Source organism: Epinephelus lanceolatus, chromosome 20 (genome assembly GCF_041903045.1).
Source record: "Epinephelus lanceolatus isolate andai-2023 chromosome 20, ASM4190304v1, whole genome shotgun sequence".
NCBI lineage: Eukaryota > Metazoa > Chordata > Actinopteri > Perciformes > Serranidae > Epinephelus > Epinephelus lanceolatus.
This window is the reverse complement of record NC_135753.1, coordinates 33876329-33998224: the sequence shown is the minus strand read 5'-3', so window position 1 is coordinate 33998224 and position 121896 is coordinate 33876329. Positions and strand designations below refer to the sequence as shown.

The following is a 121896-nucleotide window of genomic DNA, read 5'->3' as shown; positions in this document are numbered from 1 at the left end:
ATATAAAGTAACAAATTGGCACAAATAAAAACATAAGAACAAACGTCAATATTATTTTGGCTTGGCAAAAAGGACAGTTTGTGTGGTTAAGGATAATCCTTCAATAAAACAGCACACACTCATGCTATTAGACATACGATTAGTTTTCAAAAGTTCAGTAGCTTCATATTAGAGAGGGGAAAGAAAACTAACATGAGAATGGATGCACAGAGGTCACAGGTTCCAATTTTCAGGCTTGCAGGGTGCGAGTTTTTTTTTTTTTTTCCCCCGAGGGAAAACATCATTTTTATTTGTTCGAAAAACATACTTCAGTATGCTGGAGTCTCATTTTCCAGGCTTGTAGTTATTTGCCTTTGAATCTTTTTTTTTTCCATACTAAAATATATTATCGTATTAATACAAACTACAGTATTGTACACTACATAGTGTAATAAATAACCATAAAGAAATATAAAAAATAAGACACATAAATATAAAAGTTCTCTATAACTAAACAGACATACCCATCTCCTTGGCGGTGGGGATAATACTGCCATTGCTGAAAACATACAGTACACACACTGAAACAGAACATAAAACAACATAAGAGACAAAAAAATAATACTGACAGGTAAAAACATGGTTGAATTTAACTCCTGGGATTCATATTTGCCTACATTTTGTTACCTGAAGAGACATCTGAGCATTTCATGGTGTGTTAAACAAGTGCACTGAATAAGCTTTGAGAAGGCAGGACACAGGTAACAGTTAGAAATCATACTTCGTTATCATCCGTTTGAGCACATGTGCATTGTGACTCTTTCAACTGCTCAGATAAGAACTAAAAGCAACTTCTCTAAAATCTAAGCCTACATGAGTACGTGGTAGGCTGAGCTCTACTCTCTCAGGTGTGGTAGCGAGCCAAAGTCAACAGTATTCCGGCGCGTTGGTTGATCTGGGACCCGGCAATACCTGATCGTAGCTGCTAAGCTTCAACAGCAATATTCAATGGCACTTTTGATATGCATGTTCCTCTTTTTTAGCTTGATTTTTTTTTGCATATGGCTCGATGCTGGGGGGGCAGGCATAGGGAGGGCCAGTTTTCTACATGCCCTTTCTGCTTGCTCTGAACTTTTGCAATAGTTTGACATTTTGGAAAATATACTTACTTGCTTTCTAGTCAACATGATCTCACAGAAATGCGTGAAATCACCACAACCTCTGAACATTGCATTACGGGTGGTGGTAGATAATGTGTTAAATAACGTCATGGCACGGTTGTGTTTAGGCATCCCAAAACGATCCATGTTTTTGTTTTAAATAACTCTGTTTGTTATATACGGGACGTAAGGACAATGTAAAATGTGCAGTCACGTATCATAATGTGACATAACTACCTAAAGGATGTTAGTAAGTTAAATGAAGTCGAAATTTACTTTTAGTTTACACATGAAACTCCAACGCTGGTCTCCTGGATGAAAGTCCAGTGTTTGTTTGACCCTTCCACCACCACGTGGACTTTCTCCCTGATGTGCTACCTATGGGGTCTTAACATTAGCTACTTCCCATTGCGTGTTGTCGTTGAACCAGGGACTTTGAGTGTCCACCATGACAAGGGAAGCCTAAGTGCCGACACGTATTTCATGCCACCACCACAAAATTCCTGTATTCAGAGGTCGTGATCATTTAACGTATTTTTGTGACACCAGCGATCGGCTATCACTGCTGTATCTGTCCGGTAAATATTGAGCTTCAGGCTGGAGATGATTAGCCTAGTGTAGCATAAATATTAGACACAGAGGAAAACAGCTAGCCTGGTTCTGTGTGGAAGTCACAAATAGTCCGGCATACATTACTGCCACCTGCTGGACTGGAGTGTGGAGCAGTAGGTAAGCAGGAAATAACTGCTAGCATTAGCAGCTTTAGATTTAGATTTAGCTAGCTGTTTCCCTCCAGGGATGCTGCTCAGCCTTGCTTCAAATTTTTTTCCAGTGGCCACTCGCGGTACTGCAGCCAACAAATCCAATGCAAAAAGCTTTTTTCTCCATAGACCACCAATATAAAAGAGACGTCTGTAAAACTGTTGACAGGAACCTTGAACTGCGAACTTTTTCTATGATAATTTTTTGATAAATGGAGGATTTATTTTGTTAAACTTCCCTCGAGACGATAAAGGTGGTTTAAAAATCTAATAATTCCTCCTTGGTTTACCCCTGTTTCGTTCCTCATGCTAACATAAGATAATCTAAGATAACCTAGCTTAGCTTAGCTGTATATTTAGCGGACAGATTTGTAGCGTCAATACTCTCACCAAGAAAAGTACCAAGCATATTTTCTAAAATGTCAAACTGTTACTCTGAAACACTGATTAGTAAAAGAAACTTGACAATGAGTTCAAAAGTCTAAAAGGAAGTAACTGACTCAAAAGACCCATCCACTCTCCTTTGTTTTCCTTCTTAAGGCTCATAATCCAATCGAAAAGAAACGTAATGCTAACATCTGCTAGCGTGATGGCGTGGTATATCTAGTGCGGTAATACTGAAGGGTAGACAACACAACTCAACTGCTCAATCCAAAGGTAAACCAAGCCACTTGTAGTGCACAGGATTTTTCTTATTTTCCTTCCAACTTAATAAAATACTGACTTTTTTTGTTCATTGGCAATAAAAAGGTATAGAAATATCTCCCAACTGTACAGCTTTTTAAAGGTTAAAATATGAGTGATAAAATTAGTAACACTGATAAAAAGAAATGACCCAAGGTGTTTTAGTAATAAAACATTATCTAAAACGTGTCGGCTCTAGCTTCCAAAGTCTGTATAATGCATTTCCTTCGTTTGTTAAAATTTGTGTTCGTCTTCATCTTTTTCTTTACAAATTGATTTTTCTAACAGTGAGAAATCGTTCTCCTGCGGAAAAGTCACTAGTATTTTTTCAGGCACACCTGGATTTCTACACAGTAGTGAACTGAAACAAACTGTCAGAGTGACCAGACATCATCTCCTGCATTCTTCCTCTGCGCGGGGAGAGGAGGAATCTGATTGTGTCTCATGGAGGAGTCTGATTCCTCTCTCAGTCAGTATCTCCTTCCTCCTGCGGCGTCTGGTTCTGCTCCCCAGAAACCGTGTTCCTGTCTGTTTCGCCTCCGCTCTCCTCTGTGACCTCCCCGTCTGCTTTCCCCTCTTCCGTCACCCCTTCGTCTGCATCCATTGCCTCTTCTTCCCCCATCTTGACTTCCTCCTCTTCCTGAATGCTCCCGAGCACCTCCTCCTGCCTTGTGTCAGCCTCCGTGTCTACCTCCATCTCTGTCTTCTCCTCCTCTCCTCCTACCTCCACCAATACTCTCTCTATCTCCTTGTCATTCCTCTCTTCCTCCTCCTCCTCATCCCCTCCTTCGTCCCCTATCTGCACCACCTGGATGTCATCCATGTCCACCACACCGTCCTCCTCCTCCTCTTCTTCGCTCTCCTCGTCCTCTCTGGTGCTGCTCCCTCGCTCGTCCAAGTCCAGCTGGGAGTTGGCCAGAAGCTGCTGCACTCGACTCAGGGCCTCCATCTCGGCCTGCGCCTCGCTGTCCTCCTCGGGGCTCTCCCGGCCTCCGCCTTGGCTCTGCGTCTCCTTCTTGCAGTAGGAATAGCGATGGTTCATGTGCTGGGAGTAGGAGCCTGAGTGCGAGAAGCGCTTGCCGCACTTATCGCACTGGTACGGCTTCTCCCCCGAGTGCAGGCGCATGTGTTCGATCAAGTGGTGTTTGTGTTTGAAGGCCTTGCTGCAGATGCCGCACTCGTGAGGCCGCTTCCCTGCGGAGAGAGAGAAAATAAATACGAATCAACATTGCTGTTTAAGAAAAATTGAAATGCTGTTGAGTAAAACGGCGCAGACATGGGAGGAAAACAACAAACACTTGCACAACAGTGCAAACGCAGTGAATCCCCCCACATTGTTGCGTGAAAGGTTGAGAGGCCCGTAACAGCATCTATCATCAATGTATCCAAGGAGAACATTTCAAAACAATACAACAAAATCACAACAATTGTGCTCGCAAACCTTCAAGGAAACTTTATCCAGGCAGGGAGCAGCTAGTTTCACCTAGGATGAGGTCATTTGGAGCTGAAAACTGTGGTTGGACGCCAGGTATCAGAGTAATAAAGCAAAAAAAAAAAACTAAAACGCCTCTGAGAGCGCTGACCTGTACTTGGCCACGGAATCATCATCTTAGCGCAATCCAAATCACTACCAGAGCTCGCCTCTTGCAACATTTGGTGCTTCACATGAGAAGCTGGCAGTGCAGGGGTGGGGAGTTGGCGGAAAGAAATTCTCAGACCTCTTCTGTGCATGTTGAGTAATACCTGCTGGAATGGAGGTGTCCACCCTGCTTTACGCTGTAGCTCAAAATCCCCCTTCACTCGCATTCTGACTCATCTTTCCCTAGACCCGTCAGTGAGTGGTGGTGAGACAAGTTCCGGTTCTGCGCCTTTTTTTTTTTTTTACTCAGAGCCCATCTGTGATTTTTGGCTGTGTTCGGGTGTAGGCCTGGGAAACACATGGGAGGTTGTATCTACCTGTGTGTTCGTATTTGTGTCTCAGCAGCGAGCTGCTCTTCTGGAAGATCTTGTCGCACAGGTCGCAGGCGTACATGCCGCTGTCCGTCTTCTTCATCTTCTTCCTCGGTGGGCCCGAATCGGAGTCGTTCTGCTCCTCCACGGTGGACACACCCTCTGAGCCTGTGTCCTGCTTCTCCTCCTGGAGAATATGAAATCACACATGGTTGAATTTCAAAATGTTTGACAATGAGTGACTCAGAAAAGTACCACTGCTGCTGAACAACTTGTGTGAGTGCTTTGCAGGAAATAATGTCGTGTCATATCCCGCTCATAGCTGTTGTGAAAGCAAAATCACGCACAGCTCTAAGGTTATGTGTGAGCAATCTTTTCCTTGGCCTGGAACATAACGATGCTGTTCACTTATGAGCACACCTACAGTGTTCTCTTGTCCCTGTGCTGGTAAAACTCATCTACTGATGCAGTGGAGGAGGATGTGGGGCAATCTTAAGGAGAAGATATATACACAGAGCCCTTTTTTAACAAGGCAGGTCTATGCCAATCCACTTAACACGAAAGTATAATACAACAACAATAAATCAATGAGGCAGGCAGAGGTGTGCCGTTTAAACAGATTCCAGCAGATCAATAGGGGCTCTGCAGTAAAGTGCAGCCTCATGTCCTCTGGGTGACAGCCCAGGAAGATCACTCATACACCCACAGAGATCTACATCCATCATTACGGGCCCATTAGGTGTCTGCACAATGAAGAACTATTAAGGGCTATCATTTTTACAACGAGCTGAATTCTGACATTTCTATATATGACTTATTGATTACATTTTGGATGGATTCACACTATCTATCATGTTCCGGTGGTTTTGAACAATAAGAAGTAATGATCTGGACTCAAGGGTTTGACTGATCGCTCTAAAAAGAGAAAAGCCAAGTTGATTCCGACCCACTTGCTCCTCAAAATGGCCTCCGGATTAGACTCTGAATTCTTTCCTGCACTGTCAGTAAATCCATTGTTTCAGAGTTTCAGAGTCAAACCTGTTTGCTGTGGCTGACCTGACGAGGTCAACACTCCAGCAACACTGGTAGAGAGAACAGTTTTATTGTAGGACCTGTGCCAAAGAAACTAGAGGAACAAAAACTAACTCTAAAATGTTGATGGTAATAAAACCTTGAACATTTAAAAATAACTTCCTCCCTTACAGCTATTGCTTTAGACGGGGGCAGCAGCAAAAAGTATTTTAGCCACCTAAAAAAAAGTCCAATCTGAAATAATCAATACCAGTTTACGTGTACAATATATTTGGAATATTTTCACTGCATTATCTTGCCATGACACAGTGATTTCCAATGGGGAAATTAAGCCGTTACATTGTTCTCTTCAAAGCCAGACTACATTGAGAAAAACAATAATTTAACATCATCACTGAATGCAGGAGCTGCTGGTCTACTGCTGCCTCGATCGTTTGTGTTACTGTGTGACTGCATTTTCAAAGGATTAATTGGAATCATCAAAGTCACACAATAACACAAACACACTAAGTGATTGACGCAGTGGTGCACCAGCATCTCCCGTGTTTAGCGAGCTAAAATGACTGCTTTTTGCACAGAGTCTGGTGGCTTTGACGAGAGCACAGATGGGGCACCGATGCTGTTAACGACTTCCCCGTTGGAAAGGGCTGTCTGCAGCAAGGTAGGGAAGTTTGAGTATTCTTGATATAGCACACCCTTCAGCTGAAATAGTTTTTTTCAGCGGAGACTTTTTTAGGTGGCTAAAATGCGGCCTCCGTCCACAGCAGTACATTGATTAGCTTCTGTGGCAGTACTCCTGCCTGCTTCTCTAAACTGGGGGCGTACAAACTGCCATCTACTGTATGTAATACACTGACTGAAAAGGTAGAGGTGTTAGTAGGAGGCTTTTGTTACCTCTGGAAAGAGCCTGGTCAGCTGTTTCCCCCTGTTCCAGTCTTTGTGCTAAGCTAAGCTAAATGGCTACTGGCTGTAGCTTGATATTTAGCATACAGATATGAGAGTAGCATCAATCTTCTCATCTAACTCTCGGCAAGAACTCAAATATTTCCCAACATGCTAAACTATACTTTTAATAAATAGAGTAAAGCTCAACTGTGGGACATAAATAACTGCACACCTTCACTCCGTTGAGGTGGATGGTTTCCTGCGTCTCGGTCCCTGCAGGGCTGTTTGCTGTAGTGGTATAGGTGTAAGCCAGCTGGGGGATCAGGATAGTCTGTTTGTTGTTAGTGGCTAGTGCCCTTAGGCATTGCATTGTGGTCACAATGTCGAGGGGTTTGGCACTTGGCTGGCTGGGGTACAGTGCGATGGGGCTGGCGCCCATGGCTGAGAGTGGCGACGCCTCTTTCTTTGTGCAAGTTAAGTTTAGGGGTTCGTCCACATTGGTAGAGCCAGAGGGAGGGGAGGGGTAAACGCAGGCTTTTGTCACCTCTCTCTCTGCTTCCTCTCTGGCGGGCTTTGGCAGCGACAGGTCTAGGGGTCCCTCAGTGCTCTGGGGAGGCTGGGCTGGGACAGGACCGCCAGCTGTCAGGTTTAGTGGTGAGGGAGAGGCCGGCGAGCTGTGAGTGCCGTTGACCTCAGCTGGGGTGGCTTCTGTAGGGCTGTCCTGGGTCACAGAAGGGCTCATGATGGCCGTGTCCTTCCCAGGGACCAGAGACACCACACTGTTAGCTTCACAGGTGTCCTCTTCCTCTGAGGGAGGTGTTGGGGCACCCAGTGATATCTGACCCTCCTGCATTTTGTCAAACCACTTCTTAACCACATGGATCGGCAGGCTGACTGAGTCAGAGATCTTGGCCAGCTCGTCCTTGGTGGGCTCTGCGTTTAAGGCAAAGTAGGCCTTGAGCAGGGACAAAAGGTTCTTGGGCTGGTTACAGAGTCCTCCCTCTGACAGCAAGGCAGCAACAGCAGACTCAGACTTATCCAGGCCTGCTCCGTTCAGCCTGAGACCATCCTTCTTGCAGTGCTTGAGGGCATGGAGTGCTTCCAGCCCACCGGGACAGTTATCACACAGGAGACAAGTTTTAGTGGTCTTTTCCTCTTTATCTTTAGTCTGATTGGGCCTGGTGCCTCTGACGGTGAGATCTTCTGGGAGTTTCTGGGACTTGAAGGTGTCAGTGGTGGTCTGACCTGGTGAGGCCGGCTCAGGCTCTTTCTTCAGGTTATGAGCTGTGAGCTGGCCCTGGTTGGGGTCCAAACTATAGTTTATAATGATTTTTGCATTTCCATCCTGACCCACAATAGGCAGACTGATGGCTGAGATGAGTTGCTGCTGTGCGGGATGGAGCATTCCAGTGGTTAACCCCGAGTTCACCTGCCCCTGGCCTTTGGCATTGCTTTCCAGCACTTGGCGGATGACGTTACCGTCCACCGCCACTTTGAGAGCATTCTGCAGGTCTGTCAGGTTGATGCTGATGGGCGACACCAGCCCCACAGTGGGCAGGACCACGGCCTGCACTGTGCCCTGCAGAGGAGCTGCAGCGCCTCCGTTGAAAACCCCACCGTTCATGGCGGCCATAGCTGGGGATGTTATCACCGTGGGCTTGTAATCGTAGTCCACGGGCTCAGTTTTGATCTGATTGAGCGGCAGCTGCTCCTGCAGGGGCTTGCTGTGCTCCAGCTTCTCCCTAATCTGGGTGTGGAGGACTGAGGGAGGCGTGGGCAGCACAGGTGATGGACCCTGGGTCTGGGTTTTGGCGTTCCCCAAGCGTGGTCGGCCGTTTACTGAGATGACGCTGATGCACTTCTTACTGCTGATGTGGGAGCTGTATGAGCCTGAGTGGGAGAAGCGCTTCTTGCAGTTGGAGCACTCATAGGGTTTCTCTCCTGAATAAAACCACAATGTGTATAGCAGAGAGAGAAAGGAAGAGAGGCAGGGGGGGAGAGAAACAGATTTCCATTAGTGAATGAAGCTAAATGAGCAAGCTAGGCTATGAGCAGTACGGTAGGAAAAAGCTCTAATGCATTTCAATGATGCTTAAACGCTGATGTAATGGCACCATTGGGAAATGCCCTTCTCTAATTGCTGTCCCATAATGCCAAAAGAAACACAATTATGGCACATTAAGGAAGAGCACACAATAGACTGAAACACAATGATGGATATCTAAACACAGGGAATTGGCAAAAACATAAATAAAACATAAATATTGGTTCAATGGACAGACACTGAAACATCTGTGGCCAGCAGAGAATCACGGCATACAGTAGGCCAGCTCACGTGCACACACACCCATACACACACACACACAGAATGCTACCATGGTGACGGGGGGGTTGTCCACTCACCGCTGTGGATGCGTAGGTGCTCCTTCAGATGGTGCTTGTATTTAAATGCTTTGCCACATTCAGTGCACTTGAATTTACGATTGCCTCCGGATTGTGCGATGTGTCTCTGTCAGACGTGGGGGGGGGGGGGAGAGGGGACATTCAGTGCGGCACACAATGAAAACACAACCTTTGAACTGCTGCTAATTCATGTCACAATGTCATTAATCAATCGAGGGCAAAAGTTCATGTTTATTTATCGTGTTTGGAAGCGAGCCGCCGAAGAAACGGGACTCAGAATGAGAGTTTGCATAATTCAGAATCACTTTGTCAGTGCGTAATTACTTCAGAGCTACAGAAGTAGAGTGACACTGAAAGTGATCACGAGCAATCCAACTGCACTGATTATTTGTGTAGACTGATATATTTTACATATTTAATATTAAATTGAAGCAGAGAATATCTGTCATACAAAAAATATGAATATATAAAATGACTGGTTTGAGTCAGTGCTGCAACATTACTACCAGAGTAAGTAGTATGCTCTTGAAACAGGAATCAAGGAAAAAATAAAACCAAAATATCTCCCCTGCATTTTCACTCGCAGCCTCAAACATTATGAGCAGAAACACTAAATCAAACAGGACGTTATAGGAGTTTGTCGGCCACTTTTTACCTGATCCCGTCCGCCTTTGTGGACCGTCATATGCCTCTCCAGCTGGGCACGGTATGCGAAGCTGTAGCTGCACTCGGGGCAGTTGAAGCTCTCTTCAGTCTTCTCGTGCCGGTACTTGATGTGCTCCTTCAGGGAGCTGTAACGCTTGTAGCCACGCGCGCAGTACGGGCAGGTGAGCAGCTGAGAGAAGGAATCAGGAGTTCCTGGGTGGGTGAAAGAAAGCACAAGAGGAGAGTGTTTTAATGACATATGTGAGAGTGAGGGGGTGGAGGTAGAGAAGAGGGGGTTAAAAACACATGGTCAGTAGGGAGGGCTCTTTGATGTTACACAAGGTCTGCCACAGTCACACTCCTCTGCTAGTTCACCAATCACTGAGAGATCCCCCCCCACAGGTAAACAGCCCCCAGGTAACCAAATGGATAAAAGCTGATTAGTGATCCATACTAACACCTTCCTGCCTTTATAAAAATAGCATGCTGGGTTGCCAGTGCGGGACTGGAGTTTATTTTTGCTTTGTACTGACACAAAGCCCGGCGATTATAGCTTTCACATGCCTGAAACTCAATGATTTGATTGCGTATTGTGCATTTGGAACGTTTCAAAAACACCCACGCATGTAAGAAAAAGTGAGCTCTGTAAACAACCGCTGCCTGCCGAGATCCAACAGAGGGTCTCAGTTGGCCGGCTCCCACACAGGTAAAGCATTACTTCGTTAACAGGTGATGTATTAAGTTCCCCCGCGGGACAGGTGAGGGCCTCAGGATGGGAATGCACACACATTATCGCTCAGGTAGCTGTGAGTCACGGCTTGCACAGACGTGACAAATTTGCTCAGGTGTTGCTGTTTCTCTTCCTCCCCTCTCCCTCCGGCGCTCCCCTCCTCCCTCGCTCCCCCCCCCCCCGCCCCCCCCCGTGGCAGCAGGTAAAAGCCAAAAGCCCGGGAGCAATAAAAGCCCCCGTGTGCTGCACTTAACAAATAGCGGTGTGTGTAATGATGTCGGAGAGTGGCGTTAATGGGGTGGAGTTAACACCTAAGGTGAGACAGGGAGCAGGTAGATCCATCCCCAGGGGGCGAGTAATTACTGGTTAGGTGCAGTAATAGTGTGAGAGCTCAGCGACTGGGAGCTCTCGAGTGGAAATAGCAGTGTGTGTTTTAGTGTGTGTGTGTGTGTGTGGCACACTACACCTTGCTTGTGTGCACTACTAATAGAGATATGAATGACATTTAAAGCAATCAATGCACAAAGGACATTATGTATTTCAGGAGAGGGATGTGTACACAGAAATGATCTTGTTAAGAGTGTTTTTATGTGTAACATGAAGGGACTGGCTGTGTGGTGTACCATTCTCGTCATGGACGCCAGCGTCAGGTGTGCCCTGGCGTTGAGGCTCGTCCTCCGGGGCCTCTGGGTAGATGACGGCCGTGTCTCCTTGCTGGAGCATCTCCTCCACCAGGGCGTCTGTGCTCACATCATCCTCAGCGTCTGACACACAATCCTCCTTCACTGTGAGGAGACAAACACACACTGATTAAAGTCATGCATGCAGAAAGGTATTATCGATTACCCCGTTCTCTCAAGACGTACATGTTCTTCTGTCAGCGTTGGCTGCACATATGAAACCTTAACCTTTTGTATATGAAATGTGATAATCCAATAATGTCACGGTGAGTGTCATTGTAGCTGAACCGGATCCTACAGTCCGAGCCCTTGATCATGACATGTTCACCAGCCTGGAATGAGGCATGCGGCGCCAGAGAGAAAAAAAAACAAACATCCTGAATGCTGCTGTTCACAATAGGATGCGAAAACTAATTAGCATCAAAGGCCACGGGCTACTGTATGAGCATCAAGCTCTTTGTAAGAACTGAATGGCAACCCTCTATTTACAATGTTAGGTAAGGTACTTGTTGAGACTGGGACTGATAATTAGGTGATGAATCTTGTCCTGATGTATTGCGGCGTGTAGATATCACACAGGAACGGATGCATGTACACACACAGGCTAACACACACACACACACACACCATGCTCGGCTCTCTGGAGAGGCTTGGCCTTCAGACTGTGCTTAATATCCCAGCAAATGAGAGTCTGCATGTGGGAGCCGCGCGCGTTCTTCCTCCACATCACATGAGCCCGGCTAGCTAGTCTAACGAGCACTAATTACCACGCTGCGGCTTATAGGAAGTGTAACCTGAGGATGGAGTTTAGGTGCACAAAAGCTTCCTTCCCTCTTCCCATCTCTGCTCTCCCAGAGCTTCCTGAAGTGGATACCGGAACCAAGTATAGTGTGTCGGCGATTAAACCGAGCATTATTCCTCTATGGATATGTTAGTGTGCCTATGTGTATCATTACAGGGAATAATTACCAGGGTGAGCTATCAGCTAAAAGCAAAGTTAGGCTACTGTGGATGCTGCGCTGGTGTTTACTGGGCAGATGTTTTACCGACTGATTTAAGCACTTCTCCAGCTTAGAGGAGATTTGAGGATTGTGCTTTGTGAATTGTGTGTGTGCTGAAGGACGGGGCCAGCTGTGTTCTCCTCGGAGATGGGAACAGGTGTAGCGCTTCATGACTCACCGACGCACAGTGAATACCAGTACTCTTACTCTGGCTTCCTCTGGTGCACCTTAACAAAGCCGTGAAACAATCCGAGCGCAGTCATTTGTTGCTAGGGTTATTAAAGACCGTTTGCAGAAACCGCCCGCCCCGTTAAAAACCCCAGAGGTAGCAGATAACACAGAGAAACAGGCCGTGTGTTGATGAACATGTGTGTGTATGTAAAGCAGAAGCCAACAGCAGGTGCTGAGAAAGTGGAATTGTGAGATTCTCATCATAAAGTGGAGGGTCAGGAAGACTTTAGGGGCTGCTAACCCCCACATATCACACGGCGTGTCTCCCATGACCAACAACACCCCCTCACATGTTTGCTACATTTCTTCATCTTAAAGAAATAGTTCAACATTCTGGGAAATACGCCCACCATTGATTTTAATGAACTGTCTTATATTTGTCATTGTCCTGTGGGCTGTTGAGAAGACAGGCCACATCCACACTCATTTTAAAACTGCATTTTAAAACAAAAACAATCTCTGTACACACAAGTGTTTTAGCGCCTTTTCAGAATTGATCTCCATCACACACACTGGGCATGTGTGCGCTGATGTAAACAGGAAGCAGATTGTCTGCACTGGTTTGTTGCTTAGTTACAGAAAATACTACAAAGATGGTGAAAAGCAAGACCAGACATGTCTTTGCTTGGACCGACAACAAGATGGAACTGTTACTGGCAGTAACACCTAAGTACAAGGTGGTGAAGGAGGTGGAAAACAGACTGGGAGTCATAAGAAAGCAAATATGGTGACGTATCAGAGCGTATCCATCACCGGAGGAATCTAAAATCTGAAAGAAGTACCCAGAGATGGGACCAAATCATTGTTTCGCAAGTCCCAAGTCCTAAACTTTAATTTTCGAGTCCTCAACAAGTCATAATGTGCTCTTCCTGAAATATAATGCCATGCTAACAACAGTGTAACAATATATTACATTTACAATAATCATTAATGCTTTTTAAAATTTGTACTCATTTATTAAAACAAGTTAGCTTAGCATTAGCTCGTAGCTAAGTATGCTAATTAGCCTCGATTTACAGTTTTACGTGCAACCTCAAATGTTGAACGAAGCTGGAAGTTGTTGCGTCTTAATCCGTAATTTTTTAGCTACATATTTTACATGCTGCAATCTGTGTTTGTCGACACCCGTGTAGTTTTTGAACGCAAACAAAATGATCTTTGGTCTCATTTTTTGGCGCTGTTACTCGCTCACCTTTTTTCCCCTTTAAGGGCGGTGGCCTTGTGGGTAACCTGTGAGTGTGTGACATGTGCTTCATTGTGTGTGTGGAGGGCAGCAGCTCTCTCGGGGCGTCATGGTGAAGACGCTTGCAGCAAATAGTGATGAAAGCAGTAGAGTTAAGTGTTGAGATGAGCTCAGGGCTTCTTTTAAATCTCATGAGACGGCCATGTTTGTTGTTCTGCGGTGAAAACTGCAATAAAGCCATTGTTAGTGAACAGGCACCCGAATGCCACGCCATCCTTTCTTCTGCAGAGTGGTCCGGACCGCTAGAAGCTAGCTACCACCTAATGACAGGCCAAGCTAAAGTTATGGTTAATAAGCCAGCGTGGTCCCAACTATGGCTCAGAGCTGGTAGCTGTCACTGAGAGATGGTTCTCTCCTGCAACTTGATTGGTTCAGGCAAAACAGAAATGGAGGATTAAGTGTTTATGTTAGTTGATTCAGGAAACATAGCATATTTGGGCTTGTGGAAGGGTTTCAAGTATTTTTTAGTCAAAAATCTTCGAGATCAGGTGAAGTCCGAGTTGTTGATGTTCAAGTCTAAGTTGAACTGCAACTCTTTTTTGAATTTGTAAATTCAAGCCTACAGTAATCAAACTTGTGACTTCAGTCTGACTCGAGTCCGAGTCACGTAACTCAAGTCCACACCTCTGGGAGCACCCACAAAACATGGGTAAAATCCCAAAAGGTATGTCGTTCTAGCTTTAATGTTTTGGCTCGGTTCGTTGTGACTGATAAGATCCAATCAGGAAGTGAACGTGGGTGTCTGTGTCATCACTTCCAAACGTCTGTGTTTCCACACTCCAAACAAAAACACAACCCAGCAGTTTTCAAACCAAGACTGGGTGAGTAGAGTTTGAAAGGTCTCCATTTTAGGGGTTCCAAAATGCTGCAGTAGTGCAGATGCTAGGCATAAACATAGCAAGACATATTAGTGTGGCTGTGGCCAAACAGTGTTGCATGTGTGAAAGTGCTGATCTGACTGTGTTTAGCTCCCTTTCACTGCTCAAAGGAAGCATCCAAACACCCCAACACACCTCTAGGCTACTAAATGTTGAGCCTATGTGTGAAGTAGAGTCCCAGTCGGGGTTTGTGCTGCAAAGGTATGACAAGCGGTTGTTTTCACTCCTTGTGTGTGTGTGTGTGTATGTCTGCTCTTTGTTAAGTACAGAGCGAGGCCAGAAGGGTTCACAGCCTGGCTGAGGCGGCTCCGTGTTATCAGGCTGCTCCCCTGACATGAAACATCACACAGGCCATTTATGTGCTGACGCAGGGATGTGAATGCACCACTGCACACGTGGAAAATCAGTTCAAAAACCCCAGAACGACGGCCCCGTGAGGTTGTAGCAGGACATTGTGCTGCAGCTCTGATGTAAAAAAAAGTCGATCTTCTTTATTTGTTTTACAGTGTAACCTAGCTATAGAACGTTTTCGAACAAAATCACCAGACCACCCACTCTGTCCTCCTCTCTTTCCCTCGCTCCTTTCTCATCCTCCTCTGCCTACATCTCTGCAACATGATACAGCCGTATCCCATGATGCATTTCCTGCCCTGGCCAACCTTTGCCCCCACCACTTCCTGTAGATGTGCATCCAGACTCGTTTGTAGATTCTATCTCGGATGGGAGAGACATATCAGTGATAAGGATTCGCACAAACAGCTCAAATATTCCACAATCATTAGTAAAGCTGTTCCACTTTATCTCCCATCAACAGGAGGTTAGATGGAGGATGCATGTGAGGTATTTCCAAATTCAGGATGATTTGCTTATCCTTGGCTTAGCGCTATCAAACATTTGTGCTGTGTGTCTCCACTGGACAATCCTCCCAGCTCTCTGGAGAGTCTCCCTTTCCTGTCCAGAGGGGTGGCTCACTTTCAACATCACGCGGTGACATAAGGCACGCAGGAATGTAGGTGTTCCTGTGTGTCCACGCTGATCCAAACGGATCTGTGACCAATTCTAAGAAACATCAAATATCATCACTGCATGTCAGGCCAACAGTGAGGAAATACTAAGTGTCGTTGTGCGTGAGAGCCGTGCAGCTTCACTGCAGCACCCCACAAGTGCACCCAACACACTTCACTAACAACCAGCTCATCTTCCAGTAGCCTTAGACTGTATTTCCATGCAATTAAACCCAGCCTTTCGCTGTCATTAAGTGCCATTGCAACCTCACAATATCAAAGCTCTCCATGTCCACCCTGCCCATTCTCTGAGATGTAATCATGCTCTACAACTCATCAAATATAAAGGACAAGCCCTCCCAGGTCAACACTCTCTTTACCTTTTGATCCCCTGGAGTTAGTCAGCCTGTTCTTAGAGGAAAACAGGCAGCAGTTTACTGCACCGACACTGGGCTGCTCCACCACTACATAATCATTTAGGAGTGAATGAGTAATGACAGCGAGCAGGGTGCCCATGATACCATATAATCAAGAGGAATGATTCAGAACAAGAGAAACAGTGAGAGAGAGAACGGGAGTGTAAAAAGGGAAAAGGAGGGGAGGAAAGGAGAGACAGCAACGCACTGAAAAACCACCTTTTGGTTTTGGAGCGCGGCAGTCTCAGGAGAAGGGGTGTCAAGGTTTTAATTTGAAGCAAACTGGGCGACGCTGAAGAGAAGATTAGTGGGTGGTGGTCACTTTTCAAAGCTGCACCAGAGACTCCTCTGTTCTCAGGAGTGAAAGCAACAGAGGGAGGGATGAAGGGATGAGAGACGAGAGAAGAGTGTTTGTTTAAAGGACTGCGGCTTTCCCCATGTTTCATCAGTCTGATCCAGAGTGACAGCAAAGATGTTGCTTGATGTATGATATGAGGGGAGTGAGAGAGCAAGACACAGAGGTGTGTGTGTGTGTGTGTGTGTGTGTGTGTGTGCACATGAGTGAGAGCAAAAGAAAATATGCCTGATCAGGCATAACTGTGGAGCGCAGCCAGCTCACTGAGCTGTTTCAGTGTAACTCATGCTTTTGAAGTGTTTAATGTTCACGAGCCCCGGCCAAAACCAATGACATTATTCTTCCTCCAACTTTCCCTTTATGCAAGGAGGTACAGCTGGAGAGCGGTGATGAAAATGACAGCATAGTCTGGGGAATAGGTGGCTACGCTGTGCACAGGTCTGTGCTTTAAGCGTGTTTATGTGCAACTGAAACCTCGCAACTGAAACTCACCGAGCTGAAACTCCTTGGAGAGGAATTTCTAAAAATCCCTCCCTAAACTGAAAGTGATAGGTCGCTGGACATTTTCGCGTGTGCTAACTTGACCTCTTGCTAAATCAAAGCCCCCCTCGGTCTCACACATCTCTCACCCGAGAAAAATCCAGCCAAAATGTGCAAGGAGCAACACCCTAAAATAAATATTCTTGTGGCTGAATATCTAATTACATTTCACAGTGTTGCACATACTGTACTTGGCAGAGGCCCGAAACTAACAGCTTCACACACACACACACACACACACACACACACACACACACATACATAGATTTATAGGCACATACAGTGTGAGGTCAGGAGAGCAGCGCTGAGGCCTTGGGCCCAGGTTGAAACACCAACATCCTTCAGCACCTGCGATTGTTGTTTTGGAAGGGGGAGGGTGGGGGAGTGGGGAGTGATGTCAGCCCTTCCTGTGGCAGTGAGCTGCCTCTGATGTCACTTCCACATGGTTTGAGGTAAAAAGAAGTTCACGGCGGCCCCTCCAATGCCCACCAGTGCCATAAAGCTCTCCGCCGGCTCTTCGCCTGCGAGGCTATTTTCTGTGCTTGAAGGTCTCTCCCTCTGTTGGCATTGTCTTTGTTTAATATCGTGCTTCCTGCCTTAGTTGGAAGCCCAGCACGTGTAGTACCTGTTTCCTTGCACTCCGTGTTTCACAATGAGACAAAGCCTGGTGCTTAACTTTGCACAGACGTCAGCGAGACATTTCTTAACTTAGCCCGCTTCACGTCGGCTGAGGTCAAAATGAGACACCAGCAGTCGAACAGTTAATGTCGTAACAGTAAATAAAGAGGCTGCGTGACACAACTGCATTCATGTGCTGGAGGCATTTGAAGTAATGCTCTTATCCTGAGCAGATAGAAGTAAGGTTCAAAGATATTCTGCCAGCCTAACAATGGCAGGACTGACCATCAAAGTATGATGAAATAATGAAAATATACATCTTAGGAAGTCAGTTGTTCTTATACGGAAAAATCAGTCAGTGTAGTTTGGATGATGATAGCGAAAAACCTTACAGTGCCACATCTCAATAAACTGGCACTAACCTAAAGACAATTCTGGCAAACTGTGAATCAAGCGCTGTTATCCCCCACTGGCATCATTTTAAAGATTTTAAAGCAGAAAATAAGATTAAATGAGCACTTGTGCTGAACTTTTCCGCAATGCAGAAAAGTGGAACAGAGCAGGAATTGGTGTGTAGGAAGATGAGGTGTGTGTTTGCATGATTCAGCGTGTGATAATAAGAATAATAATGTGCCCTATGAGTGAGCGTGTGGTCTCACCTCCGTCCCAGCAGCGCTCCCTGGGGTGCTCCTCGTCTGGCAGGGTGCTGTCGCAGTCGGCCCCGTCCGCCAGGCTGCCTTCCTCCTCCACGATGTGCAGCTTGTCCTCATCGTCTGAGTCTGAGCCGGCCTCCACCACATTATTGTAGTTAGTCACTGCGCAAGGAGACACGGAGGATAGAGGTTAGACTGACTGCTCAGATTATGTCTATCTTTTTAATTAGTCTTTAAAGGAGAGGGAGCCGGTTACACACATTTAGTCTTTTTATCCTTGATAAAGATAATAGGAGGCGTACTGTATGTGCTTCTTGATTATGAGCACTCAATGTTAAAGGCCGTGAGTCAGAGAGGTTAAATATATGTACTATGTCATTTAAATGTCAGAACTATTAAAGGGAATGGTCGAAGGAGGAGGGGGTAACGAGCTGGAAACGCCAATTAAACAGACCACAGCCTAACTTCCATAGATGAAATGAAACTTTAAATGGGGACGGTGGGTTGTTAAAGCAGGGGGGAATAAAACAGCTTGGGCACTAACAACAGAGTGAATGGAGGGTTGTTAAAAATACTGCGACTGATGATTTGGATGTCTCGATGTGGTAAAAGTAGGGATGTCAGGTTTGGTTTATTTTGCTCTTGATAGGCTGACATCCATTAGCTGGCAACTAACAGGTTAATTTTTCAATAAAATGCAAAATGACATGAAATACAAGAGACCTTTCCTTTTAGTCCAGCGCTCCATTGACTCAGTGAGCTTCAGTGACACATTTCAGAGTGCTATCCATTCAGAGGAGGTGAGATACAAATGTTTTGTGAATTAAATGTGCTGCAATTTATTTTCTGCTGGCTCTGCTGACAGACAGCCTGTGTTAACATGCAGGAACATAATGCTCACTGCCCATCCTCTGGTCTTCACTGGTTAGCTTTGGTCGCCCTGGTCACCCTGCACTCATTTGCCATTACTGCTGGTAACAACTATAGACTGTATATAAAAATGGACGACATGACAGCTCCCCAAAAGTGAAGCCAAAACATCTTGATCGACTGGCAGCAGTATAGGTCCTAAACCCCGCCCCCTTCATGTTCTGATACGTTATTAGTCAGTGATTTGAAAAAGGTTTTGCTTGTTGTTTGCTTTCAGCGACGCTGCTCATGTTTGGCTGGACAGGTGCATGGACGGGAACTTGATTCTTGCAGACATCACTACTGCGCTGACTCTGGCTGTGAATAATGTCACCAGCACAAGATGGAAGTGGCCATATCTGGTATATTTCCGCCTAATTTTTGAGGGTAAGTGGAGACGTATTGCACATCTTTATCTACAGCCTATGGTAACGCCGTCCTGGTCGGTTGCCTCATTGTGTAAGTGGCCTCATTTTGAGCCGCAAAACCCTTTAGCCTTGTAACTAATGTGTGTTAGCACCACTGGCCGTGCTGACATTGCTAACAGTGCTAACATAGGCCAAGTTAACAATGCTAAAGGGGCTTTTCAGCTCAATATCTAAGTGCTTATTCACCATGGTGACCTTAGGGGAGACCATAAGGTGAGCACAATCAGTACTGACACAGCATGAACTGTGTCTCCACATCCGTCTAAAAATGCACAGCTCTGAATCTAGATTTTGCCATGTTGTTACCGACTTCTTGATCAGTTTGGGTCCAATTGACTGTATACATACGGATTTCAGTCGGACTAGCATGTTTAAGTGTATTTTAAAAGTCTGGATTTAGTTGGACTAACACACATAATAAAACAATTTTCTCTATGTCATGTAAATGTACTGAATGTTTCCACTGCAATGCTGTTTGGTCAAGAAGGTGGTACTAATTCTAACTGCCGAATGAGTGGCACCACCAGCTAGCTCACATCAGACCCAGATGGTGTGCCGTGCAGTCAACTAAAGAGTAGTAAATTAACCTGTAGACTGACATGCGTTTCACAGTTTTTGTTGTCATTCTCAGAAGTAAAAGTATGCAAATGAAATTTTGAGAAAAGGTATGAATCCGCAGTGAAAACAAACTCGAGGAACAATAGGCTCCGTGTTGCAGAGAAAGAGAAAATTCACACTTTGAAACTTGCAGACACACATACAGTACTAGCGTGTGAGATCATTAGATTGCAGGGCTGAAGTGGTGTGTGTGCTGTGTGGGAGTCAGTGTGACCTGGTCGGTTGTGTTATGGGCTGAAGGAGCCAGGAGACACAGAGACAGCCAGCCTACAGAGAGGGTTATTACGGGGAGTAAATTTTCCTGACCGACTGTCTGCCTCAGATGTGTGTGAGTGCGCGAGTGTGTGTTCCTGTGTCTTCTTTTCATTTCCACCCAGTTCCTCCATCTCTCAATTCCACCTGTGTTACTTCCACCCACTCTCCTTCCATTTCTCTCTCCTCCCCCCCCCCCCCCCCTCCATCCCTCTGTTCCACTGAGAGAGCTACAGATCCTCTTGGAGGCCAAATCAATTCTCCAGTGAGAGCAGCCCAGTCAGCAGAGGGCCCGGACTGCAGCACTGAAACTACCTCTCCAGCTACTTTATCTCACATCATACACACTGCACACAGCGCTTGCACATACACACACCACCTGCATTCACTCGCTGAATATGCACTGCCAGTACAAAGCACCTGAACATTTTTTTCTCCCTCTCTATCTTCACTCACCCCAACCCCACTCGCCCACCTCTTTCTGAAGTGGCTGCTAATGTTTTTTGTCGAGAGGAGGCGTATCTGGGAGAATCACGATCCTCCGTTTCAATCAATGAGAATTGTTTTGGTGAGGTCTCTCTGCATTGTGCAGGTCATTACAACCGGTTGGTATTCACACAAACTCGGCAGACGTGCAAGGGTTCAGGCTGAGGGGGAGGCGGGAGGAAGGAGTTGTGGGGGAGGAGGGATGGAAGGTGGAGGAGGAGGAGGGAGAAGCACTGTTATTTGGTGAGTCGTTCATGGGGTCAACACCGCTGTGCCACAGCTGCGAAATCCTATCAGGATTTATCAGGAGAGCTATTTCATTCTCAACCTCTTTCCTCTCTTCACACTGTTCCTCATATCTTTTTTCCTCTAATATGACGTGATCGCCACCATATTGTAGTTTTCAAAAGATAAACTCACTGGTGTTGCACATCCTTTGCAGTCCAGCCGACTGGACAATTGAAGACCTGGGAGCCACAAAGCTGGGATCCCATTCAAATAAACTGACAATTAATTGAATTTATATGACATTGTGAGACTGTATAAACTGGTCTGTTCTTGTCCCTCTCTCCCCTCTCCCTTGTCTGCTTACCACCACCTCTCTGTCCCTATCCATACCTCTCCTTTCTGTCAGAGACACTCTGCCAGGTGATGTATTGTCCGTTCAGCAGCCCAAACAGGGTGCAACACTTCATTCTGAAACAGAAGGTGCTTTAGGACGAGTCTGAGAGGCTGTTTAGGGCCACAGCCACTCAGGTGTGGAGCTGAGGTCAGCGATTACAAAGGCAACACTCTCCGCCGGCAGTGTCAAGAGAAACTGATCAAATATAAAGCTGTAGAGAGAAAATCAATGTGCTGGTGTGTGCAGACGGGAGGTGGCAACGGCCACCGGGACAATAAAAGTGGGAGCTGCAAAGTACAGCAAAGGGGGTGAGAGAAAGAGTGAAGGATGGCGGGTGGTGCTGGTGGTGTGGGGGGGTTGAACAGAGACGCTCTTCCTGTGCCAAATGGTTGGCGGTGTTGAAACAAAAATGTGTGTTCCAACAGGAGATGTAACACCTAGCATCAACAAAGGCTGCAGTCCCTTCTGGCTGACCGGCTGAGCGTTTGGACAGCTGGCCTCATTAGCGCTAACATGCTAGCACACAACAGGAGGACGACTCCTACGCAGCTGAGAGAGAAAGCATTGGTAGGTGGAGGAGGTGAAGCACTTACTTCTGAAAGTTTGCTTTCCTCCATAGGTTGCAGTGTGGTGAACACCTGAGAAAATAATAGCCTGTAACCATGGCTTTGGCTTTAAGGCAGTCCGTAACCCCTGACCAGAGATCACACCTTTACAATACCCTCCCACACACAGATGGTCTCTGGATCTGGGTAATAGGACGCAATCAATTAAAGCCCCATAGCTTCAGTATAACAAGCCTTGATTACAACTATCGTCACATTGTTGTTGTTGCTTGCCGGCTTGTCAGTGTTGCCAGATCTCGGGAGAGAAACAAGCAACCAGGGCTATGGAAACAAGCCCAGAAGAAGCGACTGGACCTGACAACCCTACGTCCTCCTGCGTGCTGACGTGGGACGTATCCCGCCTCTCATTGGCTGATGCTTTTTGTCAGTCGTGTCAGACTTCTCCAGTTTTCTAGCACGACAGATATCCAGTCCCAGTCGCAGACGAGGGGCGACTTGCTCATAGGCTTGTTTGCACATGAGGACTCGTCGTGGCAGACTATCTGCCGACTCACCTCCGACCCAAGGTGGCTCTTCTGCGACGTCAAAACCATGGTGAAAATCGTGTAATGTGAACTAGGCCGATATCTCCAACACTCTGCAACTCACACCAAAACAATTAAGGTTGATAAATAGCACTACAGGTAAGAGGAAAAATATGATATTGGAGTGAACAGTACCTTTAAGCCTTTACCTAAGAAGACCCACTGTATCCTGGTTCCAACTGTTACTGATGGTAGCAGACTAGCTCTCAGTATGTTATTTACTCTTCACCTACACGTCTTTTCAACATGCTACACACACAGGCTGTAGCTGCACTACCCCGCTAACACCTCACTAAATAACTGAAGCCAAAGCTGCTTGAATTTCTCCACCTTCACCATCAGTCGTCACCCTCTTTCCCCCTTGCAAAGTTCCCAGAGTCTATTGAAAGACAGTGCCAGACAGTTTATGTCAGCCACACTTAAATATGCCTGCTGGAGAGAGGGCTGTGTTGTTATGACACCTGCCAGGCTGTATCAATTACTGGCAAAGGAATGGGTGACTGGGTGGGTTACTCCCAAAACAGTCCCAGCGTTACCCCGTTGGAGGGGATCACCTTAGCGGGCATATCTTCACTGATCTGTCAGCACACAATATCAAGCACTATGTGTCCCTAGACGCGGGTTCATTTTGTAGATTCTGTCCTGTAATTATGTAAACTCGCTGGCGCTTATTTCAGGCTCACGCTATTTGATGCTGGCCCGATTGATGAGTAAGAGACATTAGGAACTCAAAATCACTGTGGAGTCGTGTGTGTACGACAGCAGATGGCTTGGTTTGTGCTTTCATACACTGAGGAGTGCCAGATAGGAATGGCAGTATCTCAACCTCTGTGGGAGTGAGCTATCTCTGTGCTTTGAGGCCCTCAAGGTGTGAGTGACTGGCTTAATAACTGAGCTGTACATGAGGACACAGAGAAACATATATAGCCTGTGAACAAACACATTACCATCTGAAGTGAGCTTTATCTTGATTCATTACCTATAAGGACATCTGTAAACCTATACAGGCTGACAGCACCGTGGCAGAATGTGTAGGAGGTATGTCTGGAATGTCCAACCAAAACACTTTTCCCCGTCTTAAAGAGACAGATCAAAGGGTGTGCTCTTTCCCTGCTGCTAATTTCAGCCGTCTGACTGACACATATTCTGAGGTCTGCTGTTGTTCTGCTTGTGATTAGACATATTGACTCATCACAAGCGGCAGCCACCATTTGTCTGCCCTTCTACCTCTCTTCTGTCTCTATATTTAGCCTTGGTACAGGCTCCCCTCATTGAGGTACGCCACTTATCTCATTCGGTGCTCAGGGCCAGGCAGGCAGCGGTGAAACTACCACAGGCATCCTCAAAGAGTACAGACCCTGTCGTCACAGAGTCTGCCCTTGCGGCTCCGCAATGGCATTTTCTCAGGGAAGCCAACCACTACAAAAAAACCCCAGCTCGAACCAAAGTAAAACAAAGCCGTGCCATTCAAAACCTCAAGTATGCCGTCTCAAGGTGAGGTGCCTCATTCAGCGCTGAGGTAAACGCTGCTGGTTTTGTTAAAACAACAGCCTTCCTCCCACAGAGTCAGGAAGGTCAACTCAAGTGCCTATAACAAAACAAAAGAATTGGGGATTTTTTTTTTCATGGCTGGCTTGTTTGCAGGCTCCTCAAACTTGCTAGGCCAGGGCTATTCAATTACAAATTCAACCGGGCCGGATTTTAAAATCAGAAAATGTCGATGGGCCACATTTTCAGCAAGCGTAGTTGTTGTCAACTTGAGTAATCTTGAAGTTATACTTCCTTCATCTGCACTGCAGCCTCTCTGCTGTTGTCTGACTTCACCCTGCTCTGTGTGTGTGTGTGTGTGTGTGTGTGTGTGCTGTGAGGAGGAGGTCAGCCCTGACATGCAGAGAGCAGGAGAGAGGCTGCAGCACGATCATACATGAAATCAAAACTTTAAAAAGTAACGATAAGAGCTGATTACGGCGGAGCTTGTTATTATTATTATTACAATTTTGATTAAATTTGCCTCAGACCGTTTAATACTGGGTCTCGATACCACTCCCTGCCCAGGCCACTCAGAGGTTGCTTCTGGGCCACATGTGGCCCGCGGGCCGCTAATTCAATAGGCCTGTGCTCGGCCCTTGAAGTCAGGCAAAAGCTGTTTGATTCACGTAGTTAAGAGACAGAGCTGTGGACACATTGCAGTGTCCCTTCCCACAGTCAGTTAGCTGGAGAGGGCACTAGGGGTCCCAAGAGACTGTTTCCTAGCAGCTAATGCCAAGTCTCTGCACCACAAGAGTCTGCCAACCATACCAGAGGAGGCCAGTCACATCTAGACACATCCTGAACAGTTTCTCCATAGATACACAACACAACATTCAGCACCCAAAAACTCCCCAAACAGCATCAAATGACTCTTACTCATTGTTCTAAGTTAGGCTGGGCAAAAAGCAGAAGCACTAGTATGGGCGTGAGGTAAAAATAGCACCAAGAAGTCCTGAGAATTAGTCACTTTAGATGCAGAGTGGACACTTTAGATGCAGCCTGCCGTACTACAAGAGATGTAAGATGTTCCAGGGTTCAACATAAACAATGGCTTGAAGGCCTGTAGCCACAAAAAGTTACTGTGTGGCCACCAAATATTCCCTATATGTGCCCCCCCTGTGGTCAACAAGTTTTATCAGATCTCCTTTGAGAATGAAACCTCATGTCTCAGTGAGTTTACCTGCCTACATAAAGGTTAAATCAACAAAGTCCTCATTCTGTGAACCTTTGTGAAAGCAACCTTACAGTTCCACATCCTGATTTAGTTGCGCCTTTTAGTTAAACATTCAACAAAAACAGTGAACAGTAATTTGTCACCAGCTAGTTACTGATATCTACTACTAATACTGAAGTATGGTTTACTAAGTCAAACTGCGCACAAAAAGGTGGACCGTTAAAAAATAAAATTACAATACACATTGCTAAATATAAAAAAAAAATGTTTGTCCTGTCAAAGTATTTTGACAAAGAACCCATCTGACATACTGCCGACCTTCAATGTTGAACTGTTGTTTCAACATTGAAACAACACTGAAACAATAACAATATTAAATTCTGATGGTTGTAAAAAGGTTAACAGAATTCAATCAACGTTGAACGTTGAAACTTCAGAACGATCTGTTTTAATGTTGAAACAATTTTTAAATCAATGTTTTAACTATATGAAACGACACTGCCAAATCGGCGTTGACTCATCTTTCAAAATCAAAACATATTGGCACCCTTTTTACTCTCTGCCAAATAAATATGTTTCAATGTGACACATGTTTTCTAAATTTAAGTCATGTTGTGCATTTGTGCCACATTATGGTGTTGGTTAGCCCAATGTTTAAATGCTATAGAAAAACATTTAATTAAAACGAGAACCAGAAAACATGAACATTTAAAAGAATATTTTCACATGAATGCTTTTTTTAAATAAAACATTTTTAAGCAATTAATCAGAATGTCTAATTACATTTGCCCTTGGCCTGTCAAAATAATATTAATTAACTTGCAATATAAATGTTTTTTTTAACCTTTCAAAATAGTTTTAATCTTTCAAAATAGAGTTACAGTTACAACTCATAATTTTAGAAATGTTTTGCACGTGTGTCAGCTGACCCAGCTCACATTTGACCCAACTTTGTGTTCAGATTTTATTAGCCAGCTACCATCACTCGTTACAGACTTTCAAATCTTTTATCAAAATGTAACCGATTCCTTTGTCTATAAACTATCTCTTACACTAGTTTATAATATGTTTAGTCCATAAACCACTAAAACTGAGATGTTAGTCTCACCAAAAAAGTGGGTGACTTTCTGTTTTATGAGTGCAGGTACAGAAAACAAACATTTTTTGTCTCTGTGACCTTCAAAGGATCACAAAATAGCTGTGTGCCAACCAACCCCGGTCTCCCCTACTTTGGAGACCATATTCAGAGGCTTCATTGACCTGTAGGCTTAAAATATTAGTGTGTATCTCTGTGCTCCATTGATAGATTCAGGTATTCAGCTGGGCAAATAACAACACACAGCTAACGCAGACAACTGGTTAAGATTATTCCATCAAAGCACTTAAACAACCTGTGGAGCAGAGCTTTTCATAGGAATCGTTTCAGAGGTGAGCTCGGAGACAATGGGCTCTTGTCTTCCTAATGATGCTGATCAAGGTTTTAGCACGTGAGCTAATGGGCCTCCGCGGGTCACTCATCTCCCATCTGATGAGCACTTTCCATGATAACACTAATGCTAATGGAGCCTATTGTTCTCTTAATCTGCATGATGACACTTCGAAGTGTAAAGGAAGTCAGTGGTTGTTAATGAGTGTTAGGGAAAGCAAAAGAGACTTAACTGCACCTCGGAGATTGTGGAATGCTTTTCAAACAAGAAAATGACTAAAAACCTTGTCTATTATGTGCTATGCTTATTAGGCCACATGATTTTATTACTCAGGGTTAGTCCTAATAGTGCTGCTGTACCTCAGTGACACCTAGATAATAGACTGCATTTCTACTGAGGGGAAGTCACAGGCTGTTCTGGGCAGGCGATGGTATTTCTCTCCGGGGCTAATGAGCATGGTGATGAGCCACACACATTCTGTAACACTGGGCGTCCTCGGAGAGTTGTTGCATCTGGCTCCTCTCAGCTCTTCTAAATAAGGCCGGTGGGCTGGTAGGAACCCGAGGGTGTGATCACACCACACGCACACAATCCACAGCAATGCCCCGGCCACCAAGTTTACACTTGTCTCCCAACTCATGTTTATATTGGAGGTGAGACAGCCCCATCAACGGTAATAACAGTGGTACACCTAAGTGAGAGTGAAGAGTGTGTGTGCGTGTGTGTTCTGCATGTTAAGCCGCTGAAGGCATGCTTGGCATGTCGAGGGCTTTCAGTCATTATGGGTGGTCACATGACCTTGTCTGAATATCCATCACAGAAGGCCCTGATGAACTTTTTGAAGATTAACACATTCATTTGATTCAAAAAAGTCCTGGCTACGAAACGTCCGTGCACACACCTAAACACTACAATGCTACCCACTTACAGTATCTCTGCACCATCCCTCCCTCCCTTCATCCACCAGTGAAGAGGCCTGCTCCAGTTCTCTAACACTCAGCAGGTCTGTGGTGAGAGAATGCCCACCCAGTCAACCAGTCCAGCTTCACACAGTACGAGCAGGTGACTGAGAAAGCGGCGACGTAGAAGGTGCGTAAGAAGTGGGTGAGCAGGGGGAGGAAAGAAAGAGAGGTAAAGAGAGGAAACACCTGCTGTAGATTCTGGTAAGCCCAGAGAACATGCAGTCATGCTTCCGTCTGCTCTCTTTAAACTCTCTGCTCTTTTTTAAATACAGTTGAACCATCACTCTTTTCTCCAAATTATCTCAGTGAATGCTATCACCTATTGGGCCTATACACCAAGTAATAACACACTATGTTACCTGAGCTCTTGATATTATTCACACATGACTGCACTGGAAATGACCTCGAACACAGAAACAACACCAAAACAGCAACACAAATATTTATCCCACACAGGAAAGCGTCAGCACACACCTGGCAAACAGTTGTTTCCCTTCTGTTGCGGCTGTTTCACGTTAAGTGCAAAGCCTCTGTAATACCAGGCAGGCAACCAAACACAAACCTGGCTAATGTTGCATTAGCCTCCGTCAAACCTCATTGGAGTGTCGCGAGCAACATGAAATGTCCCTGTCACCTCTGCTGTCAGGCTCCATTCAGGCTGCAGTTACAGACTGATAGGTTGTGAAAGGTGCGCAGTGGTATAATGGTCTTCCTCCCCTTTGATTTTGCCAGTTTGTGTCTCAGGCTGACATTTTGAGTGGAGGCTCTGTGAGGATATTATTAGAGCGACTGCCTAAAGGTATTCAGCCCATTTAAATGTAGTCAGTTACATCAGTAGCATCAAACTTCATTACATAGCTCGTTTCCTTTTTCTCCGACCACTTCAGCGCTAACGACAGCAACACGACTGGGCCGGCAGATACTGTCTGAGCCCACGTGTTAAAATCATCCACCACCGCATTAAGGCTGGACAATAGGCAGATGTAGTCAGAGGTGTGATAATCATTTGTCAAGTGGCAAGCCAAACTGTTGAGCCTGTTATGTGTTGTCAGACAACAGAATCCAATTTCACAGCTTGATCCAACTCTGTCATAGATACACACGGGTCAGCCGGCTGAGAGCAGCCGAGCTATGGCTAACATGCTGCAAATGCTACCAGTCTTTGCCTACAGTTTCTTACTATACAGGATCATGCTTTCACTTAAAATAACATGCAGGGGCATAAATACTACTCATCTGTACATACTCTATTAACAGACATAGGTACAACAAACATCTAATACATCCATTATCTATATAATTACAGTATATTACATATTTTAGTTTCCACTCTGTGGCATTGTGGCCTAACCAGTAGCAGATCTTCCTATAGGCAAAATAGGCAACCGCCTAGCTATCCACCCACTCAAAAATCACAAACATGCCGCCATGACACGTCACCGTTTTGTATAAAAGGTACAATTGCGAGATGGGGGGACAGAGTGGTCTTGCCTTTAATCCAGCATTGGAGGTAGCAACAGAGCTGGAACACCGTCTGTATAAAAGAGACAGCTGGCAGGACGGGATAATGGGTGGTAAGGGTTTGATACTTTGACAACCTGTTATGCATGAGACCTACCCTAGCTGATAGCAGTGAGCAGCTAACTTCAAGAAGAAGAACAGCAGCTGAAAATGTCCACAAGTTGAGAAAACAATAAGGTCCAGGAGCTCCTTACCTTTCAAGCAAAGGTAATAATGTCTTTGTTTCTGTTTATAACGTGCTATCGACGCATATGTTATATGTCACACTAGAGGCTGATGCTGTTGCGTTACATGTCATGCTTATTTTGATTCCGAGATACCGGCATATGATCTAAAATCACACATCGGAGTGGCACGATGCTGCTGTTGTTTGGTTCTGTGCAAAAATGCAAAGGCGGCGTAAAGAAGGGACTTTGTGGTTGCTCTACAGCGCAGTGTTTGTGTAAAAAGAGCTACACACTAGAGCACGGACGGGCCGCATTTTCTTGACCAAACCCTACCTGAGTCTTTCTGATTTTTAAGGCTGCTGTTATGCGAAGCAGCGCAGCACAGCACTCACACACACTCAACTGGAGTGGAGCTTGTGTTGCGTTCAGGCGTTGTCACGTAAATAACAAATTCAAGCATGTCAAGTGGGCTGAACACAAGCAAATATCTGATTTGTTATCACACTCTGCTACACACACACACACACTTTTTTCCCATTCAAAAAAATCTATGGGAAAAATGACGCAACTACCCACCGATATAGGTCAGTCTGTTGTCGGTGTACCAACTTTAGTTAGCTGAGTTATTTATTTATTATTTATTTATTTATTTATTTGTGTTGCTGTCTCATTAGCTCTTGTTCTTGCTGTTAATAAACACAATAAATATAGGAGTTAAGAAATATATATGGGGGGAGGTGGGGGCTAGTCTAGGCTGCTGAATGAGCTGGGTCCGGCACTGGGCCTAACAGCTGAGCTGGGCCACATTGAGGTGTTTAAATATATGCAATGAGCAATAACCGTGTTATCCAACCTGCTTGTGTAGCACAGGTCTATATTAGGTTAGTGTAGCACAGGGCTGTTGCATTTTAGGAGCAGGTGACTGGACATTCCTGCCTGTATTAGGCTTGACAGTTGACTGTGGGGGAGTACAGAGCAGGGAGAATTACACCAGCCTATGAAGAGGGAGGGAGCTACAAATAATTCTCCGACTGGAACATCTCATTAAATCTCGCTTACCTGTAAGTATACCTTACTGCGCAGATTCATCACTGGCATTGGTGAATTCATCCTCAGTTCATTAAGGAGACTGAACATCGCCGTCATCAACACTGTCACATATTTACGCTCGTCAGTTCTTCACTCTAGTCGGGGCCGTGTTTGTTATGTAGATTAATACAAAGATTGCCAGTCAGCAGCGTGAGACATGCGCATACCAACACAAAAGAGGGCAGAAAAGGTAAACGGAGGGGAACGATGGCAAGGTGGGAGGAGAGGAACTGCTAATGGCTTAAAAAGACAAAGCTGGCCTGTCACATACGATGCTCATCTGAACTGATGGCTGCCCCAGGGAGGGAGTGTCACAAACTGTCAGAGAGACTGAGAGAAAGAAAGATGGAGGGAACGCAGAGGAGAGGCGGAGGCTGGGGAAAGGAGACATAAAAGGTTGAAACGAGGGTGGCTGCTGAAAGAGGAAAATCAAGTGAATAATAAAATGAAGGTAGGAGACAACAAGGGGACGAGCGAGAGGAATAAAAAGACAGAAATTAAAAGAGTGAGGGACAATATTAGTGTTGGCGTGTGCGCATTCTCTGGTTGCCTGCGCCTCAGTAAAGGTCAATCGTTGACACTGTGGCTCTGCCTGACAGATGTCTCAGTGAGGGGACAGGCCGTGGGGCAACAAGCCCTGCACACACACATATACATACACACGCTTGTACACACATTCACAGACAGGTGGAAGTGCAGAAATAACCCAGAAGTGCCTTTTTGTTTATCGGCTACGTCTAATTTTACAACCGCTCCCCATTTATAGCAATCAGCAGGTCAGCACACCTCAGTGAAGCCGTGGCCGAGATCCATGTTGACAACCTACTGTGGCTTCACTAATTCTGACACTAACATGCAAAAGTGCAGCGAGAGCTCTTCCTTTTTGTAGAAAAACCTCCTCTTTGTGGCATTTTGACAACAGCTGACCACTCTCTCACTTCTCCAGAATGTCAGCTCTGTCACAAGACACCCGAGGCCAAACGTCCTGGACAACCCCTGACACACACACACACACACTCACGCACAATGCATAATCAAACACACTGCCCGGGGCTATTGCTCAGTTGTCACAGTGGTTTCTTGTTATTCATGTGAAGCAGGCAGAGAAAGGGGTTAACGCTGTAAACTTACATCCACAAAAGCTCTTTTGTCACCTCAGCCCCCCCCCCCCCCCCCCTTACATCCTTTCCTTTCTCCCCAGGCAAAGTGGCTTTCCCCCGTGTGATCAGGAAGGGTTAGCCCCTTCTCCCCACAATACCAGCCTCCAGGGCGGCTACAGCCGAAGAGCAGTCAACCAGTACTGTTCACACCATTACCTTGCTGGTAGATGACCATGAGGGTGGAGTGCAGGCGGCCTGTCGGATGGACAGCGACGAAAATTTGTCTTGCTAAACCAGGCGAGACACAAAGGGTACGTTTGTGTATACATGTTGCAAGACCTCACTTAAAGTGTGTGTAAGGGGCTCAGATTAGTCCACTGTGCCCCTCTCCCAGCTCAACACCTCCTCCCTTCACTACTCGCAATGACTAACACGTAAACTATGATTTGTAGAACAGGGGCGGACAGATGAAAAATCACAGGCCGAGCAAGCGGCGCTGTTGTTAATGCACCTTCTCAATGCGGTGCTGATTGGTGAAATGGCTGAGGCAGCAGATAAACGCGGGCCGTCGTATATTGATGTATTGATGGGCCCTCTTTTGTCCATTACACCCAGAGGTGCTGGGATGGTGCGTGGGCGTGTGTCTGGTTGCCACCGGCCCGGGAGACCATTAGTTCGCTGTGTCAGAATTCGAAGGGGAGTATCGACAGTCCAGCTGGGGCAATCGATAGGCGCAGATCTCTCACTCCCCTCTGCCATCCATGGTAATGGGCCTACAGTGAGTCAAACACTGCTGCTGTGGGACTCTTGTGTACTCTGTTATATCACCTCGCTTAGTGTATCCCAGCACTGTAAACAAGAGAAAAATGAACTGTTGCTTTTGAGCGTGGAAGGGGAACACAAGTGAGTCAGCCAGACTCCGATGCCGAATTGATTGATTGTGTGAAAATAGTGTGGACAAATACGACTGCTAACCAAACACTGCTGCTACTTTCTGACTGCATGCACGTTACATACATCTGTCTCTTCCTCCATTCAGCTTAGTCATGTTCTTTTCTGCTCCTCCCTGAGGCTGAGAGAAGGAGGCCAGACCAGGGTTTCTTGTATGCGACAGCCAACAGGGTGGGACCTCGATTACCCAAGCACGCTGCAATCATTGGACTGGACTCGCGGGACTATCCCATGTGATGTCAGCCATACTGTGAAGTCATTCAGCAGGGAACAGCCAGATGTTTTCTGGGATAAAGCCTCGTCTCTTTTTCAAGTATCCCCAAGTAGAAACACTTCAAAATGCGTATCTGATAACAGCTTTGTCCCAGGGGCAAAACCTTCCGGTGGACAAGTGACTTGTGCTTGTAACCACCTTTTTTTAATGTATTATATTACATAACACTACTCCATGTGGGGAAATATCCGTTCTGGTCATCTTCCTCCAGGAAGGATCAAGCATTTAACTCTGGCGCTGAAAAATAAAGCCGACGCGGAAGTAACAAAAGCTGCAGTTCCTCTAATGGCCACTTGAGGCTGGTTTCAAATGCGAGTCACCTATAACTCACCTATTTAAATGCTATTTAGGATTAAAGTTATGCACAAATAAGGGCGTGGCTGCTTTATGTGAGGTTGTCTGAGAAGCATCCCCACAGTTATGAGTGAATCCACCCCTCGCACCTCCACAGTTTCAACCTCTAGTCCAAAATGGTCACTTCTGGCTCCAGAAACCAAGATGGTGACGGTCAATCAGAATGCCAAACACCAGACTCCAGTTGGTGACGTCCCAGTGGCTACATCCGTTATTTTTATACATATGGGTTGGACTCTGCAAGAGCTAAAACAGTTTGGGAAAAAACAGCATAGATAGAAGAGGAGTTTGCTCTTTGTCTCTGACACTACGGTGGCTGAACTGGGTCAAACAGAGCTGTGTTTTACCCCTGTGTACTCCCTGTGGATCAGGGGGAATTCCACTGGGCCGTGCGTGACCCTGAACACTGGCCTTCCTGTTCGACTGTGGTGATGTGCTGCGTAGCCAGGAGGAAGAGGAAAGAAAGACAGATCTGTCCAAAGACTAGCTCTTCTTGTCACACCACCAACATGAGTGTGACTTGTGTTGATGGTTGTGTTGGAGTTGACTGTATATGTGTGTGTGTGTGTGTGTGCAGCTGTTGTCAAACAGATCAGTGATAACACTCTGGCTTTTAATAAACTCAGCAGGAGTGTGTATGCGTTAGTGTCTTGATGTGTGCGCGCAGCTCGCTGAAAGGTCCTGGGCGTGTGATTGATGGGAGCTTTAGCACAGTAAACACATGCACAAACACATTTACACACACATACAGCGGCGGTGGGTGGAGAGAGGGGTGGTCATATGCAGAGCAATGCTCAGCTAACATTATTCATCCTGTGTTCATCTGTGTGAGCTGAGGCCGCCGCTCCCCATATTGATGAGCCGGGCAGTGTGTGTTAGTCAATTTATTTACATGGCTACATACACACACACACACACACACACACACACACACAGAATGGAGGCTATTTGGAGCATTTTGCTTGTTTGTCTTTTGTCTTCTCTCTTATTTCATCTCTTATATCCTGGACTTCTTATACTTGTTATTTGGCTGATGAGGTGATTCAGAGAAAAGAAGGCTGGGAGAGGGCGGCTGAGAGGGAGAGAATGGAGGGAGAGAGCAGGCAGGGAGGAGGAGAGGTTATTTTGGCGTCTCTGAACTGTAATCACCACCTACAGCTGCTTCCTCCCAGGTGCTCCAACTGGACATCAACAGAGAGAGGGCGGGAGGGAGAAAGTAGAGAAGGAAGAACACAGAGAGGAGCTGGCTCTCCAGAGGAACAAGAAACACTCATGTAGTGGAGGTACTGCTGTATGTCTTGTTTATAAGTAGCCCACATTTCCATTTATCACTACATAACTAACCTTAACTGCATTCTAATATCTCTATTTTCCATGGCGGAGCGATTGCAGTGTGTTTCCACAGATCTCCCACTGAGCCCCCGCAGGCAAGGGGAAGTTTTATCTTAGGAGCAGGAGGAAGTTGAAGGGGCTATCACAGAGCTGACACAACACTTCCAGTACCTGCCAGAGGAGACAGGATGGTGACTACTTTCAGAGGAAGCTGGTCTGGCTGTGAATTATGCCAGACAGAGGGTGACTCGCACAAGAACAGCCCATGAGCTACAGGTGACACCAAATCACCAGACGCTTCTTGTCTGTGTGATCACTTGGTCTACACGTTGATTCTCATCACACTGATTTGGCCAAATATGAGTGAATACAATTAGCTGATGTCATATAAAGATGGAAGTGTCTCCATTTACCACTACTGTGCACAAATGAAGCTAAAATATCCCGGATACAGCCGCTGCCATCTTGCTTTGGTGACGTTATTCAGAGCCAGAGTCTGCGCAGTAGTGATCTCTGTGGTATTAAGTTTCCCGCCCATACACCTGTCCAACCAATCTTCTAAATGCCAGGCCACCGATTGGCTTAAACAGTTGTCAATCATGTTATTAAACCCTTATTTTATAGTATTAAATAACCAATTAAAACCAAACTTGATGAACACTTGAGTCTTTAGTTTGGCCCACATCGCATCTGCTAACATGAATTACACGATTACCGCTAGTTACGCCACTCTGACCCAACACCAGTGCTGTGTAAACATTGTGCCTATGCTCTAGTGGCCCCTCTGAGCCAACATTTGAATGTTGGGCCCATGTGTGTAGAAAATGGGCTGAAAAATCGACCCTATATGTGACTGTCCACAGGTCCCACAATGGGTTTACTCAAGTGGGCCCCCGATAAGACGCCCATTTTGGGCCCATACCCACTTGGCAACCAGGTAGCCCTAGCATACCCCATGTAGGGTAAAACCACTTATATGGGCAACTGGCATGGGACCAATATGGCACCCTTGGACAATCCCATATAGGGCCCATTTTTCAGCCCATTTACTACCCACATGGGCCCCACATACAAATGTTGGCTGGGCCCTATGGTCGCCCTGGTGAGTAAGCAGCTCAATTTTGAGCCACAAACCCATTTTAGCATTGTTAACTGTATGTATGTTATCGCTGTCAGCTCTGTTAGCACAGTTAGCAGTGTCAGCATGGCTAGTGGTGCTAACAAAGCTAACAACGCTAAAGGGGTTTTGCGGCTCAAAATGAAGCCACTTACCCACCAGGGTGATATGGGGAGAGACTGGAGTGTGGCTGCCATGATCCCACAGCAATGTCATCACACCCCACAAATGGGGCCAACTAGTTCTCAACCCAAGTGTAGTGTGGCCAAGGCTAATGCTAGCTAACCAGTGGAGACTGGAGGGATATTTCTGCATGTTTACATGGCTAGTCAACAGAAAATAAAATAAAAGGAAAGACATTAACATCACAAAACATTTACATTTCGCCAGCTTTAAACTGAGAGTGCTTTGAAATGAGCCAAAGGAGAAGCCTCTTGTGTTTCACAGCAAACATTCCTGGTTAGCTGCCGGTTCATGGGAGCTATTAAAAGTAAAGGTAATTGAAACTGACATCCCTAAACTTAGCTACAGTATAGTTAATTCCACAGTGCGGTAATGCCATGGAGGTGCGTGTCCACGTTAATCTGATAACCTAACTCCATTAACTCATTAGCTGGCTCACTTCATCCCAAGACCACATAATGAACTGATGAGGCCTGACTTCTACAGTGGCCGCCTTATTGTCCAACTGGGATGGCTTCAACATCCAGGACATAACCTTAGGTTTTATTCTGATTAGTGGAACTAACATCATAACATCAGATCTGCATGTCCAATTTATATTTTTTCAAGAAATGGGACTTATAAAGCACCATGAAGGCGCACAGGGTGTGACCCACAGCGTAAGGACACTCACAAACACAGGTCCAAGTACATGAAAGCATAAAAAGTCACCAATGTTCCACAGTGCCTCACCTATGATGCATGCAAAATCTTCCACTGTGAGGCACAAACACAATCAATCATTCACCCAACACCCACTCACAGTTATAGTGTTGCTGTGTGAAGCCTCAGAGGCCAGAAAATACATCATACACATGCGCTACGGCAAAACCTTCCACACTCGCGCACTGAGCGTCTTGTGCTCAAATAAAACCCCTCCATATGGAAGGGTGCGGGTGCGTCCCTGTAAGTCATCCATGGCAGCCTCCCATTATTGTCCAATAAAAGCAGTTGGCGCCATGTGAGCCGTACATGTCACCGCCAACAGCCCCGCTGTCTGCTGCGTTTCCAGCCTGCACACAGTAACAAGGTGGATCCAGCGACACATTTGGATTAATAACACCACTATGGTGAATACACAAAGCTCCAGCACTAGATTACAGTGAGGGGTAAAGAGAGGTGGGGGATGGACGAATACCTGAAAGACAAATGAAATCAACAATGCATTCTCATGTATAATGTATCGGAGGCAGCCTGCCATAGTGTTTAACTCTGCATCACCAGCACAAGACAAAACAAACAGCACAGGAAACAGTGGAAATGTTACGAAACCAGGATTTTAAGCCTAAATGAGTCATTACAATAGATTTATTTGTAGTGCGACAAAATTTTACTGTAACTATCCACTAAAAAAAGAACACAAAAACTCCCAAAACTGAAATGCCTTCACATACAAACCCTCAACCATCAACCCATTCATGCATAAATAAAAAAACAGCGGCAATCATGCAAACAGTAGCGCTGAAAAACCACCAAAGGTTAATCGCGCAACGTTGTCATCCTGTTAAAACTAGCGCTGCGAGCCTGGTCAAACAAACCTGGCTGATAAGCGCGGCGGTGGCATCAAAGCCTTACAGATTATAGATTACCATCAAATCAGCCCGTGCACTGCTGCGATGGACAGGCACCTGCTACTTTACTGTAATGCCCCTTATCCACAGGGCTGGTGATTAGGGCAGGAAATGTGTGTGTGTGTGTGTGTGTGTGTGTGTGTGAGATCTGGACCTCTATACACAATAGCTTTTCATTAATGAGAGAGGTCTCTTTGAAACAATGGGATGGTGGGTGATATGTGAAAAAGCCAAACCTGTTTTTTTAAGCTCCCTGATGTTTGCGTGGCCGTGTGTGTGTGTGTGCCAACATGTCCCTGCAGATGCCAGCTTTTGTTTTTTTTACACACACATCTAAAGGGTTAATATACATCTGCCCTGTGGTTATCTATTGCATATATTTGTATTTGTGCAGCTATGTATACCATGTAGCCCGAGTGTCATCCTAACCGACTATAATTAGTGTCTAGAGTATTTTTTTTAATATACAGTGTAACAGTGGCACGGCGCCAGGCTCGAGCCTCCCACAACATACTGTGACAGTAGTGCAGTTTGCTGCCTCTCTGCCCCCGTCACTCTCAGTGTGAGGATTAAAGGAAAATCCTGACCTCCTCATCCACCTCTCTTTAATGCCTCCGCTCATTTTAAACGGCTCCTCCAAAACTAACTGGCCGGATTACTGCACAGGTGCTCGCCCAGTCCCCCCCGCCCACCTCTGCTCAGGTTTTGTGCACACAAGTAAAAATGCATACACATGCAAAGATGCACTAAGACATAAAATCATCTTTCTCTTTCTTTAAGTGGTTCCCCCCCCCCCCACCTACCCACAGGACTCCGACCAATTGTACCATTAACTGATTGAGATGCAGCGACTCCAGTCCAGTGAGGGTTAAGAGAGAAAGAGACTGTGAGGATGACAGTCCATATGATATGCTGATATTCAATTTACCTGCTGCGCACAACACACACCCCTCCCTACAACTTCAAAATTCCACCAGCGGGGCAGAAACGCTCACTCGTGTGTGTCTCCCTGCCGGAGTCGCTGGCGTAGCACTTTTCTCCATTTTCATCGCCATTCTTAACCTTTATCTCGCTCCTCTCCTCCCATCGTCTGCTGGCCTCCTCTCTTTATCTCCCTTTTTTTTTTTTCAAACGGGCTCCTCACAGGGAAACAAGGTTGTAAAGGTGGGAGATGCTGATATTGTTTGGCTTGTGTGTGTGTGTGTGTGTGTGTGTGTGTGTGTGTGCTCTACATGAAGGACTATATAAGAGAGCCAAGGGGTTATAGCGTAAGGAAGGTTTTGGCACACCGCCAGCTAAATGGCAATGCTGGAGGCATTTATGTGCACATGTGTACTCTGAGAGTGTGCGCTGTATTGTTTTTGTGCCTCTGCGCCTCTGTTTTACAGTATAAATATTTCAAAAATGATTGCGAGCTTCCTTAAATGAGGATTTCAAGGTTTTTGCCACGTTTTTATGCCACTTTGAAAAGTAGCTTGAGACCAAATTTAATAAACGAGAAAACAATTATCTGAACACGGATCTGAACTGAATACAGAGAGGGCTGGATTCTCATCGGTCTACTGAGAGACATTTTTAATACTCACAGAGCCCAAAAAAATCAATTACAGTTTTGAAGACATCAGAAAAAGGCGACTCAAGACTCCTGTACACCTGTGTTGTATTTGTCTTCCTGCAGCCTCACCATACGCTCTGTCTTGTAACAAACTGGACTCACAGGTATCAGAAGAGCCCCGACATGCATACTTCATCCACCCCCACCCATTAGTTATGTACGGTGGACTAGGTAGATACACTCGCTCTGCGGCCGTTTGTCTTTCTAATGGAGGGGGGGACAGCAGCGACTACAGGCAGAGAACAACTCTCATGCTCCTTTAATGGGAATGAATAAAGGATGAGTCGAGGCTCAGACACCAGGTTAAGACGCTGTTTAGCACCTCTGGCCCGGCGCCCAGTATTGGAGGCAGGGAGGAAGAGAGGGAGGGAGACAGAGACGGTAGCAGGAGGACAAAGAGAAGAAGACATCAGGTAGAATACCGGGATGCACCGATGAGCTGGTGACTTGCAGAATAGATATATTGTTGGCTTAAGCGTAACATGCTGTGAGAAGAGGACATGGTGACTCAGGCTTGAGTCAGACTTGAGTCACACATTTAATGACTTTAGATTCAACTTAATAAAACAAAAGAAAACTTGACTTGGACCTTAATGCCAGTCACTTGTGACATCACAAATCCATTCATTTCCCTTCATTTCCTGAATCAGCACTAACGTTAATGCTTTTCGTTCCCAGGAAGTCGACACTTACTTCCTCACATTTGCTTTGTTTGAGCCCATCCAACAGCATCCAATCACGTTGCAGGAGGCAACCATGAAGAACTTAAGTTACCTTACACAGCACTAGTATCCTTATACTTATGATACCGAAGATAGTTCTAGTAAGTGTACAAAAACTATATGGTGTTCAACCACTGGCGTAATGGGGCAGTTAACCCCCAATGTGCGCTATTACGACGGGCCCTAGTGCGCCCTACTTACTAGTTATGAAGCACACACACACACAAACAGATTTTTAGGCATATATATATATTGCCACTTTCATATATCCGCTATGCAGATGTGCCCAGCTTGTCCGTCTTGAGAGTTTGGCACCTAAACTAGCTGCTTTAAATCTTATCGTCTTGTTACATGATTAAACAGAGACTTGATTTTGGACACACATCAACATACATGTTACCCAGCAATCATCACTACATACCTGTATATGACAAGAACTACAAAAGAAAATGGGAAATTATTGCTTTAACTTGGTTTTTTTTTATAATTAAATTATAGTTTTCTCATAGATATTATTTTACAAACACAGAAACCACGATGGAGACAGGTTTGCTTTTTTGAGGGCGTGTATAGAAAATCACACCATGTTTGATTTGAGTTCTTCTTCGAACACAGGTGTATTTCCAGGTGGCAATCGGGCCCCCCAGTGCAACCACACTGCCTGCGCAGTCTATATTTACGGCCCTGTGTTCAACAAAAAATAAACTGCAGTATGCAAAACATGTGGGTCTAAAATTGCAGATGGAGACGCAGCTTTCAACGTTTACTGACATGAAAGGGCACATAGTCAAGGCTAATATTAACATAGGCAGCTAATGCTAAGCTTATCTTAACTTAACAGCAAAGTAAATTTTAAAAAGCATTAATGATTCTTGTAAATTTTCCATATCATCAGTCTGTTGTTAAAATGGCATTACATGTAGTGAAGAGCGCATTATGACTTGTTCAGGTCTTGAAACTCAAAGTTTAGGACTTGAGACTTACTCGTAACTTGCAAAACAATGACTTGGTCCCAGCTCTGATATAAAGCATTCAGAAGTTGTGCAGGCATTTTTTTCCACAGTAAACTCTGGCTAAGTAAGAAGTAGAGAATGCAGAGAAAGCTTGTTGTTGACACTGAGTCTGGTTCCATACGCCTCCACAGACCTCATCTCTTTGATCCACCTTTGGAGAAAATGAAAGGCATTGAGGGAGAGGAAAAAAAGCAACACAGGGAAGAACAGGGACCTGAGAACGGTGCATTTAACTGGTGGTTTTGGTGAGAAGGTAGGAAAGGAGTGGAGGTAGTGGGACACTGTGCCATGGCAACGCAGCTTACTCATCTATGTCAGCAGTCATCCATCGGCAGCCATTGTTGGCTGAGAGAGCAGGACGGGCTGTGGGACGGTGATGGCTAAACCTGCCAGTCTGCTACCTCAAACAGAGTCGTAATGGCTAACACCTGCCCCGGGTTACGGCAACTAGAAAGACCTCGTGGCAGCAGCTGGCAGCACCTGTGCTCAACAGTCAGATCACCACATCAAAACAAGCCTGAAGGATTAGACTATACTGGGAGTGGAGTCGAAGGGCGCCTGAAGAAGCCACAGACAGAGAGACGCTTTTCTTTCCTGCACTGGGATCAGTGGAAAGATTGTCGGCGCTGTGAGGGCCAAACCGTCTCAGAAATGTGAAAAGTAAATCATCTTTAGCACGGTGCCATCAGTGTAAACAGCTTTTCAAGAGCCAATCACGACAACACCTGACAGTCTACAATGCAGCACTGAACATGGAGATAGGTGCAGTGCCAGTACAAAAGTAGTTACTGTTCACATGACAGAAAGTAGTGACAAAGTGTTCAGTCCTGTTCGCTGATAATGACCCTGATGGTACGCTTTTTTCACACAAAATGGGGACCAGCGGGAAGCAGCCTCCCGCACTTTCAAGCTCTCAGAGTATCTGAGGAGCTGTGGATGATGTCTGTGGCCATGTGACATGGTGTGAGTGCATCTTATTTTAGAGTGAGAGGTTGAGATAAGGTGTTAAAAGGAGGGGAGGGAGAGGAATGCTGAGCTGTCCTTGTAAGCCTCGATGCACAGTGGATGTCGTCTCCCCTCCCAGGTTCAATTCTTTGATTACAGCCGCTGCCTGCTAATGGTCAAAGAAAATCTCCTTTATTGCATCTGTCCTGATTCAGACCATTTACTCTGAGATACATTCCTCTTCAGACCGCTAAAGATCTCCCCTGTAATAGTCCTTTTCTTTGACTGATCCTGAACTTTCTCTCTCCTCCCTCGCTGTCTTCCTCCCTGTCTCTCTTTCTCGCCGTGTCCCACAGCAGTTTATTTAGCTGCCATGTTTACATTCCTGTTCAGTCAGCCTCTCCCAGGGGAGGATGGCTGGATCTGAGCACTGTGGTTGACTCTCTTTCTCTCTCACGGCTCAAGTCAGTTACATGACAGTTACTATAGATACATGCGGCCGACTCATACGAGCGTACAGTCGAGACTTTGCGAGGAACATGAAGACACAGAGATGGACCCAGGTTTGAAGGAAGTGCAAGAGACTTGTTGCTCGGAGATGGCGAAGAGAAACACTCAGTAGATGCTTTTCAAAAATAATCAAACCTCACTGTCTGTCTCTGAGCTGTCCTGCATGGTGACTGTGGGGGCGGGGCCGGGGGGACTCTAATTGGATGGAGCTATAGGACGTCCTGAGCGCTCAGGTCCCTGGCACTTCGCTGGCCTCATCATTAGACTGACTGGCTCCTGTGGCCTCCGGCAGAGTGCTGTCTGCACGCCCTAATGACCGCTGACTCACTCAGCACGCAGCAGCGCCGCCACATTAGTCCAGCCCGGAATAGACCCAAATAAAGAGAGATGAGAGGGGAGTTGAGATGCTCGGCGCCCCTTCAGTCTTGTAAGACATCACTTTAGGCCACATATGATATTGTTTTCAGTTCTCACCTGTTAGTGTCTTCAGTGTCAGTCTAATTGCATCTAATTTAGTATAATTTAAATGATTTCAGAATAAACTCAGCCACCTCATTGTTGGTTACCTCACAAGATTCTGCCTGTAGAATTTTTATAAGTGATGTTTCGCCATTGGCATCAACAAAAATGCCTCTGGACGCATTTGCATAGCACCACAAGCAGTCAGAGCAACAAAACAGGGTGTAGTGCTGATCGAAAGACAAATATAAACAGATTACAGCGTGCAGAAATGAGCTGCGATGGTGTGGCATCGATATGTCTAAGAGTTAGTGTTACAGTTTTTGCCATGAGAATTTGAAAATAGTACTGGTTTCCAAAAAGCCTCAACAGCGCTCCTCTTCACTGAACTAGGTTTATGCTACCTGTAGCGCACCTGGCGCAAAGGTGCATAAAAAAATGACATCATCCCGTATTTTGTGTAAAGCGTGAAAGCTGCAAGTTGTCAGTCCTTGTCTTGAACACACCCCATATTTGATAAACGATTGCGATTGTCACGGCCCAGCCCGAGTCAGGTGGAAATCTGTTTGAGGCTTGGACCAGATGCATCTGCCAGAGCAAATTATTCTTATTCTCACTGTAGGGCAGGTGTCTCTCTCCTCTCTCACCCATAAACTCACTAGTTGCTGAATTAACTATTAAGTAAGAGCTTCTCCGGATAACTTTCTGCACTTTAACGTTGACGGAGGACAACTGATCGACGACAATAGTGGCATCTCACATCTTATAATCATAACTCTCTTTACCTGCACACAAATTGCAGTAAGTTAACGTTAAATCATGTAGATGCAAAATAATGAATGGAGAAAAACAAGACAATCTACTGCACACGTCCACACGAAAATAGATCTCACCTTACATTATTCTCATTCTTATCTCCAGTAATTGTTACCACAGTAACGACTACTCTTCCTGGGGTCATGGATTCGTCTTGTTCCCACGCTAAGTGATGCTAAAAACTACTGTTGAATACAGGAAACAACATCTAAGTGTCCATATCGATAAACCTGTAACCACTCCGGCTGATCTCTGTCATATATTTGTTTTAAAGGCCATGGTGCTACGATGTAGGCGAACACTGCTCAGAGCTGTTTTCACGACAATCACCAAGTAATGAAGTAATGATTTAAAAAACAATAACTTTCAAACACTGTGCGTGATCTATGGACTGAGCTCATTCCCAGTATGAATACGTGTTGATTTTTCAGTGACAAATATTCCAGTCGAGTATTGACTAGAGAGTTGTTTACCTACTTGATAGGACTCTGGATCGGCTGCACTAAATCATCTACAGTGTGCATTAACTCTGATGGGTTTGGACATAATTCAGTCTACCCATGATGCAGTGGGGTGGTTGTGGAGGTGGTGGGTTTAAGCGGAGAAGCGGGCAAACTTTTAGTCGTCTGTATGACTTCACAATCAGCAATAATGAATCAGCTCATGATGTAATAGATGGATAAAAGTAGTGATACTGTACAGTAAATATGGGGCTACAAATAACAGCCTGTTAGCTTAGCTTAGCTTAGCATACAGACGAGATACAGTGATCTCAGCTCAGTCTGAAGGTAGCAAAATCCGCCCACCAGCACCTCTACAGCTCACTAATGAACAATTATAAGTTAATGACCTGACGCAGTGACTTCCTGGAGTCCTGCACATAAACCCTCTTAACATCACAAATTGTTGTTTTCACACTCCAGGTTTTGTACCGACTGAACAAACACGAGCTTCAGACATGCTGCTGCACAGATCCTGTTACCTCTGCATGTAGCTTACAGGCTTTACTCGAACACCAGCTCCTAGTCGTAGCTTAGTATTTACCAAACAGACATGAGAGTGGTGTCGATCCTCTCATCTGACTATCAGCAATAAAGCCAATAAGAATATTTCCCAAGATGTCTAACTCCTCCTGTAAGTGCCGGAGCCAAAATGAGTTGCTGAACTCACTAAATGAAACAGTGTGTGAAACAATATAGAGCCTGGCTCAGCAGATAGCTATGGGTTAACCAGGCTGTAAAACCCACATGATGGCAGGACAGAGGACTGCTCTGTGTTCGAGTGACCGCGGGGGGTGGGAGGAAGCAAGCGAGAGGGAGGGATGGAGACAGGGAGAGGTTTGTTTTGTTGTCCTTCTAATAAGAAGACAGCAGTAGATCTCCTCCAGCGACACAGCTTTCCCGATCTAACAAGTGTTCAATTCATACTGGAGGTGGGGAAATTGTGTTTGGACGGACGGGACGGTCCTGACGGAAAAAATAAAATAGGCAGTTGTTAATGAAGAGGAAAGATTTTTCAGGATGTTTACCTGTGTGTGAATGTGTAAGACAGAGAGAGGGGGAAAGAGAGGACACATCTGCTAGGGATTTGGGACAGGGCGATTTCACCTTCTGTCAGGAGAAAGGAAGAAATAGAGGGGGGGAGTGTGAAAGAGACATGGCCTGTCTAAGATACACCAACTGAGTGCAGTATCAGCCAAAAATACTCCTCCTAACAAGTCAATACTGTGTATCGATTACTTCTGCACAGGGCTTATGCAACATCACCACCTCAGTGTACAATTATGGTGAAATCACTGTGTGCACGCAGGGGTTTGCACAGCAACCTGCTCGCCCCTGTAGAGACAGAAAAGTAAACTCTTCATGTGTGCCACAGGGTCCTTAAATCAAACCGCACAATGTGAACTAATGGCCTGGAAACACTGAGAGAACTGTGCTCTCATGGACCCATATATAGAGGCAGGCAGGGAGGGAGTACAAAGGAGGCAGGAGGAGATGGAGGGACACGGGTGTGTTAAATGTTTGCAGGGTTCTGAGAAGACCTCAACCGTGGAAATGACTCAGTGATGAAGAATATTTTGCATTCATAAATCTAGAGGAGACGCAGAGTGACGTGGAGCCGAGGTGGGTGTCCAGTTAAGGAGGACAGAAGCAAAGTGTCGGGGAGACACTTGATGTGATCACCTATACACATCTCTGTCCGTCCCTCCTCCCTCCTCACCTGCTACTCCTTTCCCTCCTGCTCTTAGTCCAGCATCACCTCCTCCCTCTCCTGAAACCCAACGCATCACCATTTCCATCGGGACTCTGATGTGAGCTCGGAGACGGCCGCGCTTAATCGATAGTGCCAGGTTGCCAAGACAACCTTGATTTCCTGTCGCCGCTTTTGCCGAGCGCCGGTGATTGCGCCGGGTGTCCATTGCACCTGCCGCCCTCTCCTCCTCCTCCTCCTCCTCCTCCTCCTCTTCCACTGTCTCATCAAGCGCTCCTCATCCCTCGCCTCCCTCCCTCCCTCCTCACACCATATAGGCACCATAGACAAAAGAGGAAGACAGATATACAAAGGCAAAACGGATTAGACCCAAGAGGTTGGCTTTGAACAATCAAAACACACTATTGTGTGTGAGGCCACATGTGCACACACACACACAAACACACACACATACACATGCATGCAAACACACTTAACACATATGCCCTGTTATCCTTAACAAAAGAGAGCTGTGACAGTTATCATATCTACCTTGGAGGGTGATGTCATTGCACCTGGGGAGCGTTTACTATCAGCCCCCCTCACACACACACACACACACACACTCTCCCCCCGCCTCTCTCTGCTACAGGAGGGGTTGGCACCTCCTGTTTTTTTTTTTTTTTTTCATTAATGGAGAGCTCATTAATCGTGGCTGATAACGAGGACGTGGGACAGGGACATGATTAAGGGGCTCTCTCTCCTTTAGCTGGGCGCCCTTGGGGATAAACAGCCCAGGGTGTGTGTGTGTGTGTGTGTGTGTGCGTGTTTCTGTGTGGGCCGCATGTTAAAACAGGTAAAGGACACACACCAAGTGCTATCTCGAGGACATCTGTGGGATAGGATACTACACGTGTTTTTACTTTTTAGTGATTATAGCCACAGTCAGTTCAGTCACTTGGAGCCCGCTGAGCGTCTCGCTGTCTTTACCTGTGTCTGTGGCATTAATCCATCTCCCCTTAAAAATCTAAGTTTGTCTGGATGAGGATTCCCCTAAGGCTGCAGTTTAATGCTGAGGGAGATGGATCGGAGTCTCTGAGAGAAGAAGCTGAGACTTAAAACAAATCCTTAGCTTCCCAGCACAGAGTCCCCGTCATAACTGGGAACAGCGAGCATAGAAGGAGAGACGTGTTGTGACAGAAGTACAGAATATTAATATTCTCTGATTACTGTTTTAATCAAAGTCTGTGCCTCTAAAGGGGCCTTATTTTTGTGCATTATCTAGAAATTTGTCAATTCAATAGGCAGTCACATTAGTTACTAGAGTGAACAATATGTACGCCAGACTGGGACTAATTTCTCAGTGTCGCACACGCTGCAGACTATGAAATTGTTGATTGTAAGTTAAGGGAGTCATATGATTTTCACTTTGCTAGTTTGTGTGTTTGTGTGCGTGTTTCCTGTTTTATTTGGGTCTTAATTGATCTGTTTCAGACTTCCGTGTCACTTGATGAGAGTTGGTGGTCTCCTCAACAGCAAAGGTACGTACAGGCACAAAAGGGCAAATTGTAAGAAACCATGTGTTGCGACCTGAAGGGCTGAAAAATGAAGCTAATGTGGAAGTGACAAAACTGCACGTCTTCTAATGGCCAAGAGCAAATCAATCCCCATGGAGCACCATGTTAAAATGCCCAGCAGCAGAAATAAACATGTTTACAGCCTGGTACAAAAACGGTTTGGGGTCTCTATAGCTAACTCCCCCTGCTCATCATCATCATCATTCTGCTCATGTGGGGTTGAATTTTCATGTAACTCACCTGTTTAAAGATCATTAAGAGTTAAAGTTACACATAATTAAGTGGCACGGCTGCTTTGAGTGACAGGTGGGTGCCATCTGTTGAGAAGTAGCTCCTGCAGCGACAGTGATACTTAAGGCGCTTGCACATGACCAGCGTTAAAAATCTCTTGATGCCCCCTGTGCCACTGTTCTCCTATGGAAGCTGGCGTTAATGCTGACGTCGGGGTACTTTTCAACTTCAGCGTCGCATTGTGGGCTTCACTGGTGTTTTGACGCGGTGTCGAAAGTTCAGTTTTGTTGAACTTTGACACCGTTTGATGCTGACCTTTCTGTGTAGCACCAATATAGCCTCGCGCCTCCAGGTTCTTCACGTACAGCGAAGAGCCTGGTTTACATTCACTCTGAATTTTGTCTGGATTCTGGTTCCGGTCTAGAGAGCGGGACCGGAATTCACCAAATTCACCAAGGTAAAACTTCTGGCGCACCATCGATTTACAATAAAAGAAAAAGGTTAACTTAATGGCTTGGGGCTTTTCTTGTGAATTATATTCTTTAAATTAAAAGTTTCACCGCATTTTTATTAGCTTGGTGCTTTTATTTTGACGGAAAGGCGAATCCATCGAATTCCGGATCCTGTCTCTCTCACCCTGGTTCGGGTTCCTTACCAAAATGGCCACTAAATGGCCCCAGACTAGCGTCAATATAGTAGAACGCAGGCGGGGGGCGGAGATGGGGCGCGGAAAAATCAGCTAGACGGCGAGCAGTGCGGCGTCGGCAAATCGGCAATCATGTGCAAGCGCCTTCAGGTCAGTGGTTGAGCCAAAATCTCAAGGCACACCTGTATTTACATCTAGCCTCTATAACGTGTGTTATCACTCTCATCATGACATAAATGTTTGTTTTTATTACTTGTATCAAATAACTATTGACAACCAACTATTACTCATGAAAGATTTATTAACAAAATGATTCAAGACTTAATTTTAAATGTTTTAAAATTACATCAAAGCACCAATAACACATGCATTTAAATGTGAAAAAATGTAAGATAATGTGATGTGTCACTCACAGCGACAAACACGCTCCCCATGAAGATTTTATAAAATCACATTACATATTTTAGGTTGAGTTTGCAGTTGAATATTGCAACATTAATGTGTGGTTATCACAAAATCCCACAGCACACCATTTGAGATCCACTGGGTACAGTAATGTAACCATAGCACAGCCATAACTGTCTATTCAGTGTTTTCAGTGTGTTCATAAACGTTAATTGCAACATTTTGTTTGCTTAAAAAAGTCTGGATGTGCTTAACGACCCTCCAAGGAGTCACATATTTCATTTTTCCTGTGAGTACATTTTGTTTTAATGGTTTTAAGCTTGTTTTTACACAAGTAAAAATTAACATTAGCATTATCACAGTTTACCATAGCTGTAAATGCACTGTGCTAATGAAGCTAGCAGCTAGCCTTTGAGTTATGTCATCTCTCTCTCTCTCTCTCTCTCATCCAATTAGGTCACCTCTGGCTCCAAACATCCAAGATGGCGACGGGCAAACTAGAGTCTACAAAGCAAGTACATAGCTACTTCTGAGTCTGTGTGAGAGACCAGTTTGATGAGTGCCGCAGATACCAGAACAGGTATTTTTCAGATGCACAGCTATCTGCAAAGCTTTGGAAACACACACACACACACACAAACAGACATTTACATAAATGATGCACTCAGTATACAGTGTTTCCATGAGTCATTTTTCAGCTGTGACAGGTGGCCGTGCCTATGGGTGACTTGTCGTTGAAAAATGCTCATTTTGATATGATTTACGATGACCGTTCGGCTATCAAAAAACTTTTATTAAACGTGGGAAATGCTAAGCACTATTACACTAAATACACTTAGGTGTCTGTTTTGTCGAGTCATCACAACAAACCAAATATCAGGAGGGAGCACGAACGCTACGGAGAGGCCGTCAAATTTGTTCCTGCAGAGCTGCATGTTTGGTCGAGCAAACAAGTGTTATATAATACTGAAAATAAGGTTAGCACAGGCTGTGGAGCACAAAAATGTAGCAGATGACTAACTAGCTGGTGTGACACATCAAAATAGAAGATAAATAATAATTCTTTCTTCACATGTCAGAGCTGACACACAGATGTAATGCATGTAAGTGATCCACAAACAGGATGTTAGAACGTCTCAGCCTGAGAGCAGAGATCAGTCTGCGCATACATAAGGGCTTTGTGGTACAGCAATCGTTTAGTCTTACACACACATTAAATCCAATCTGTCTGGACCAGGACCCTAATCCCCTCTCCACGGCCATGGAGACAAGCAGACAGTAATCCCCCATATTTGTATATTAATAGCCGCAGTCTCAGAGGGGGCCTCTCTATATATCGTGATGTATGTTTTATTAGTTGGTTAATCTGCTTGTCGATCAGAGGACCTGCTCCATTTAAACCTGGGTTTTAATAAAAACACAAGCGGCCCTGCCTGAGGGATAAGCTCCCCAAGGACACGGGACAGAGCATGACTAGGTTCAATAGACTCATCACCAACAATAAACAGCTTTACATCAGTGTTATCTGTCACGGGGCAATACAATTATTAGGTGGAATTCAGCCCTGGGCCTTTTCCTGAGAGGAGGGTTAGATAAAGCCTGACCCAAACACACGCATGTCACCTTGTTACCATAATGCACGCTTCAGTTGATATTATTTCTGAGGGTGCACTTTAGAATCAATGTGTGTGTGTCCATGATAATCCAAACTGTCCTGAGAAACTCTCCCTGTCTGTCCTCCTGAGGACTTGACCCTGAGACGCTCAGGTGAGACAGATTTGGTTAAAATACAGTCAGCAGACACGACTGGCCGAGTAAAGGCAAGCGCAGGGATGAGGTCCCTTTGGATCTGAATCACGTTGGAGTCGTCTGCTCACCTCTCAGCCCGTCTAGACGCTGTGTCACTGCCACACCCCGCCGGACATCTGTCCTGATTCATAGATTTATCAGACAGCCATTCGATTAGAAGGGCACTGCTTTAAATTAGCTGGCGAGTCAGGGAATGATGGAGGTGGGCTGGACAACAGGAGGGCCATTACGATCTGAGGGACACTGTCCCTTTTGCTTACCAATGGTGCACAGTCACCAGCGATCACAGAGACGTCTGTGATCGCTTCAACCACAAGGGCCGCTGATGCAATTTACCTGCCCAGTTTATACCATTCTGCCTTTAAATGATTTTACTCTAATACAGAGATATGTGGCATCAGCGTGCCGACACAGTTTTATGGGAGGCATCAATCAAAGTGACTTCCATTGGATAAACAAACAAACAGCCTTTAAACATCTGGTTAGGAGAGATAGAGAGAGAGCGAGAGAGGCACCCTGGGGAGATGTGTGGTTTTCCTCTGAGATCTGTTGATTAGGAGGAAGGATGGGGGGAAGGGCAGAAAATGAAACAAAAAAGTAGAGGAAGAGGCAGTTCACCCTCGGGTCAGGATTCAGGTGGAGGTCAGGAATGCACTCACAAACCGCGTTTAACACGCCGAGCCACACACACACACACACACACACGCAGAGAGAGACTCAAAAACATGGCCTTTAAATGCATTGCAGCCAGACCATGTGACTCTCACGGGGTAGTCTCATGGGAGCATCCCCCACCCCTGATCTCCCTGACGGACTATAACAACAGGAAGTCGGCTTGGCCTGCAACATCACACCACGCCACACCTACAGATAACTGCTCCCTCTTTCACAAACAGTAACGCAGAGACATTCACGCACGCAGGCATCCCTCATCGTTCATGCGTTACATTAGCAGCAGCCGTTTATCAGTCATCACAGTTAAGTCTAAGTTTAATCTCTCTGAAAGTGTGCTGTGTGGTGCAGAAGAATCGATGGCACGGTGCCCACTGCTGCTGGCGTCGGTGGCGAGCGAGACGCGCTGCAGCCTGGCACTGAAACAAGGAGAGACCGAGGCTGGCAGGGGGGCGGGCTTTTCAGTGACTGAATAGCCCTTGTTTATCTAGGCCCCTTTGGGAAGTCAGGACACTGCAGTGAATAGGAGCCAGTTAGCAGCGATGGCATAATAAGACCAGGGGGAGGACGGGGGGTCATTGAAATTCAACGCAGGCTACTGTCAAGACAAACCACCCTTGCCAGCTGTGGCAGCAACTCAAAGGAGCAAGGGAGTGTTTTCTATGGCTGAGGCTTTGGGTTAACAACACAACATTAGGTGACCAACAAGATTTTGATGCTTACTCATCAGAAATACCACATGAGAGGTGGAATCTTGTGTTTATGTGGAGAGGAGGATTGGGCAACTGTTGCACTGAAGCTGAACAATAAAAAAAAAAGAAGCACATAAATGCGGCTAATTTAAGTCTTGAACTTCCTCATACGAACGACACTGACATGACAGGCAAACAGGAAAGGACTTTTTTCTCTTCATGTGTCATACTGAGCCCAGGCACTCTCTGCAAAAGAAACAACAACAACTGACCTTTCGTTCCTCGGCTCACCCTTAAATTCACAGAGCCAAATCTTTTTACTGTGTCTGAAAAGAGATGCTGTTTTTCTTTGCCCTCTGTGGTGTGAAACAGACGGGCCCACAGCTCAGCAATGGCGTGGATTCTTTTCCCAGGCTTTCATGTTTTCGGCCCTGGTTTGTGGTCTCTCCGCAGCCCCTGATGAGGAGCCTTAAATAGGCTGCCACAGGTGCTGGGGGCCGGGTAGGTGAAGGAGGGGGAGGCAGCCTGGATGGGGAGCAGGACCGCAGGAAGCCTCTTGTTTTCACAGAGATAAAGGGGCTTTCAGGTTGCATCCTGGGCCGTAATCTCTCACACACTTCCTGGTTTTGTTCACGGTGAGGCGGGAGAAAATGACAAACTAACCTTCGCCCTGAGTGGCTGATCGATAGCTTCTGATGAGACAGGATGTGTGTCTGGCGTTGTTGGATTTGAAGAGCATAAAATGACAAAGAGACAGCGCGGATTTGATTTTGAGCCGTGTTCATTAATAGTCCTTGATCGGGGCTGATTTATGGGTTCATTTATTCCGAGTGCTGGTTCATTACTGATGATGATTATAAAAGTGTGCATATAATTTCTTTCCTGACCTCTTCATTTGCTTTTAGAGCACAATTAACATTGTTCCAAGCTCTTACATCCTAATTACAGAAAAGATAACGCTCCCTTCCTTCAAATTCAAGTTCCTGCTTAACCAGTCACTTAGCGCTGGCCTTGTGTTTTAAAAGATCCATTTACTAGAAATTTGCATGAAAGAGGTTTATTGAAAAGTTGGCATTGAGGAGAGGTGCAAACTTCAGAAGAACAGGAAACACATTCAAACATTTACAGTGAAAGAACGCTCACATTCCTCCTCTTTTCTCTGCGACTCACTCACATTTTCTCTTTCTGTTCTGTTCTTGAGAAGGCCAGCGTTTGACCGTGAGCCACACCCTGTTCTCCTGCCAGAGGAAACTTTCAATCTCTGCCTCTCACTCTGGCTGTAGCCCTGGCTCTCTCATACTTTTGTCAGGTGTTATTTATGAGTGCTGTATAGCTGAATTGCTGCATGCCTACAGCACCTGCTGGTGTTGGAGAATCAGAGCCAAGGCAGCTGCCAGAGAGGAGCGGGAGGGAAAGAGACAGCAAAAAGGAAAGAATACATAGAGCTGAAGACGGAGCCAAAGAGCGAGACACTTCATGAGAAAAGGAGAATCAGAGGGTCACAGAAGGAAGGTGGAGGCGGGTACCTGATGGCGGGGCAATAGCGTGTGGCTTTGTTGATGCTGTAAGCCCACTGGCATGCAGCTAACAGATCATACGACTAATGATGGGTGTTATGAAGGGAACACTAGCACAAAACAAACAAGTGATGAGCACGGACTAATTGATAGTGTCGTACAACTCCAAACATGATCAATTAAAGGCCATGCTTCATTGACCTGCAGGCAAAAGCGCCGGCGCCAGTGTAACGAGAGAGGGGAGGACCCTGTCAGCATGAGTAAGAGGACAGATGTATGATCGCCTGGCTGCGGCGATCCGAGGGTACCTACTCCCTTCGATACCTGCTACACACACATTACACCCACACACATGTATTTATGGAGCGTGCTCGGGGAGGCCCCAGTGTGTTTGGACTGTAAACACCTGAACACTGGCAGCGGTGAGCTGAGCCAGGACAGGTGGGCCGAGACAGGTCAAAGGTCATTGGCTTAATTCCAGTTCCCAGAGCTGTAGCTAATGTAAAAACTGCACTGTGTACTTTGCTCTCGGAGGGGGTCGATCGTCTATCACAGGTGCTTGTGGGATAGACGGACTGAATTTAAGGGTTGAACAAGAGCATGGCAACAAATCCAAAAGTTTAAATGTGACACAAACTACATTTTTAAGCAACGCGTAAGATAAGTAGAAGGAATTATGACACTCAGGTGGTAGACGAGGGAATAAACTGTTTTTAAAGCACCGATGTGGATGAGTGCATCACACAGTGACAGCTATTGAGTCTCCTTAAGGAGGAACTTAAAGGGACAGTTCACCCCAGAATTGAAAACACATATTCTTCCTCTTACCTTAAGAGCTAGTAATCAGTCTAGATTTTCTTGATGTGAGTTGCTGAGTTTCAGAGATATCATCCGTAGAAATGTCTGCCTTCTCTCAGACCTAATGGAACTAAATGGAACTTGACTTGTTGTGCACACAGCGCCAAAAAAATACAGTAATCGTGACCTTTTTGTGAGCTTTTTAATTGTAGGTACTACTTTCTGTGTACCGAACTACACCCTCCGACTGTATCACTGTGCAGAAGGAAGTGTGCATCTACTGCTAGCTCACCCAGCACCACTGAGCTAGCTAAAGTTAAACCTCAGCTGAGGAGGACCCCATTAATGTTTACATGTCATGCTGTCACAAGCCTCTCGTTCATGAGTAGATGCACGCTTCCTTCTGCACGGTGATACAGTTGGCAGGTGTAGTTTGGTAGACAGAAAATAGTTCCTACATGAAACTGCTCACAACAAGGTCTGTGGATTATCTTGAGTAATCAGGCCATGATTTCTGGAAAGAGACATTGCTTTGTGCACTGCAAGCCGAGTGCTATCTAGTTCCCTTACACTACTGAGAAGGCAGAGAGCTTTGATAAACAGCACTACAGGTAAGAGGGCAAATATACAACTGACCGAACACACTTAGGACATACAGTCAATGTCTATTTTGACCTAAGTATAGAATTTAAAAAAACTTTTATTTGTCTTTAATTCTCTCTGATGACACTTTGTGAAACTAGTCCAGGTTGCAGTTTTATATTTTCCATTCACAAACACACACTGTAACTCTTCTCTTACAACAGTCGGCGAGTGTGTCTCGGCTTGGCTGCCTCCTTGGGTTAGGTCACACTAGCGGGGTCATGGGGAGCCCAACAAAACACTCATGAGTTAAATGGGGCGATGCGGATGCTCCATGCCTCCCTCCATTCTGCCCTCCCCTCTGTTTTCAGGCTGACCATTCTCCTCTCATTAATCCTGTGTGGATGTTTATCCATGTTGACATTCAACATAGCAGCCGGCCTTCTCTCTGACTAACAAACAGGGTGACTAAGGTTTTTTTTTTTTTTTGGCCGGAGCTGTCACGGGGGCTAGCCTAGCCTAGCTAGCTGAATGCACAGAACTGGGGGGACAGAGGGGCACTTGATTTGTCAGTCACATCACAGTCAGGCTGTGCAACTGGAATCAGTATGTGAATATGAATGTGTACCCCCTCAGGAGGGCCATTATCAGTTCTGTGTGCTACGGAGAGGAAAATCAATATGGTCATCATAACAGGCTGGCAAAAAGCCAGCCACTAGGCTGTGTTCAAAGCACAATACATGGCAGCGGATTACTCCTCATCTGATGTCATCTAATTTCATCCCTGTAGACAGAGACACTGTGGGACCATCGTTAGGTCAAGCGCATTTAAAAGGGACTAGATATCCAACGTGTGTGTCAAAAAGACAATGACAAAAGACACAAACTGACAGTCAGGTGGTCTGAAGAGAAGCTACAACAGAGGTTTGCCCTGATGAGTTTCTGCCATAAACACAAGCTGGCGTAAGAGCCCCTTACCGGGCCCGCCTTCTGCCTATTGTGTCAGTCCAGTCTTTTTCATTAACCGCTCCACTGAGGACCACAAGGGAGGGGAGGGGATGGATGGGCGGGAAGGGAAAGAAGGAGGTGGTGGTGATGATGGAGGGGGGACAAGGAGGGGTTTGCACACAGACCCAAAGGGACTCACTGTGGACCTGAAGAGCCGCCACCAAATACATGATTAAAAACACACATCAGCAAGCAGCGCCAGGCACACCATACACAATATTTACCTCCACCAGGATGGCAATTTAGAGGCAATCTCTCCCTCAAGTATACACACTACCCGAGAATATTATCTCTCACGCCCACACTTGTGAGGAGGGGCTGAGAGGGAGGGAGAGACCAACAGGGAACGAGGGACAGTTAATGTGAAAGAAATGAAGAAAAGAGCAGAGTTTGTGAGGTTGAAGTCGTCCTGCGAACACACCTGTCTGCCCATGACTCACTGCTCTGGAGTCAGGAGAGGAGAGGAGGGCAGAGGAGGCTTTTCTGCTCAGTTGGTTTACATGATACACTTAGCTGAGCTCTCCTCCCTACATTGCACTGCAACAAATACCTTGCCTACACCACTCTCTGTGTCACTATCAGTGTTTAAGGTCGAGGCTGTTGCAGACAACTCACTCAGTAGCAACATGCAAGTCACTATGGCTGCCGCTCCACATGTTGTGTCACATCAAGGCAGCAGTCCTGGTTACTACAGTAGCTAAATGATATTCAGGCTGCTATTCTGGGGGGCCGCGTTTTGATCCGGAGCAACGGTTGTGTTTTTGTTCAGTTCACTGAGCTGGCACGTCGCTACAAGCTCCCACCGCCTCGCCCCTGTATCACCCCCATGCTCAATATTTTTGTCCTATTCAGGGAGAGTGTTGGCGATCTGCGGATGGCTGCGTCAGCGTCAGTTAGGGAGCCTCCAAGGCGTGCGGCCCCATCACATTGTCCTGTCATGCAGATGGACCCCTCATGGCCCATGCTGGGGATCTGGGGAAACTCCTGCCTGCTGTGCCAAATTAAGCCTTCACCCTGACATTAAAAATAGCACACCGGGTAGCACATTGCCACTTTAAAATACACGGGACATAAATGCCACGGGGATGCGTCGGCGTTAGCGTTAAAGCGAGCGAGCGTGACGCAAGCGTAAGCTACATTTCCAAGACAAAAATGTCAAACAGAGCACTGCAAAGCAGGCTCTTGAGGGCCCGAGGGCTGCGTGAGAGAGGGATTTGATGAATTCTGCAAACGTTCCGCGGATTCCTCCCTCACGGGGACCTTTGGGAAAAGAATGGGTCATATGCAAATGGCATGCACAGTATGGAGGAGAAGTTTCCCACAAGCTGAGTGTGAAAAGGGCTCTCCCTCCCCATGCCGGGCCCGCTGAATGGGCCTTTTCTTCTGCCACTGAAAGTGTATGAGGTAGAGCAGGCAAACTGCAAAGGTAACTAGGCTCTTTCTCCTCAGGCTTTCTCACTAAAGCCCGAACACACAATGGTTCATTTAAGCATTCAGCCACACAAACCCCAATAAAGCACATCCAAGCGCAGTTAAGGGGGTTACTGAAACTGACTCTGGGTTTAAAACTCCTGCTTTACGAAGGGAGAGCACCTTTTTAAAGGCTAATGCTCTCAGCCTCCATGGGAGCAGCTAATCATTAAGCTGCCTTAACAGAGGTGGGAGTGTGGTCGTACATCACATAATTTTAATTCCCCCGAATGGTCAGATGAGGACAGGCCTTTTCCCACCCTGATGGACATGCTTAGGGATGAAGACACTTTTATTCAGTTAAGAAACTAACAAGTAAAAAGTTGGGATTTTTACCTGCGTGAGGTCTAAAATATGCTTTGAGTTATTTTTGCTGATGCTTGTGCAAAACATAGTCTTGACCCTAAAAACCACACAGCTCTGGGAGATAGCTTCCATGTGTGTCATGCTTTTCATCTGCCAGCACCAGTCCCCTCACTTGTCACCTGTTGTAAAATTCTTTAGTCACCTCGGTCGCTTCTCACCAACTCTCTCCATCCCCCCTCTCGGCTCCACAGGGAACATGGAGCCCACAGTTTAAGGGGTCAGGGAGGAACGGACGGAGAGAAGGAGGGAGCGGAGAAAAAGCTCCCCCTCCTCCTCCTCCTCCTCCTCCACCTCCACCTCCTCTCTTCCCCTTTCATTGAACAGACTTTAACACAAACACAATTGGACATGCTGGAAGCCTCACAATGGCACAGGGGGGGAAAGTGAAGTCATACTCTAGGCACGCATGGGTGCCTAGGTCAGGGGGCAATCAACAGCACCCCTGGCTACTGTGTCTTAACCCCCGCGACATAAAGGACGAGCTCTGGAAGGAGGAGTGAGAGGGGAGAGAGCGGAGGCGAGGACGGAGGGAGGAGGGAGGAGCGGGGGTGGGGATTTTCTTCTTACTTGGCACTTTTAAATGAAGCTGCTGAGGAAGTTGGTGAAAAGCAGTGAGATAAATGAAAAATTTCCTCCTCTGCTCAACTCTTCACACAACAGGGGTGGACCTTTTAAATGTAAACAGATGTCCTTTAAAACACTGAAGTGGCATGTGGAGCCACAGAGCCAATCCCCAACTCCTCCGAAGCCCTCAGCCCAAAACACCACTTGTTTCGCCTAACAAACTGTAGCTGCAGCTATACACCCTTGTTTTTTATTGTTCTCCCACAAACTTACAGCATGTGGTTGTATTCAATAGTTTCTCGACACAGTGAGAGAGTCCAGGGCACTAAGTTTAGTTTAAGTATAGTTTTACCAGGCCAATAAACATGCTCTTCAACATTACATGAGCTGCTGCTGCCAAGCGCCAAGCCCACAACCTCATTTTCCTTATTTGATGGATGATTCATCAAGGTGCAAGTGTGTGTGAGAGCATGCCTCGGAATGAGAGGCAGAGAGACGGAGGGCTGGAAGATTAAGGGATGAGAGAAATGACCCGTGTAATATTGTCAAATAAATAGAAACCCTAGCTACCTGTGTGCACGCTCATTTAGAAGTGTCTCCGAAAACAGGCCCTGGCTCCTGAGCGCGGGCACAAAGCTGTCCCAGCACAGCCCTGTTTATTTTTGCAAAGAATGTTAACACCGGGCACATTCCTCTATTCCCAAATTGCTGTGTTAAATTACTGTTGCAGGGAATGGCTGCTATTCCTTAGGGGAGCTGAGCAGGGAGAAGCGACAAAGGAAGCTGTAGTATCCCGCCGATTGCAAACACCTGTCGTCCTGCAGGCTGTTAACACCTCTCTGTTTACAGCGGGGAATGGAGCTCACCTTGATCTCAGCTCCCCCCTGCTCGCCAGGGACCTGGCACAGCCGCTGACCATAACAAGCTGGGCACAACTTGAGGGCATGTTTAATTATAAAAGGCCCGAGCTGTGGCTGTTGAAACTTTTCTCACTATAAAAAAGTAGTTATAAGGCTGGAGCTGGTTTCAGGAGACCGAAGTGTAACAAAACATGCAACAGCAGTGTCACAGAGGAATCAAAATGCAGAGATGTTGATTTGCATGACAGATCACCAGGAGGTGGGAAGCGAGGACTTAAAAGCAAATGCAAATGAGGCAAAGTAACAAGGAGCACATCTGTTTGCTTTAAGATGTGACTTTAAATAGCATCATTTAATAAAACCCTGTTAAGTTAAAAAGAAAGCAGCAGCACATGACAGGTAGACATCTCCCCTTCCTCCCACTAGCCTGACACACATCCACACCTTGACAGCAGGGACCGTTATCTAAGGTGTGTCCACACCTTGCACGTAATGAACTGCACACACGCTCCTGCATAGCCGAACACACCCCGTAAAGAGACGAGATGACAGGGGAGAAAAACACGCATCAGTCATCAGGGATCCACTGATAATTCACACGACAGCAAGAAAACACCGTTTGGTCGCGTCTCCTCCCACGGACCACTGTTTATAGCAGCACAGACATAAGAAAGTAGCGCCTGTTACTAAGCGTGTCCATCCATCCATCCCGTAGGTATCTGCTGGGGTTGTTTTGACAAAATAACGTCACCCTGGCGGAACACATGTTGACGAAGACAATTAAGAGAATTATAAACAGTGAAAAACGTCGCTTTCATTCACGACAGCTAACGATAAATGCGTTGAAACGGGAAAACAGGCGGCGACAAGTAAAAAAAAAGTCGCTTAAATTCACCGTGTTATAACCAAACTCAACATTTATGTTTGTAACACAAACAGGAAATAAATGTAGCGACATCGTTTCCTTAAAAACAATCCCATTGGCTACTTTACAACCATTTAAACAATATTTAACCGAACGCCGCGATAAAACGCAAACGGAAACGCACATTAATAATAGGCTACCTCTGTGTATTATTGTTAAAACAAAAAAAATATGTGTTGAATTAAAAACAGAATTAAGCAGGAAGACACAGCAGGAGTGTGTTTAAGCTTCGCTCGCGACCACGGTCCTACAAGAATCAGGATTCCCAGCGCGCGACTGCTGAGGATCCGCTGTCCTTATATGGGCAGCGCTCGCCCAGCTCACACAAACAGCGCGTGAGATATCCCTCGTTCTCCGGAACCTCTGTTGCCCAAACCGTGTTCCTGTCCTCACTTAAACATTTGAACATGTATTTATTCATTTAACGTGAAGTGTGCGAGCAGCGCGAGACTAAAAGTAATAAGTTGGTGAATGGGGGAAAAGAGACCTGCGCGAAAAATTAAAAAACATGCTCCAACACAACATTTCGTCTTTTTTCTGCCTTTAAAACACTGTTAATGTGTCGACGGTGGTGTAAAGATAATTACAAGTACACGGCAGGTGGGATTAAACAGGCAAAATGCGGGTTTGTGAGTCCTTAGTGCAGCAACAGTGTCCCTATCGCTACCTGCCATGAGTGAGCAAAAGACAGAAACACACACCAAACTGTTCACTTCATCCTCTTTCACACACATAAAGCACACCCGCTTTAGTTAAGGTGAAAACACACACCTATATTTGATGTTTTTTAACCCAGTTTGTTAAAGACAAGCAGCGTGTCGAGGTCCGCAATAACAATCAGGTAGCCTGCTCCCCTCTGAAACAGGTCCGAGTTTGGTGTTAGGCTCACAAACTCGACAGAACGAGGCAAAATCAATGAATGCAAAGTGTGTAAAGAAGGTGGAAGTGTGTTTAAAATGAGTAAAGAAGAATAAAGTGCAGACAAAAGCGGGTCCACTCATAGAGGTGCGTGTAACGGTCTCCGGTGCAGCGGACCGCTAGGCGGAGGGAGAGACGCGACCCAGGTATAACGGTACACCACATAGGGCTGGAATACAGCGCTCACTTGCTACTTCTCAGCACTTTCTGGTGCTAAAAACCGGACTTGTGTGCTGCCAAAGTTTCCGGTGAAATTACCGGGAGACAGAACAGGCTCTGGACGGTCCCCTTGACAGGAAAGCTCCGCGTAAGGAGTAGTTTAACTCACCGTTGTTCCTCCTCGGGTTCGCCTGCTTTCTGCGCTTACACCTGGGGCCATCCGCCATGATCCTTTCGTTGTGTCTAAATGCTGCCGGAGAGTCACCTCCTCTCTCACCCCCTCTCCCCCCTCCTCCTCCTCCCTCCCCTTCACCTCCCCTTCTCCGCACCTGGTTTACGACACTTTAGCTTTACGACATCACCTTCCCGCACCTCCCCGACCCACGCTGCCAGCACCGTTCAGAGGGACTACTGGAAGTGAGGGAGATGACTACATGCGCTGTACCTGCCCTGCCGCGCACTCATGTGTCATGACTTGAAAGCAGGAGATAACACACGTTTGTTTTCTGTGTCTTTATAGCAGAATGTGAAGGCAGCAGCCCAGGTGACACTAGTTTTTTTAAACTTATTTTTTTTATCAGATTTTTAAACGGGCAGTGACATCACAGGCAAAGGTGAAATACCCAGAAAATAAGAAGAAGCAAAGCTACACTGTAGAGCCACTGACAACAGGTCCTCCATGTCCATGATCATCTCTTAAGACCGCAAATGTCCCCATGATCCCCAACTTTGACCCCTGGATATCCAGAAATCTTCCAGTCATCCATGAGCCACCATCCACCCCACATGTCCCAACACCAAGGGGGAAAAAACAAAACTCACCAAACAAAACAGATCACTTCCAAGTCAAATAAGATTCCCATTTTTCCCAATATTGTTCACATTTTTTTTTTGTCTTCTGACCAATCAGAGGCTGTTGGAGACTCTTCACTCAACCATTTCCTGGTTATAGCATTTTTAAAACCTGTATTCGTAGCTCAGTCGGCTCATTTCCCAACAGCCTAACACATTTTACTTTTGGTTAAATGTTATTAAAACTATTTGAGATGAACAACAACATGCACATCTCTGCTACAAATGAACAGCTGTCGATGTTACAACCATGGGTGGGGTTAGTTCTAACACTTGCTAATATCATACAATTATTTCTATACACTACAGGTCTCTGTCTGCATCAGGGGAAGGACAGGTATCTATCCATCTGTTAGTCTATCATAGATATTCAATGGGTGGACCGATAGGTGTCTTAAGGCTGCTGTGAAACGATGTCTACATGGGTGAGAAAATCAGTGTTTTTGGAATAATTACATCAATATCTTGGTCAGAAAATGTTATTATGTTGGCTTTTTTATTTTGTATTTATTTGTTTGTTTGTTTTTAATTCTTTTTTTTTTTAATTATTTTTTATTTTATTTTTTGAATTATTTTTATTTTACTATTATTTTTTTTACTTATTTTTTGTATATCGTTGTGTTGTTTATACATTTGTATATGCTCTGCTCTACATTGGCATTTGAAGATGTTGTGATTAATACAGTAATCATTATACAGGTCATTGTGATTTAGGAGTCAGGCGTCTGCTCCTCAGAGTTTTCTCATCCAATCAGTGGCACCAGATGACCAATTCATCACACCTGGTAAGTAATCTGTAATCTTTATATTATTATGTTTTTTGCACTTTGAGCACTCTTGTTTTCGTGCACGGAAGTTGAATTGGTGTACAGGTATTTTTTCTGCCATCCTCTCTGGACTGATAGATGTACATGAACTGGGTAACCTGGATCCACATGTCAAAATATGAGTACTGAATGTATGAATATTGACAAGACTGTGAAACTGTGTGTCAATAATATACCTGACAAATTAAAATATGGAGTATATGTCATTTAAATAAGAACATTAGCTCAAACTGAACACAAGTTTGAAGTGCAAAAATAGAGAAAATGCAGCTAGTTCACATTACATGATTTTCACCACAATTTTGACGTCGCAGAGGATCTTGAGAGCCACCTTGGGTCGGAGGTGAGTCGGCAGGTAGTCTGCCATGATGAGTCCTCATGTGTGAACAAGCCTAGGAGCAAGTTGCCCCCTCGTCTGTGACTGGGACTGGATATCTGGCATGCTAGAAAACTGACACGACTGACAAAGAGCATCAGCCAACGAGAGGCGGGATACGTCCCACGTCAGCACACAGGAGGACGGAAGAAATGTGAGGAGGACAAGCCGCAAGTGGAGTTGCTTATTGGGCTTGCTCTCTACACGTCACCTTTCTCTATATATATCCATCTAATAAGTTATTTAAACACATGATAGTTGCTTCTTTTGGGCTTGTTTCCATAGCCCTGGTTGCTTGTTTCTCTCCCAAGACCTGGCAACACTGACAAGCCGGCAAGCAACAACAACAATGGCGGCGTCCACAGGATCACGGGGAGCGCGTTGTGTTTGGACCCAGGCCCTGGAGACAGATCTGATTCAACACTGGGAAGAATATCCATGCCTTTACGATGTGTCGTTTCCAAGTTTGGTGACGTCACAACGTTATCTGGGGCTCTGTCGGCGAGGGCTCGGTGGAGAAATCTTATGGCACACACAGGTTGTAACACAGTTGGCGAGACTCCCGCTGACAGAAACACACGTCGCCAGGTATGAGCACTCAAAATATTACGATAGTCTCCGTGACGCAAAATCAGGGTGAAAATAGTGTAATGTGAACTAGGCTTAAGTTGTAACACAGCGTTATAGCTAACCCCGCTGGGTGGAAATTTTTATCAAGCCTAGCTAACACTTGCAGGGAGTTGGTTACATAGTTCAAAATGGTGCTATGTTTTAGCCAACAAGACGGTTATCAAAATGACACATGGTTGACTTACGCAGACAGCTGAGTAATCAAAAAACAAATATAACAAAGAAATTTACGTAAATCGTCCAAAAAACAGTCTTTGTTACGTCAAATCTCTGTGGGATTTTGCAGGCTATTGCAGTCAACTGGCCACAAACACGAAAACAACGACCCTGTGTAACCACGTTAGGTTTTGCCCCGCGCTCCCCTATTCATAACATTAAAAAAACTACCTATTGTATTTAATTTGTTAGTTTGTTTTGTCCCACAAAATATCATTTTTGAGAGGGCAGAATATCTGCATTTGGAAATGTATTACTTTCTTTCTATTACACACACACACACACATGAGTAATTGGTCGAAGATGAATTATTCTGTGACATAATTAGTGCACATTATAACGTCACGAGCACCTTCAAGTATGTCATTTTGCTACCCAACTTTGACCTACAGACCTGCTGTTTACGTCATGTGTTTGTGTGTTTGTGTGTGTGTGTAGCACAGTAGGACAGAAACGCAGCAGACAGAGGGTGTGTGTGTGTGTGTGTGTTAGAGAGGAAGAGGTCATGAGACTGTCATCACTGATTCGATCCTCCACCTAAAGAAAAACCCTGCTGTTCTCCTGAGCCACGCTCACTGCAGTGGATGCAGACAATCCTCCACACACACACACACACACACACCACTTACCACACTAGGCTCTGTGTAAATAGAAAGGAAGAAAAAAATCAGGGATCACATGTTTGAGGTGAATTCTCCTGGAAACTTATAGTGACAGGAAAGATGAAGTTTATAAACTCAGCACAGGATGAAATGATGCTTGAGATCCCATGACATGCAATTATAGGTCAGAGGAGCAGCAGTTGCTGCCGGGCTGTGGCTATTCTTGAGGCAGATGACTATAAGGTTTCTGGTGCCTGGGCCTCTGGTATGTGAGATGTTGTCATCAGTCAGTCTATTGTGGCAGCTAGACTGTGTAACCCAGTTTCGCCGCACGTTGGGTGTCCTGTGTTACTGTTAAACGAGGACATGACACTTTGTAATCACTGGGAACGTTACCACTTTGACTTCTGTCCATCTGCAGGGTGTATCTGGATTACAGCATCGACATTTCATAATCATACGCCAGATATAAATCCACATATCAAGTGTTAAGACTCAACGTAACAAACTCCATTGCTGGACAATCAGCTTATCATTCAGCTACATGTGACAGCTTGTATACATAGGATGGCAGATCTCTGGGCTGAATAATTCAGTAGCAGTGGAGCAGTCCAGCTCTCAGGGCAGGCTGCCCAGACAGAGAGTAATAGCTTTAGCATAAACAACACCTCCAAACTTGCTCCAGGTGGCCTCTTCCACCAATAGACAGCCTGCCTGAGAGGGACATGGCGAGGGGAGGGTGCCCACACGCTCCCTTTCTCTTTCTCTCCCTCTCTGCCTTCCCTGATGAAAAAGGCCCCAGAAACAGTCTACATCAGCAAAGATCAATGATGAGACGCTCGGCTAACCGTGCAGCCGTAGCGGTGCTCCCTGCACACCGAGCCTGGAAAAATAGGATGCTTGTTATCCAATGGAAAGTCCGATCTTTCCCATTTTCCTTGGATCGCGCCGCTATTAGCATGAAGTCATTTTTCAGCGTCTGTGGAAAACAAAGAATAACAATTATACGACCACTACTAATGCGGAATAGCCCGGAGACATCTCTGCTGTGTTTCAGAGCAACTGGAGTAAAGCGGGGTGATTTATTTTCTCTGGCAGACCTCTGTGTGTTTTGCACCAGAGTAGATTCGTACACCAATAAATGTTGTGTAGATACACGCAGGCTTCCTGATGACCCCTCTATGATCTGGATGAATGCAGGGTCAGAGAAGGCCATTGCAAGACATTGATTTGAAATCATAAAAACAGCCAAGCTGCTGCTAAATCTAAATGTTTGCTATGCAAGACAGGCAGGTTTCATTATGAAGGCCTCGCAGGTGATATTTACCTGAATAGTAGAAATCGTCTTAACTAGAGTGGGCCATGAAACAGAATGAAACGCTGCCTTCCTATGGGGAGTTGAAACCGAGGCAAGGCGGGGGGAGAGAGTGAGGGATAAGCAGCCATCCTCCACTACATTAAGGGATCATGCTGCTCCCTGAAAATGAGTATTGATCCTCTTAGGTCCAGGATCGTTTAGGAGATTAATGTGAGTAGTGGTTGAGCTCCGTGGTGCTCCACGCAGGACCAGGGGATCAGCTCAGTGGGACAGCCGAGCCAAAGCAGCCTATCGGTGAGTGGGGACAGAGGGGCTGGTGTGCAGCTGAGGGAGGAGGCGTGTGTGGGGGGGGCAGCTCTGTCCTGGACGTCCAACCACAGCCCCACTAGCTGTGTGCCATCTGGGCTGTCAGCGAAGAGAATCAGCTGGATGTCTGGGGGTCGGAGGGGCGGCGGGGAAGAAAGAAGGGAGTAGGGTGTAATATAAAAACAGTCGCAGGGAAAGCGAAAGAGCTCAGTGTGTCTGAGGCAGGCAGGATGAATGGAAAGAAAGCGAGCGAGCGGAGGGACAGAGGAAACGAGAGTAGAAGACAGGAACAGAAAGTGCAAAAGGAGGACGACGGAAAAGGTACACCCTGCCCTGCTCCAAATAGAGAGGAGAAGCAGGAGGCGGTGGCAGTGATAGAGAGAGACACAGCAAAGACTAAACTGCTTAATCTCTCCCAAGAGACGGCAGCAAAATGTGAGGTCCTCCTCCTCCTCCTCTTTCCACAGACCAGCAACCCCCACTATCACCACCATGGCACTGCTCAGCTGCAGTTCTCCAGCTCAAACACACACACATACACACACACCTACACACACACTTAAAGTGCTCAGGTGGAGCCTACATTGCAACTGATACTGTGGAGAAGAGAAAAGATCAATTTCAGTCCAGGAGTGAAGCGCCACTCTGCTGCAGGAGCGAGCCGAGCTTGAAGGGGAACCCTGTTTCTGATTTATAATTTCTGCTGCTTATAACAATCCGGCTCGCAGCAGATAAACAGATCTTATTGCAAGCCTGAGAATTTTTCTCATGTCTCTCCCTCGAGGTCGAGGCGGCCCCTTGGGGAAACTCCTGAAACAAATATCAGCCAAACTATTCAGCAGTAGTTGAATGCGTGCTGTTGGAGTCAGAGACCCAACAATGCAATGTTTTGAGGACTAGATGTCAATCTAGTCCTGGTTTTCCTCCACCAAGCCGCAGTATTCTCAACTCATTTCCGTCTCCTTCTATGGATTTTTTCTCGAGACAGGAAGTGGCTGACACACTTGTTGGAGGCAGCCACACCCCAGACATCTTAGTTTGAGGGAAAGGTGACTAAGACGGGACCAAAGCACTCATCAGATGTAATTCTCCTCCACCATCAGAGGGGCGCTCCACAGATTATAATCAGTTCCATTAGCTTGTCATGAGGATCACTAATCAGCTGTTCAATAATGTCTTTTGTGGCTGCGGAGGGAGCTCTCCGATGTCTGGAAAATTATTCCATTGATGTTATCAGGTTTGGACTTAGAGACTAAACTTTTTAACAGAAAGCCTGCAGTAAGGTAACAAAGTACAGCACTTATAGTACTTAGATTTCAAAGTACAGTCCTTGTACTTTACTTGAGTATTTCCATTTCATGCCACTTCATTCCTCTACTCCATTACACTTCATGATATACTTGATATATGTAATCTTTGACGAAACCTCTGTCTGTGTGTGTGTCTGTTCCATGTTTTTCTCCTCACTGACTTGGTCAATCCATGTGAAATTTGGCACAGTGGTAGAGGGTCATGGGAGGATGTGAATTAAGCAATATTACATCAATTGGCCAAAGGCGGGCGCTATAGCAACCAATTGAAATTGAATGGGCATATCTCATGCCCCGTATGTCGTAGAGACATGAAACTTTGCACAGAGATGTCTCTCCTCATGAGGAACACATTTGCCTCAAGAACCCATAACTTCCGCTTATATAGATTTTCCACCATTTTGAATTTTTTGAAAAACACTTCAAATGGATCTCTTCCTAGGAAGTTTGAGCGATCTGCATGAAACTGGGTGAACATAATCTAGGGACCAATATCTAAAGTTCCCTCTTGGCAAAAGTTGGAAAACTTGCTAAAACTGAGCTTCTATAAGGCAATGAATATTGCGGAGGGCGTGGCTCATCACATAAAGGTGTATAACATCTCAAGGGTTTCACCCATCACCACGCAACTTTGTAGGCATATGACCACACATAATCTGAGGGGACCCCTCCATTATTGACCCCATCAAACAAAATGGGGGCGCTAGAGAGCTCATTTCTTATCTAGGCCTAACCGCCATATGGATTTTTACTAAACTTGGTAGATATGTAGAACAGGACGCCTCAAGGTGACTGGAGAAATTTAACTCTAATTGACAACTGGGTGGCGCTATAACAACAGAAAAATGCTTACAAATGGCTAAAATGCAACCGATCGCTGTGGCTCCCCCTGTGGACCAATGTTGGTGTTTCTAATTTTTGGTATGACTAAGTCATGGTATGGTATGCTGTACATAATCACGGAAACTGTCAGTGTGTCATTCTGTCAGTCAGTCATTCTGTCTGTCCCACGTTTTTCTACTCACTGACGTGGTCAATCTATGTGAAACTGCACATAGGCATTGAGGACTGGCATAGGTAGAAGGTGACAAAGCTACCAATGGGTATGGACCAGTATATTATAACTTAGTTACAGGGGCCTCACAGCAAGCCCTGCAGGCTGTAGTGTCTCCCTGGTAAACAACCACGTCTTTTAAATTTGTAATGCTGTAAGACTAAATTGCTATTGCATGACCACTGTGACCGTTACAGTGTGACCTTAGAAGTCCAACCTTAGACAACCCTAATGACATCATGAGGGTTAACTTCTCCTCCAGAGCTGCAGAAGACATTACAGAACTGTTTTCACTGGCTGAGTGGGACTTTAGATGACAAAAAAACTCATTTTCATTAGTAAAATCAGTGTAATGCACCTTTAATCTGAGGCCAAACTGGAAGAAACACGCTCTTTAAATCTGTTTCCTTTCTCCTTCTTCACTTTATGAGCCAAACATCCAGATTAGATAACAGCTGTAGGAGGACTGATGTATAACGGGGCTGAAGGAGAAGCCCCCTCTGATGCTCAGAGTTACACAAACAAACACAAACTCCCCCACTCCCATGATTCCACAGGGGTGGGTGGCCACGGGGCTGAGAGCTCCTGACCTGTGGGTGAACGTAACGCTGCCTGTCTCCACGGCAGGCCAAGATATATACTTGTTTTGGCTAGCCAGACGTGTGTGTGAAGTTATCCTAACACACACACACACACACACAACCTCAGTGCTCCAGACAGGCTTGCCCCAGTCTTCTCCCTCCTCTTGTGACTGTCAAAAGGAGACAGCCATCCTCTGGAAAGCTGTGTGTAAATTTATACTGTATTCATTGGAGTGCCTGTTGCATTTTACTGTTCATTTGTCCTTGCGGCTGGAACAGCGTTTGTGCGCTCTGTGAAGACGTCAGACTCGGTCTATCAAGGCGTTATTTTTGGAGGCATCTTCTCTCTCAGTTGAAACCAGTGTGTGGTGAAATAATACGTGTGACCCGAGGTGTACTGCAGTGACAGGATGATTGTTAATCAGGTGATGCAGCAGAGATGCATTTTTCCATCTTTATCCACCTCTAAAAAAAGGTTGCTTTATTTTTACCTGCATGGAAATTAAAGGGACAGTTCACCCCGGATCAAACATACATATGTTACCTCTCACCTGTAGTGCTATTTATCAACCTAGATTGTTCTGGTGTGAGTTGCTGGAGATATCGGCCACAGTGATGTCCGCCCTTTCTCCAATATAATGGATCCAGAAGGCTCTCAGCTTGTGGTGCTCGAAGCAGAAAAAACATCTGCTTAATCCACAGGCCTTGTTGTAAGCAGTTTCATGTATGACCTGTTTTCTTTTGACTGAGCCACTGCCGCCAAACATATCACCACACAGAAGGAAGCGTGCATCTACTGCTAGCTCACCTAGCACCACTGAGCTAGCCAATGTTGCAGCTTAGCCGAGAAGGACGCCATTAATGGTTACAGCATGCACTGTTGATTACAACTGGGACACAGTTTCTGTCAAGGGTTGTTGTCGTTGATGCTTTTGGCCACTTGGGGGCAGCAACATGAGATGAAAACACAATACTGACATATTTTCACCTTTAAAGTTTTTTTTAAAATGCGCTAGTAAACATATTTACATATCCATCAGACACAGAGGAAGATTAGCATCCATTCGGCACTTAAACACATGACAAAGACAACCGCCAACGGCCAAACAGCACATACATTCTGCGCCTCCATAAGATGAAATAACACCCCAGACAAGCAGCTGGCAATAGTCTGTATTTGTCATTTAAAAGGGGAAACTGGACGACAGTCATGACACCAGTTAGCCAGTTAGCATATTAACAGCACAATCCGATGATGAAAGAACAAAGGATATTTACAGTGTGCTAGCAAACAATTACAAACCATTTCTGCTAAAGAGCTCAGTGGCTCGAGAAATAATCTTAGCTCATATAATAAATTTGTTTCAGTCTCTCGCCCCCTCGACTTAAGCCATTTGTTTACTTTCCTCACTTCTGTTTTTCGTCTCATGCGTGTAGCTGAGCTGCCAATCAGATGGATTTCTCTCACGGACAGGCTGCACCAGGTCTAACATCACAGAATGAGCCAAAAAACAGGCCAGCAAGTGTCAACCGTGTGGGACACAGCGCCAAAACTAGGGCGACAGACACTAACCAACAGCCAGGCATTGACCAATGGCCAACCGTTGGCTTGGTGTGTCAGGTTCCTAAGCCCTATATTCACTCTTCATCTACTCTGCTTGTGGTCTCCACCAATTCGTGTTCATCAGCTGATTGATAACAGTCAACGTCTGCTGTTTGGTGCTGTGGACATAGCGTACAGTGGGTTTACCTTACCAAAACAGTAAGGTTGTGGGCCGTTACGTCAAAACAAGGAGCTAAAAGGAGCAAGAACGGTCTGCAGAACTGAGGAGCATTGCAGAGCTGGGTAGTAATTCTCTGTGGGTTTGTCACTTCAAGACACCCATTTCACATTACACATATTTATTTGAACCTTTGTCAGAACAAAAAAGCTTTACACGTATTTGTTGTGTTCACCACAAACAAATTTCCAGTCACCCTCTATGTTCTGGAGTGGAGGCAGAAATCTCAGAGATTTAAATCAGCTCCACTTCACAAAAACTACACACGACAGCTCACAGTATATGATGAAGCGCACTTTCATTGACGAATAATGTGACCTTTTAGACACATTAATAGGTTGCCTTTCCCTATATGAGTGTATTTGTCTGTACATCACCTTTCCATTACAAGGAAACAAATCTGAGACGGTGTGGCTATACGGGCACAATGGTGAGGCTCTATGAGTGAAAAGTGTGTGGGTGGTTTATGTTTGTGTATGTGCTTATGTTTCATTCTGTGATAGGCCACCGCTGTTTTCACTGGATGAATATGAATACCACACACCTACTCTTTTCCCACACACACTTACAGAACATCAGAACATTTTTCTCTGTACACGAATAGCGGCGGAGCACTATAAATGAACATCCAAAATGCCAGCCAATTACTATGGTGTCCCTTTACTCAACCTCTCCATATTAAGCCCTGGTTGTCAAACAGATTGTCTCCGGTGCTCCGAGCAGCCTGCGCTGTGAAACAGTTTTCATTAAGGGAGGATTGCCATGGGCCTTAGGCTGGCGGCTTAATGTAATTTCACAGCTCAGCGTCCGTGCAGCCACTTCAGGGTCCAACCATGGCCACCCACACCTTTACAAGAGCCAGAGAGAGGTGCTGAAAGGGTGACAGGCTGCTAGTAAGTTTTAGGAGCGAGGAGGGAGCCCCAAAATGAAATTCCAGCACAGGAAATGACTGCAATAATAACATAACAGCCAGTAAGGCTTTGGAAATAAACATGTATAGAGATAGTCTTCATTTAGCGTTTGTAATGAAGTGTTTGAGAAGGGAAAACTCACTCAGCAGTGTGCAGTAATCTGATGGGGAAGGCTGAAAGAAATCAAGTGGGATTCTTGCAGATATATTATGGAAATTATCACTGATGCATTCCAAGATTTGGTTCAAACACTACATTCCTCCAAGGCTTTTCCTGGCTATATTCAAAAGGACAATATCATATACTGAATATGACATAAAGCTCATACTGTAGGCCTAAAAAAATCAATGTGTGTGTGATGAAAAAAATATAAAGATGCTTAGAAAGATCTAACTTATCATGTATAATAGATGCTTATGTGTGGGCATTTGTCTTCCCCTCTGGTGTGCATATGTATGCAGATTTGTACATGTGTATTTCAACTGTTTTCTACTCTGACCACCTCTGGAGTCCTCCCAAAGGTGTACGCAAGCATGCAGCAAAAGTCCCTGTTAGAAACATATGGAGAGAATCACATATTCAATGTGACATCTGGACAAAACTGAAAGTGAGATACACGAGTGTTTCATTTTCATGTTTTACAACCTTGGAAAGCGCAAGAGGGCCTTGACTTCACGGCTTGGAAAGGAGAAGAGGTTCAAAGAGCAACAAAGCCACGCTGCTGGAAACCCCACACACAAATCCCTGCGCGAACGCTCGGACACACACGCTGAACACGAGCAGCTAATCCAACGAGGAGGAGGAAAATATTAAATGTAATTTGTACCTTCATTTTATTTTGCAGATATTTCAGCTGAGTCTCTTTTTCCATTTTCCTTTGCCCCATGTGCCCTGGGATCAGTCGTTTAAAGGAATATATTTTTTCTCCCTGAGAGTGTTGTGAATGTCTTGACATGTTTGGGAATACGCTAATTTCTTTCTTATCGAGAGTATGATGAAAAGACTAAGACCATTCTCATGCCTGTGCTGTAAATTTGAAGCCACAGCCAGGACAGGGTTAACTTGGACTATTTCCTGGACCCGGAGTAGTGTATATACCTGGGGAATTACTGTTACGGTGAGGTTGCCAGACAACCAGCAGACTCCAGTAAAACCAGCATGTAATCCCCAGTAAAACCACAAATAGTATTTTTATACTTCCGTTTTTGTGCGGATTAAACAAACAAGATATTGTGTGCTAATTAGTGAGCTTTAGAGGTGTTGGTAGACACATGTGATTTTAGACTTTGGACAGAGACATGCAAGATATTTCCCCCTTTTTCCAGTCTTTGTGCTAAGCTAACTGGCTGCTTGATGTACCTTTGTCTAACTGTAAGGCAAGGAATCTTTCTTGAGAACTGTTCATCTGATCTGCTTCTCACTTGGCTGGTGTATTGCTGGGTACCCAAAAGCACGTAGTGTTGTGTCTAGTGTGATATGAACACGAGACACTGGATGATGGATTACACCCAAACTCTTTATCATTTCCCTGGAGTCAATTAGCATGAGCGGAGAGCCCACAGAAACAGAGCCACTCTGCCATTGCAACTCAATTTTCTTTATGTTTGAAATAATAACTTATAACATTACAGCTGGCAAAATACCTCTGTTGACTAAATCCATTCTCTGTTTTGTAACTGGTATTAACTGCGATAGTTTGGAAGGTTGTAAGCGTTTGTCAGGGCCAGATTTAGTGACATGGGGACCCCAGGTAAACTCTCTCTTTGCCTAGCTTAAGCCTAGTTCACATTACATGATTTTCACCCTGATTTTGCGTCGCAAAGACTATCGTAATCTTTTGAGTGTTCATACCTGGCGACGTGTGTTTCTATCAGCGGGAGTCTCGCCAACTGCGTTACGACCACAAGATTTCTCCGCCGAGCCCTCGCCAACAGAGCCCCAGATAACGCGGTGACGTCACCAAACTACGTTTCTTAACTTGGAGACGACACATCGTAAAGGCATGGATATTCTTCCCAGTGCTGAATCAGATCTGCTTCCAGGGCCTGGGTCCAAACACAACGCGCTCCCGTGATCCTGTGGACGCCGCCATTGTTATTGTTGCTTGCCGGCTTGTCAGTGTTGCCAGATTTTGGGAGAGAAACAAGCAACCAGAGCTATGGAAACAAGCCCAAAAGAAGTGATGGATATATATAGAGAAAGGTGATGTTTAGAGAGCAAGTCCAAATAAGCAACTCCACTTTAGAAACAAGCCCAAAGTCATGGTTAATAAGCGGACCTGGCAAGTGGCAACCCTGCGGCTTGTCCTCCTCACATTTCTTCCGTCCTCCTGTGTGCTGACGTGGGACATATCCTGCCTCTCATTGGCTAATGCTCTTCGTCAGTCATGTCACACTTCTCCAGTTTTCTAGCATGCCAGATATCCAGTCCCAGTCTCAGACGAGGGGGCGACTTGCTCGTAGGCTTGTTCACACGTGAGGACTCGTCGTGGCAGACTATCTGCCGACTCACCTCCGACCCAAGGTGGCTCTCAAGATCCTCTGCGACGTCAAAATCACAGTGAAAATCGTGTAATGTGAACTAGACATTAGCATGAATACTGGAAATAGGGGGGAAGAAGCTAATCTGCTGGCTAGCTGGTTCAAAAACACATTTTATCTTGCTTGCTCAATCCAGGCTAGCTGTTCCCCGTGCCTCTGATCTTTATGCAAATCAAAACTAAAAACATCCTGACTCCAGCTCTGTACTTTAAGGAGTAGTAGAGTATTTTTGGAAATTTCCTTTTTCATTTTTTTTTGACCAGAACACCACTCTCATACCTGTCCGTTCAATATGAAGCGAGACTAGCAGGTTGTTAGCTTAGCATAAAGCTGGAGATAGGTGGTTATCCTGGCTGCAATCTCGGTAGAGTTGGGTCAATTTCCGGTTTTGCTGGTGCGGTCTGGTGTGCGAGCTTAAACCATCGGCACTGGCATTTGTCATTATAACAAATCCTGGCGATCGAAAATGTGCGTTTTCTGTTTTAAAAGTATCGTTACAAACGTAGGAAGATAGCAAGTAGGCTACTCACCCATCTCCAGTCTGATCTTGAGCGCACGGCTAATAACTACATGGTTTGTTTATAAGACATAGGCTAACAGCAGTGCATATTTAAGGGATTTGGAGTGGACAAAGAGCTCCGATGATACGTGATAGTTGCGATAGTCAGATGCTAAATTTAGTCTGGGACATGGTGTCATTATGTCCCTCTCAGGAATGGTTACTGAGTCAAGTGGGACACCTGGTAAGATTTGGTGTACATGTCTCGTGTTTGGCTAAGTATCAAACCAGTTTGAAAAATTTCACACTGGCTCAACCCTAGAGTTACGAAAACGCCTACAAGCACCTCTAAAGCCAGTAATCAACATGTTATATCTTTGTTTTAGCTTCTTCCTTTCCAGTCTTAATGCTAAGCTAAGCTAACTGGCCACATTTTTCTCTGAGGATGGCAAAGGCATGACTTGCCGTACTCTCCCTCCAGCTGGCTAGTACTTGTTGCTTGTATGGTTGGACTAGTTAGAACAGGTCATGCCTTTGCCATCTTAGGGAAAAAACCTCACAGCGTGTAAGAGTAATATTGATCTTCTCACGTCACTTTCATTTTGAGTATTTCCCAAAATGTTGACATATTCCTCGATAAGGCCCCTTTGAAAGTACACACAGCCTGGCCTGCTGATTCATCTCATGACCATAAAGCCACACACAGACAGGAATGTGACTTTCATGATGTTAGACAAATTACACCTCAGGCACCTCGACCATCTGCTCTTAATCCAGAGCACTAACTCATTGCATCAACGTTGGAATAAGGTTATTCTAAATCAAAGAACAAAGAGTACAGGTATATTCTTTTGTCTCTACGACAAGAACAAAGTCTCGACTCAAACAACAGATGACGCAGTAAATGAGTAAAAAACCTACAATCAGCCCAACCTTCACATTATGAGTCACGAACAAGACACGCTCATGCTTATTCAGTGTGTCCACTGAGGTGTGCAGCCTCTTCATTTAATATTTCCATAAGGTTGCATATGAGTGTACGCCAGGCAGTCCCTGTAATAAGGAGGTAATGTATTCTATGCCAATGGCAAAAAGGTACGCTTGAAACATCCCTCACAGGAGCAGGAGTTTTCAACTTGACAGTGGACACATACATAATTAAGCCAACTAAAGAAAAAAAAAATGAATATTTCATCTCAAAGCATTTTCATCTCCAAACATCAAAACACCTCAACGTCTCACATAATGAGCAAGGTAAATTACTTCTATTCACAGAGGGAATACACAACAAGGAATGCTCACTCAAAGTACCCTTGCTTAAAAAATATATCAGCTTGAAAAGAAGACGGAGAACTTGCACCACCTCTTTTTGTGTATTGCCAGAATATTTTTTTGTCCTTGGAGGAAGCGGCTGTTTCAACATGCAAAGAGAGCTAATTCTTTCCGAGGATTGTTTGCCTAACCATTTTTTTTTCAGAGCTGTAATTGTGTTATTATGTTATATTACAGTGTCAGCCCTAATGCTTTGTAGCCTGATCTGACCATAACTCATACTGACCTGTAATTCATGACATGTCATCCATGAGTCGCCTGAGGACTTTTGGGTTTACAGATATGTAGGCGCATGCCAATGGAGCGGATAAATTATTCCAAAACCTTGCAGTAGTTGGATTTTACTAGTGTGGTCTATGTGTAGCTTACGCCAAATTCTCTCCGTTTCTGTGATGGCATAGAGGCTCTCAGATGTCTGAGTTTCCAAAGAATAGGTTGTAAATTATATTGCAGCAGCTTCAAATGGCTGTGTGGTACACGGGGAGAGAAGGTGCCGTGCATACAGCAGCATCGCCACGCTGGAGAGAATTACTTTGACCGTCAAACCTGACTCAGACTGGCTCCCTGAACACCTTCATAGATGGGAATTAACCTGCCACAGCTTGAAACGCTTTACTGAGCACTGGTCGATACTGTCATTATCCTAAAGCAATTCTTAATTCTATTTGGCCCTGAGCTAAAGATCCTCGTATTGATCACAAAGTAGGGATGCCACAATGACTTTTTTCTGTAGTTAAGACCTTTATGTGTTGTTAAAGGGGTAGATCAGATTTTTTGAAGTAGGGTTGTATGGGGTGCTTATCCATAGTCAATGTATTAACCACAGTAGTGGGCAGTCCGAACGCCCCCAGCTTGGAGAAACAGGCAGGAGTGGAAGCTAAGCAATGTACTGCTGTGGAGATGGGCAGCAGCAAACGAATTTTAGCCGCCTAATAAAAACAAATATCAGTTTAAGTGTACACTATGTTGAGAGTATTTTTAACCTCAACCTTTCTGTCAGACTTACCATCTCGCTGCTCTCGTTAAATCCACCAGACTCCACAGTGAAAAATGGTCATTTTAACTCACTGAACACAGGAGCTGCTGGTCTACTGCTGCTTTGATCATTTGTGTTATTGTGTGACTTTGGTGAATCCGAACTAACCCTTTGAAGGGTGCTTTCACACCTGCCGTGTTTGGTTCGGTTCAGTCGAACTCAAGTTTGTTTGCCCCCTCAGTGCGGTTCGTTTGGGCAGGTGTGAACACAGCAATCACGCTTGGGTGTGCACCAAAACAACCGGACCAAGACCTTCTTGAAGAGGTGGTCTCAGTCCAGAACTCTGATGTGGTGAGAACCCGTTCCGACCTCGATCTGAACCAACTGCAGTCACATGACACCATAGCCCTTTTTAAACAGAAATTGTGCAAATTTGCAAGAAAGCCCAATCAGTCTTTGTTCAGCATTGGCAGTATAAAAACAAAATCAGGGGGTGCAGCAAAATGCCGCCTGCCTACTTTAGTTCATACAGAATGCGCCTTTTTCGGGGCAATGGGGGGCGTGAGCAAGTAACAAAATGTGTAGCTCAGCGTGTGACGTAAACAGTGACATGGGAGGGAAGCCGCGGCTGGTCAGTCCTTCGGCGATTCTCTCGTAAGTCGGCCCGTCCTTCACCGTCCCCGTCATCTGACGGTTAATGGCCTCTTTGTTTGCGAGGACAAGGAGGGCGCGCAATTCCTTGTCTCCCCAGTTGCTCACCTTTACAGTGTCTGTCAGGTTTGTGTTTCCCTCTTGCTACTAGCTGCTCGCTAATTCCTGCTATCAGCTGTTTCCTGTTTATCCACCACCAGTGGGTCGCACGTGCAGCGTCATCAACAGCTCCTCCCACAAGTCATCAACAGCCCCTCCCGTGGCAGAAGGACGCCTCGTCCTTTTTAAACCAAAAAGGTTTCGCCAATATGTCTACCCTATGAGGCGGAAAATTGGGCACCTCGGATCAACTCGCCAATCCGGCTCTGCGTGTCTAAACGCTCGCAGCTTGGCAGTGTAAAAGGGACTTATGTTTGGGTTAAACATGAGCATGTTACAGTCCTGGAGGATTATTAATGTGCACCTCCTCCTGTACTGCCTTAATATGCACATTCAGCACATCCAATGCATCAAAACATTGTTTTCTAGTTGGAGCCGCGCCTCGTTTTCAAACTGTATGGTTTGACTAAAATGAACAATGACAGCAATATAGTCCACGATGAGCAGCGCTAAAATCAACCTGCGTAGTTGTCCCTCCATTGTGACATTAGAAAGTGTCACATTTATCTTGCAAGTGTACTCTTCTTCAACGTTTGCTTTACTTCCTGGATTTTTCCCTAAAAATCCCCCTTAAAAAACTCTTAGCTCATATAGTCCAGAGCTCAATACACAGCCGCACATTACTGAAGCACAGAGTATGGTTTTGAATGTATAAACATATGTTTCAGAGTGATACCTGAGGATTTAATCAAGTGTTACAGTCATAAGGCACACATGCTGGTGAGTGGTACTTCAGTGTTTCATCAGGGGTAACAGAAAGAGGCAACTCTCTTTCATATCCTGTTTTGGGAGATGAGAAATATTGATATTACTCGCCGAGCACTATCAGCATGAAACAGAGCCTTTTCAGAAACGCAGCAGTGACAACACCTGTACTGAAGTTCCTGATTACACGTCTTTGTTCTCAGGGTTCCTGTCACTGCTGCCTCCTCTCAGCCTGTGTGTGAGACACACTAACAGAAAAAGACACAGAGAAAGCCTAAGTAGCATGAAACTGAATACATCTTTTTCTGTCTGTCTGTCATCCACACACACACACACACACACACAAACAAACAGTCACAGGCGGAAAGCATCGCCATCTGCCACAGACTATACGCCGAGGCCTGTGACAGTGGTTAACAGAACAGGACATGTGTAGCCCCAGGTGACTCAAATTGCAAAACTAACAACACCATGCTTCATTGCACCAAGAACGTGGTGTGAAATACCAGCAGAAAGGGTGTGTGTGTATGCATGTGTGTCAATTCACATGCACGTCTGAGTGTGTGTTTAGGTGTATGCACTTGTGTCATAACAGATCCTAAAATATATCACAATAATTCTTATTGATTGGGATTATAAAAGCTGACTGAACAAAAACAAAAAACTACTATTACTTCTTTTTATTACTGCAGTAAGAATAAAATATGCATTGCAACAATAATGCAGTGTTAGTAGGAAGAGTAGTAACAGAAGTAACAGAAGTAATGCTGTTGTTGGTCACTCTGACCTCCACCCTCTCCTGCAAACCACGGATACGTTACATTTGTACATTTCATAAGTGTCACACAACATTTCTAAACTGACAGTGTGTGAGCTGACTTTGTCATCCGGAGGTGGAAGTGGAGGTGGAGGTGGAGGGGATAGTGGGTGGTGTGACATCTAGGCGAGATGCCTGCTAAGCTGCAGACCACTGCAGATGACAGTTCAAGAGACACAAACAACACAACCAGTTGTTTTTTAGCAGTTCATTGCTGCGTTTCCACCGGGGATAATGCCACGTGAGGCCGTTGTTTTCTTCAGAGACATTGCTGTGTTTCCTGCAAAAATAGTGCCACAAAAAGGTGTTGTTGTTAAAGAGACGTCATTGCATCTCCTGCCATGATAGTGCCATGAAAAGCGGCTGTTTTTTTACTGAGACATTGCTGCATGTCCAGCCAGGATCAAGCCATCAAAAGCGAGTAAACATGATCTTTTCGTAATAATAACAAAGTGTTTTTATGTCTAAATCCATCCACACATTAACCACAGCACTGTTGAAATGTAAAGTTTCAATCTATCCACTACATAATAACAATAGATGGTATAAGTACTGGATGTAGCTACGATTATGTCACCCATTGGTTTATGGACTTTTGTTTTGAAGCCTCGAGTTCGTTATTATGACTGTTGCAATCTTGATTTTTGGGCCATATTTGTGTGTAGAGATGCACCGATCCAGTTTTTTCAGTTTCGATACCGATCCGATACCATGGTTGACCTAAAAAGCTATATACCTTCACATGTAGAACAGAAAAGACTAGAGGCATCAGGCATTGATGACTACGCAGTTCTTTCCTCAGATAAAATGAAACAAGATGAAACAGATGAACGCAATGATGAACTATTTATTTTTAACAAAAATAAACAATTGTGCAACAGCAGTTGAAATAGTGTGAAACACCTCCATGACGTATGACGTAGCTGGCGTCATACGTCATAGCTCGCGTCGCAATAGATTTAAAGGGAAAGGATAGCCTCAGGTATAGGTTGCATTTTCCGATACCCGATCCATCTATTTTGATGATATCGGGGCTGATATTCGATCCACATATCGGATCGGTGCATCCCCATTTGGATGAAAAGCTGGAGCTGTGGAGGAGCAAGGGGTTGATCTGATTAAGCCTGAGGATACTATCCACTAATTTTGCGTAACTTTAAGCCTTAATAAAATGTTAACAGGTGAGTTATATAAAAATTTACACCTCATACAGTTGTCATGAAAGGGGAAATTAGCTATAGAGACCAAAACTGTTTTTTGTACCAGGCTGTAAACATGTTTATTTCTGCTTCAAAGTTGGACATTTTAACACGGGCGTCTACGGGGATTAACTAGCTTCTGGAGCCAGCCTCTAGTGGCTGTTCAAAGAACTGCAGGTTTTGGCACTTCCATGTTTGCTTCATGTTTTTTATCCCCGGAGGTTGCCACTTCATAATAGCGTACAAATGTAACGTACATGTGGGCTGCAGAAATGTACAATGCTAACATTTATTCTGGCGATTTGGTTGCCCTTTGTAATACATATGTACCCTACAGGACTTACACTAACGTAGTATGTGTGCAGAAATGAAGGCTGGGAGTTTTATCCCTTCTACTGTAGCAGCGTTACATAAAATACCCTGTTGAATACTATATATAGATGTGTGTTTACATGTTTGTTCCTGTGTATGTGGGGATACATGTAGCGGCATGAATGTACAGCATGTGTATATACATGACCATATATCCAACATATGTCTGAAGTGTATCTGTGTGCTTAGATCATCTATCGAGGTAATAAATGAAATCCTGCCTGAGCTGATATTACATTAAATACAGTAACATGTCATTATGATATTTACTGTTTCCTCTATTCAGTTATGTGGTTAACCAGCTCAGTTTTTAGGACTGCAGCAGTTCTCACATAAAATAATGCCATTGAATTCTCTACAGTGAAGTACACAGAGTTTAAATCTGTGACAAAGAGAGATCAGTGATATCTGATATATTGATACTTGATATTTAAATCAGTATCAGGGAGGAATTCAGGCCATCTGGACTCGTCTTTATAACACATACTCAACTGTCTTCTATTATGAAGCAGAAATATAAGAGGGAGCTGCACCTGCCTCATGCTTGGAGAGGGATCAGCTGTTAGAGAAGACAACATTGCATGAGGCGTGGTCTCAGATATCTATAACTTAATGTCCAGGGCTGCCCCTAATGCATATTGTTCTGTCCAGCTGTTCTTTCCCAGTGTGTCCTACAGCATGCCTGCTGGGCCTGAAACCAGACAATGATGTTGGCGTCACTGTCGATCACCTGTGGACTCTGGGTGGCATATCTACTACAGGACGAAAGGTGTGTTCCGAATCGCATACTTTTTACTTTTCCGTTTAGTAGGTGCTGCAGCTGCCCCTTAAAAAGTACGTACTGTTGCATGCAGTATGCACACAAGGGCATACTACTTCCTCATAACATTATGCCCTGAACTTTGACCCTCTTCCTAATATATCTGTTACCATAGAGATAAAACAAAATGTCGGTCACTAAGCTCGCTAGAGATGGAGGTCAACCTGCAGAGCTCTGATGTTGTTATGTTGCTATAACTTTTTCTGGCATACTATATAGTATGTAAGTATGGGGACTGGAAACTGGAAGGAGCATTAAGCAGGCTTCTCTAGGGGTTCATGGCTGCAGGGATACCTGGACTTGCTGAACATGGAACAGGCAGTCTGACTTTGATAAAAGCCTGAAAGACCACTGGGACGTGTCTTTTTTGATTTTCCTTTGTTGAATGTGTGGAGAAAGCCAAAATAAAACTGTTAATTTTAAAAAAGTATCAGGAGAGTTTGATCCCTGCTAAAAATGAGCTCCACCTTGTCCAGCACCATTCAGTTCAACTCAATTTAATAGAACTTTATTTATCCTGAAGGAAATTCTTGTGCCAGAGAATGCTTCAAATTACAGTAACAACAATTAAATGTTCACAACCAGTGGGTTCCCCGGGTCAGGTCACTCACTGGACCCAGTTATAAAAAACAATAGAGTATTAAATATCTGGCAGAATATTCAAATATACAAGATAAGAAGTGTTTTCAAGGAGCAAAAGCAAAACCAGTGCCTGATAGAGTAACAGTAGGAGTGAGACAGGGGTGTCCAAACTTTTTTGAAAGGGGGCCAGATAAAATAATATGAAAATACCTGGGGGCCAGCTGATTCTCGAATCAAATGGGTTTAAAAAAATAAGTGAGACAAATGCAACCATTTTTATCTTTTAATGATTTATTACTACTTGATGCCTGTCTACAAACTGTATGATAGTCCTGTCACTGTGAGGTGAAAGGTAAAAATACGAAGTGATCTTGCTCGATTAACCATTATTGTGTAAAGGACCACATATGGTATATTTTGAAAGTCAAGCTAAGGGGCCAATTAAAATTGGTCTGCGGGCCAGACTTTGGACATGCCTGGAGTAAGATAAGTACAAGAGTTAGTAGAAATAGACTAAAATGGCAGGAAAGAAGCAGACTGTGCCTGATAATCAATGTTATATTGTATATGATATAACAAAGAGTATTATTGCACCATCAATTGAAAGCAAAAAGGGTCGGAGCCTATCCTAGCTGACATTGGGCGAGGGGTGGGGTACACCCTGGACAGGTCGCCAGACACATAGAGACACACTGTCTCACAGCCAATAATTTAGAGTCACCAATTAACCTGTGTAACTGTTGTTCAGTGTTGTGTGAAGTATGGACCGACACTCTTCGACTTTTGACCGTTTAATTGCCTGAATACAGCATGAAAATCCACTGGTCAGTCACGTAGGCACAGTAATGTTAAGGCACAGCGCTATAGAAAAGTTAGCAAATGTTAGCTTAGCTTAGGAGCTAAGGAAGCTAACTACAGTATAAACACTGACAAAATATAGACAATTTGATACATTCAAGTGAGTACAATGCAGTCGCCACTTTCTGTAATATAGTTGGACATTATATCATGGTAGCTGTGTCACTGAATTATGTTATTTTGACAGATTTAAAGTAACGCTGTGCTTTGTATAACCTACCATGGGCACAATCCTCTCATACTGGCACTGTGCCAACGTCACAGCCAGAATTTATGGACTGAGGAGAGGCCCGCCAACCAATGGGAATTCACAATACAGGTACAAACTAAAATGTGAATCAAAAACAAACAACAAAACTCCGTTACACCTGCATGTCTTTGGACTGTTGGGAGGAAGCTGGAGCACCTGGAGGAAACCCACTCCGGGTTTATATATTATATGGTAATGCATCAATAGAATAAATAAATGAACAAATAAAAAGCCATCAATATGTAGAATAATATGACACCAACAGAGGCCATTTTGCCTGCAAAGTAAATAGTTTTACTTTCTTCATTAATTTACTTTACATTCTGTATTTTCTTGAAGGTGCAGTCCAGTAAAGTTGGGGGACTTCTGAGAGACAGAGGGAAAAGACAGTGTGAAGTCGGTGGAGTGTCCCTTTAATTCATAATGTAAACACAGAATAGTTTCATTTACACTGTGGCATTGCTACTTATGCTGAATAAAAAACACTGATAATTTCTTCCACAATTTTGTTTGTTTGTATTTCTCTAATAAAATCACTGATGTGGTAGATAATGTCACAGTTACATTATAGTTGCAACATCCTGATTTAGCCATTCAGTAAACTGTTGATATGTCAGCCATGTTGCCAGCTGTCTGACAGTGACAGCAGCTCAGTGCTGTACTGACACAGGTTACTACTCAGCCGCTCATTGGCTGCTCTCACACAGCACAGCGAAGTAGGTCCCCGGAATTTTTCGGACTGTACCATTTCTGCTTACACGGGGGTTCACCGGAAATACTGACATCATAATATTGCTTCCTCAACCGTCTGAAACACTTTTATCCCACTAAAACACAAACTTAACGTCTGCTAGGTTGAATGTAATTAATTTTGTTACGCTTAAGCTTAGAAATGACATTAATTAGTAACTCGCTAATATTTGTTTCACCCGCCTGATCAAGTTGACGGTTTGGCTCAAAATGGCTGTAGAGAAACAGTTATGAGGATCGACGGTTTCACCAGATATTTACGAAAAATGAGCCTGTCGTAGCCCGAAGGCGCTTCCTCCACCTAACTGGGGATCCAGGTGAGACATGTTTACAGTTAATCCGACATTTTGCCGCAGCCCGCCGCCGTTAGACAGTCAAAATGAAGCCTAGCTGGGCTCGTTTGCAGTGTTATCACGGCAGCATTTGTATGCAGCAGTGAGGACCTCTGGCTTTGCCCTGTATTTACAGAGTGACAAACTGCTCCAAACTCAGATAACAGTCCTCACCAAGTGTCGATGTGACGTGACAGTGCACGTGCAAGGGACAGCGGGTGGATACACGTATGGTGGGTGTCATGCAGTGTGTGTGCAGCTAATGCAGAGCAGGCCTGCGGCTAACCCTGCAGCTGTGCATCGCAGACATACGTCATCAGGCTAGGATTCCCCGCAGTCAGATCTGTACACACACACACACACACACACATCAGCGAGATGAGCAAACACACAGTGCACTGGGTGTTGTGTGGAGAACCTCACGTCTGTCCTCAGCTCTCCTCCTGAGTGTCCCCAGTGCTGGATGTGCAGCTGTACCTTGTGTAGACCTCTGAGGAGGGAGTCAGGGTAGATTTGGGATCTGTTAGTAGGCACTGTAGTGTAGAAGAGTGCACTGACGTAGATCATATGTAGTAGCCTGCAACATGCTTATCAATACTGGGGTAATCCAACTCAGTTTGGTTGCTGTGGATATAATAAAAGATAAATGCAGAGAGCAAACACACGATCCTATTGAAACAGAAAATGTAATGCAGTTAATATTTGCTGCATTATTGACTCTTATTGCAGTTTGTATAATTTATTTAAATGCACACAGATTGACCCAGTGTTTGGGCAATCTGATGACATCTACTGTGCGCTCTAATACCCGTACTATATAGTACTCCACAAAGAGATTTAGCATGTCCCAGTACATAGTATGTCAGATGCAGAAAACTGCCAGGATGTTTTCGGACTATTCTGACCCACAATCAACACAGCTGACGATACGTCACATCGACTGAGCAGCAACTTGACAGCTGTCAGAAGTCGCAATGACGGACGACAGCGCATTCAAGTAACTGATGACCAGTCGAATAGTAATTATAGGAATATTGATTAAGTAAACAAAATAGAATGTACAATATGCATACATTGCAAAGTGACAACAGCACAGCTCTTGAGTTCGAATTCGGTGAGTTGCGTTTATCCCCAAAGTAACGGATATAAAAGCAAGACGGTCAGAGTTCAGGGTGTAATGTTATTAGGAAATAGTATGTCCTGATTGTGTGCATGCATGCAACAGTACGTACTTTTCAAGGGCAGTAAAAAGAAAAAGTATGCGACTCAGAATGCACCCGTGCTGTCAGATGATACAGTTGTGTAAACTCTGAGAGACGTTGCTAGTCGATGTTTAAAGTGTGAGAGTTGTGGCTGTGTAGGCCGTTGCAAGAGATGTTCAAACTATGCAGCAGGACTGGATTTAAACAATTTTTTGCATCACTTTGATGGAGTGCCTTCATCAAACATAACTATGATAAATTCGTTTTTACTCATATCACCCATCACTGAAGGGCCCTCATCACTTTAATTACTGTCACTGGAGTTTTGTTCTCTGATCCTGTCACAATCATTTTCAAAGTACTGTTACACTGTAAAACACGGAGCACTGTCTGTTTGATTTGCTCCATGCAGATCTGCAAAACTCCCTGTTACCCTTTAAGAACTCCATTTCCCAGCAGCCTTAGCTTGATCATGCGACACTTCTCAGCACAGTTGTGTTAGTCTGTTCCAACCTCCAAAGCGGCGAGCCACATGTCTGCTGCTCAGTCTAGTCCAGTTCCTGTGTTCCGTTTGTGAAGACAGGTGTGTTTCTGTATGAATAAACCACACACACACACACACACACACACACACACACACACACACACACGTTCTGATATTTGTAACACATCTCACCTGGGCTTCCATGTATAACCCAACTGTTCAAGAGACTGCTGTGGAGCTTTGTCCCTGGATTTCCAGCGTATTCCTTCTGACCAGGGACGAATCAGGTGTTGCACGTTTCCTCCAGCTACTAGACGCAGTGGCTCAGACACGTAGGTGCCTACTTTTTATGCTTTGGATTGAATTACAGATAATTATCATCAGTGATGCACCAGTCTGATGTGCACAGGTACTAGATCTGGGTATTGGTTAACAGGTGTCAACTGAAATGACCCAGTCCAGAGTAGTATCGAAAGTTCTCCAGTCAAACACAACTTCAGGGCGACGTCTAGCTCACCTGGTAGATTGTTTGCCCCACATTGGCTGAGTCCTCTGCAGCAGCTCGAGTTTGATTCCGACCTGTGACCCTTTGCCGCATGTCATCCCCCCTCTTATGTGGTTTTGCTCGCTGCCAATCTCCGCAAGCATTCTCCGATTTAATGCGACCTATGATTCGTCCACTACCGCAGCAGCTATAACACACACAGTTTGGTGTGGTGCAGTTGAGTGCGGTGTATTTGACAGAGTTGGCAGTTCAGCATACCAAGATGCCACCAAAACGTTCATAAGTGTGCCTATACTACAGGCTGCAAGCCTCTGGTGGCATATCCCTTTTGAAGTACTGGTATTGTAATATTATTGTATAGTATTGTTGTCCCCAAGCTTAGCAAGTATTGACCCTACTACACTTGGCATCAACAAGACCTGACAGAGCTTATTGACTTACTTACTGCACTGTCTCTTAGTCACTGTCAATGTAATCTCTCAAGACAGATTCTGCAATTTACATTGTAGAATCTTACGAAGCTTTAGCCAGTCACAATGGAGGGGGCATGGCCGAGACGTGCAGGTGTCCCCAGGAAATGTGTACCTACAGAAACAGCAAGCTCCGTGTCCATAGCGATCGCTCCACCTAAAACGCCGTCTCGTCAACGTGAAAATTTTTTTTTTTCCAGCGGATGTCTGAGTTACAACATGATTGAGCTAACTGGAGTAGTTTCATGTGGTATCCGACAACGGGAGGCTTTTAACAGATGACGTCCTGATGTTAGCTTTGCTAACTGTTCCTGTCAGCTGCAGCCACTGATGCTTTCTAGACATCGTGATTTCCCAAAACTGAATAAATACCACACATAGCAACACAAAACTGCTTTGCTAGCTCAATCATGTTGTAACTAAGATATCCGCTGGAAAAAATATTTTATTCACGGACCGTTTATTGAGTTATTACCTTATTTTTATACGTCTGTGGTTATTACAGACACCGCTAACGGCTAACATTAACAGCTAATGGTTAGCCCAGCAAATCTACGATAACCATGTTATTAATTACAAAACGTGCACACAGAAATAGTAACGTTTGTTCAGTCATTGTGTTTATAGACTTAACAAACATCAGATTAGTCTACACGGTGATATAGTGACGTGAAAAATGTGATATATAGCTAAACTCTGCTGGTTTTCTACCCAAAGTATTTGTAAACAACACGGCGATTTCCTGGGGGCACCGCTGGAAGTGAAGGGCATGAGCGATAGCAGAGGCCCCTGCACTTCCGTTAGTCGAAAAACTCCGGGCGGGCAGGAAGAAAAAAAAAAGTTTTTTTTTTTTTTAAACTGATGGATTTCCAGATAGCTGTCAATGTAATATTGTAACATTGAAGTTTTACAAAGCAAAGTTCAGGTGTCACAAACTTTGTTGGGAGAGAAAAGGTAAATTCCATTGATGCAGCAATGAAGCTCTTGAGCTGCCATCAGGCTGCTGTTGGAGGGAAATTCTTTAATTCTAAAACATTTCTGGCACTTCTCCACAGGGAGGTCAAAGGTCAGATCTTGGGTACAGGAGTGTTTGTGTTGCTCATTGAAATGTTGCTGACATGTTGCTCAAAATGATCCTGTTGCTTCACACGAGCTTCTCTAGAAAGGGTGACGGAAACTGCAAGAGTTCCTTAGTACACTTATATTAGGCCTTGTGTTCCATACTAGGAAACACTCAGTGCATGATTTCATATCTTGAATTTGGAGCACTGATGCAGTCTCAGTGTCGGCTCTGTGAGGATGGATTCTGGTGAAGGAGAAAATTCCCCTTCAGTCAGGTCCATCGTATTGGAACTGGAATTCTCTCTCGCTGTGGTGTACAGTATGTTCCAGAGGGTGTTCTTGCTTTTCCTTTCCAGATACAACAATTTATCATTTTCATTATCTGCAGCAGCCCAGTTTTTGTCACATAAAAGATGCCGTAAAGGTCAGCAAACCCCACGTCTAAGGTCTTTATGCCGGGAAAGTTGACTGAAAACAGTTTTCTTTTCGACAACAGTTTCACTTTTTCAGTTCTCACTAATTTAGAACTGGGAGGTTCCCAGTACAAACACATTTTTTATTTTTTCCTGAGGATTTGGGGCTTCAGTGGCTTTCTGAAGGGGTCTGGTGTCGATCTGACGCGACTCGGTTTTGTATGTGTCAGACTCTGACAAAGGTCTGACTCACTGTAAGGCAACATTATTAAGACCTGTCGAGAGAAAAATGCTTTACTGTCGCACCTTTTTTTGGGTAGAAAAACTGCTGCCTCAGCATTATTTTGTGCTGATGATGGAAAGAAGGTCACACCACACAAATCAGCAAACACTTTTTCGCATTTGGTACAACTTTCACACTCATAACAGAAACTCCCACGGCACAGCCGACACCTACTCCATACCGGTGCTTGTTTATCATAGTTAACAAATACTGCTTACTTTCCCTCCATGACACGCTCCAGTTTGATTGTGGTTGTTGTCGTCGGTGGGGAAATCCTGCGCTCTGATTGTTGTGATTGGCTGGCTCACACAGACATCATGTCAACTCCTCCAAAAAAGCTGTTTAGTTCAGTCGGTTTTATGTGGTCAGGTTTTGATACCTGTCAGTGAGATTTCTGAATCCATGCAACAGATGTGAATGGTAATTTGTTTGTGCTCACACGAAGCAAGACTGGACTCATGACCTCGGCATATCTAAAATCTTGGTTAAGGCCCTGGTCCTGGTTACCTTAGATAATCCACAGAACAGTTTTTAATGAAGCTACTTTCTACCACAGAAAGAGTCTCTAGAAAAACTAGAGCTGAAAGAGAGAAAATCAGTTGACAACTATTTTATTAATTGACAAATACTGCATTTTCAAGCACTTTTTCTGGGCTGCTTTTCTTTGTCTTACTTGCCTAGGTCAAGACCTTGGAATCTGCAATTGATCTGGCGTCATGACATGAAACAGTGGTTTCTCCATTGAAATAAAATACAACCAATGAGCACTGTGAGGGGACCAGTGATTAGCCAGTAGGGGTGTGTCATATCATCTTCTTCATGATAATACCGGTATGATTTTTAATGTCATATGAAAAATTCATATTGTGATACTTGCGATATTTCGATTTGTTGACATTGACGTCATACTGTTACCCACAGCAACAACAAACACGGCTGAAAGCAATATTATTACGAACTTCGCGGTGGTTCCATAAAGAGGAGCAGCTTCAGTAGTGTGGAATAAACTGTGGCGTCCTGAATGTTTTATGAACAGCCCCGGACTTCTCAGACTCTTTTAGTGACTTACCGCACAGAGGGAACTCATTCAGCGGCTCCTCTGCCAGCAGCATCTCTCCCTCTCCTCTTTCGTCGTGTGCACACGGGAGTCAATGTCTTCAAGTGATTTTGTCATAAACCTTTGACTTCAATCTGTGTAACCAATAATGAGAAAATACAGTGAGTGACAACAATCCCGCCCACATTTGAGAGTACTGTTTTCGGTGGAAACACTAGGGTCTAGATACCATGTCTGAAGGGTTACTTTTGGTTCCAAAGGTACTATAGCGAAAGTGTTTGGTGGGAACGGGGCTTATGTGATATGATATTCGGACGCTTGTTTGCTGTTATGACTAGTGTTACTATGTTCCACTTGGGATGAGTTAAGTGCGACACCTAGTGGTAAAATTAGGTAGTCCAGTGTGATGATTGGCTTAATATCAAACCGTTTTGAACATTTTTACACCGGCCCAACCCACATCTGGTCAAATAAAACCAAACATACCTGCATGCCTATGCAGCACTAGAGCTAAGAGGCAAAATATGTATTGTTCTTAAATTGAGTGAACTGACCCTTTAATACTGTCAACTTTATAACATGCCTCACTCTGCCTTAAGTGGCTGCTTTCTGTTTGCCTTGTGAGAACGCAGAGTGCTTGTCATGTTGTATAAGCGCAGGTCACCTCAGTAGAAACAGGCCGTACAGTTCATCCAAGGTATCTGTCAGAGTATGTGACCGGACCAGTTTTAAAGCTAATCAGACACACTTTAATCTGCTTTCATTCTGGCTCCAGTTCATCTGATAAATTACTTTCCATTTACATTTATTTATTTATTTATTTATTTATTTATTTACTTTCAAAGCAGCGTGCTGCTCACTTGGAAAATTGGTTAGCCTACACTTTTTTTTGTTCAGATTTTTTGCAGACTCAGAGCAGCTCTCTGCCTTATAGATGAGTCAGTGTGAGGAACACCCTCCCTTCCCACACACACACACACACACACACACACACACACGGAGCAGAGTTTGACTGTGACGGGCCTCCTTTATCTCACAGCTCACTGTGGGAAATGTCTCACACTTTAAGGTTCATTGCATACAATGATTATAAAAGAGGAATTACACTGCGTGATATTTATCACCAGAATATGAGTAAGGGGTTGGCACGTCAAGCTGGCATCCAGTGTAAACACATGCCATGTGACCGGCTGGAGCGTTTACTTTGGCTGGCGAGCAGTTCCAGTGTGGTTTCACATGTGGCTAGATGAGGAGGGTAGAAGCAGGCGGAGGAAACTTAGATGCTTGTCTAACATTTCCGCTCAATCATAACCAAGATCATGTTACCATAACACACACAAGATTTTTTTTTCCCAGGCGCCACTCATTGCAGGCTTTGAAGTACCAGTCTAAGGAGCAGGCAGTAACCAAGAAGTTGCGAATGTTCCCAAATCTTGTTGACATTTTGCACAAGGGGTATGATAATAGAGCTAAACACTCAGCCAGCCATTCTGCACTCGAGGCTTGCAGGTCGGACACTGATTGTGTTTTTCTGAGTTAAATTTTGCTTTAAGGCTTGGCCTACTTTTTAAATTATGGCATCTCTACATTATGGATGTAATACAGGCTCTGCAAGACTGCATTAAAATGCAGCTCTCCCCTAAAAACATTAATAGGCTGGCTAATTCAGTGATGCATTCAAAGACAGAATCCTCTTGTGTACGTTTTGGAGTAAAACCTTAAGTCCTGATACAAAATTAGAAGGACCATCAGCCTATTAAGCCTAATTGATTAAAACGTTGAAGTCGTCTTTCCACATTCAAATATATATATTTTTAGTCATACCTGAATTCTAAGCAGCTGATATGTATCCCGTCTGTTAAGTGCTGCCCAAAGATGTCATGAGTGGAGAGCTGAAGAACAAGGAAAGTGCATCTCCTGTCTGAATAATGAATGGAGACCATATTGTGGATGGAAAAGGGAGGATGTGGTTCAGTAATAGTCTGGTGAACATTTCTCTCTCTGCTAAATTGTTGGTCTTGCTAGATTCTTGTTTCCAAGAAAAGTTAATGAAAATTACATGTGAAGCCTAATGACTGACTTTTACAGGATTTGTAGGCTGCAGGCATCTCAGGCATATTATTATATTAGGCTGCTCCTTTGAGCATTAGCATAGTTCCTGGCTGTGTTCCACTTCTAGCAAACCATTTTGTTCGCTGTGTGCGTGGTCAAAAATCGGTCGTCGTGTGGTAACATAAGAGGCTGATGAGAAGCGACAGCAGCATCGGACTTGTACGGTCATCGTAACTGGCTGCTAGTTTTTTACATCTGTCATTTCACTTAGTGTAATGATGCTTTTATGATGCATCATAAGTTTCCTCTAAAATAAAAGTTAAGTCAGACAGGTTTTAAAATGGAGTCCAATGAAGGCCAGCTTTTATATATCTGGTCAGGGAATTGGGAGAGCAGTCCTTCTGTTATAACCCACGCTTACTGTAGGGGCCTTTGAGCATTGCAAGCGTAAGCCCAAACTGTTGAAGCGGCCAGCGACAGATAAGACCGTGGTTGTACAGACCAGTTTCAAGGAACTCAGAGTGAAAGACGGGCTGTTCCTGTAAAAGATTTGTGCTCAGTAACTGAAGGCTTTTAAAAAAAGGGAAGCTGTGTTCTGCCACTACCATGAAAAAGTAGTGTTGTGGTTCAGCTGTGCTGCGGGAGGGATTGCAATCAGGGGTTTTTCACTGTTTAGGTATTTTTAGATTTAGGTACATGACGTGATGAAGGGAATTCCTTTAAATATAAATATCAAACTCGTTCTAAGGTAACGAAAACACAACAGTTATTAGATTCTGGTGATTATATACTAATGAAAACATAGGCTAATCATATTGCTGCCAATAGATCCCCTAAAGCAGTGTTTGCCCAATGACCATTTTCTGATTCACAATGAAAACACAGTGAGCCACACTGGGATTTTCTCTTATTAGGGATGCACGATAGTATCTGCATGTCATCAGTATTGGCCAATATCGGCTTTAACATGAGCTATTGGAATCGGCCTAATGTTTTTCTTATGTTGCACAATGATTGAATATTACATACATTGAAAAGTATTTCACGTCTCCATCTGCTGGTGGGCCGTCATGTCAAGAGTATGCATCCATAATATGATGCTAATGCCACGACAGAAGAGACTTGGTGGGGAAAAAAGTGGATATATCTATCGGCTATTGGTCAGATGAATTGTTACATATCAGCATATTGGAAATCGGCTAAAACCCAATATTATGCATCCTTATTTTTTTATACTTTGAAGCCACAATGCTTCAAAATAAAAAGCTTATCTATCAAGAGAAGTGCAAAGGGGGGACACATGCGAACTCCCCAACAGATGACCAGGCTAATTATTTATGTATTAATTATTAATGTCTGTTTATCAACTGGCCCGTGGCCGTCTGTCATTTTGCACAATTGGCCTCCTGGCAAAGCAAGCTGAGTATCCCTGCCTTAAACCCTACTCACTGTTCTTTTGAATGATAGCAAACTGAACATGTTTGAGTTTTGGATAAAATCAGAAACCGTGAAAGTGTTGATTTTGGCTCTGAGAACTTGTGATTGGCCTTTTTCAGTACTCTATTAAAGTCTTTTACCAATAAATAAACCATTTAACTGTGAAATCACCAGATGTGGATGAAGTGAAATACTTTGAATCAATGGGCATCTTCAGCACCTTCAGATCAGGCGGTAAAGCTGGACCCAACTTCAGGCCTTGTCATGACAGTAACGATGTTGTTTAGTGGTGCATATTAACACGTTTTCAATTAAATTAGCACAAACATGTTGGCACACAGTCGGCCCAGAGCTCGTAGGATCCCTGGAGTTCTGGAAACCTTCCAGTCCTCAATGAGTGCTCTGTGTAAAACTCAGCTGTGGTTTAATGGATGGGCTGATTGGATGCAACACAGTGACTGTGAACTGGGTCTTCAGATTTAGTTTTTTTACTTCTATTCAAATTTAGTTTAGTCTACATCAATAAGCTAAGGTAAACTGGAAACCAAAATGGAAAATGGAAATAAAAATGGAGGTGAGAAAGTGAATCTGTTAGCTTATATGGAGCGGTTTATTCCTGGTTGAATGTTTTGGTCTATATGAAGAGGTATACATTCATTTATGTCTACCAGCCTGAATTTCTCAATTAGTTTCAGACATTAGGGAAAATCTAAGTCATTTTGGGCCTACGCGTGTTTATTCTGTCTGAGACAGGCTTGTGAATTTGAGACCCAAGCCCACGCCTTGTCATTCCTCTGCGGTCCCTCCCACCCCAGCGGTGGGTGCAGCACGTGCATGAAAAGCAGCAGAGAGGCGTTCACTTTCATCCCCTGTCATTTGGCCGCTTCCCAAATATATCATCCAACCGCTGCTCATTTCTCTGCCCGTCCCACCCACTGTCTCCTCAGCGTCTCATCCCCCTGCGTATCTTTCTTGCAAACACATTTGTGTGTCTCCCTCTCTCCATCCCACAGCTATGATTTTGGCGTCAGGGTTGCTCCCACTCCCTCCCAGCCCTGGATCATGTTACCCTGCCATTACTCAGTCGTTCCCCCTGCAAGGGTGCTCCATGTCAGGCGTAGCGGAGCCTGCCTGCCTGCTCGCTGCCTGCCTCTCCGGACCTGCGGACTAGCTCAGTGCAACCACAGACGCCCCTGGTCAGTGGAGGCGCTCCAGCTATGGCACAGACTCCCTGGAAAATTATGCAGAGGAGCGAGCAGCGGGGAGCGGGGTTAGCTGCAGTTTTAGAGCTGTGTTTTCAATTTCATGTGGGGTGAGGGAAACTCCAGCATTTAGACTGCTTCCATCTGATTGCAGGACAAATGGGTCACATTAGGAATCTGTGTTGTTGTTGTTTCTACTCTTACACCCACAAACACAAGCGTTTACTGGCAGGGTTGTGAGCCGCACAACAAGCCCAACCCTGCCATGCATCACAAATCGGCGGTGATTTGTGGACCTCATCGTTTTATGGTTATGCAATGTCGGTTCCCTTGACGAGTAAAACCTCTTGTTAAACCCCACGCCGCCCTATTCCCATAAAAGTGAGTGATGCAGGCAGTGGGCCTTGCTGTCCCGTTAAGGCTGGCCTGTCTTCCTACAGCACATGTCATGGGACTGGATGGGATCTGCACAGGTGGCTTAGCCAAAGCATGACACTGCAGAAATTTCACCGACTTGGCTTTATCGCTTGATTAATGCATGCTGAGTAAAACTACTAAATCTGCTGAGGAACTGTGGGATCCTATAGGTCTAATTTATGAGCATCAGCGAGGGAAGGTGTGTACCTGTGTCTCCGCCCGCTCCCTTTCATAGGGTGTCAACTTTTATGGAGGCTACAGCATCCTCCTCCTATTAAGCCTGTTGTGCACTCTAGTGGAGCCATAACTCCCCTCTCTGCTCTCGCCAAGCTTTCAGCTCCTCCGTAATTTATTTAGGTCTGACATATGGCTGTCCTGTGCGATGCAAGGTAACATATCGCAGCACAGGAAGGCCCGCTCAGGCTAGGCTAATCCTTTCTAATTGAAAGGGAGGCAGCGTTTTGGGCCAGTGGCTTGTATGTCGCTCATCTCTCTGCTTGTTTTACAGTAATGAGACATCTGGGGCTGGAGAGCAGAGCTGTTTGTAGAGGGAGAAACGGCTCCGGAGCCCGAGGGCCTGCAGGGCTGTCACAGACAGAACAACAGAGCTGACTGCATGTTTACTCCTGTCTGTATGTGGGCATTTTATTCTCCCCGTACACCGTCTCGGCACAGTCTCACTCGCCATGCTAATGTTGGATTAGATTTATGTCACAGGAAAGAATAATACATTTGGGATATTTAGGCCAAGGGTAAGGCTATTTAAGGCTAAGGGAGGACATCTCTGTGCCCAAAAGAGAGTCTGCTATTATTAGGCCCACATTCCCATCATCTCCACTATTAGTCTGTAGTGTTTTGTAGCCGTCACTGCAAGTATAGTGAGACCGCAGGCTGTTTGTCCCATTATTACTACAGATAAAACTTCTGTTGCAGCTTTTACAATTTGTTTAACTGTTATTCAGTCTTAATTGGTGTGGAGTGGTTGTGTATATGAAAACAGAATAGTCTGAGTAGAACTAATATAGGTCTAATTTATTTTAGTACATTTATTAGATGCTTAGGTGCCTGAGCACACTTAGCAAACGCCTTGTAGATACTGTGTGTACTCCTACACCAGGCAGTACGGGATTCAGAGGTCAGCCAACCTGCTACAGTTCCGTATGAAACTGTATTCTTCTTCTTGCCCAAAGTTGTTGCCATATCACCCCCCGTAGTTTTGGTGTGATTCGTCATAGTTTGACTGTACTGACTCATGGTCGCTTGTCAGAGGCATGTGGTCTCTGGTGCTTAAAACAACCACAATCATATACACACCCTATTGTGAACGGTTTTATTTATTTCATTTTAACTTTTTCTACCAGGTACACCTGTCAATCAGCTGTCTCTATATAGAGGGAGAGAAAGAATTTCCCTCTGAGCCTTCAGATGTCATTTATGTGGTGATTTGAGCACACAAACCAGTTGCCCATGATCTCTGCTCTACTGGGTAGGGCTACAACTGGTGTTTTCAAACCCAAGTCACAGTGGTAATACTTAATGCTGGGCAAGTTGATCGGCCAGTCTGCACGTTGAGTGTGTTTAGAAGAGTGGTTCCCAATTGGTCCAGCCACAGGTCCAGATTTCTCTTTAGTCCTTAGTTCAGGGTCCTCACAGTTCAGTACATGCAGCATCATACGTTGAGCTAGTCTGCCGTCTCTGTCAATTGGCTGTCCGTTAGTCTCTCACAGCACTTCAACGTAAAAGACTTGTGCTTGAAATTCACTGTACTTACAAACTTGACACTTTGGAAGTCACTTATGGTCCATTAAGAATGAACCCGAGACCCACTTTTGGACCGCAAACCCACTAGTAGGGAACTACTGTTTTAGAAGATGTCATCATTTTAATTACACCTGACAGCGAAAATGCATTGTGATTGGCTGAACATGTCATGTCATTTTTTTCGTCATCTTTTTTCCCCATTGTCCGGTGGGATGATATTAGTGGCTGGCCTTCTGTGGTGGTCACGACAACAAGTGGAGGAGAAACTGGTGGTAGCGGCTGCTGGATACCCAGAGCTATACGGCCCGACGATAGACAGCAGGTTGTCAAACTGCCCCTGAGTCATCCTAAAATATGCCTGGAAACGTCCATCATGGAGGAGAAGCTCCTGGACCAACTGGTGGTACTCCCCATGATCCAGCCTCTTTTTTAGGGTCTCATGTACCCACACAGATCTCTGTTTATCTGCTGACAGCCTCTTACCCTCAACCAGAGCTGCAGCAAGTACCCTCTGCCTCAACATTTTAGGAACTGGCTATGAACTACTGTCAAATAACTAACTAGAAGATTGATTACATGGGAAGATTAGAATAAGGAAATGAGTCCGTGGTTTCTTGGCAACAATACTAAGGCGCAGGAAGAGGTTTTTTTCACTTGTGGCATTCAATTAAAAAAAAAAAAAGCAGTGCGGTTCACCTTGCGATCAAGTTGCAACATAAAAACAGAATATACAGGAACACAGTTAAACGGCACAACACAGTCCCTGAGCCTGCATACCTAAGATGTTAGAGTGCATGCTAAAATATGTCAAGTTAAAACAATAAAAACAACATAAAGTAGTAAACACAACAAACACTGGGTTACTTGGTGGAAACACTGTGATGTGTTTTGTACAGTTTTAACATTAAGTATCAATAACTGAAGGAAAACAAATCTAAAGGGAGCTTTATCTCTGTGCGTATGTATTATAAATATCAAAAACTATGAAAGGGTTATTTTCATTTTTTGGCTGCAGGGTCAGAGAAAATACACAAGTGGCCTGTAAAACTCTGATCTACTACCTTGAGGGGCAGTGGGGGAAAATGTTACGTTGTACGCTGATGATGGTCAGTAATATTTTGGCAGAAACAGGCAGTGCTGGCTGTCTGAATGGTTGTGACCCCACTGGTTACAAGACCATTATGTTACCTCTAAATTGTGCCAGTACATATCCTTCAACACTTCTTCTTTCTTGCACAGTTCCACAGTTTTGCACACAACTGCATTTGTTTTTCTCGATGGCCGCACCCTGACATAGTTTTATAGTACTCAGGTATGGATAAATGTCTTATCTCTGGTGGTCGTGGCTGAACACAGTGCTTGAGTGGCAGACACACTAAGGGCAGTGGCACTGAGTATATAGTGTATTTTCTTAGCTTTTACCCGGCACCACCACCTTGTTTATGTGCCCGGAGCTACAAGCAGCCATACTGGCCTTGTATTGCCATTTTCACATAGTACCGGTGACCTGGCAGTGCATTAAGGCAGGTCTGCAGCTACACTCCAGATCCAGTTGGACACGCTAAGCCCTCTACAGCTCACCAGAGACCTCTAAATTACTGCTTTTCACGAGCAGAAAAGCACCTCACATGTTTGAGGAGAGATTTTTCTGTGTTTGCCGTTATGTTTTTCTCTGCCTCAGCGGCGACTTCAGTGCACACACACGCAGAGGAACAGTTTGTACATCTGATATCTTTGCTTGTGTAAGTAAAATCTACTCGCTTATACTCACGTGTGCGTGCCGCACCAGTGTTACTTCATGTTTTATCCTACTCAGGAAAATATACGCTCACACTCTGAGATGTATGAATCTGAGTAACCTTGGCAAAGATACTCGAGAGGCTTAAGGTTAATACTAAACTGCTGTAATCCATTATTTGGTTGGTTTGAGAGCAGAGATAGCAATGGTTCAGCATGTACCTGTCAGTACTAAATGATTGCTTATTTCCTGCCTGAGGAGGGGGGTTGAGGTGGACTAATAGCAAGCAGCTGCCTCAGCTGGACCTTACCTTTCCTTTCTGTCAGCCTGCTGTTCTCTCCAGCTAGCCTGCGTGCCAAAACACCTACTTGTGCTCAAGCTCTGCACTGCCCGTTCAAAGGAGCAACTGCTGTAGGTGGTGTGTAATAAGGACGGAGTACAAGAAAAGCTTGATCCACCTTGATGAGTGATAACTTCCTGTGAGGCGGCGTTGGAGTAAGCATTACGAGCAAATGAAAAGCGTCATTGTTTGTCCGGCGAGTTCACTGAACGCCTCCTGCTTATGACAATCCTTTTTTATTCTTCCTTCTGTGGCGCTCCTTTGTGATTAGCTAAATGCTCCATCGATCGGCCAAGTTGAGGCACCCAGAGCCAGGGAGCCATATTTATCACACAGTGAGAGGAGCATGCAGGATGTTGCACTGGCTGTCCCTCTTTCATTGGAAAACGATAAACATAAATCTGTGAAATGCGTCCGTGTGATATAAGTCAACGGCGGACCAGGGAGGGAAGAGGGGGGAAGGAAAAAAGGCCTGATCTGCTCCGCTCTCCTCAGGCAGTAGAATTAGAGAGCCGGAGCTCTGTGGGGTTTGCTGACATTTGAGGGAAAAAAGCCCACCCTCAGCAAAGACAGACTTGCAAATCAGTGTCACAAGTGCAGGATTGTGACTCTAAAATAGGCGAGAGGATGCGAGGGCTTCTGAGGAGCCCCCTCAGCAATGCAGAGGGACTGTGTATAGGGCAAGGCTTCTCCCTCTGAATCACAGCTAATTAACGAAAGTAATTAAGATCAGAATCTCTGCTCAGAGAAGGACTCTAAATTGTCTATACATTCAAATAGGCCATCAAAAGGAAATCCCTTCCATTCATGAAAGGGGTAAATTAAAGCGTTCAGACCCTTTCCTCTCTATTATCCTCGCCGTGTGTCACACAAGGGACATCTGTTGAAAAGAGCAAGCCAGTGTTACGGTGAGTTAAAGCTCTCTCTGCTCCATCAGAAGCACTGTTCATAATGCATTCGCTATACATATTTCAGCTTGAGTGAATTTATTTCAATAAATAATGTCACTCCAAGGACACGCTTCGATCTTTCCGCGGCGGCCGCGCCGACTGTAAGCCACACCATATTGTTATCTCATTCCTCTTGTGGCAAATGATAGATTAACAAACAGTTTATAAACAGGGCACTGAGCATGTCCGCAGTTTTATCATCACCGCACACTGCCAGAACAACCTCTCTTTATGATGGATGTATTTTCCAGGTTTATTCTGCTGCTACAAGCTGCAAGGATATCTATGGGTATGGCCGTAATGTTAGGGCTTACAGGGAATCTCATATAGTGGGCGCACAGTGGATTGGATTTATAGCCAGGATTAAGTCCAGTGGCCTTTTTCTGGTAGGCAGTATTTAGGTGGTGCTGTCATTTACAGTGTCTGCTTTTAAATGCTGCATCTTTTCCCCGAAATGCATCTTGAATAGAACGTTTCCTGGGACTTGGGGAAAGTGCTGCAGTGCTCTCTCGTGTCATGTCAGTGTCTCAGTCAGTGGTTGATTTCCACAAAGTAGACACAACTGAAGCTTCTTAAAAACAGGCATATTTCTGCCTTTCTAGCCAGTGGTGTGGTTTTAGGGATGGCAGTGTTGGATAGTCAGCTAGTCAGCCCTTTACTTGGTGCCAGTGCTCCCTGCTGTTGACAACCATGGATACATGACCACAGAATGTTTCTCAGACATTCATCTTCCCCACAGGATGAATCCTAATGATCTCCAAACCTTTCCTCTGATGCCACCAGCAGGTCAAAGGTTTCACTAATTGAGCGAAACCAAGCGACATGATGAATCCTCCTGGACCACAGTTTGTTTGGCTGCGCTTTAAACAGATACACTTGTTCTTTTGTTGCATTTCTGACAGTGTAGCTGCTCAAGGCATGTTTGCTGCCACCTTGGGTTGATAGACGTGTCATTTGGCACCTGACAAGATTTTAGATTTTGGACAATTCTGCTTTACCCTGAATTATGGTCGGTAATGGGTTTTTTTTATGTCCAATTACGTCCAATACTTTTTTAAAATACTTGCCTTCTGTGCAGTATGATTAAAGCAGCTGTGCGGAACTTTACGTTTTCGTTGATTATAGCGCCCCCTTTGGTCGAAGCGGTGTGACACCCACAGCCTGGTGTCATAAAATTCCGACTGCAGCCGGCATTCGGCTTCATTCGTAAAATCTCGACCACAACCGGCAATTACCGCATGCATTTGTTTTGGAGAGCGAGAGGAAAATCATAAATGTTCTGGTGTAGCTCTGAATTTCTTATAAACTGAGGACAACTGCCTGCTGTATATTTGTGTTCATGGTCACAGTCACAGATAATTTTGTGGTGTTTGTTGTAACGTTACTAGACAAAAGCGGTTCACATCAGCTAATGTTACATTTAGCTTGCTTATAACTTCCATGTCGTCATATATTGAAGTTAAACAACGTCTAACAAGTTGCGGTATATTCTCTAAATAAAAACAAAAATGACATACCTGTCGATTAGGAAAAGGGCCAACTCGGGATCAGTTTTAAAACCTTTCAAATCTCTCAGCTCTCTCCACTTGGTGAATGCCCGACCGAGGTTTACACTCGTTTGGGCTCGAGCCCTATCACTGTCCCGTTTAGCCTTCTTCTGTTCTTCTGTTCTTTTTCTTTTAGATGGTGCTCCTTCTTTATCCGCCATGACATCGAAAGTACAACCAAGTCCTTATAGATACATCTGGTAAAACTGTTATGTGTTCAGCAATGCCCGCTGCGTACCGCTTACTCGAAGAACACTCTCTGTGAACACGGCTCTTCTTCTTCTCTCAGTTTATTGGCGGTTCACAAACAACGTCCAGGTGCATACCACCACCTACTGTACAAGAGTGTGCAATGTGTCCGAAATCATTCACTACTCCCTACTACATGTCATTTAGCCTGTTTCTTAAATCCTACTTGTAAACACAGCTCCTTCTTCTTCTGTGGTTTAATGGCTGCGGGCTGCTGCGGGTGTGCAGACTTACTTTCGCCTCCAGGTGCCGTATTCTGGTTGTTCCGCTGTGTCTGACCTGACCGAGGCTACACTAAATAGCCATGTAGAGAAAGGCTTTTTTGTCACTGTTGGGTTCAAATAAATATGCGGATCTTCAAGGGGGGGTGATACGAACTAGGGACAGTTTTATAAATGGTAAAAAGTTCTGCACAGCTGCTTTAAGAATAAGGAGATATCCTTGTAATGAAGTTATGGATAATTGAGGGCTTGGCCAGTTTGAGTGACAGACAGGTGCCATTCGTTGAGAATTCGATTCGTGAGATTCGCTACCGTGGTGACAACGTTCGTAATGTAACCATGGTGCAACCCCAAACGGCTAGCAGTTAGGATTAGTTCCACTTTTAACTCGGAACTAATTGTAGGTAAAATAGTGAGTGATCAGTTGGTAACCTTGTGGAACTTTGAGACTTTCATTTAAGAGGATAGCTCGTGAGCTGGAGGTTCAAAATGTGTAAAAGTTCGTCAAATACAAAGAATATAATTTCCAATAATGACTGAATGATTAATGATGATTAATAAACATTTACTGGGGGTCTAAATGGAGTAATTTCAGTCATTATGTCAGTGTGTTTTTAGTTTATTAAAGGTAATTGTGACATTTTCATTGTCTAGAAAAGCCCTGTTCAGCATTTGGTTGTACTTGAGATTCAGTTTTTCCAGTTAGTACATTTTGTTTTTACGGTTTTACGCCTGTTTTTGTGAGTGAAAATTAGCATTATCACTACCACTGTTAACCATATCTGTAAATACACTGTGCTAACCATACTAGCAGCTAGGGTTAGCTCCACTTTCTCAAAATGGGAGTCCACAAACCAGTGGGTGATGTCATGGTGGCTCTCTTCATTTTTCTATACAGTCATTGGTCCAGCACTCTTTCCTGATGACAACCATTGGATGGATTACAATGGAATATTTCTTAGACATAAATGCTCCCAGAGGATGAAACCTAATGATCCCCTGACCTTTCCTGTAGTGCCACCAGCAGGTCAAAGGTTTCACTTGTTGAGTATAACAGGTTGACCATCTACAAAATGGGCTGGTACAGAATATTGTCCAGTACAGACATCTGTGGTCCCTGAGGAGGAATCCTGAAAACTGTATACGAATATTTTGATAGCTGTTGGATGGATTGCCATGATATTTGGTACAGACACTCATGGTTCCCGCGGGATTAATTCTAACTTTGCTATTGATAATATAAACATACATTGAGCTCAAAATAGCTTTCCTTTACATGCACACAGCAGGGCTTCTCACAGGAAATTGGTGGAAACTAACTTGAGCTTGTCTGTTTGTCTCTACTCAGCACAACTTGTAAAATCAGAAGGTTTCCTTTTTCCCCTGACATTTGGATGAGCTGCTTTGATTAATTACTAATGTATGACGTGATCGATCGGTCGATCACCTCCCGAGCAGAATCAGACGGATCCTGATTCATCTCATCTCAGTAAATGGCGATTAAAGCAATTGCCTCGCTCATTAAATATGCGGCCTTTTCTGTGTGATATAATGCCTGTGCGAGTTTTCCCAGAAGCTTATTAAGCTTTATATTTCATAAAAATTTAATACTTTCCTCTGACATTAGAGGAGGCACGCTGTGGGAAAACATGCACAGGACACCACTTAGCCCAGAAAATCAGGCTGGAAATCAGACATGTTTACATGCTCCGTTGGGTGCTGCTGTAAATATGTGTATACATGCAGCATATTATTTGTAACGGGGTCATGTTCACTCCCTAGTGTGGCTGTAAACTCCAGGGTGCTACCCCTGTGTGCATGTGTCTATGTGTGCAACTCCTTTTCCTCAGCTGGGTCACAGGACAGCGCAGGAATAGGCCTCTTACGGCAGGACTTATGGGTTGATAAGTGTTCTCTGCTCAGGGCACAAAGCAAACCCCTGTTTCCTGAGCTGTCTTGTGCAATTTGTGCTGAGCTCAGTTCAGCGCCAGAACATTTCCACTTATGTTTCACCTCAGCCTATATACTCTGCCGAAAGACACACCAGGTCGAGACAGTGATGGGGAAATTCAAGCAGAGTCTATGTTGAGTTTAGAGGCCACTACCTTTTTTTCCCAGTGCTTTTCTTGTATCACATTTGAGCCCTGGGTCCTCACACATCACCTTTCTGAACGCCGATGTAGGTAGAGATCACACTCACAGAGCCAGGAAGTGTTACTTTCAAGAGAAGTGAAACTGCTTCTTTCCAGTTTTCTAAGTTAACTGTCTAAATTTAGCATTCGTAAAAACCTAGCGTACCTATAAATGCCAACAGGCTCGCTTTCAGGTTACAGTTGAAATCCGTCACATAGCCCAAATCACTTCCTCTTCTCTTTCCTCTCAGGCAGGAAGGGGTTACTCTCCATGTTTCCTGTCCAATTCCCAGAGCTCCGGCTACGTTCTGATTGCTTTCTTGATGTTAAACATTCCCAGGCTCCTATAACCTTCTAGCTTGCCTCCACCGTCCAAGAGCCGTCCCAGGTGAACGAGTGGGCGAACCTCCTGTTTTTAAGGATAAAATCTCTACAATTTTTTTTTTCTCACAGGGGGTGGGAGATACAGGGACTGGAGGGGCAGGGAGCCGTGTGATGGGAAAGCATTCTTTCTTTGCATTCCGTTTAGTTGTTGTAAGGCTGTGGGAAAGCATGTTTTCCCAACAGTGGTCCGCTTCTTGTGAAATAAGGCCGTATTCAAGCTGGAGGTTTGATTGTGAAAAAGCACTGCACAGCGTTTAGACCCATTTAAACTGTGATAGCATAAATAAATATGAGTCAGTCAACTTTAGGAACACGCATCTCCGACTCATATTTTCTGGATATATCGAGGTTAACATGTGCTTCCTTTTCAAACGTCATCCCTTTATGTTTTTTTTTCTTCCACGACTCCTTCCCACTCACTTCCTTCCCTCCCGAGACACCTGATCGACGGCTGAGTTATGTTATCTCGTCTGAGTCAGTGGAGCCTTCACATCAGTCATAAAACAAACGGGATCCAGATTGAAGTAACATGCCTGCGTGGAGGCTGCGGTGTGGATATGACCCAGGAGCAGAGCTGGGCCAAGCCGGACTATATTTAGCCCAGCGTTGCTCAGGCTAATTGCCCTCCCAGGCCTAATCATTTCCAGGCTCTGCAGCTCACAAACGACTGGAGGGGAGGCCAAACACCCACTAACCTCATGTTAAAGAGATGTCGGCATCAATGGGGTTGTCAGAGCGCTCCACAGACAAGACAAATTAGCACAATATCCTTCCTCCTCGTATGCTATTAGATGTTCTATAAGCGGATTGGATTGGAGAGTTCAGTACTGCTGTCTGCTGTCGTGTATTAATTGAATATGTTTTCCTCTTACTGTATCAGTAATGTGAAGAGTCTTGGCAGCATCCTCTACAGGCGACATTGGGAGGTAGTCTTCACTTCATCCCAGCTTTTGAGGCCTGCTTGAGAAATCCCCTGTGAATGATAAATCCCTCCACTGCTGCCTCCTACGGCCAGCTTAGCTCCTCTATGTGGGCCTAACCTGGCCTGAAAAGAGAAATGCGCCAGACTCGCCTTAGCTGTGATGTGGCGTTGGTGGAAAAGTTTACTTTGTGGTGTTTTGTTCTCACCACCCCCTCCGCGCAAGTTCCTGTCCGTGTCTGGTTGGGCCGTTTCCTGTGTGGTTCCTGTCCCAGAGACCTGCCCAGGTTAAACAGCGGGCACATGATGGCCCGGGTCACGGGGCGAGGGCTTTGTGGCGAGGTAGAATGAACAGGTTGGGGCACCTCTCTGTGGTACTCAGCCCCACGCTTCCTGCCTGGTCTAGTTCCCAAAGGCATGCTGGGAAACCTGAATTTTTTTCCAAGGTCTTTTCCATGCTGCACACCTGTAGTGAGACCAGGTGGACGGCCAGTAATCATTTATTTAAAAGGGGCACATCTGACTTTATTATTCGTCTGATTTCATCACTATAATACAAACTTCAAACCATTTTGTTGACGGAAGTTTGTGTAAAAAGTTTCGTCTTTGAAAATAATTGAAATAAAGATGAGATTCTCCGTCGAGTTGCATTTTTAATATCAATATCGTAAATAAGCAAATGTACACGGTATGATAACCCTCAACTTTCATATCACGGTAAACCTTGAGACTGGTATACCACTGCAACCCTAGTCCTGACCAGAAGTGTCGCAACTTCAGGAGTAGGTGCTGCAGTCCCACCTGTGTGATCTGCCCTAAAAGACAGTCAGTGTTGCCTTCTTTAGCAATTTAGGTTTCGGACAGCAGCGGCTCAGGAGCAGGTCGTCCCCTACTTGGAAGATTGGTGGTTCGATCCCCAGCTCCTGGGGCGATACAGCTACAGAACCTCAGATTGCATGTAAATGTCTAAACTGAGCAGCCTCGGCCACCAGTGTGTGAACGTGTGTGTGAATGTGACTGTAGTTTAAAAGTGCTCTGAGTGGTCGGAAGAATGGAAAGGAGCTATACAAGTGCAGGTCCATTTACCATTTATCATGTCACAGAAATTTAGTGGTGGTGACAGACTTGCTAAGATGATCTAAATATATATGACTGTTTTGTTCTTCTGGCTACTTTGATGGCAAAAACATGTGTTCATCAGTCTTTTCTTAAATCAGAAATAAGTAATATGATATTTTTGAGTTATCTCTACCCTTGGTGTTAAGAGGACACCTCACTATCATTTTCAAACTGTTGTGTTGTTGAATAGACCCTAATTAGACTCGACACAGAGGAGCTATGGTTGAAGTTGAAATCCAAGCTTGCCTCCTTAAAAAAATTAACCTCCGTATCTTTTAGGTCGGGGCCCGTTCAGTCAGAAGGTGAGCCGAGATCCAGAGGGAGAGAAAGAATAAGTGAACTGTGTTTGTCAGCTTTTTAAACCCTGAAATTGATTCTTCTTCTGCGCTCTTTATTCTAATGACAAGCTAATCCCCTCTCCTGTTTCCCTCTGTTATAAATAGAGCCTCTTATTTCCCCGCTCCGCCGTGCGCTGCTTCTGAAAATTAGCACTCATGATGAGTCTGCGCTCTCGGCAATCAATTTGCCACACTAAGTCCCTCCAAAAAGGTTACCTGTGGCAACTGAGCCCCGGTCACGTAACTCTGAATTCGCCTTTTTTTTTTTTTTTTTTTTTTTTATTCAGCTAGTTAAATAAATGGCTCTGTCTGGAGAGTCAGCTGAATGAAATGTCAAAATATTGATGTTGAATAGTTACGTGATTTCAGGGCATTTGTCACGGGGAGAGGAGGGTTGGTTGGTGCAGGTGGTGCACGGGGATAAGGGGGCGTGCCAGCCTCAGGGTTACTTTAATGATATTAGTAGAGATCTGCTTATTTATGAGGCTGTAAGTTATTCATGCTCAGCACTGGCTATCCATCACAGCTAGGTCGGCTTATTGTAGCCTGCAACAGTCAGAGCTAAGTAGTGTTGCCACCAGTGTGTCTGATAATAACACCTTGTTTATTCACTAGTTTAATTTTCGATCATAATAGTCTGAATGCTGCGATGCAAAAAAGTATTTTATTCTGTCTCTGCTCACCTTCCCTCTAACAGTATCTGAGGTGTGGAGGAACGCTGCCTGCTGTTTGGGTGTAATAACTCCCTTTGATTTCACCTCCCACCTTTTCTCTCCTCTTGCTCCCACTTAGAGGTTCAGTGTGCTTGAAACAAGCTAGTTTGTAAATTGTGTCTGACCGTGGCTAAAGGTAGAAGTGTTTAAAGCTGCTCTTAATGTCCAAAGTTAAATGTGCTGCAAAAACTCTGCCATTACAGCCTCCCTCAGACTGCATCGCACTGCCTCTCCAGTCTCTCTGTGAGTTTGTTTTAGTCTTGACACAATGAATGGGACAAATGGGGATAAAGGTGCTTGGCTGCTGACACCTTTCTGCCAAAATTAGGTGGGCTGACATTCATGTGATGATTATATAACCTCAGCCAGCATCCTGCATGGATCCGATTTTCAAGACCCCCTCAAGAACCAGAACCGGATGTGTAATACCGCACCCTCATATTAGCAATTAGTTCCACAACCTGACCCAACCTGCTGACACAAGATTTGCAGCCGTACCCGACCCGAAACTGCAAATCCTTTCATAACCGTGCACTGTTCAAATAATTTGGTTATGCAGCTTGTTTAAAGTGATAATTTCAGGACATTTCTCAGGTGTGAAACTAAGATAGTATATTTTAAAAAGAAGGTAATTCAGAAAATGAACTTGAATGAATTTTTTTTTGCTTATTCTCATAATAATAAGCAGCACATTTCCACAGTTGACCTGCCTCTTAGTAACGCACCTGATTAAAGCAGCTCTCTTATTCCAGCCGACTCACACAGTCAGCAGTCAGAGAATTAACACATTGAATTATCATTTTCATTTTATTTTAATATATTAATTATCAAAGACCCAAATGTTTTTATTTTTTAACCCAGAACCTGCAGATACCCGACCTGAACACCCCACTGCAGAATTATCAGGCAATGTTTTGGTGAATCAAATGTGTTCTTTTTTCCTCGCCATTATTTCGACAGATTATAAAGCGACGTCCATGTTATGATCAAGTTTCAGAGTTGTAACAGCCTGTCTCACAGTGCTATAAACACACCCACACATACAGTGTAGGTAAGCTGCTGATAAGCCAACAAACAGATGCCTCCATCACTCCGACCTGAATCTTTTTTCAGTACCTGATCAACACACACTGCCCCTGACCTGTGAAGTGACCTCACTTTATTTTGTCAAACAGTAAGGCCTTAGAGTGACATCACTGACCTTTGACCTTCTAAACCTGGGATACTCAACCAGAGATATTGGATAAAGGAGGTACCCCACCGTAGGCTTATCCAATGTTAAGAAAACGGTTACTCCTCCTGTCTCCTAAGTGGGTGTAGTTAGCTCTCCCTCCAATCAGAGCCTGTTCTCCCTCAACCCCCCCCTCCCCACCACCTCGTGTTGAACAGAGGATCTGTGGATGTCTGTGTAAATGGGAATGAAAATACATTCTTCCTATTATTGCAGCCTATTGCTGCACAAAGCTTGATTTTACCGCCTGTTTATCAAGATCACGAGATCTCGCGAGAACTTGTTTTCTGAGACGGACAGGGCTCAAACAAAGTTAACTTTCTCTTGATCTGTGCGGATGAAAAATGCAGCTTTAGTGTCACAATGTTGGGAAGATGTGTGGCTTGTGGAAAATGAACCCAATATTTACTTTAGTGACTATAGGGCAAAAGAATTGACCATAAATTGTGATCACGTTCATTTTCCTCATTGACGACAATACATTCAGAGCTGCCGCAAGTCTCCAACGGGGACGTGGCACTGACGTCACTGAATCAGGAAGTGAGCTGAGTGGGGTATCTCGCTTTATCCAATATCTCTGACTCAACTTTCTCCTGGGGGCCACTTTTGTAAAATGACAGGAGTCAGGGGGCCAATTGAAACAAACACTGATGATATTAATCACAATATAATAAGCTAATTGCCTGTTTTTAATTACCCACTGTGCCCACTAATTTTTACAAATCCAGTCACAGCAGCCTCATGCAGGTCAGGTGTCAGGAGCACAACCAGCTTAACTTTGATGCCTTTTTATGCACTCTAGCACCTTGTATACAATTGTATTCAATTTACAAAACTAAATTCTTAGCGTGAATCAATTTATTTTCATTGTGAATTAGAAAATGGTTGGCAGGGCCACTCTGTCCGACTCTTGGCCTGCAAGTTGAGTATCACTGTTCTAAACTAAAGCCCTTTTTGGACGGGATCAGTTTAACGTGGAGACGTGGGGTAAAGTAATTATTACCACGGATTTTAGTCCTGTCCAAACGCGGCATGTCTGTAATCATTACGGATAACGTCAGTAAAAATTACGGCGACTTTTACCTTCTGTCCGGAGAAAATACCTCGGGTAATATTAATCCCATGCGAAAGTGATCCTCTGTAAAAATGTATGTAAATATTTCGTCACGTCCTGTTTACAAGCATTTTTATGCGTTTACAACTAGTTTTCTGTGTTTTTTCGATGATGGAGGCGCTTGAAGAAGCGGACACAGTGAACATTCTTCTAATGATCGCATAGCCCGACGTGGGAGACCAATCAAAAACGTCAAGAAGAACGCACTTTTCAGAGCCACAAGACTTCTGGTTGTGTTAGGTAGGCCTAATATAAATCCATATTGCTAATCGTTGTGTACACACAACGTAAATGTAACACATACAGGAAGCAACGTAGCACGCACATGCCAACAGGGAGGTGACGCCAGGGCGCATACCGAGTTAGCACTCCCATCTCTGGTAGATTTACGGAGATTTCTTGTCCCGTGCGAATCGGACATTTATATTACAGACATCCTGTGGTAAACTGACGTTAGTCCACATCCCTGTGTAAAACTAACCCTGTCCAAATAGTACTAAAGAGTGTAAATGCTGAATGCAATTGAAATTCAGTTTATTAAATATAATGTCATACAGTGGCAGAAGGAAGTTACGACGGGTCCTAATACACGCTATCATGCATGTACTGTCTTGACGCAAATAGGGACTGGACATCAACAAACATCACCCAGCAAACGTCATTGTATATTTGACAAAAATGTCAAAGAAAATTAATCATTTAATTGAATAGTTTTCATAGCTAATTTATAGATTTATATGTAGAAAAGAATATAATGTTGCTTTAGATATCTACTGAAAATTAAATTTAAATAAATAAGAATAAAAAAGTAAACCATGACGTAGATGGCTTTGCCTTGTGTATATATAGCAAATGGCACCATTATTAAATTAGGAACATTCTTGTTTTATCATTACTCATATTCAAGCTGGCAATCCGAATCACTTGCACTTGCCTGCTATCTCTACGGGCCCCTCCAGCCCACGGGTCCCAGTGCAATGGCACTGCCTGCACTGTCTATATTTACGCCCCAGATGTCATATTAAGTGTATTCTATACAAGAAAAATGTTAATAGTATCTGGGATTCAGAGGTCCCTTTGCAGAAACACATTAATATACTCATAACATGTTCTGCACATAAAATGTTTTTCAGCTATTTTGCCTATATTTTGTTGCCACAGCTCATCTGTAGGAGAAACCAGGCTGTTTACCCCTTCAGCACGTTCTGAGAGAGACAAATAACATGAGAAGAGAATCAGATTTTTAGGTCATGGAAGTGGTTCAGCCCTGTTTGAGAAGTCATGAGCAAAGTTGTGGATCTCTGGTGAAACTGGTTGGAAACAAGAAGTAACTGCATTTTAAGATTCGAGTCTCATTTGGAGATAATTCTTTGCCCATCTGGTTTCGGTCATGACATTAAACAAGAGTGAATTTGTTGTAGAATGGTGATAATGACTTCATACTGTACTGTTAAATACATCCATTGAATTAGAGCGGACACACACACCACCTTATTGTGTGTTTGTGTGCTCCTGTTGGTGCTGGGCAGGTCTGCGGTGTGTCTGGCAGGCTGCGGGGTCTCTGGGTTGCTCTGATAGCGCTTGTTCCTTTGAGGCCCCCAACATGCTGTGGATAACGACACCGGCCCCGTCCAGCGTCTGATCTCAGGCCAACATGAAACCATCCAATGTTTCAGCTGCCAGGACCTGGCCAGGATAAAGATACACCCGCGGTTGATTGGTTGAGCTCATCATCAGACGTGTAACACAGGTTTGATAGCTGATAGCAGCGGTCCTCCCTGCTCTGGCTCTTTGCTGGCACACAACGATGCCTGGATGCACCCTCGGAGAACGAGCCCACCCCTCTTGTCTCCCTCGTCTCCCCTTGATCTGCCTCATATGGCTCCTCTCCCCCCACAGTTCCCCTCTGTTCTTTCTGTGCCTCTCCCCCCGAAACCGTCTTTCTTCTTCGCCTTCTCCCCTCCCAGTTCCTCGTCAGATCCACAGGGCCAGATTTTTATCGCTTTTCTGCGAGTCCTGCGAGGGGAACCTTGAGGGTCTCAGTGGGATCAATTTAAAAGGGAAGCGCTTGTCTCTCCTCCTCTCCTTGGCCCTCTCGGCTGATTGGGTCCGCTCGCCAGGAACTTGCAGGCTTTTGATCTCAACCACCCCCCCCACCGCCCCCACCCACCTCTGCTCGAAGTTTTTGTCGGAGCTTGGCTCTAAAAAAAAAAAATCCTGTTCCACTTTCTGAGAAATGTGGGCCCCATCCCCTTTCTGTGCACCTGTGAGAGACCGAGTAAAAGTTTTGTAAACCCACTGGGTGGTACTAACAATCTATGGCGTGATTGACTTCTCTTTGAAGATGTGAGAGCGATCCGTCTCTTCAGGTGGAGGTACACCGAAGAGGACTCGTGGTCCTCGGGCAGCTCGCTTGAACAACTGGTGAGAAGTTGCTGGGAGCGGCGATGCATAATTCACACAGTGTGGGGAACGGCTCTCTGTGTTACAAAGAGGAGAAAGGTACGAGGTGGTGCCTGGAAGCGTTCCCATGCTGAGCTGTGTTGAAGTCGCTCCCTCCTTTGTACGACATGAAGGAACAGTGACCCTGCAGCAAGAGGGACTACAATAGACTACAGTAACCAACCAGAGAGTGCCGTGTCCAGGCTTTCATGTTTCTGCTGGAAACCTAGAGCGCTGTTAAAGGATGATTCAGGGTTTGTTGGCTATTTTGTCGGTTTTTGTGTCTATTACTGTGTTAAAAGTAACCGATCTGGGGGGTTGGATTTTTTCCTGTTTTATTAAATAAAATTTGCATTATGCATTTACACCTTGTAGGGTCGGGTACCATTCACATTTGACTAATACCTGTTACGCTAGCTGGAATTTGGCACCAGTATCCAACAGAGCTTTTTTGGTACCTTACTTTCTCTGTAGTACCACAGCCCAATCTGATCGAGCATCTTTGGACGTGCTGGTACCCCACCTCACAACTGACAGGTCTCAAATGATCCGAAGCCAGCACCCTGGTGCCACACACCACAGGACACCTTCCAGAGGTCATGTGTCTGTGTCTCGACATGTCAGAGACAAGTCCGATCCAGGGAGGCACCACCGTGGATTAGGGGTGCCTCTGAGGTACCAGCACGTCCCATGGATGCTCGATCAGATTTGGATCTGGGGAATTTGGAGGCCAGGGTGATGCCTTTAGCTTTTTGTCACGTTCCTTGGGCCATTCCTGAGCAGTTTCTGCAGTGTAGCATAGGGCATTTTCCTGCTGGGGGGCCACTGTCACCTGGGAAGTGCTGCTGCCGTGAGGAACGAAACTTGATCTGCAGAGGTGTTTGGGTGGGTGGAGCACTTCAAGTAGCATCCGCATGAATTTCTGGACCAAAAGTTCACGGGGGGAGCATTGCATTGTGACAAGATGGTCAATGTTACTCACTTCACTCGACAGTGGTTCTAATTTTTTGGCTTGTATGTTGACTAGGGCTGTACCCAAATATTAGGATATTCGAATATTCGTTTCTATGGGTAGGTATTCGTTATGAAAATTTGGTATTCGATATTAGTTTTTTTATTTACTTTTTTTTTTTTTAAACATATTTTTTGGTGCTAAATGTAGTCTTTTTGTTGTTGGTAAATGTAGGTTATCAATAAAAATCAAAACTTTTAAATTGCATTGTTAAAAATGTGAAAATATAGTATCGCCTACCAACGGAGCTTGTGCACGGCACGCTTGAGCGCATCCGTCTGAGGCTGTGGATCAATGCCAAGTTTTACCACTTTATCACTATTCCCTCTAACTTGTAGCTGTTTTTTTGTTATCTTTTGAATTTAATATGAATTATGGAACCGTTTTTGTCAACGTTTGTTTCCCCCGTTTTGTACAATAAATTATTGTTTAAAGTTTCAACAAGTTTCTTTTGGAGTGCGTGACACACGTGTGTTTTGAAAACGGCCGCGGACTGTCACCTGCTCAACGCATCAGTACCTTCGGATGCCATGACAGTAATAGCCAATAATGTCAAAATATCATTTACAGACCGATTTAACAGACGATCACTGCTGCCCGACCCGCAGGTCCATTTGCGGGTCCTGTGGGTTATGGGTCAACCCGCGCATCACTACTCAGCTCAGTCTATAAAGGCTGTACACAACAGTAAGGCTATAGACATTATATTCTATTCAGGCCGGCAGAACCAGCAGCGCATCGGCTCTACAGTGCACGGCACTGCTGATTAACCATTTTATTGCAGCACAGAGTGTCTGCCAGCAACCAATTACTTGCAGAGGCTTCCTACAACTTGTTTCAACGGTTGCGATTTAATCAGAAGACAAATTAAACAGGATGACTAGCCAATGTGAAAATCAAAAGAAAGCATAGAATAATGTACTGAAGGAGACTGTTGTGCCATCACATTTTTTTGTGGTTTGAGAGCAAAGATCCGGTCGCCGCTGTGCAAAACTCTGCAATACAGTTAGGTCCGAAAAAAACCCGGAGACAGACCTAAATTCTGCCGAAGGTCCGAATGTTAAAAAATGGTATTCGGGACAGCCCTAATGTCGACAGTGTTCTTGTGAATTCAGAGTCAACTCAACTCGCTACCAGCCACAGCTCTTGAGCTTGAAGGAGACTGTGGGAATGAGAGAGTTGAACCATTTCAAAAATCAAGATTTCTCACTAATATAAGTGCTGGTTGGTGGATCAGGTACACGCCAAATTAATCTCCACAACTCATCAAGTTGCTCCTCCTTTTCCACAGTCAAGAGACTTCATGTTCTTGAGTGTCCTCAATGTTTACTGCTTCTCATTGGGTGCTGGAAAGAGCACACCTTGTGTTTTTTGCCAGTGTTCATATCACTGAACTTCAGTATTCGCATGAGCCAAGACTAAAAACTTAAGTGAAACTTGTTTTATATTTTTTGGAATGTCGAGATGAGAAAGAGAGTGACTGAAGACAGCTCGGACTGAGTTTTATGACTGCGAGATCGAGATCACGGGTGCACGCACCAACCGAGGTAAAACTCTCAGGATTTTATTACGACATTGGAAATTTGTCTGCAACAGTGAAATTGCTTGAAAAGTCGTTTGGTGTGAGGCCAGCGTTACACTGTATCAGCAGAATTTGAGATAATGGAATGCCATGGCCTCTGTTTTACTGCCCACTGTGTGTGGGGTGGAGAAAAAAAGAAAGAGGCAGGGCTACATCCGCCATATGACCAGAAATGACACAGACATGGTGTTCTCCACTGTGCTTATCTAACTCCTTGGTTTCCTCAGAACAGACACATGACCTTAAAATACGCATTTTTAGTACTGGTCCCCATCCAGAACCACATTTTGGTCAAGAGGCCAAATTCATGAACATATGACCTCAGCTGTAATAAATGGGAACATCCAAATGTAGCTCAATGTCTGGAGCAACTAGTGAAATCTCCTCGGCATATGATTACGTGAGTTTGTTGTGTAACAGAATTGGTTTTCTGAGGAATGGGCAGTAGAAGCACTCTGTCAGTGTTTGGACAGGAGCCAGGCCCCGTCACCCTCCTCCTCCTCCTCCTCCTCCTCCTCCTCCTCCTCCTCTTCGTCCTCTGTCTCCTGCCAGGTCACTGGAGGTCACACAGGAGTTTTTCTTGTCCTGCCTCGCTGACCTCTCCTCTGGGAAAACTCCAGTCATGACTCAGGATTAAAATTCTTGGTAAATTTAGCCAAACCCGGCCACAGCCTCTTGTGCTTTTGTTTTCTCAGGCCGAGTCAAAAGAACATCACCTTACTTCTCGCCAGCTGGATGGAATAAACAACTTCTCTCCGCCGCCACGCTCCTCAGAGACGACCTGAAAGTTTGAGGTGGTTCGGTTGCGAGCGGCTGATGTTGTAAAGCAAAGCACCCCTTATTTTCAGGGCTCTTGGGTCCCTCGGTGATGACATCATCGGTGTAGTTGTGCACTAATTGAGGTTTAATGCTAGAGTAGAGAGAGCAGGGCTGTAATTTTCCCGCCCCGGCCTGGAATAGAGACGACGGCTTTTCATGTGGTCCGGGCTAATTTAGGTTGCAGTGCTGCAGCTGTGGGACACCTCACACTTTTTGTCCTTCTCATTCTGCTGCGAGATAAAAAAAAAAAAAGTGGAAAAAGCAGCTTGTTTGCAAAGTAATGTGAAGGACAGACTTAGACGTACAGTAGAGCTGATCGAATGAGGCATAAGTCAATAAACTGTTGCTAAGACGTTAGAAGACTTTGGACATGGAAATTGGGCTTTATAAACGTTTTGGTGATATTTTTTCCAGCGTCTGCTGCAAAACCACCAGCGTTCTTAAGTAAGCCTCAAAGAAATAAATCTATCTCCTCCACCTCTGCCTAAAAACTGCACCCATTTTTAGTGTGAAGCAACACAATGCGGTTTATATAGGCCTGCGTAGGTGGATTAGGAGGAGCTTGAGAGAGATGCAGCTGTAATATACAGAATGGCATTCGGTGTGTCATTATGGTTGTATGTCCACAGAGCTTGGGCGTAATGACATTCATCCTCCCATCAAGGCAAACAAACAAACACACACGCACACTGACAGAAACACAGAGCTCTACCTGCTCTTTATCCCATCCGCCATATCAGGGCCTGTGTAAACATCAGGCCCGTTTGAAGTGGAGAGCCTTAATCACAAGTGTAATCATTGACATTGCGAGGTGGTTACTGGACTGCGAGAGGAGGGGCAGGAGAGGCCGGGGATACCGCCGAGGTCTGCAGAGACACCTGATAGCAGCCAGAGTCCAGACAGCAGACTGGGTCAGTCAGATTCTGTCTCTGGGGGCAAAGTAGAGACAGTCTAATGCTGCTTTTTTCTTTTACTCCGGAAAACAATGCTACAGCATCATGTAATTGCAAATACTGACACCAGTCAAATTCAGATTTTATTTGTTGATATGTTAAACTGTTAATGAACCAATTAGAGCCATATTAAATAGGTCAAACCTTCGAAACTTAATTCATTATGTTAACATTCTTAATCAACATTCAAACGCGTTAGAGTTGTAGGCAGGGCAAGACCAAACCCCCTGGAAGTGTGCCAGGATTTGCCAGCCGATTTTTATAGAAGTGACACTGCAATATCCAGGATCCGTCACATGTTGCCCTGCAGCCCAAAAAGACTTTTGCAGGCAACCATTTGCAATCATTGGTCGACCACAAACATGACGTATCATCTGAAACATGGAAGTAGCTACATGCCCATTAGCCCACAGCGTCATTAACAGGCGGCTCGCTCAGTGTGTGACGTGCACTTCTAGATAAAATATAGGCCTATATTAATGATGGTTCATTAGTACGGTTTTATATTTCTCTGTAATCTTAAGTGCTATATTGTAGGCAACTGGACTTGCTTGCGTTTCTTGAAGACGTTTCGCCTCTCATACAAGAAGCTTCTTCAGTTCTAAATGACTGGTACCAAGTTGCAGGCGATAAACCGTGTGTGGGTAGGACACCTGAAACTAAGAGCTCATGTGACCCCTACAACTCTGCAAGCGTTCCCACCCACACAGGGTTTATCGCCTGCAACTTCGTACCAGTCATTTAGAACTGAAGAAGCTTTTTGTATGAGAGGCGAAACGTCTTCAAGAAACGCAAGCAAGTCCAGTTGCCTACGATACAGCACTTTCGATTACCATGACCTGGGTGACTGAGAATCTTCACCTACATTTCTCTGTAATGTAGCACAGTGTTAACAATGTTACTGATACTGTTCTTTATCACACCTTCAACTCAAACCACCAAAATATATTATTTAATGATTTAATTAATATTGTAAACATGCAGGCAACTAGTTGACTAATAGCCCTAAATGATGACTGTTGGTTGACTAGGGAAATTCTAAGTGGGGGCAGCACTGTTAAATTGCGACTAGGCTTTTAATTGAAGTTTTACAGTATGCAAACATGCAAAATCATTTTCAAAAACCAAGTTCATGATATTAGTGGTAGAAAAAGATTGGAACGTGATTACAGTGATAGGAATTGTGCAGATTTGCAGGAAAGCCCAATCAGTCTTTTTTCAGCATTGGCAGTATAAAAACAAAATTGGGGAGTGCAGCGAAATGACGCCTACCAAAATGTGCCTTTTTCGGGGCAATGGGGGGCGTGAGCAAGTAACAGAACGTGTAGCTCAGCGTGTGACGTAAACAGTGACGTGGGAGGGAAGCCGCGGCTGGTCAGTCCTCCGACGATTCTCTCATAAGTCGGCCCGTTCTTCACCGTCCCCGTCATCTGACGGTTAATGGCCTCTTCATTTGCAAGAACAAGGAGGGCGCGCAATTCCTTGTCTCCCCAGTTGCTCATCTTTACAGTGTCTGTCAGGTTTGCGTTTCCCTCTTGCTACTAGCTGCTCGCTAATTCCTGCTATCAGCTGTTTCCTGTTTATCCACCTCCAGTGGGTCGCACGTGCGGCGTCATCAACAGCTCCTCCCACAAGTCATCAACAGCCCCTCCTGTGGCGGAAGGACGCCTCGTTCTTTTTAAACCAAAAAGGGTTCCGCCAATAGGACTACCCTATGAGGCGGAAAATTGGGCACCTCGGATCAACTCGCCAATCCAGCTCTGTGTGTCTAAACGCTCGCAGCTTGCCGGCGAAACGGCCCAACATTCGCGTAAAATCTGGCAGTGTAAAAGGGGCTTATGTCAGCCTCGGCAGCCTCACCACTTACTTTTCTAAACCCAGTGTTCTCTCTTTTTAAATCAAACCAGCCTATGGATACTTTGAATTGTCCTCTTCCAGGCTCACTGCCAGTTCTTCTGCCTTTTCTCCCCACTCTCTTGAGTGCGCATTAGCTGACCTGACTGGGCATTATCAGTCCACTTGTTGAGGGTGGCTTCATCCACAAGTGTTTAACCTGTGCAAGTAAAGTAAAACAAATAGAATTCATGTAGTTTAAAACACATTTCCACATATTGTCATGATGACCCAAAATGGACACTGTAAGCAGAGCACTTGATTACTAAAAGCAAATTATTTGAACAGCACTTCTGTCCCGAGCACTTTGATCCATATAACAACTGTTGCCCTGATCACTATAAGCTGTCTCCACTGTGTTTGTGTTCCATCATTTAATCCACAATGTGTAAACTCTTGGAGCTAATCCCAACATCACTCACTGAGAATCGTGATGAAACACTGCACGGCGGCACATGCACAAACTCAAACAGAAGCTTTCTGGCAGCCGGATGCTGCCATCAGCCCTCATATGGAGGAGTTTGCGAGCGAAAATGAAAATAAGCAGTGGATGTCAATGTACATTGTGTATCAGTGCCTCTGTAATGTACAGTGGCCTCGGGGTGTGATTTAGAAATGAAAGAGCGTTTTGTGATTAACTCTCGGAACATGTGCACACGCACACACACACACTGATCCCATTGTACCAGTCGGGTCTAGCTGGCCTCTGCCTGGGCCAAAGCCTGTTAACTCCAATTCAGAGCGTAGAGGCTGGTAATGAGCACTGTCAGAGTTGACATAACAACCTCCCGCTCTGGGGCTGAACAGTAGAGTCAGACTCGGAGAGGGAGAGGGAGAACACACTCGGTCTGTGCTGGTTTTATCCTGGTTGACTATCGTTGAAGTTCACCCACTCAGACTGGTGTTTTGGCCATTTTGAAGTGTTGCAGTTTGCAGCCGGAGCTCTCGACTTCTAGATCTAAATGTCCTTTACTCTGATACGTGATCACAGGAGAGGTAAATCATGTTAACTCACACATACAGTGGCTGCTTTTGCATTTAATCCCCCTCATACCTGGAATGAATTGTTCTGCACTTTGAAGCTTAGTACTTACGCATTGTTGGAGTTTGGTGTCTGACTGAACGGGGTTGACAATAAAACCGCTGCCCTCTGTGATCCTCAATATTTAAATAGAAGTTGTGTGCATGTGCGTAACTTTAGAATCATTTTAATTATTGTACACCCTTATTCACCTTGAGTAAACGTTTTCTTTGTGGAGCCATGAATAATAGAGGTGGATAAATGAACACAGTTACAGTCAGGGAGCATGGACGTTATACAAATGTTAGGTACCCTGTGTCCTCAAGGTTAATATCCAGAACAGTTGTTTTCTTCACGATAAGCATTTTCCTATGCGTCCCCATCCCGGCTCATTAGAATCAGCTTGTTTAGAGAGGATGACTTGCTGTGTTGTCTGATTTGAGTTCAGGCAGCACAAAAAACACTGCTCCCGCATTCCAGCATGGCGTGTCCTGGACTCCCGTTTCTCAATAATTTATCCAGACAACTAGAATGATTATTCTATGAATATGCACTAAAAATTCCTCTCTTGTGCTCTTTCTCTCGAAGTTTGTGCATGTCGGTGTGTGTGCATGTGAGCGAATGTGTAGCTGTGTGTACGCGGCGCTTTTCTGCCTGAAACAAAGGAGGTGTCAGGGCGAATTAGGCCCCCTACGACTGAACGCCCAGAGAGCTTAGAGATGCACCACAGGTTCTGCTGAGTCGCACATGAGCCGCGGTGTCTGCCTCTTCCCCTCCGCTTCCCCCGCTTTGCCCCCCGCGCTCGCCCCCTCTCCACTCCTGAGTTGCTCTAACAAGGTTGTTGGAAGAGGATAAGGCGTGTTAAATGAATAATTTACACAGAAGAGCGCTCCTTATTTATTTAATACGGCTGGATCTGACTGAGTGGGCAGCCTGCGTCCCCAACTGCCAAGACACTGGCTAAACGAGCGCTTGCTCGGCTTAATGGAGGGCCAAAGCGACAGGCATTTAGAGACAGCGAAGGGGTGCATGAGAGAGTTTGTAGATTGTGTGTGTGTGTGTGTGTGTGTGTGCGCTTGTGAAACAGGCCATGCGGAGCCGTGCTAGTGTGCAAATCTTGTCGCCGCTGTATGTACTTTGTCGCTGCACCATGTTGCTCTTTATACCTTGATGCAGACAGATCACATGAGAGACCCTTCACCTATTTCAGCAGGCTTCCAGGAATTTATGGTACCGCTCCATCCTGTGTGTGGATGAAAACTACTGAAGACACACCACCTTTTTGATGCTGGTTTATGGAGACCTGAATTTGTCAACATTAAATAGACATTACATCATATTTAAATTATTAATGACAATCATGTAATCGAAAAACCAATAAATGACTAAATAATTTAAGAAATTGTTCAAACTTTTTTTATGAAACTGAATTAGTATATGTCATTTCATCGTTTTCATCACAAAGTCTCCCGTTCCTTTTTATTTTAAAGCACCTTTATAAAACAATCTAACCCATATGTTTTGGTCATGTCTGAGTCCGAGGGAGTACTACAAGTCTTATTTCAGCAATATTATAAGAAGTAATACAGCCTTCCCCACAGATTTCTATATGTGCTGCACCTGAAGCTGGCAGAAATGTGTCCAAAAATCTAGCAAACACAGTCTCGTTCACCTCTTCAACAGCCCGTCGGAGAATAACTTTACTTTGGAAGAAACCCCCGTCTCCATCTCCTGTTTCATGGCTGCGTGATATGATGTTTCGTGGAGTTGGAAAAGATCAAATTCTCCTTAAGGGGTTCGGCAGACAAATTCTGTAGCGACTAGCAGCCCATGATCGATTATGTAAAGAGCCTGACCTCTGTTTCCTCAGATTGAACACCTGGGTGAGATGATTGTTGAATTTAACAGTGACAGTGTATCCCCTTTTTTAATAATTTATTTTAATTTTTAATTTTAATTTTATATGTACATATTTATTTTATTTTATTTTATTTTTTTATTTGATATTATTTTACTTTAATTAATTATATTTATTAATGTTCATTTATTTTTTTAAGTTTCGTGACATGTCAGAATAATGCTAGCTTTTGTGATAATATTTTAAGTTGGGGTTTTTTATTAATTATGTCCTTTTTAACTATTTAACCCTCTTTCTAATTTGCATAGCCGATGTGTCATAGAATTTGCCTTGTGACTGTAGTGGTTTTAGATAGAGGATAGAAAGCCTTTATTACCATTGTACAAAGAGTATACAACAAGATTAGGAGTGCTACGCCTGATCAGGTGCCAACACGTCATTAAAACAAGCAAGTAAAAAACATTCATAAAATTGGACATAAACAGTGTAAAAAATAGGCTGTGTCAAGCTGTTGCACATGTGAAATAAACAGTGGATTGCACTTAATAAATAGAGTTTTTTTCTTTATGTTTTACAATTAATTTTAATGGTGACTTTTTGATGTCTTCACAGGGGGAGTGTGGAGAGGGGGGGACAGGACCACGACCCGGGCACCACCCTGAAAGAGGAGGAGCAAGGGGAGCAGCTGAGGAGGACAGATCATTCAATCGGTAATACTTTATGGTTGTTTTAAAACACACTTTATGGTATCAGTGTTTTCTGTCATTACGTTGGCACACTGTGCAGTGTGTGAGACG

At 44.7% G+C, this 121896-nt stretch overlaps 2 protein-coding genes across 2 annotated transcripts in view; one reads left to right on the top strand and one right to left on the bottom strand.

The window, feature by feature from the left end:
• Window positions 1-283: 283 nt before the first annotated feature.
• Window positions 284-60957, bottom strand: zeb1b (zinc finger E-box binding homeobox 1b). The gene is made up of 8 exons (XM_033638886.2): window positions 60743-60957; window positions 17855-18010; window positions 10853-11014; window positions 9510-9712; window positions 8855-8960; window positions 6684-8392; window positions 4541-4721; window positions 284-3778 (listed from the first exon to the last, which is right to left on the bottom strand). The coding sequence occupies exons 1-8, from the start codon at window positions 60798-60800 to the stop codon at window positions 3051-3053; spliced, it is 3303 nt and encodes a 1100-aa protein (XP_033494777.2). The 5' UTR covers window positions 60801-60957; the 3' UTR covers window positions 284-3050.
• Window positions 60958-84044: 23087 nt separating this feature from the next.
• The window catches only part of znf438 (zinc finger protein 438), a 59423-nt gene continuing 21571 nt past the window's right edge, over window positions 84045-121896 (top strand). Inside the window, exons 1-2 of the mRNA XM_033639281.2 lie at window positions 84045-84164; window positions 121712-121809. The gene's annotated coding sequence lies outside the window, so the exon portion shown is untranslated. The remainder of the gene's footprint in view (window positions 84165-121711; window positions 121810-121896) is intronic.

What these genes read in the sequence shown, in the direction of transcription:
- zeb1b (XM_033638886.2), bottom strand. Translation starts at nt 60,800, where the DNA reads ATGGCGGATGGCCCCAGGTGTAAGCGCAGAAAGCAGGCGAACCCGAGG. An exon ending in GAACCCGAGGAGGAACAACG is followed by an intron (nt 18,011 to 60,742) that starts GTGAGTTAAACT and finishes CTCCTTGCGCAG; the next exon opens with TGACTAACTACAATAATGTG. An exon ending in ACACAAATACGAACACACAG is followed by an intron (nt 3,779 to 4,540) that starts GTAGATACAACC and finishes CTCTCTCCGCAG; the next exon opens with GGAAGCGGCCTCACGAGTGC.